The 134,118-nt window shown below is 40.0% G+C and overlaps 2 protein-coding genes across 3 annotated transcripts in view; both read right to left on the bottom strand.

The window, feature by feature from the left end:
• The window catches only part of btbd8 (BTB domain containing 8), a 139,417-nt gene extending 112,755 nt beyond the window's left edge, over positions 1-26,662 (bottom strand). Inside the window, exons 1-2 of the mRNA XM_051932783.1 lie at positions 25,927-26,662; positions 23,930-24,123 (exon numbers count right to left, since the gene is read on the bottom strand). Of these exons, the coding sequence (XP_051788743.1) occupies positions 23,930-24,066 (137 nt within the window). The 5' untranslated portion in view covers positions 24,067-24,123; positions 25,927-26,662. The remainder of the gene's footprint in view (positions 1-23,929; positions 24,124-25,926) is intronic.
• Positions 26,663-60,173: 33,511 nt separating this feature from the next.
• Positions 60,174-124,379, bottom strand: ephx4 (epoxide hydrolase 4). Of its 2 annotated transcripts, XM_028811436.2 has the most exons (8): positions 123,665-124,379; positions 113,765-113,850; positions 103,018-103,175; positions 101,633-101,761; positions 95,216-95,319; positions 80,920-81,068; positions 64,201-64,441; positions 60,174-60,870 (listed from the first exon to the last, which is right to left on the bottom strand). In XM_028811436.2, exons 1-7 carry the CDS (start codon positions 123,905-123,907, stop codon positions 64,201-64,203), a joined length of 1,110 nt encoding a protein of 369 aa, XP_028667269.2. In that variant the 5' UTR covers positions 123,908-124,379; the 3' UTR covers positions 60,174-60,870. The 2 variants fall into 2 exon arrangements, with proteins under 2 accessions (XP_028667269.2, XP_028667268.2); XM_028811435.2 differs by having other exon boundaries at positions 60,174-64,441; positions 123,665-124,378.
• Positions 124,380-134,118: the final 9,739 nt, after the last annotated feature.

Genomic DNA, 134,118 nt, shown 5'->3' with positions numbered 1-134,118 from the left:
ATATATATGTGTATATATATATTATATATATTATATATATATATGTGTATATACACATATATATATAATATATATATATACTATATTATATATATATATTATATGTGTACATATAATATATATATTATATATATGTGTATATATATTATATATATATATAATACACATATATATATATGTGTATATATATATTTTATATATATATATATATATATATATATATATATATGTGTTGTATATATATTATATATATGTGTATATATATATATGTGTATTATAATATATATATATATATAATATATATATATATTTATAATATATGTGTATATGTATGTATATATATATATGACAGCAACACTCATAACAATGACAACACAATTACATTGACAATCATGTTACGTTATTTTTAAAATGTTTCCTTTACTTTTTCATAACCTCTTTAACACAATACTTCTCCGCTGCGAAGCGCGGGTATTTTGCTATATTATATATATGTGTATATCTATAATAATAAAAGGCAAAACCCTCACTGACTGACTCACTCACTCACTGACTGACTCACTCATCACTAATTCTCCAACTTCCCGTGTAGGTGGAAGGCTGAAATTTGGCAGGCTCATTCCTTACAGCTTACTTACAAAAGTTAGGCAGGTTTCATTTCGAAATTCAAAGCGTAATGGTCATAACTGGAACATATTTTTTTTGTCCATACACTGTAATGGAGGAGGCGGAGTCACGTATCGCGTCATCACGCCTCCTACGTAATCACGTGAACTAAAAACAAGGAAGACATTTACAGCACGAGTCACACGCGGGAACGAAGGTAAATGACATTAATTTTTGACTGTCTTTTAATACTGTGTAAGGATACATATTAACACATGTGCAATTAAAACGTGTGCATTACGGGGGTGATTTCTCAGGCTTAAAAGCTCACCTTTTATCAAACGCGGGGAACAAAGGTAACTGACGTTGTTCACTGTCTTTTATACTGTGTAACCATACATATTAACACATGTCCAATTAAACGTGTGCATTTACGGGGTGATTTCTCAGGCTTAAAAGCTCGCCTTTTACTAAAAAGGTAAATGCAAAACTATTTTCAATCAGTTTATTGAAACGCTCCCATTAAGGATTGCAATAACATATTCGCAAGATAAAAGAACGAAGTAGGGGGAAATGGAGGAACAGCCGCAAACAGCGAAGAGCAAAAAATTAATTAAACAATTGAGAACGGAGCGAGTTAAGCATACAAGCATGTTCATAAGGGAAACAAAGCACGGTGTAAAACGTAAGTTTAAATTAAGTTTTATAGAAACGCTCCCGCTGCGGATTGCAATAACATATTCGCGAGATAAAAGTTTAATGAGAAGACACGAGGTATAAACGAACCACACGCCGTGGCGCAACGTTAGGGCAACAGTTTCAACCATTCTATGATCTGCTTCTCGCAACTGAAAGACGGCACATGGCGGATGTTAGCCGACTTGCTGACCGCAACGTATGGGGCTTCAACTATGGCGCTGACGCCACATCTCAGTGCCAACACTTTGCAGACTGTACTTAAAAGACACGCCCTCCTCACTGGACAGTTAAAAACACCAATCAAACTAATGATGACATCAAGTATTACCCAATCAAAAGTAGGAAAGGAGGCATCTTCATAAAATGCGTGTGGGATGATTTGCATGAGACGCTGCTTAAAAAAAAAATGATAAAAAAAAATACGGGATAAATCACGTCCAGTATTGATTCAAAACGGGACGCGCAAATTTCATTCTCAAACGCGGCACGATTCCGTATTTTAAAAGGACGGGTGGCAACCCTACAGTGCCAGGTAACCACCCATACAATCACATTGTGATTCAGACTAGGAATGCAATGAATGTAATTACCCCGATCTACATACAAGGCGAAAGTCTTGCAACATTCAAAGATGATGGTTTGGGATAAGTACACCATACAACATAAAAGAGCTTATGAAGCCTTGAACCGAAAAAGCAACATCTCAGAGATCGTAAAAAAAAAAATAGGAGGTAATGTCGTTTTACTCGCTGTAGATTTTAGTCAAGCATTACCAGTTATTCCACGAGGGAGACCAGCAGATCAACTCAACGCGTGTTTAAAATCCATGCTTCTCCCACGCTCGGTTATATGTCGCGTGTTCTCCGGTAGGTGCACCAAAAAATGTATACATTTAAGCATGTAATGGGCAAACAAAAAATGAGGTATACCCGAAGGCACTGCAGTAGTACTTCATGTAACTTTACTTCTTAAATGTTAATGTTTTACTGTTTAATATTTATACGCTTCTTATATGTTGTTCAAATTCTTTTATCAAAATACCACTGACAGCGCAATGCACGATAACATGGAGTGAATACACCATACGCATCCGCCCACGGCTGCCCTGCTGTGCGCAGATAGGAGTTGATTCTACAATAAAATAAAATAAAGATAAAAAGAGTAAAACAATCATCACCCATAAAGCGTGTGTGTGTGTATATATGTGTATATATATATGTTGATATGTGGATGTGTATATGTATATATATATATATATATATATATATATATATGTAGATATGTATATATATGTGTATATGTATATGTATATATATATGTTATATGTGTGTGTGTGTATTTATATATATAAAACACAGCAACACTCATAACAATGACAACACAATTACATTGACGATCATGTTACGTTATTTTTAAAATGTTTCCTTTTTTTTTCATAACCTCTTTAACACACTACTTCTCCGCTGCGAAGCGCGGGTATTTTGCTAGTAATATATATATATATATACACTCACATATATATATATACAGTGGTGTGAAAAACTATTTGCCCCCTTCCTGATTTCTTATTCTTTTGCATGTTTGTCACACAAAATGTTTCTGATCATCAAACACATTTAACCATTAGTCAAATATAACACAAGTAAACACAAAATGCAGTTTTTAAATGATGGTGTTTATGGGGGCAATTAACGTCATTTACCTTCGTTCCCGCGTGTGACTCGTGCTGTAAATCTCTTCCTTGTTTTTAGTTCACGTGATTATGTAGGAGGCGTGATGACGCGATACGTGACTCTGCCTACTCCATTACAGTGTATGGACAAAAAATATGTTCCAGTTATGACCATTACGCTTTGAATTTCGAAATGAAACCTGCCTAACTTTTGTAAGTAAGCTGTAAGGAATGAGCCTGCCAAATTTCAGCCTTCCACCTACACGGGAAGTTGGAGAATTAGTGATGAGTCAGTCAGTGAGTGAGTCAGTCAGTCAGTCAGTCAGTGAGGGCTTTGCCTTTTTTTAGTATAGATATATATACTGTATATATATATATATATATATATATATATATATATATATATATATATATATATATATATAGGTGCTGGTCATAAAATTAGAATATCATGACAAAGTTGATTTATTTCAGTAATTCCATTCAAAAAGTGAAACTTTCTTTTAATGTTTATGATTATAACTGACAACTAATGAAAGTCCCAAATTCAGTATCTCGGAAAATTAGAATATCAATTAAGACCAATGCATAAAAAGGATTTTTAGAAATGTTGGCCAACTGAAAGGTATGAACATGAAAAGTATGAGCATGTACAGCACTCAATATTTAGTTGGGGCTCCTTTGGCCTGGATTACTGCAGCAATGCGGCGTGGCATGGAGTCTATCAGTCTGTGGCACTGCTCAGGTGTTATGAGAGCCCATGTTGCTCTGATAGTGGCCTTCAGCTCTTCTGAATTGTTGGGTCTGGCATATTGCATCTTCCTCTTCACAATACCCCATAGATTTTCTATGGGGTTAAAGTCAGGCTAGTTTGCCGGCCAATCAAGAACAGGGGTACCATGGTCCTTAAACCAGGTACTGGTAGCTTTGGCACTGTGTGCAGGTGCCAGGTCCTGTTGGAAAATGAGATAGATAGATAGATAGATAGATAGATAGATAGATAGATAGATAGATAGATAGATAGATAGATAGATAGATAGATAGATAGATAGATAGATAGATAGATAGATAGATAGATAGATAGATAGATAGATAGATAGATAGATAGATAGATAGATAGATAGATAGATAGATAGATAGATAGATAGATAGATAGATACTTTATTAATCCCGAGAAATCTGCATCTCCATAAAGTTCGTCAGCAGCAGGAAGCATGAAGTGCTCTACAACTTCCTGGTAGACGGCTGCGTTGACCTTGGACCTCAGAAAACACAATGGACCAACACCAACAGATGACATGGCACCCCAAACCATCACTGACTGTGGAAACTTTACACTGGACCTCACGCAACATGGATTCTGTGCCTCTCCTCTCTTCCTCCAGACTCTGGGACCTTGATTTCCAAAGGAAATGCAAAATTTACTTTCATCAGAAAGCAGCAGTCCAGTCCTTTTTGTCTTTAGCCCAGGCGAGACGCTTCTGACGCTGTCTCTTGTTCAAGAGTGGCTTGACACAAGGAATGCAACAGCTGAAACCCATGTCTTGCATACGTCTGTGCGTGGTGGTTCTTGAAGCACTGACTCCAGCTGCAGTCCACTCTTTGTGAATCTCCCCCACATTTTTGAATGGGTTTTGTTTCACAATCCACTCCAGGGTGCGGTTATCCCTATTGCTTGTACACTTTTTTCTACCACATCTTGTCCTTCCCTTCGCCTCTCTATTAATGTGCTTGGACACAGAGCTCTGTGAACAGCCAGCCTCTTTAGCAATGACCTTTTATGTCTTACCCTCCTTGTGCAAGGTGTCAGTGGTCGTCTTTTGGACAACTGTCAAGTCAGCAGTCTTCCCCATGATTGTGTAGCCTACAGAACTAGACTGAGAGACCATTTAAAGGCTTTTGCAGGTGTTTTGAGTTACCCTAAGTTCTTGTCAATAAGCCGCGGCTTATCTAAGGAAAAAAGTTGTGAAAATGAAAAAATAGAATATCGGCTTATACATAAGTCCGGCTTATACATCCATCGCGGGGGTTGCGTTCCAGAGCCACCCGCGAAATAAGAATATCCGCGAAGTAGAAACCATATGTTTATATGGTTATTTTTATATTGTCATGCTTGGGTCACAGATTTGCGCAGAAACACAGGAGGTTGTAGAGAGACAGGAACGTTATTCAAACACTGCAAACAAACATTTGTCTCTTTCAAAAGTTTAAACTGTGCTCCATGACAAGACAGATGACAGTTCAGTCTCACAATTAAAAGAATGCAAACATATCTTCCTCTTCAAAGGAAGAAACAAATCAATATGTCTGTTTGGCTTTTAAGTATGCGAAGCACCGCGGCACAAAGCTGTTGAAGGCGGCAGCTCACACCCCCTCCGTCAGGAGCAGACAAAGTGAGGGAGAGGGAGAGTTTGTTTTTCAGTCAAAAATCAATACGTGCCCTTCGAGCTTTTAAGTATGCGAAGCACTGTGCAGCATGTCTTTTCAGGAATCAGCTTTACAAAAGATAGCAACGTGAAGATAATCTTTCAGCATTTTTAGACGAGCGTCTGTATCGTCTAGGTGTGCAAACAGCCCCCCTGCTCAATCCCCATACGTCAGGATCACAGATAGTCAGCGCAAGATTGACAGAAAAGTAAGCAATCTAGCTTCTCAGCCATCTGCCAATAGCGTCCCTTGTATGAAATCAACTGGGCAAACCAACTGAGGAAGCATGTACCAGAAATTAAAAGACCCATTGTCCGCAGAAATCCGCGATATATATTTAAATATGCTTACATATAAAATCACAATTTAAATGACCGCTACGCGCTCGTGTTGACTCGGCGACGCCCAGAGCAGAAAGAACGCGCTCCGGCCGCTCCAACCGCGCCATGCGGGGAGTGAGAGAGATGGCAATATCTCACACTCTCTCCCCCCTTAAAGAAATTAAATGGGCGCGAGTGAGACCACTGACCTCCCTCCCTTCTATTAGTTATAGGTTATAGTATGTTCGGCTTATCCATGAGTCCGGCTTATCTATGATACGATTTTATTTTAAAAATTCGTATGATTTTTGGTCTCCAGCTAATACATGAGTCCGGCTTATAGACAAGAACTTAGGGTAATTAGCTGATTAGAGTGTGGCACCAGGTGTCTTCAATATTGAACCTTTTCACAATATTCTAATTTTCCAAGATACTGAATTTGGGACTTTCATTAGTTGTCAGTTATAATCATCAACATTAAAAGAAATAAACATTTGAAATACATCAGTCTGTGTGTAATGAATGAATCTAATATACAAGTTTCACTTTTTGAATGGAATTACTGAAATAAATCAACTTTGTCATGATATTCTAATATATATATATACAGTAATCCCTCCTCCATCGCGGGGGTTTTTACTTTTTGGTAAAAACTCTACTCGTCGTGTTTGGAGGAGAAAGAATGCTGAGTTGCATCCAAAGAACACCAAACCTACTGTAAAGCATGGGGGTGGAAACACCATGCTTTGGGGCTGTTTTTCTGCAAAGTGACCAGGACGACTGATCCATGTAAAGGAAAGAATGAATGGGGCCATGTATCGTCAGATTTTGAGTGAAAACCTCCTTCCATCAGCAAGGGCATTGAAGATGAAACTTGGCTGGGTCTTTCAGCATGACAATGATCTCAAACACACCGCCCGGGTAACGAAGGAGAACTTGCACAATTGGTGGCTGACTAAATACTTTTTTGCCCCACTGTATATCACACACAACACTCTAGGAGGACAAGGCAAAGGGACAACTAGATAGAACAAGCTGAGAAATCAGGCAGACCTCATGATCCAGGAAAAGTATGTTGCATCATGATCAAAGAGCCTTAAGTCAAATTATTACAGTCATACAAAATTAAAACACTCTACGACAGCACGGTATATAAGAAGTTAACTATACCCATATACCTTTCACCCAAAATTCACAGATCCAGGAAAGCAGCCAGTATATCTATGCTCCAACCAGAAAACTTTAAAATCAACTAGAAACTGAACTTCGCTGTTCATGTAAATTAAATAGAAATGCTCTTTGTTCTACTTTCACCTGGTCTTTTCTTGTTTAGACTTATGCAGATAACTGTCCTATAACATATTTATAAATTATATTATCCTGAAAATATAAAATAATGGTTCAGTTATCTTGTTTTGAATCTAATAGTCAGAGAAATGTAAGAAAAAGATTGTGGAAGCCGCACAATTCTCAACTGCCGACTTTGCAAAAAGTGAAACCATTAATAATTAAATAACACAAATTCAGATCTAGCTTTACAGTTTTTCGAAAGACTCAATGTGAAAAATAAAAACTATAAAGCAAACAGAAACATTGTAAAAACATCTAAAACAGCATTTTAAGATGGAAGTTTAAACCAACCAATGGACAATGCAATCATATACAGTAAGACTAAATTTGCAGTACCTAAATTAGGATTACTCTTACTAAAACATACTTTTGTGTATAAATTGCAACTGCACACTTTGTGATTACAGGATTTAAGAAACAGCAGACTATGACACTAATGTCACACTTGTGTTTAACACATTTGGGGACACTTTGAGGTTTATGCTGCAGCTGTAAGGAATGTACAGTGACAAAAGAAATAAATGAATATCTATACCACTAAATCAGAGAAGTAGCTATACTGTATTCTTCCTGGCAAATGACAATTTTGTATTAAAAAAGTTCAACGCCAGACACAGAAGAAGATGTAAAGCTCTTGCTTGAGTTAAGGAAAGGAATTAAAGTGGGGGTTGGGTATGAAAAAGTTTACCAGTATTGAAAAATAGAATTCCATATTGAAAAACAATTATGTAATACTCAGATACAAGATAAAGAAAAGTAACACTAAAAGCTAACAAAGATATAGCTCAGGGAAACAATATTAATATTTCTCTTGCATCAGCATTGTACATATGGGAATTATTCCTTAATTAAAGCATCACTTTTACATAACCGGTGAAGAGTCTAATTAGGGAACACAGAAGATGCTGTGAAAAACATGTCTGTGTTTTCTGCAAGTAGCAGATAATACTACAGTTCATGTAGTTTACCCTCTTGACTAACCTCAGCTGAAATTAAGCACACTAAACCTTTTCTCACCCAATAAGCACCATAAGACAATACTATAACAAAGGCATAGTCACCAGCTCTTTGTATTTCTAATCTATCTCGTGAAATTAATTAGACTCATCTTCAGACAATATAAAAAATCTTTCAGTTAGAGATTAGGATGTGATTAAGAGAGGGAAAAGTACCATACTTGTCTCATTTACTGGTTAAATATTACCAAAAAGGGGCGGCACGGTGGCGCAGTGGGTAGTGCTGCTGCCTCGCAGTTGGGAGATCTGGGGACCTGGGTTCGCTTCCCGGGTCCGCCCTGCGTGGAGTTTGCATGTTCTCCCCGTGTCTGCGTGGGTTTCCTCCGGGCGCTCCGGTTTCCTCCCACAGTCCAAAGACATGCAGGTTAGGTGGATTGGCGATTCTAAATTGGCCCTAGTGTGTGCTTGGTGTGTGGGTGTGTTTGTGTGTGTCCTGTGGTGGGTTGGCACCCTGCCCAGGATTGGTTCCCTGCCTTGTGCCCTGTGTTGGCTGGGTTTGGCTCCAGCAGACCCCCGTGACCCTGTGTTCGGATTCAGCGGGTTGGAAAATGGATGGATGGATGGATATTACCAAAAAGTTTCATAAACTGACCACACATTTAATTTTTCACTTAATTTAATATTGCCAACTAGCCTGTGTGCTTAGGATATGCTCCTATCTACCATGATCATAAAAACTGGATTAAAAGGGTCCGGAAAATAAATGATGTCCCAAATTATGACAGCAACTAAATGAGAATAAGTGATTTTCCTGCAAAACCTCCACAGCTTCCAACCTACGTTTTAAAATTGTATTATAACCGATTGCTATAATTGGTACAAGTCAAAGATTTAACTTGCTAGGAAAAAAAGGAGTTCGGAAAATACATTTTTTTATAAATATTAAAAGTTCCAAGGCATATAAAGTAGCAACCAAAAAAAAATTTGAGAAGCATACTTTTAGGCCCATAAACTGACTTTACGGAGAACTATAGCACCATAATAATTAGGATTAAATAAAATAAAAGAGAAATATATCTGATAGGCAAGTGAGTTTTAGTGGATTCCTTATTGAACAATTAAAGGTATAATTCTAAAACAGTATGTACTTACAAAATTTTGGAAGGCCAGAAAAAGAAGTTATTTTAGAGTATGAAGGCATTCATTTAAAAAAGAAGGATACATTTATTTATTGTAGAACATATTCATAAGTCACTATTAGGCAGATAACAACAACATTTTTAAAGAGCAATGAGAAGATGAAAAAATGGTGCATCTTTTTATAAATCACAAAATGGCACCTTTACAAAAATTATCGATATATCCATGTCTTAAGAAGTACTGAACATTTAAGTAAAATTTAAAAATATGTAAGAAGTTTTCTAACCATTTTTCTGCAGTCTTTATAATTACTAAAAATTGTTTTACATTTGCAAGTAATATTTTTGAGTTTCATTTGGATATTTTAGCTCTGTTTATGAAAGTAAAAACAGAAGGATAGCATTCAAATTAATTTCCAAATGTGTTCAATAACAAGTAAAAATAATGAAATAGATGCCTTAATAATCTTTAGGTTAAAGACAGTATACTGTATACTTGCAGATAAGGCCACCAATAATTTTTCACCAAATACCAAAAAAGTATCACCAGCCCACCAGTCAAATGTAAAAATTGAAAATGAAATCAGTTCTGAAAATCATAACATTAATTTTTAAAGTAATGAGTAACTGAACACAATACTTATTTTAATGAACTAAAAATACCGGTTTTGCTTAAAAAACAAAACAAACAAAACCTGCCATGTGTTACTGCGTTACGATGGATATTTATTAAAAGAATGCAACGTTATTTCGCACAAGTATTGCCTTTGTAAGATATTACCTGCTGCAGCTGATTAAAAGTTATAGGTATACGTTTAGTCATGCATGAGCTGAGGTATACTTTTAATCTGCCCACTTTAGGCTCACAGAAAAGCAGTGATTATCTCACCAGCATTGAGTGTAGGGAAGAAACAAACATGGCACGACAGTCCATTGCAGGACACAATTGTACAGCCAAGCAGAAAAGAATATGCTGCATGTAATCCGCTAATGCCGGGCATATGTGTGATTTTGGCTCGATTTTAAGTAAGATTGGCCACTAATCTAAATCAGCTAATTTTAACTGCAAAAGACTCTTATCAACAAAACGTAAACAGGACCATCACAAAAAACAATTTTTTAAGCATTTTCTTTTCTGAACTTTACCTGGTTGTGAGTTGGATCATACGGTGGGGGAATATGCCGGACAGACCAAGCAGTCCTAAAGGTATAGTGTGGATGTGCTGGGAATGCCTGGCAGACTCTACCTGCAGAGATCTTCAACTCCCACTGCTAGATGAATTTCTTTTGCATTCTGTGGGAGGCTGGGGATATTCAACCTGAATGGGCCATGATCTGTGACTCCACCGCTGATGTGGCTACACAGAGTATAAGGACGTAAGATCATTGGTGTCTGTCATAGAGGAGTTTTTTTTTTAGTTTGGTTAGCTTGTGGGACTCCACAGGCAGTCGATAGGTATAGACAAGTCAAGTAGAGTACGCCAGTGGCAGTGGTGAAAACAACAAGTCAGGTATGGGAGGAGTTTGGTAAGGCCATGGAAAAAAATAAATGATTATTATATATAAATATGACTAGGGGGCTCCGCTCCCTGCTCGCTTCACTCGCCAACCCCTGTGTTTGGTTAATCGGATATACAATTTTAAAAGCTTTTTTTCTTCTTTGGAATTGTTTCAATTTCATTATTTGCACTTTTACTTTAAAGCTTCATTAAAAACCATATTTGGAATTACCTTTTCTTCAAGATTGCATTGAATTTTGATTCCGTTTTTGGAGACACATTGTGACAATGCAACGTATAACTGACCGTGAGTGAATATTGTTTGTGCTTCTCTAATAAATAATCCGACTTTTTCTAATGTTTGTCCCTGTGATTTGTTAATTGTTATAGCAAAAGCTATTCTAACAGGAAACTATAAACATTTTAATACAAATGGCATATCACGATCTCCTTTGGTGTCTAATGTTATTTGTGGTATATCACCTTTCTTGTCGCCTGTTAAAATTTACATCGTTTCTCCATGATCATAAATATACACCTGACCGAATTGTGTATTCTTTGAAATTAAACTTGAAACGTTGCTTTAACTGGTGCGGAACAAACAGATTCTCATAGCGTATGGTCCATTATTGTGTAAATCCACATTTTGTGCATTGAATGATGAGAAGGCAAAAAGACTTTGTTTTCCACTCTTTGCCTTTTATTTCTGACTTCAATTTGTCCTGCTGTTTTTTTCAATTACACCTGGTTCTGATGATTAATTAACTTTTGTTTGCACTAATGCGATCTTTACTATCTTTTTTTTTTGATACTGTAGCGACTGATGTAATAAAGGGTCACAAAAGTTTTACTTGAACAATCGCCGACTTCGTAACCCCAAACACAACTTTCTAGCACCCTCTCCAACCCCTCCTCCCCCGGGTCTGGCCCCCCCTTACCGCATCAATCAATACCCCGCTATCAGTCTTCTGTGCTGTACTCCGCCCTCCCTCAAATCGGACCGAACGGTCACTTAAAACAAAAAGGCTTCAACTTGGCTGGGACGCTACAATACTTTCGAATATTACTGCTTTCATATTCTGTACCTTTCTCTGCATGTGTATCATGCCATCGTTTGTTTGAGCCTTTCGAATTCCACTACTTTCATAATCTCTTATCTGCCTTTTTTTCTCTCCAATGCTTTTGGGTCTCTTTTCTCCACGCTGCTCTTTCTTCTTTGCTTAGTCGTTGACGTTTCATCTACAGCGTATTGTCCTTATACACTTTATATGTGCTGAGAGCACAGGATCTCTGTGTGTGTCGCTCTGGATAAGAGCGTCTGCTAAATGTTGTAAATGTAAATGTAAATGCTATGTGCCTTTACAAGACTGAGTGTTTTACTCGCTGTACTCTTATTTTTAAGTAGGGCATGTCTTGCAAGAATCTCATGTTCCACGTCCCTGCGAGACGGCCCTGGGACAATCTCTTGGCACCAAGTCTCATGTTTACTGTCTCCGCAAGACGCTCCGTGGCCAGTCTCTTTTATCTCACGGGTCTTTTAAGTGTCTTCCGAGAACTTCCGAGAAGATCACATCTCACCGCCCTGCTTTTCCTTTCTAGGATTTTTTTTTTTTATAATAGAGAGAAATAATATTAACAATGAAATGACTTTCAGTTGGCCATAAAGCAATTCCAGCAAACTGTCTGGCAACTCAGGAGTGAGAAGCAGCGCTTCGCCCATGTGGTTTAAAAGCTCAGGATGTTGCTAGGTTGTCTCAGCTGACACACCTCATCAACACTGCATGAATGTCAGGGACAATGTCTCTGGACTGGCAAACTGGAGTGGTAGTCCCCATCTTTAAGAAAGGGGACTAGAGGGTGTGTTCCAACTTTACAGGGCATCACACTCTTCAGCCTCCCTGGAAAGGCCCATGCCAGGGTTCTGGAAATAAGTATCTGACTGATGGTCAGTCCTCAAATTCAGGAGGAACATTGTAGATTTTGTCCCGGGCGTGAAACACTGGACTAACTTTTTACCCTCACAAGGATTCTGGAGGGTTCATGGTGGATGACTAACCAGTCTACATATATTTTGTGGCCTTGGAAAAGGCATATGACCCCTTCCCTTGGAGTGTCCTGTCAGGTGTGCTTCAAGAATATAGGGTACCCAGCCAGCTGTTGTGGGCTATTCATTCATTCATTGTAAAACTGGAGTGAAAAGATGGTTTGTATTGCCGGCAGTAGGCCAAACTCATTCTTAGTGTGTGTGGAACTCTGCCAGTGCTGTCTTTTCTCCTGATTCTGCTCATAACCAGCAAGCCCGCGATTCTCGAAAGAATCGCAAATCCAAGAATGGCAATCAGTTTCTGTTCCCTCCGATATTTGGATGGATAAAATATAATGGAGGGTAGGTGCGTCCTGGGAGATGTCATTTAATTAAATAAGCATATTTGTACTAAAGCGGTTTCGTTTTGTGGAGCCGCGATTCCTCTGCCTCTGCTAACACCGACTGCCGGCACAGTGGATTACAGCAAGTGCAGTTTACAGGTTGTGTTGTTCGGGTGCCACCCACTGACTGTGGGAAGCCGCTGGGTTTGACTCTGGGGCGCCGAGGGGCTGTGCGCATGCGCCTCGGTGCGTCTTGCATCCGGAATGAAAAGCGATGGAGGGTGGGAGCGTCCTGGTAAAGTTTTCATTGAATTATAGATATGTGTACTATCATTAACCAATTTATTAAAACAAACATGGAATTGTAATTGTCACATCATGTAAGTCTAAAATGTCTTTGAGTTGTTGCACGTATAAGTAAAACCAATGTCCACGCGTTGGAATTTAGGTTGGTTGGTTCCATCAGGACGTAAATGCATGACAATATCGCGGTAAAACGGAGGCTCACCGTCTTTACTTTGAATCACAATTGCCACTTCATTAACGATGGAAACATTGTACTGTCTCGGATCGTGTTCTTTGTCCTTTATTAGCACTAAGGCAATTTTAGTTGGTGCTACACCGTCCGCCTGTGCTTTTGTATTGGCTTCTTTTTCAACCTCATGTAGCATCTTTATAGAGTTTGCTAATGGGTGATTCTTTATGACTTCAACTACGTTTCTCATTATGAGCTCTGTGCATTGCTTGTTTTCAGGAAGGTTAATTCGTTGATAAACTGCGTCATCTAGATCTAACACGTACATTTGGGCAAATTTGCGTTGGTGATTTGGCTCAGGGTGCACTGTTCCAATCCGATACAATATTTGTCCACACACGCGAAAGCAGTATGGGTCATTCCCAGGTGGTGGCTTGATATTTATCCCGGTAGATGCAAAAGCAAATGAATTAATGTAAGATCTAATTCATTCCATAAAGCTTTTACTTTCGGGTACATTGTTAGTCAAAAGCACACGTAAATCTTCAGGATATTCATCCAAAGCAGGCAGCTTAACTTGATCTCTTTGACAACAACGTGTAAACTCATCAGTTGTACTGCCAGTTTTGTCTTCAAGGAAGTTAAGTGAATGACAATGACTGCAAATGACAGTCATTAATCCCAATGAATTTTCATGAACAGTGGACTCATTATAGAATGCGTTCTCAGCTAACTGGCGGAATTGTTCAGCGTCTGTCTGTCGTTCCTGTCTTTGTCGTTTTCTTTGTTGGAATACTGAACGACTTTGTAGCCCTCGTGCAGTTTCTTTTTGGATCCGTGCCTCTCTTGCATGTAGCGTTTCAGAAACGCATTGTAGGCGGCTTCGTTCATTGTTTTATCCGTACGGGCTCGGTTTTGTATTTGTAACCGTTGAGCTCTTTGTTTTCGTAGCCGTGACTCCTTTGCGTGTGTTGTTTCAGAGGCACGTTGTAGGCGCCTTCGTTCATTGTGTTTATCCATACGGGCTCGTTTTTGATTCAAACATGCCACACAAACTGTTGGCACAGTGGATTAGAGCAAGTTTAGTTTACAGGTGGTGTTGTGTGGGCGCCACCTACTGACTCTGGGAAGCCGCTGCGTTTGACTCTGGGGCGCCGCAGCTCAGTGCGCATGCGTTTCAGTGCGTCCACAGTGCATAAATTAAACTGTGTTTCGTTTTGGAGCCATGACTTCTTTGCTTCTGGTGTTTGTGAAGCGCGTGGTGGGAGCCTCCATTTATTGTTTGTATCCATGCGGTCTCGTTTTTGTCTCTCTGTTACTGAATTACCGTTATGTGATTCAAACATGCCACACAGACTGCTGGCACATACATACTACTGACTCTGGGAGGCCACTGCGTTTGACTCTGGGTTGTGGTGTTTGGGCGCCACCTACTGACTCTGGGAGGACGCTGCGTTTGACTCTGGGGCGCCGCGGCACAGTGCGCATGCTGGGAGGCCGCTGCATTTGACTCTGGGGCGCCGTGGCGCAGTGCGCATGCGTTTCGGTGCGCCCGTGCATAAATTAAACTGTGGTTTTAATATGGCTGGATTTATTTTGTGGAATGAATTCTAAGCTGCGTAAAGTGGATTTTAATGTTCTGCGTCCTGTACAGAGATTTACTTCACAGTCATTGGTTAAATTTGAACTATTTAACTCTCAATCTATCAGCAATAAATCCATACTGATTGAAGAACACATCAGGGAAAAAGGACTTGACTTCATGTGTCTGACAGAAACCTGGCACCAGTCAGAGGTTTACTCTGCCTTAAATGAAGCCTGTCCACTTGGCTACAGTTACTTGGAGGCAGCTCGCAGCACTGGGCGTGGTGGTGGAATAGCTGTTATCCACCGTCAGGACCTGGGGTTGTCCCCTATCTCGATACCTGCAATATCTTCCTGTGAGTGCCTTGCATTTAAATGTAAGCCCCCATTTCCCCTGACTGTTCTCCTTATCTATCGACCTCCAAAACCCAATTCTGCCTTTATTCCGGAAATTACTGATCTTCTCACAACACTCTGTGCTACTTCTGCCAACATCATAATCTTAGGAGATATAAATATTCATGTTGACAATCCCACAGGTTATCTCACTGCTGATTTCCTTGAGCTGCTAGATTCTCTCAACCTACAACAACATGTTGATGTTCCCACACATTCTAGGGGTCACACTCTTGACTTGGTCATTTCAAACTGTGCCCCAATCAGGAATCTACAGGTATTTGATCTTGGTATTTCAGACCACAAAGTTGTGTCATTGGAGCTGCCCTTTTTCTCCTCCCGTATCAAACCAAAACGACAGATCTACTTCAGAAATCTGAAGAATATCAATGTGGATGCCTTGGCCTTGGACCTTACATTTCTTTCCTCTGACTTTATCAGCTCCCTCTCTGTTGCTGACCTTGTGGATTTTTACAACCAGTCCCTGAGCAGTCTCCTGGACTTCCACGCCCCTTTAACATCTAGGTCCGTCTCATTCTCGTGCTCAGCACCTTGGTATACCTGCGAGCTGCGAAAAATGAAGGCGGCTGGGCGTGTCCTTGAGCGGCGGCTCAAGGCCTCTGGGCTGACTGTCCATAAACAGGCTTACAGAGAACACATGAGAGCGTATGCAGAAGCTCTGAAGGTTGCACGGTCCAAGTTTTATTCCACCATCATCAGAAATGGCTCCAGCAACCCTAAAAAACTTTTTTCAACCATAAATCATCTTGTCAAACCTCCTTTACCTGCCCATTCTGAGACCACTGATGACAGATGCAACATGTATATCAACTTTTTTAAACAAAAAGTTGATAATATCCGTTTACACCTCTCTACCAAGGATATCTTGCCCTTCCCAACTGTTGACTCATTGTCTGAGACCGTCCATCCTCTTTGCTCTTTCTCTGTTGCCACACGGGAAGAGGTGGAGGATGTCATCAGGAAAATGAAACCGTCTACTAGTTCCCTGGACCCTTTCCCCTCACCCTTGCTGAGGGCCAACATTTCTGCCATCTCTCCACTTATCACCAGGATAATAAATCAGTCCCTCCTGGCTGGCCATATTCCTTCTGCACTAAAAACTGCTGTCATCAGACCTCTACTGAAAAAATCCACCTTGGATCCTGAAGTTCTCTCCAATTATAGGCCCATCTCCAATCTTCCATTTCTCTCCAAAGTCCTGGAAAAAATAGTTGCAGCACAACTTCACGATCATCTCAAACTGAACAATCTGTTTGAAAAGTTTCAGTCTGGTTTTCGCCCTGGCCATAGCACTGAAACAGCCCTGGTCAGGGTCACCAATGATCTTCTGATGACGGCAGATACTGGTTCACCTTCACTACTTATCCTCCTTGACCTGACAGCTGCTTTTGACACAATAGACCATAACATCCTTCTTCACCGCCTGCAATACACTATTGGACTCTCAGGAATTGTTCTAAATTGGTTTACATCATACCTGACTGGCAGAACTGAGCATGTCGCCCTTGGCAGCGCAAAGTCCCACACCCACAACGTCGCCTGTGGTGTTCCACAGGGCTCTGTGCTGGGCCCTATCCTTTTTACTATCTACATGCTCCCCCTTGGAACTGTCATTGGCAGACATGGTTTATCGTTCCATTGCTATGCCGATGACACTCAGCTTTACCTCAGGACTACTCCCACCTCCTCTACTGCTCCTCTGCCAACATCTACATTGTCTAACTGCCTGGAGGAGATAGAGGCTTGGATGAGGCTCAATTTTCTTCAGTTGAACAGATCCAAAACAGAAGCCATCTTAGTTGGTACATCACATCATCTTCGCTCTTCTACCATCACCAGTATTACTTTCTCTGGCCAAAATATTCCTCTTTCCACATCTGTTACTAATTTGGGTGTTAGAATGGACTCCCAACTTACTTTTGACACCCACATCAAATATCTCTGTAAGTCATCTTTTTACCATCTCAAGAACATCGCCAAACTCCGCCCATTACTCACCCTGGCAGATGCAGAGAAGCTCGTCCATGCCTTTGTCTCTTCCAGGCTGGATTACTGTAATGCACTCCTCATTGGGATTCCTGGCAAGAGTATCCAGAGACTCCAGTATATTCAGAACAGCGCTGCCAGGATCCTGACGAGGGTGCGAAAGTATGATCACATCACCCCAATCCTGAAAACCCTTCACTGGCTCCCTGTTTCATTCAGAATAGAGTACAAGGTCTCCCTTCTTACCCATCAGTGCATTTATGGACATGCCCCTCTTTATCTACAGGAACTCCTTACCCCCCATAACTCCTTACGTTCCCTCCGCTCTGTACTCACTAACACTCTTCAAGTCCCCAGAACTAAGCTCAGCAGCATGGGTGACAGGGCGTTTTCATCGGTGGCGCCGAGGCTGTGGAATGCCCTCCCTGATTACCTGAGAGCCCCACAGTCGACTGAGGCCTTTAAGCGAAACCTAAAAACTCATCTTTTTAGAAAGTCATTTTGTTAAAGTATTTTATAGACTCTTCTGTTCTTTTTTTTTATTTTATTATTCTATTTTTACTCTGTAGCACTTTGGGATTGCTAAAATATAAAGTGCAATATAAATAAAATTTATTATTATTATTATTATTTAGTAATATAGATTTTTATGGACAGAATTTCTAGGTGTAGCTAAGGAGTGGAGGATGTCCAGAACAGTGACCTCAAGATCAAATCTCGGCTTTTTGCAGATGATGTGGTCCTGCTAACTTTACTGTGCTATAATCTTAGTCACACACTAGGGCAGACTGCAACAATTGTGAAGTGGCTGGGGTAAGGTCATGGTTCTCAGCTGGAAAAAGGTAGGGTACCCCCTTTGAGTTAGGGATGAGGTGCTGCCTCATGCAGAAGAGGTGAAGTATCTCAGGATGTTGTTCATGAGTGAGGGAAGAATGAAACAGAACATAGACAGGCAGACTGGAGCAGCATCCACAGTTATGTGGTGTGATGGATGGCTGGGGATCGTGCCCTGTCGGGAAGCCTGGAAGTGCAGGGGACCGAGAAAAGGGCAAGCCATTCCCTGGGACGTGAAAGGACAGCCACCCTGGGTTGCATCAGGGCCACGGGCATGGGGCTTTGAAGCCCAAGCCTGTTGGGGTCCATGGTCACCACCTGGGGGCACCAGGGCAGCTCCGGAGTCATGGCATGCAGCACTTCCGCCACACCCGGGTGCAGTATAAAGGAGGCCGCCTCACTCCACTCGAGGAGCCGAAGTTGGGTGGAAGAGGACGGAGCTTGCAGGAGAGGAGTGGAGGCCGTGAAGAAAAGACAAACAGATAAGAACTGAGCCATTATTCTGCTGATTTGTGCACTGTGAGTGCTGTGTTGCAGAAAAGCGAAGTAAATGTGTGTGTTGTGGACATCTGTCTGTCTCGGTGTCTGTCTGTGTCCGGGGCATCTTTTACAATAGACATTGTACTGGTCAGTCGTGGTAAAGAGGGAGCTGAGCTGAAAGGCAAAGCTGATAGTTCTCAAAGTATTGCCATTAATATTGTCATTTTAAATCCAAAGCTATCTGAGAGATATGCAAAACATTTTGGCCAAAATGGTTTAGGTGTAGGGTATTCCCGAAACATATGGACTAGCAATGCAGGAGCCTGATAACAATGCCCACAAGTTGGATCCTGCTTCAACTACACAACTTGTCAACTAGACTATTTTAAATGTGATATAAGTGATTGATAAAAAAAATTAATTGAAGTATGGCATGCTTGATATATAGTGAATTTGACTGTATTCTAAGAATGGCTGAGTTCGATTTCTTTTTTGAAATTATAATCGAGACACAATATTTGGCATAGAATTGATGCTTAATTTTTAGGTTGGCATCATCCTACAGGACTCGACCCAACTATTGGTCAGAGAGCAGGACATAAATTAACAGTATATCTTGTGGTTATTGATTGTGTCAACTTATGTGATTAGAAATAAAAGAAGGTTGCCAATTAATGATTCACTCACCACTTCTCATTATGGTTCCAAATTTCATGTTGCTTTCTTAAAGTACTGTGATGTAACCTCATTTTGGCAGCCAATGAATACTGAGGATTCCAGAATAAGCTGAAGTCTCTGCAGATTTTTTTTTTATATTTCAGTTCTGTTCTGGTATAACAAACATGCAACACTGAACAGAAGTTTGTTCTGACTCCAAAGTTCGATGAAACCAGTTTGTTTTTGTTGTAGCAAGTTACAGTACACTATCACGGAGTCAAATGGGCATGTCACACTATACAAGTGAAGGTACTGGGCATATCCTGGGACAGTCTATAACTTGTTGCAATTTCCTTATAATTATGCAAATGAAGTTTACAATTGAGAAAAAAAGAAAACTTTGTGTAGTGTGACACTGGCTTTAAAAAAATGCCACTATTAATCACTCATAGATTTTTCTTTTTCACAGAAGAATCTTATGTGACCTAAAGACAGATGGCTGGATATTTTTTAGTGTCCAAAACAACAATCACTCATAAAATGTATACATTTGTTCAATCGCTGCAGTCCTCTAATATAAAAGTCAGATCCATAAAATGGATGTATCAATGCATAAAACAACCAAAGTATTAAAATGTAAATATAAATAAAACAAACAATGTCTCCTTAAAGCATTATGTATGTACACTACTGTTAGAAGTACAAATAGTTTTTCTTTATAACTTGCATGTCCCAAATATTGTTCACAATTAAAGACCAAAGTCTGATGAGTAATGTAGTACATATACACATCTATCTATTTTTTCTACTCACTGTCCAACCAACAAACAACCATGGTTAGGATGCCACTCTCTCACAAAATAAACTAACACTGATTCATGCAAAGTTATTTTAGGGTCATTGATTAACCTTAAATGCTCCTTGCATGGAAAAGACTGGAGCAGAAAAAGCCTATGTAAATTTAGGTCTTAGAAACCATGAGATACCAATGTTAACCACTAGCCAACAATGCCACACCATAATGCAATACATGTACTTGTTCAAATTAGCCTAAATGTTAGGCTGAATGGTAACTCTAATTTGGCATTTTGCAACCGAGTGTGGATAGATGTGTCATGTGATAGACTGGCACTCCATTATAGGTTGCTTAATGCTTTGTTCCCAATACTGTAGCGCACACTCTTTTACCCTAAACTGGAATAAGAAAACAGATGGGCGAGCAATTTTAATACGGACTTTTTGATACAATAACTGCATTTCAGCGAGTCATTTCTGTATGAAATGCATTTTGTTAGAAATTGTCTAATAGTACTTCTAGCATAAGTCACACTAATGAAAATCAGTCATATAACTCAATGTCATGCATTGCACCACGGTTTATCAAGTACATCATTAACCTGACTGTGTGTCCTACATTTCATTTTGAAATTTAGTAAAAAACAAAAGGGTCTATGTGAAGTAACCAAAAAAGGTTCTAAAATCCTTTAATATTATTATAGATATTCCTGACAATACATGAAAAATGTGATTAAGGTTAAGGTCTCAGAAATATTTTCAATTCTTCAAGTAAAACATCTAATATATAGACATCAGGCACCTGCAGGCTTCTCTTGCCTTAGCAAGACAACATGATGAAACTGACTTCACTAGAGAGTAGCAAGGCTATCAGGCAATTCAATCTTTCCTCCCAATGTACCAAAATAATGCTAATACTCTTCAGGTTTATTTTGCAATTTCTGCTCACTATAATATTTATTTTATTTTATTTGTCTCTCTGTAAATTGATTGATATTTGTCCCGTGAGTCTATATCTTTGTTTTTTTTATGTTTCTGCTGCTTTATGCATCTAAATTTCCCTTTTGAGATTAATAAAGTTTACCTAATCTAATTATGCCCATCATAAAGCAAACACAGCATTCCACTGTAAGAACAACATCATACAATACAGTCAGACATGTTTGTGGCACTATGACTGCATAGAGATGCATATTGCCCTCAGAACCTGAACTATGAAATCTGATGTTTTCCAGAAAATTTCTTAAGGAGAATATCCAGCCATCCATCAATCCGCGGAGTTGAAGGTGAGTGGAGTCAAACAACAAGACAATGATCCACAATATAAAACCAAATCTACATTACAATAGCAAAGCTGAAGTTTTGGACTGGACTGGTTAAAGAAACGGAATACAGATGTGGCAGGACCTGAAACAAGCAGTTTATTCATAAAATTCTACCAATGTATCTGAATTAAAGCAGTTCTTCAAGGAACAACGGGCTAAAATTTACCCGCAGTTATGTGGAAGACTGATGCTGAATCATAGGAAGTGTCTAGAAGTTACTGCAACTGAAGCTACCAGCACAGGTTCTTAAGTATAAAGGTACAAATACTTCTTCATGTCAGTTGGAGCTGGATAGCTTTGTTCATTCAATAAATTACCTATGTTTAAAAAGTATTGCTTGCTCTTTCAGGTGTTCCATGTCTAACATTAGAGTTTGGTGGAAAAATGGAAAATATTTGGTGTCCAATAACACAGGAAATGAGTAATGAGGCAAATACATTTTCATGATGCTGGCTTTGGGCTATTCTAGAGTGGGAAATAAAAATAAATATTTTTGGGTCTAAATTGGAACTCAATGATTATTCTTTTTAAATGAATTGTGAAGTTTTTAAGTTTATTTTGATAAACAAACATGCTCAATAACAAACATTGATGCATCTTTATCATTTATGTATCAAATGCCCCATTCAAAGCCAATTTCTTCTGCTAGTTCACATAAACTATAAAATAACAATGAGAATCACATACTTAACAATAGCACAAATACAGTTAAAAGGGCTTGAAGAGCAATTACTAAATACACTGCTGTATGGGCCTTAAAACTAACGTTTAACTGCCAACAGGTGCAATGACAACATCATTCTCTAAAATTATCATTCAGAGGCATGGGAAAACAAATGATTTATTGGAGATAACAGGTAAGATTACATTTCAGAATCAAGACAAGACCCTCATTCTTCTATGTAAACATTTTGGACTTTGTCTATAACAGTTCAACCTCAATCCCCTCTCTCTGGATTTGACTACTGCTCTGCAAGAACTGACCACTACACCCAATCTAAATGTTTAAAACCAATAAATGCAAATCTTCTCAGGTCTTCTTAAAGTGCCAATACTTCTTTTAACATGCATATTTCCACTTCTTTCTGTCAGATTACTAAATTCACCAATTCATACCATCTAATTTCTATCTCATCTGAAGCTGATTTGTATTTTTTAAATCCACATTGGTTCTTGTTACTTAAACCAATATCTACAATAATCACTGGTTGCCAAACTTTCAACAGTGTTGAATAAACTCTCCTTTGCTTTGTGAGCAGCACCTTTCTAAATACTAGCTAATCGCATTTACTGTTCTTTTCTTTAGAAATATCTACTTTCCTCTATTTCTGTTCGGTATCTTCAAGCTCCTTCTGATTCGTCATGCTTACCAATACAGACAGAGACTCCATACCAAATGTATCAGACTCTTACTATTTTACCCGTAGATACGAATATTGCTTATTGACTATCTCTGTATTGTTAGACCTTGGAAAGACCATACTTTGCTTGTATCTTTATTGCTACTTAAGATGTCCAAATCCTCCTGAATAACTTAATTTTTAAAATTACATTGTTGATTCTTCTTTTGACAGTCGCAGTATTTTACATCCAGTGTTTGTCTTTTTATAACCTTCTCTGATGTAGTCCTCTTAACCTTAACAGATTTACAAAAAGCTTGTGTTACTCTGCTCACTACAGAAAGTGCTACTGTATATAAAATAAAGATCTATTGGTTGAAGTGTGAGAGGAGCAATGGCTAGTGATGCTCCTGCACAGATCTAGAGCCCTCAGTGTACACACCATACCCTGGCTTTGCCTGTATAAACGTGCACATTTTCCTTAAATGTGTGTGGGTTTTATTCAAACATTCCAACAAAGTGCTTGGTAGATGAACTGGTAGTCCTAAAGTGGACTGTGTCAGTGTGGGAATAATAATACATTTTATTTATATAGCACCTTTCCCATGCTTTCCAATGTGCATGGGTGGCATTTCTGATTGAAGGAGCTTCATCCAGTGCCAGTTCCTGCCTTGCACCTAATGCATCTGGGATAGGCTTACCCATCCTCTATGTCTTAGAACTGAACTACGTGAGTTTAAGAATGTTCTACTATGCCATAGTGTAGACAGTCTAAAAGTGATCATTCCCCACAGAGTAACAATCACAAAAAGAAGTGTATAATTAAAAAAATACTAATATTAAATGAACACTTGCCTGTACATTTTACCAATCCATAAAACATGCTATTCAATCACAGGGATTAATAAATCACACCAAATAAAAAAAAAATCAAATGAACTAGTATAACATTTGTCCACTTATACATATTATAGTATATATACATATATATATATTCTCACCTATCAAGATCATTAGAGAGCTGTAATGCTAGATTTTCCTTTAGTTTTTGCCGTTCTTTTCTTTCTTTTTCTTGAAATCCTTTGGTACTTTCTGGTATGGCCACATTTTGTTTAAAATTCCAGTTCAGATGTGCCATGACAAGTTCAAGAAGTCCATACAATCAAGACAATTTTTTACATGCTTAGTCACAGGCCTGGCGAAAAACACAGAAAACACAACTAAATCGTTGGCTAATATTTAAAGATTTGTGGATGATCTATAAATCCAGTTATGGGACAGATTGTAGATTACACTATATTCAAACATAATGCACAGCATACCTCTTATACAAATTATTTTATTATTAAAAGAAAAAACAAACAATAACACATAGTTAATTCAAAGACAGACATTCACATGATAAATATAATACTTTTTACAGTAAGATGGTGATACTAAACTTACAGACCTGTATGTACAATTTATACTAATCTAACTTGGAAGATGGATTTTGAATGTACCTTGTGATACGCTGGCCTTTTTAATTAAAAGCTAAATGCACATCTCACATGACAACAGGCAAGTAGCTTCTCTTAATACACTTTCTTTTTCAGAAACAGTATGTGGTGATGTGGTTAGCACAGCTTCCTCACAGCTCTAAATTCTTGAGTTTATTCAGAACCAGAGTATTTATTAATCCCAAAGGAAACTACTTTAAATCCCAAAAGTGGGAACTTTTTCAATGGAGAATTTGCTAATTTTTCCCTATTGTTTCTGTGGGTCTCTATTCAGTATTCTAATTTTTCACTTTATTCCAAAGTCTTATAATGAGAAGTCAAGCAAAATGGCACCTTTTATTGGCTAGCTAAAAAGATTACAAGATGCAAGCTTTTGAGGCAACTTAAGCCCCTTCTTCAGGCAAAGTTTTACAAATTAAATTAGTCTCTCTAAATTCGATTATCGCAAGTGTGCCCTGTGCACAATAGGCTCCTGCCCTGCACCTGATTCTCCAAGGACAGGCTCCATAACCTGTGCTCCTGTACTAAAATAAGTGCCTTCTGAAAAGCAGTGATTAAACAAAAAAAAGTGTGCACACTTATTAACATCTTTTTCATGCAATTTTCATGTTTCTACTTTAATAGGAATAAATGGGCAACACCAAGTTCTGACACCCATGATGGGATTGAAATAACTGCATCGTTCTAGAACAAGTCCAACTCCAACTAGAAAAGAATATTTCAAGAAAATGATTGAATGACCTAAAGGACAATATTCCTTGGGAAATTAATAACCCTGATAAAATGATAGTAATCACCGACAAAGAAAAAACAACACTCCTAAACAATGCCAAACTCAACGGAGGAGCACAGCAATATACATGCTCCAGCTTCTAATAGTTAGCATTGTAACTCAAACTCTATTCAGTAGCAAAACAGCCCTCAGTTCAGAGGTATGTAATAAAATTTGTTCTTATTAGGGGAGTCTGCTGTGACACAAGTGGGCACCAGGGCTCTACCCAACTATGAAAAGGGCGGCATCGCCTTCATTCGGGCCATGTTATGGTTCACCCTACCAACAGCCCATGGACCTGCATTCAATAGTAATAATAATAATAATTAATTACATTTATATAGCGCTTTTCTCAGTACTCAAAGCGCTATCCACACAGGGAGGAACCGGGAAGCGAACCCACAATCTTCCACAGTCTCCTTACTGCAAAGCAGCAGTGCTACTCTTCCCTTGAGTGGTCAACATTTGACCTGTACATGGGGATGTAAATAAAGCCCAAGAGTGGACGACATTGCTGCATACATTCCCCAGAAAGATGCACTCGGTGTGTTGCCTCCTTCCCTTAAAGGAAAAACAAAACAAACTTAACATTCAACGCTTTGTATTATAAGTGGGCGTTAAAAAAATGTACTGTGCAAAATACCGTGAAAATACAGAATAAAAGTTTCAAACCTGGGGCTATGAAAAAGGAGTTAGAAATATACAATATTAATTGAAATAAACTTACTTCTGCTTAAATAACGAAGAGGGATTCCCTGATGGACTGGGCTGTATGCTTTCTCGAACAAGCGAAGTTGCTATGGTAGCGGCAACATCCCTCCGTAACAAAGCAAATGGAAAACTGAAAATGGCTTTGTTTTGTTCGGTTCATCCAACTCCACCTTAATAGAACTGTGGCAACAAAATCGCAGTAGCGCCCTAATTTAGAGCGCTAATAACACGAGGCTCCGTGCTTTCAGTTACTCGCCTCTCAAAACACAGCCATGCCAGTTGAGTGACGTCACAACCCGGAAATGAGGGCTCCGGTTGGAAGAGCGCGCTTAAAGGGCCAGCGGTAACAAAATTCGCCACATAGCGCACAGTGCGGCATCGGAATAGGCAGCACACCGGCTCCGCACAAACCTCAGCTGAATGCGCATGGGCGGAATCCTGAAAAGTACTGTACTTCAGAGCTGTTAATTCGTTTTCAAAAATCTACTTTGTCTTGGATCAGGAACTGCGATCAGGGTGCATGCTATGACACCGCCAATTATCAAAGAGTCGCTCTTGCACACTGACTAATTTAGTCCTACCTCAAAGGACGCCTCGATCGTCATGTTTGCCTGAAAAATGAATAGGCAATAACATTTAACACACAGTGTTGGGGAACACTTAGGTTTTATTAAAGGTGTATAATTCTTGCCATCCATCCACTCATTTTCTGTTAATTGCAGGTCCTGGTTTTACGGGACCCAAGGCACCTCACTAATATGTTAGCTCCACACAGTTAGTACTGGGGCTGGGATGGGAACGCAAATCAGGGTAACAGTAACACCCTGGCATAGACTTAACATGAACGAGCCCGCCCCGTCCGTCAGTGGCTGCGTCATTATTGGACTGAGCATTTTTGACAATGTTATATAAACATAGTTAGCTGATAGAGGTGTAAACATTTGCTCCTTCTTTCCAATCTCACTCTTTATGTTTGCGACGATGATCTGGTAGTACGTAAGTCAGAAGTCAAAAAATCATTCGGTGCTGCGTAGTGTTGGTTTGGGTCGCACTGCTCTGCTACACAAGGCCCTGCAAACGTTTGATGACTAAACGAAATTGTGTTTGCGCTTGCGCGGGATAAGTGCAAGAACAGCCAGACGGGAAAGAGCTTGCTGGGACGCCGATACCCCGTTGTTTTGCTGCACCCCACCACACAAACCGCATGGTTTGGGCTTTAATAACTGACAGAATGCAATAAACGTTTCTGTGCGCACTCGGTAACTGCAGGGTGTCACTGAGTAAAATGCCCATAGAACTCAGAAATACGTTATTCTAGGTTAAACATGTTTTATTGATGTCACAAAGGTGAATACTTCTTCCTCCGTAGCTAGTCTCATATTCTGCTTTTGTCTGAACGGGTTGTATTTTTAATGATCTCACTAAACATGTAATAAAATTATAAATGTCAGTTTAAAGTAAATGTGGCGTACTGCCTGTCGTGGTTACAGATGGTACACACATTGCTACATTGCTTAATAAGATTTTGATCTATTTAGTCTTACATCATTGCAATCTAAATTGGGGTGTTCTGAGATATACAACAACAGTGAAACCTTCCGAGAGTGTAATCATTCTGTAATATAAGGAACTGTCTCTCTTGTCCACACAGTATAGCTTTATACTGCCTTCAAGCATTTCCAAATAAGCTTAGAATGATAGTTACACGTATATAGATTTCTACGTGTCATTTCCACAACTTTATATAGGAGATTAATGCCTTAACACATTCATGTGTAAAAGCTTTTCATAAAAAATGGCAATAATTTGAAAGCAACATAATATGAGGTCAAAAACATTCCTGTTTGGTTTTCAGGTACTTGTCTCATTCATTCATCCATTCATTTTTAAGACCCATACATTGATCCATCCATTATCAAACACACTTGCTAAATTTAGGCTATGGAATGCTGGAATCTATCTCACCAGCATCACACATAAGGTTACCTCATCATCAGTCTCGTGTCCTTCTTTAAAATCCCTGCTATAGTCACATCTAAGATGGATTTATACCAGTCGTATTTCTGAAATGTCAATAATTCCTGGAAATTGAACTATCCATTGTAGATGCCCCAGAGGATGAGTGGATGTCCCACCCAGAACAGAGGTGAATTCCTTACCCATCCGGGATTTCATAATGGAAGGATGGAATACGTGTGGGCAATACCCAGGTGGGAAGCCTTATAATTCCTATACTGAACCACCACTGGAGCAATTCATCCCCCACCATTCTAGGTAGCAGAGGCCCTCATGCAGGGTCCCAGTCTGGATACCCACAGGACTACATATGAATTGGAGTTCGAAAGGTCAGCCCTGTAAGGCTTTTTTTTGGGGGGGGGGGGGGGGGGGTACGGTCAAGGGTGCTGCCCGAGTTCGTATTTAAAAGGATCCCACTTCCATAACTCTTAGAATCAGAGTCGGGAGGAAGTGGGTAACACTCAGAAGGAGGAAAGATTCATTGGTTTATTGCGTTTATAATTGTATGTGTGGCCTTTTACTGGAAGGAGAGTTGGAGAGGTGCTTCAGAAAGGAATAGAAATCCTTTATTTTGCTGTATCAACGTGTGATGCTTTACTGTCTGTGGTTTGGCGCTCTCTGGCGTCCCTTTGTGGTCACACCATCTATTCCCTGAATCTTTTTTTTTTTTTCATTACAAAGTTGAAGGGAACTGCAGACTTACCAGTATCTGGCTGCAAAGGTGGAACTGACACTTTTTAATGAGGCCAATTCACTGGGGAGCACACTTAGTCATACCATGCCAATTCAGAGTTGTCAGTTAACCCAGCTTGGAAATATTTGGCATATGGGAGAAAATTGGAACTATTAATAATAACCATCATGTATACAAGTATGCAATCTCCATGTAGAAAGATAAGATGCAACAATATTGAAACAAAGCAATATGAGGTCAAAAATATTCCTATTTGGGTTTCTGGTACATGTCTCATTCACTCATTCATTTTTCAGACCCATGCATTGCTCGAAGCGGGGTGCCACCATCGAGAGAGATGTGGAGAGAGCAAACCAGATGAACAACTTTTTTAACAGGTTTGACCACCCTAACCCACTCTCACCTCAGAGTACTGCACCCTCCAACCATCCTTCTGCTGATACCAGCATAGGAGAGAGTTTCCCCCAACCCACAATTACAGCAGCATAGGTGAGCAGAGAGCTGAGGAGACTTTGTGCCAGCAAAGCAACGGGTCCAGATGGAGTATCGCCACGACTGCTGAAGGCCTGTGCACTGGAGCTGGGGAGTCCTCTACAGTGCATCTTCAACCTGAGCCTGGAACAAGGGAGAGTCCCGAGGCTTTGGAAAACATCTTGCATCACCCCCGTCCCAAAGATATCACGTCCTAGTGAGCTGAATGACTTCCGGTCTGTCGCTCTGATGTCACATGTGATGAAGACCATGGAGCGGCTGCTGCTTCACCACCTAAGGCCACAGGTCCGCCATGCCCTCGACCCTCTGCAGTTCGCATACCAGGGGAAGGTGGGAGTGGAGGATGCCATCATCTACATGCTACACTGATCCCTCTCCCACTTGGACAAGGCAGTGGTGCTGTAAGAATTATGTTTCTAGACTTTTCTAGTGCCTTCAGCACCATCCAACCTATGCTCCTTAGGGACAAGCTGACAGAGATGGGAGTAGATTCATACCTGGTGGCATGGATCGTGGACTATCTTACACACAGACCTCAGTATGTGCGTCTTGGGAACTGCAGGTCTGACATTGTGGTCAGCAACACAGGAGCGCTGCAGGGGACTGTACTTTCTCCGGTCCTGTTCAGCCTGTATACATCGGACTTCCAATACAACTCGGAGTCCTGCCACGTGCAAAAGTTCACTGGCGACACTGCTATCGTGGGCTGCATCAGGAATGGGCAGGAAGAGGAGTATAGGAACCTAATCAAAGACTTTGTTAAATGTTGTGACTTAAACCACCTACAACTGAACACCAGCAAAACCAAGGAGCTGGTGGTGGATTTTAGGAGGACCAGGCCCCTCATGGACCCCGTGATCATCAGAGGTGACTGTGTGCAGAGGGTGCAAACCTATAAATACCTGGGAGTGCAGCTGGATGATAAATTGGACTGGACTGCCAATACTGATGCTCTGTGTAAGAAAGGACAGAGCCGACTATACTTCCTTAGAAGGCTGGCATCCTTCAACATCTGCAATAAAATGCTGCAGATGTTCTATCAGACGGTTGTGGCGAGCGCCCTCTTCTATGCAGTGGTGTGCTGGGGAAGCAGCATAAAGAAGAGGGACACCTCATGCCTGGACAAACTGGTGAGGAAGGCAGGCTCTGTTGTAAGCACGGAGCTGGACAGTTTGACATCTGTGGCAGAGCAACGGGCACTGAGCAGGCTCCTGTCAATAATGGAGAATCCACTGCAGCCACTAAACAGTATCATCTCCAGACAGAGGAGCAGCTTCAGCGACAGACTGCTGTCAATGTCCTGCTCCACTGACAGACTGAGGAGATCGTTCGTCCCCCACACTATGCAACTCTTCAATTCCACCCGGGGGGGGTAAACGTTAAAATTATACAAAGTTATTGTCTGTCTGTATACCTACATTGTTATCACTCTTTAATTTAGTATTGTTCTTTATCAGTATGCTGCTGCTGGAGTATGTGAATATCCCTTTGGGATTAATAAAGTATCTATCTATCTATTGCCCAGAGTGTGAATCCGATGCTGGGTCTTAGAGCTGTGAGTCAGCATTGCTAACCACTGCACCTCTGTCTTGGCCCCAAGAATGAAGACAAAGTGAATTTCCTGTTCACTTATTGCTCATTCTGGTGTCTGGTAGTAATGGAACAACTGCACAAGTCATGTTCACTTCAGGAAATCTCATGTATAAATGAGTGTCTGTAACAATTACAGTGTTGATGAGCTACAGACAAGCCAGGTAAGTCATATAAGGAGATTACAGTTCAGTTTGAGGAGATATTTAATAAGATATTCCTCCCTGCCCGGTGCCCAGAGCTCAAAGTTCAAATTAGATCAATTAGCTTTCTCTGCTTCATGTTGGTGGGGTCGAGATCATTAAATTAGATTAATTCAATCAAGCTCATCCTGGGCTTCTATGATGCAACCTGCATTCTCAGCCCCAGAAATGATTCATTTTAATTTCAATGCTCCATCTACGAGTTCTTTTTTTCTGAAAACTCTTCTATCCTGTGTAGTGATGTGGGAAAAATCTCGGCAGGGTCATAGGCAGTGCAGATACTAACCCTGAACAGCAGGTCAGCTTATTGTAGCATTTCAGTGTTTTATGAAATACATCAAAAGGTAAGAAATATAAGTAATATTATTTTATACCATTCCAAGTAAGGCGGAGCGGTGGCTCTGAGGTTAGGGACCTGCACTGGCAATTGTAAGGTCGCTGTTTCAAATCCTGTAAATGTCAGAAAGTATTCCACTCCGCTGGGCCCTTGAGCAAGGCCCTTAACCTGTAATTGCTCTGTCCTGGTTATGACGTTAACCTGCATCCAGCCCAGCTAGTAGGTCCTCCAAGTGGCAGGGACAACTTGGGGGTTGGTGGCAGGATTGGCACTCCAGCCACCATAAAAAAACTCACATTGGTTCCATTCCATCTGAACTAGTGTGGTGCTGAGGTGTCACCCGTTATATGGCTGCACTCGGGTCATAATCTGGGGTCCTGAGGTGGTTTGTCATGTGGTGGGTGCGGCAATGCGCTGTATAAACCTCTCTCTCACATACTAATCAGTTTCACTTTTATCAGTGAGAATGTGCTAAAATTGGTCACAGTTTTCATTGGAGCTTTTTATTTATATAATAGTGAATACAGTAATCCCTCACTTATCGCGGGAGATAGGTTCCAAGGCCGACCGCGATAACTGAATTTCAGCGAAGTAGGGACACCATATTTATTTAATTATTTAACGTGAATTTGGACGTTTTTAAACCCTCCCTGTATTGTTTACAACCCACCATTTACTCTATTAAAATCAGGGACAACTGCTAAGCAATATGAAATCGGTAGATAAGTTTACACTTACTGTATTGCGAAGTACACGTAGCAGCTTGTAGGCGGTCATGACGTCGTCGACCTTGTTGCAAAGATTCCTAAAGCAGATTCCATCCAGACTACTGCCTTATCATGTCCACTTGCAACTCGTTTTGCACCCTGGTTAAAGGACACTGCGGCCGTAGATCTTATATGCTTTTCCTCCTTTTTAAATAAAAAGAATCGTGGACTCATTGATGCTGTAATGGTGTCCTGCAGCGGTGTAGCTGTTCCCTTCCTTCAACATATCCAAAACTTTTACCTTTTCTGCAATCATTTGCATCTTCTGTTGGTACTTGGACACGACCCCTGAAGCAGTAGCACGTTAATGCTGAATGAGTGAGATGAGACTTCCTGGTTAATGCAGCACTCCGTCGCTGAGCCAATCAGCAGCACACAGGAACTTAACTGTGTGCTCTGATTGGGTAGCTTCTCAGCCATCCGCCAATAGTATCTCTTGTATGAAATCAACTGGGCAAACCAACTGAGGAAGCAAGTACCAGAAGTAAAAAGACCCATTGTCCGCAGAAACCCGCGAAGCAGCGAAAAATTCGCGTTATATATTTAGATATGCTTACATATAAAATCCGCGAAGTCGTGAATCCGCGAAAAGTGAACCGCGAAGTAGCGAGGGATTACTGTATACGTAAAAAAAAGTAATTATCCATATGTACAAACATGTTAAATAATGTGTTTTATTGTCATGGTGTCAAACCAATGCTAAGTTAAGGAACATTTCTGGCTATTATGGGTCATGGTACAAGATATATACTGTTAATAACAACAGACATCTTAAGCATGAAATACGGGGTGTAAAGGACAGCCGGGTTCCATGCCCGGCAGGGGCGCCTTTGCTGCATCTGTTCCGGGGGAGCCACCACGGGCAGCTCAATACCTCCCCCGGGATGCTTGGTGGCAGCCTCCCTGGCGGATGATGATTCCCCAGCCTGGTGCATGGCTCCATGGGACATGGAGTCCTCCACAGCCTGGTTGCGGGCTTGGATGGCCGCCAGGGGGAGCTGCATGGTCTTGGCAGCCCGGCTGGTCAATTCCTCAGCCCCACCCGGAAATGCAATTAGACCCAGGTGATCAAGCACCTGGAATACTTCCGGGTGGGGTATAAAAAAGGCCAGCCACCACCACTGAAGAGAGCCAGAGTCGGGAGGAGGAGGAGTGGTGGTGGTGGTGGTGGTGGTGGTAGTGGTAGTGGTAGTGGTAAAGGGAGAAGAGAGAGAGTGTTTGTTGTGCTGTATTTAAGTGCTTTTGGGACTGTGTTAGGCCTGTGGGACACGGGGAAGGCATGCCCCATGGCTGAAGAAGAATAAAAGTGTGCTTTAATTAAGTACGTGCCTCTGCCTGAGTCTGTGCCGGGTCGGGCGCTATATAGTGCCGTTCACAAGGGGTAAGTACTTTAGAGATAAAAAAATGAAAAATGACCCCGACCCAATTCTCAGTCCTATGCTTTACTGATTTGAAGTTGCTAATCATATTTCTGTATATTTGGCAGGCTGGCTGGAGGTTCTCTTCAAGCAGTCACCCTAGAAGGCATATTTGAAAAAATAAATAAAAGATTATACAGAGAACAGTAAGTTCTTACAGTCATGAGAAATTAATTGACCAAGAGCAGCTCCAAATAGCATATCCATCAATCCATTATCCAACTCGCTATATCCTAACTACAGGGTCACGGGGGTCTGCTGGAGCCAATCCCAGCCAGCACAGGGCGCAAGGCAGGAAACAAACCCCGGGCAGGGCGCCAGCTCACCACAGGGCACACACACACAGCAAGCACAATTTAGGATCGCCAATGCGCCTAACCTGTATGTCTTTGGACTGTGGGAGGAAACCCATGAAAACACGGGGAGAACATGCAAACTCTACACAGGGAGGACCCGGGAAGCAAACCCAGGTCTCCTAACTGCGAGGCAGCATCGCTACAACTGCGTCACTGTGCCGTCCCAAATAGCATATACTTAATTTAATTTTAATATATTGGATTGGATTGGATTTACTTTAGTGCCATTCAAACCATATGACAAGGAGTGCACAGCTGAATGAAATTGCATATCTCCAAGCACAATGCACAAGCACAAACAATATGACAAAAGGAAGACATAATAGACAGAGTAAACAGACAGAATATTTGTATAATCCAATAGTCGCATTGGTGAATAACTAACGTGTTCAAGTGACGAAAAACGTTAACATAATGCACAGACATAACAGCATTTTAGGAGATATGAGATTGGGAATTTATGTGTTCAAACAGTCTGTTGTATGTGTTCAGAAATGTCTTCTTCTTCTTTCTACTGCTCCCATTAGGGGTTGCCACAACAGACCATCTTCTTCCATATCTTCTTGTCCTCTACATCTCACTCTGTCACACCCATCACCTGCATGTCCTCTCTCACCACATTCATAAACCTTCTCTTAGACCCGCCACTTTTCCTCTTGCCTAACAGCTCTATCCTTAGAAATGTAACAGTCCCAGTAGGTCAGCATGCTGTTTGTTTTTGGTGGGAGTTGAGCAGTCTGATGGCCTGTGAGAAGGAACTCCTACTGAGTCTGGTTGCCCTGCACCGTGTACTGCGGTAGCATTTGCCAAAGGGCAAAAGTTTGAATCGTCCATCTTCTCTGACTATCTTGGTGGCTCTCCTTGAGGCATGGTGACAAGTACAGATCTTGTATAGACGGGAGGGTGGTTCTGATGATTTCCTCTGCTGTCCTCACCATTCTCTGGATATATTTTTATTGGTTTAATATTTTGCATTACAATAAGCAAGTTACAAGTCCATGAAGTATACAGTACAACATTGTATTCAAATCAGATCAAATATCCTCTCCTCTGTGCATGAAAAGAGCAAAGAAATAATAAGGTTTAATATGAAGTAATCATTCAAATATATTGCATCCTCATAGTTTCAGCATGCTTACATAACTGAGGATAACATTATAAACTCTGTTTATACTTTACTCTAAACTGCAAATGTGCCTACAATCTACAAGAAAGAAAACAACGTGGTTCTCAGTAATTATCAGCCAATAATCCATTCCTGGCAAAACAATGGAAACTATAATTAGAAATATGTAAAAAGTCTAAATATATGAAAATACCAGCTGCATGTGGTCTTCCGGACCAAAAACAACCCAAAGACTCCCTAGCAGTTTTACTTTATTTGTAAACTTGAGGAGGCATCAGCTAACTCTTACAAATTACACAGAGCAGAGGACATGGACCCGCTGGTGCTTGCTGCCCCACTGGCTTTCGTAAGAAGACACTGGCAGTACCATATCTTAGCTGTATCGCTAGCATATGAGTCCTAATAATCTTTGTCTCGAGAAATTACCTCCAGATAGACAAAGTTATTAGGGAAAACGTCAAGCCTTGCCCTCTGTTGTTGAGGAGTTTCACTTGCGTGTTGTTGAGTCGCGGCATTTCAATGTTGTGTTTCTTCATCTGTGTCATTAGCACAATGTCGTTGTTGCACGGCAGTGTTTGCTACTCACATGTTTTTCGAAATGAGACGTGAGGTGCGTGCCTGCGCCATGTAGTGGCTGTGGTTGAGTATGAGCAGAGTGGACTATTCCACACACACACATAGGTCTTTTGTTTATATATGTCTAATATCATAGATAAGAGCTCACATGGGTTTGCAAGAGGAGGATCCCACCAAATGAAACTGTTAAAGCTTTTTTGAATGGACAACTGGCGCAGTGAAAAAAAACAAAGTTGATGACACAATTTACATATGACTTTGAAAAAGCTGTTGAAACAGTATCACACCCAAGATTCATTTTGTCACTGGCATCAGAAGTAACTTAAAAAACGTCTCTGTTTTGTGAGACGCCTCAAGCAGAGGGTTATGCCAGTGCAGGTACTGCTGCACTTCTGTCATTTCTTCATCAGGAGAGTTACAGCACCAGGAGTGAAAAAAATTGGATTGGACTTTGAACCTTGCACAGAAGATCTGTGGCTATAAGCTTACTACTCTGGTGATCTGTAAGAGACACCACACTAAAGGAGAAATGAATCTTAGAATTGTATCAGGGAATGGAAATGAACTATTAGGAAATGGTCAAAACATAGTCAAGAGACAGGCAAAAATATCAGCGAAAGGCCAAAGAAAACTTAACAACCAAAGCAGAAGTGCTAGGCAAGTGCGAAAGAAAGATCATAAATGTCAAAATTACATGTGAATCCAAAATGTTAACTACATTGAAATTCAACACATATGCAAGTGGAGCATTTGGGTTTTGAACGGTTTTATCACATCATAATTACATTAAAAACATATCAACCGAACGATCGATTGCTTTTCAGTACATCACACAATTATACTGCCAGTTTAAAATGCAAAACAGAAACGTATTTAATTCATGTTCATACATCGCAGGTCATAACTAAAACCAAAGCAGACATATTGCATTTTGCTTTCCAGCAGATCTGTGCGTATAGAATTTTGATTCGAGACCACAATTTAATCTTGCCAAAACTAAAAGAAGTCAAATCAGCATCAAAAGGTGGGTCAAGAGTGGCAACAGTTGGCGAATGAGGCGTTCCACTCCTAAACGTTTCTGTATTCTGCCGGCGAGGATATGTTTAGTCAATGTGTTCGGTGGAGTGGTTAACTAAAATGGTAAAAAGCAAGTTTTGGGTCTTTCTGAAAATGTTTACTCTTATGTTAAGTTGTCTAAAGTTGTTTCTTTTTAGACATGTTAAATTAAGCAGTGCAGTTAAACTAAATTTTAACTAATACTGAATGTAGTGGAACATTTGTTAGCATCACAGAGTTGGGTTTCTTCATAGCTTTCTATTCATACCCTCTCTGGTAACCAGATATTATACGGTGTAGGAAGAGAACAGGCATCTGGATGAGATGGGGAAGAACTTATTACCTGGATGGGATGCCAGTGTAATGACGCAGACAGATTGGCTGGCAGAACAAATAAATAACTTTGTACCCGGCCTGTGTAAGTTAATGGAGGGGCCAGCAGAAGCTAAGAATCAGGAGTGGTTCCATCCCCCATATTCCAGGTGATAGTGGTCCTCGTATAGGAACCCAGTCGGGACACCCACAGGGGTGCTTGGGAGATGGAGTCCGGAAGTGGAAGTGCAGCCCTGTTGGGGTCCCTGGGGATCGAGAGATGGCACAGTCGGGGAAGGACTTCCCTACTTTCCTTCTGGCCCAGAAGTGCTCCCCAGAAAACATGGAAAGCATTCCTGCGTTTGGCATAAAAAGGAGCTTGCTGCCTTACATAGTGGAGTTTATTGTTCATTGATTGCACAGTTGTATCACATTGCAGGAAGGCGGTCTTCAAAGGTGCATTGTGGAATAAGTATCCTTTATTTTATTATGTTAATGTGTGGTGTATTGCTGGGTCTGTGGTTTGGTGCTCTCTGGTGCCACATTGTGGTTACAATGGTTTTTCTCTTTTTTTGGACACACTAAAGAATGAAATGTAGTATCGGACCCTGAAGGGAGATATGTGATGGTCATGGGCAACTTATTTAACATGAAATGTAGTATCGGGCCCTGAAGGGAGATATGTGATGGTCATGGGCAACTTATTTAACAGTAAAATGATTTTGATAAATGTTTATGCACCCAATGTCAATGATAAGGAATTCATGCAAAATCTATTTGCATCCATTCCCAATGTGAACACTCATAAAATTATAATGGCTGGGGACTTTAATTGTGTTTTAAATCCACTCTTAGATAGGACTCCTGTTTCAGGGGGGACGACATCTAACACTGCAAAGACAATTACACAGTTTTTAACTGCCCACAACTTATCAGACCCCTGGAGGTTTCTTAACCCAAACTCAAGATCATATTTGTTCTACTCACCAGTGCATCATAGCTACTCAGGAATTGATTATTTTTTTATAGATAATAATTTCCTGCCTACGATTAAATTGTGCAAATACGACACAATTGTTATCTCCGACCATGCCCCTCTAGTCTTGGAGCTAAAATCATTAAGCCCCTCACACTCACCTTGTAGATGGCGTCTTAACCCACTTCTATTAGCAGACGAGAACTGCACAGAATTTATATCCAAACAAATCAGCTTCTTCCTAGAGACAAACACGCCCTCAGAGGTCTCTACAGGAACACTCTGGGAAACTCTAAAGGCCTTCTTAAGAGGACAGATTATTTCATATCTTTCCCACAGAACTAAATTAGAAACCAAGAAAGTGTCAGAGCTAAGAAGCGAAATTACTAGAATAGATGAAGAACAAGCCAGGCGTCCAAGTGAAGCTCTTCACAGGAAAAGGCAGGCCCTGCATACAGAACTCAACATCTTAACAACTAAAGAAACTGAACAACTTATTTATAAGTCAAGACATCATTACTATGAACACGGAGAAAAAGCTAATAAGCTTTTAGCTCAACAAATTCACAAACAAGAAGTTCACAATGCAATACCAGTAATCACCAACACGAATGGAGAAAAAATCATTGACCATAAAAATATAATGCACGCATTTAGAGATTATTATAAATCCTTATATTCTACTGAGTTCAAAGAAAACAACACACAATCTAATGCATTTGTGGATACATTACAGACACCACAAATAGATGCTTTAAGTGCTGAGGAACTGGATAAACCTCTGACGCTAACAGAATTACTAGATGCTATAAAGTCACTTCAAAGCGGGAAATCAGCAGGCCCTGATGGTTACCCCGTAGAATTTTATAAGAAATTCTCCACTCAGCTAGCTCCCCTCTTATTGGCAACATTTACAGAAGCTAGAGACAACCAAATACTACCTCAAACATTTCGTCAAGCATTAATCACCGTCTTTCCTAAACAAAATAAGGACTTGTTACAATGTGCATCATACAGACCAATTTCACTCCTGAATAATGATGTTAAGATACTCTCAAAAATTCTAGCTAGAAGGATGGAGAAAGTGCTGCCCTCGGTAATATCACAGGATCAAACTGGATTTATTAAAGGCCAACACCTATCTTCCAATCACCGATGCTTGTTTAATGTTATATATTCACCAGCAAAATCAAACACCCCAGACATATTACTATCATTAAACACAGAAAAAGCATCTGATATGATTGAATGGAACTGCCTTTTCACTGCATTGGAGAAATTTGGGTTTGGCCCGAATATTTGTGCATGGATCAAACTACTGTATACCAGTCCAGAAGCTTCAGTTTGTATTAACAACATTTGCTCAGATTACTTTAAGCTAGAACGTGGTACCAGACAAGGATGTCCCTTGTCACCACTGCTGTTCGCAATCGCCATTGAACCACTGGTGATTCACTGTCGAAATTCTTATCAGATAAAGGGGATTATCAGAGAAGGACTGGAACAGAAAATTTCTCTATACGCAGATGATATGGTTTTATATATATCAGACCCAGAAAACACCATGCCTGCAGTTTTAACAGCACTCACAGAATTTCAAAAGATATTTGGTCTTAGAATTAATCTGAATAAAAGTATACTCTTTCCAGTGAATTCACAAGCATATAATGTTAGATTGGACACCCTACCTTTTACCATAGCAGATCAGTTTAAATACCTAGGGGTAAATATCACAAGTAAACATAAAGCTCTTTATCAACAAAATTTTGCCGTCTGTATGGAAAAAAATTAAGCAACACTTGCATAGATGGTCAACCCTTCATCTCACTCTAGCCAGAAGAATTAACGTTGTTAAGATGAATATCCTTCCTAAACTTCTTTTTTAATTTCAAAACATTCCAATATATATCAATAAATCATTTTTTAAGCAATTAGATTCAATAATAACCTCATTCAATTGGAACTCAAAACACTCACGTATCCGAAGATCGACCCTACAAAGACCTCAGGCAGAAGGTGGCATGGCTCTACCTAATTTTCAGTTTTATTACTGGGCAGCAAACATACAAGCCATAAAAACCTGGACACAAAAAAATGAACATACACAGGCTTGGTTCACAATAGAAGTAAAATCCTGTAGTACTTCTTTATACTCCCTGCTCTGCGCTCCAATAAATGCAAGTTATTGCAAATATACTAATAACCCAATTGTGCTTTACTCACTCAGAACATGAAACCAACTTAGAAAGCATTTTAAGATGGAAAATCTTTTATCAGTGGCACCTCTGCAAGAGAACCACCTCTTTCAACCCTCGCAAACATATCCACTTTTTAATACCTGGAAAAGTTTTGGGATTAAAATGCTCAGAGATCTTTATATAGACAACATATTTGCATCTTTTGAACAATTACGTTCCAAACTCAACCTCCCAGCTACACATTTCTTTCACTATCTTCAAATTAGAAATTTTGTTAAACAGAAACTGCCCGATTTTCCTCACCTCGTACCCTCCACCATGCTGGAAAAAATACTGCTCAATTTCGAGGAATTAAACACCATTTCCGCATTATATAAAATCTTATTAGAGTCCCTACATATCAAAGACCTAAGAGGACATTGAGAAGAAGATCTCTTAATCAATATATCAAAAAGAAAAGGAGTGGAAGGTAGCAAAGCAGAGAATTCACTCGAGTTCCATATGCGCAAAGCATAGAATTATTCAACTAAAGATTATATATCGAGCTCATCTGTCTCACTTAAAACTGTCCAAAATGTTTCCAGGGCAAGATCCAACCTGCTAACGCTGCAACCAAGCTCCTGCCTCACTGGGTCACATGTTTTGGGCCTGCACCAAACTAACATCATTTTGGACCAAAATTTTTAAGTGCCTTTCAGACAGCCTTGGGGTCACAATCCCTCCTAACCCATTAACAGCTGTGTTCGGTGTTTTTCCAGATGGACTTGAAGTGGAGAAGGACAAGCAAACTGTGATTGCATTCACTACACTTTTGGCAAGCAGACTTTTTTTGTTAAATTGGAAGAATCCTAACTCTCCTCTGATAAGTCAGTGGGAAACCGATGTTTTATATTATTTGAAATTGGAAAAAATCAAATTCTCAGTTAGATGATCTGTACAGAATTTTTTCAAAACCTGGCAGGATCTAATCAATATTATTTTAGAATAAGAGGAATAACTATTACCGCATTTATTTCCCTTCTCCATTTTTTATTTACCTATATATATTTCTTCCTTTCTTTTGTTTATTGTTGCCTTATTAAAAAGCCCTAAGCAATTCTCCTTTGGCTAAGCTCTCCTTCTCAGGGGTGGGGTTTGATTTGTCTTCAATTTTTTTTGTGTTATAAATTGATCTATTTGTATGGAATGATTACAATAAAATTAATAAATAAAGTTAAAAAAAAAAAAAAAAGAATGAAATCATCATTTAGAGGGCCAGAGTCCACCCGTTCAGTGAGGCAATGACGAATCGCCTGCCTTATCGGCCCCCCGTTCACCTTCTTGCAATTGGAATGCCTCTTTCCCCAGCTGTTGATGCTCCTTACCCCACGTTTTGATGCTGATTGGTCATTTGATTATATTTCATTTTGGCACAATTAAAGTGGTCTCAAATCGAAATGCAATACACATGGAGCTGACCCAAAGCAAAATGCAATACGTCTGCTTTGTTTTTAGCTATGACACACAATCAATGGACATGAACTAAAATGTAATCTACTTTTGTATTGTATTTTAAACTGACACGAAAAATTGTGTGTCATACAGAAAAGCAATCAATCATTTAGTTGATATGTTTTTAATTAGGACACAATAGAAACGTGACAAAATTAAATAGCCCAACCTGCATTTGTATTGCATTTCAACATAGTTAACACGTTGCATTGCATTAATTTTAAAATGAATAATCTTCCATAATTGTGTACTTAAAACAAAGATGACAAAACACCAATACTCTTAACCCTAATTTGGGTTTCTTTCCCCCAAACTCACACTGTAATAAAGATCCAACACTAAGGTAAGAGAAGGTATGTGTCGAGATCTTTTATATGTAGAGACCGTGTCATGCGACTGGTGATGTGCGTAGAGCAAAACCAAAACCAAAACGTCAGTGGCCAGGCAAATTGTCATCATATGACAGCAGCCATCCAAAACCAGAATACAAAATGGTGTCCTAATGATGTGGCAGAATATTGTGAGGTAGGACTGCTGACCACGATGCCACTATGTTATCCATCATGCAGTAATAATGGTAACAAAATACAAAACAAAAAATTCCAAAAATGAAAAGACTCCAGGAATACTATAAGACAAATTCATCAGAATTACAACTGAGCCGTTGTATAAGGGCCACACTCACGGTAGGACTCTGGCCATCCTGAAGGACATTCGCCTCCCTGTTCAGGGGCTCCTCACCATCTTTTCTTCTAGCAGCAGGTACAAGAGAATCCAAATGCTACTCTTAGACTGTGTAACTCACTAGTGGGACTGAATGGGGGGTACTATGTACGTTTCAGGTCAGCATGCTGCAAAAAAGGCAAAGCACCATAAGAAGCCCTTCATAAAACTAAAGGTTATGTCCTACAGGGTGACAGGATAAGGAAATGAATCCTCTTTAGTCTCCAGAAGAGATGGCTACCTAAAGCCAGGAAGCACTACTTTACATAAGGAGGATTTTGGAGCAAACTACCAAGTCATGTACTGTAGTCGAACCGGAATCCTTGATGACTTTTAAAAAATGTCTTGACGAGATAGATAAGACACAACTTTATTTATTGGGACAAATTAGCTATTAGCTGATCAAACAAGCTGGATGAACTGAATGGGCTCCCGTTGCCTGTCAATAGTATGTTCTTGTCCCTTTAGAAACTAATGAAACTCATTCCCTTCACAGCTCATCTCGGCAGCATTAAATTCAAAAGAAAATCCCATCCTGGATGACCCACCAGTCTACTGCAGGGCACACAAACACAGACACAGGAACACATCTACTAACCCCACAGCACCTCAAGTCTAAAAGAAGACCCTAAGAGTAGGGATTACACACCCTGGCAGACCCCACAGAACCCAACATGGCTGCCCCATGGGACTTCAGGTCCCAGCATGCCATGCTGGTGTCCATGTGGGAATCCTAACACAGGGATGCTGTCATCTAGCATATCGGGGGATAAATGATACAAAAATTGTTGTCTCCCCTGGTCCTTTCATTATATTGGCCTCCCTGCTGGAAAGTCCATCTATTCAATTTTCTTTATTATGGCATCCTGGCCATACAAGGGATTCTCCTCTATCCCTGTCTGGAGGTCTGACCATCTACTGTGGTACCCACCATCTAGAGCAGCTTTTTGAGTATCATTTGTGTCTAGCCGTGTGTTCAACATTAAGCGGACATCTGCATTTCTTTTTCACTGAGGCGTTGCTGATACAAGAGTTGAAGGCTTTAGTGATGCCATAATTTGAGAACTTTTTAACTGCATTGCCAATTACCTGTGTTAAGAGATGTTTACTAGTCTTTGTGTGAATACCCAACTTCAGCAGCTTCTGTCCTTGCCTCCTTGTTTCTGATAATTTATTTTAAAGCACCAGCCTGCATCACCATAGTAAGTCCCTTCATCATTTGAATCCCTGCAGTGTTAATCTCTGTTTGCTTAAATTAAAAACATTCCGCCGCTCCTATCTTTTCTTGTAGTTCATACTCCTCGCATTCAGTTTTTTTACACTTTTACACTTACAGTTTTCATGGCGAGTCAGTGCAGGACGTGAATTGAGAACTAGGAGGTTTACTGTCCGGTGTTTTAGCCGTCACCTTCTCCTTCTGAAATAAAAAAGCCTCTCAGTTCTGAAGTGAAGCCTTGCCCTCCAGCTCTTTGGGCCCCCTTCTCATGTCACTTTTGTCGGACCATTTCACTTAAACTTTTAGACACCTGCTTTTCTGACTCTCTCTCCATCGCTGAGTGCTGCTTGTAGATTTTCCTTTCCTGGCAGTTTACCTGCTGTGCAGTTTGATGTCTGCCCTGCTACTGAACTCCGACTTTTGAACTTCGTTTTGGTTCTGTTCTGCCCTGCTGTGTAGTACCCTCTTAATGGCCTATCTAGTATTAGCCAAGAGGCTGCATGTTGTTTTGTACGACATTGTGTTGATTTGCTCCCCCTCACTTGCTACACATTATTAGCGCCCCCAAATCATTACTGTAAATGAGCCAGACCCCTAAAAGTAAGACCTGCCTGCTCAATACGAAATAATCTGAAACAATATCCAGCAGCCATAGTGGCTCCTTGGTGTCTGAATCAAAGACCACTGCTTTAGCCTTTAATGAGTGCTATTCAAATGTAAATATTTATCCAATAATATTATAACTATTTTAGTTTTTATTAACTGTTGTACATAAAAAAATAAAAGTGTCTGATTGTACAGAAGGTGCCATGTTACATACTGTATACTAAAGGACCTTGTGATCCATTCACATTTGCACTGGGAGCAAAGCTGGAACCAAAAGGGATGCCAGTCTGTGAAGGACCCCCTCACACAGACACTGGGGCCGAGATAGAGATGTCAATTGACCTAACCTGCATTAGGAAACCGAAGCAACCGAGGAAATGCACATGAAGATGAGGAGAATGTGCCCCTGCACTGAGACAGTGGCCGGACTTGGTCATCAGAGTTGGGAGTCACAAGTGCTAAGCCCTGAGTCTCTATGTCTTCCATCTAGCAATTCTTCTACTGATTTTTTTTGTGTCAGTTAAGCCCATTTAAGGATAGATAGATAGATAGATAGATAGATAGATAGATAGATAGATAGATAGATAGATAGATAGATAGATAGATAGATAGATAGATAGATAGATAGATAGATAGATAGATAGTGTGGAGGATTGCCGGCTTTCCAGTCCGGCCCTCACCCCCAGGCCGCTAGGAGGAGCCCTCCGGACAGCATATGGGTGCCCCGAGTTCCAGCAGGGCCTCATGGACTCTGTAGTTTTTATACACAGCCCTGCTGGATACCTTGGGGGCCGCCAGGAGTCGCTGCGAAGGGCCTCATGGACTCTTTTATGCCCTATAACCCGGGAGTGCATCCCAGTCACGTGACTGGAAGAAGCGATGTGCTCCCGGGATGAAGAAAAGGACTTTGCCCTGACCCGGAAGGAAAACGGACTTGTGGGTTTGGCTTGGAGCCACTTCCGGGTCAGGGGCTATAAAAGAACTCTGGGTAAGCCCAGACACTGAGCTGAGCTGGGAGGTAGGGTGGCGACGTGTCTGGGAGTGGAGGATTGTTTATTAGAGAATTGTTTATTGAATATATGAGTGTGGTGTGTGGAGTGCTTTGTGCACTGTACAATAATAAAAATAGTTATTGTACTTTCACCTGGTCTCAAGAGTGGTACCTGAGGGTTCGAGAGGTGGACAACACACTTATCTGCTACAATAGATAGATAGATAGATAGATAGATAGATAGATAGATAGATAGATAGATAGATAGATAGATAGATAGATAGATAGATAGATAGATAGATAGATAGATAGATAGATAGATAGATAGATAGATAGATAGATACTTTATTAATCCCAAGGGGAAATTCACATACTCCAGCAGCAGCATACTGATAAAGAACAATATTAAATTAAAGAGTGATAACAAGTCAATAACTTTGAATAATGTTAACGTTTACCCCCCGGGTGGAACTGAAGAGTCGCATAGTGTGGGGGAGGAACGATCTTCTCAGTCTGTCACTGAAGCTGCTCCTCTGTCTGGAGATGATACTGTTCAGTGGATGCAGTGGATTCTCCATTATTGACAGGAGCCTGCTCAGTACCCGTCGCTCTGCCACGGATGTCAAACTGTACAGCTCCATGCCTACAATAGAGCCTGCCTTCCTCACCAGTTTGTCCAGGCGTGAGGCGTCCCTCTTCTTTATGCTGCCTCCCCAGCACACCACCGCGTAGAAGAGGGCGCTCGCCACAACCATCTGGTAGAATGGCCAAATGGGGGATGCAGCTTGAAGGATGAGGTCTCCAGGACTCTACACAAATCCAAATATTATGGGATATATCATCTATTGTTAAATTCTGCTCTATACTTCTAAAATTTATATTTTTTATTTCTTACTATATTGAGAAATTGTTCTGTTCTGTGTACTGCATTGTATTGTATTGACCCCCTTCTTTTGATACCCACTGCACGCCCAACCTACCTGGAAAGGGGTCTCTCTTTGAACTGCCTTTCCCAAGGTTTCTTCCATTTTTTCCCTACAAGGTTTTTTTTGGGAGTTTTTCCTTGTCTTCTTAGAGAGTCAAGGCTGGGGGGCTGTCAAGAGGCAGGGCCTGTTAAAGCCCATTGCGGCATTTCCTGTGTGATTTTGGGCTATACAAAAATAAATTGTATTGTTTTATATTGTAGAACATCTGCAGCATCTTATTGCAGATGTTGAAGGACACCAGCCTTCTAAGGAAGTATAGTTGGCTCTGTCCTCTCTTGCACAGAGCATCAGTATTGGCAGTCCAGTCCAATTTATCATCCAGCTGCACTCCCAGGTATTTATAAGTCTGCACCCTCTGCACACCTCTGATGATCACGGGGTCCATGAGGGGCCTGGTCCTCCTAAAATCCACTACCAGCTCCTTGGTTTTGCTGGTGTTCAGTTGTAGGTGGTTTGAGTCACACCACTTAACAAAGAACTTGATTAGGTCCCTATACTCCTCCTCCTGCCCACTCCTGAAGCAGCCCACGTGTCGTCAGCGAACTTTTGCACGTAGCAGGACTCCGAGTTGTATTGGAAGTCCGATGTATATAGGCTGAACAGGACCGGAGAAAGTACAGTACCCTGCAGCGCTCCTGTGTTGCTGACCACAATGTCAGACCTGCAGTTCCCGAGACGCACATACTGAGGTCTGTGTGTAAGACAGTCCACGATCCATGCCACCAGGTATGCATCTACTCCCATCTCTGTCAGCTTGTCCCTAAGGAGCAGAGGTTGGATGGTGTTGAAGACACTAGAGAAGTCCAGAAAAATAATTCTTACAGCACCACTGCCTCTGTCCAAGTAGGAGAGGGATCAGTGTAGCATGTAGATGATGGCATCCTCCGCTCCCACCTTCTCCTGGTATGTGAACTGCAGAGGGTCGAGGGCGTGACTGACCTGTGGCCTCAGGTGGTGAAGCAACAGCCGCTCCATGGTCTTCATCACATGTGATGTTGGTGCGACAGGCCTGAAGTCATTCAGCTCACTAGGACGTGATACTTTTGGGACAGGGGTGAAACAAGATGTTTTCCAAAGCCTCGGGACTCTCCCTTGTTCCAGGCTCAGGTTGAAGATGCGCTGTAGAGGACTCCCCAGCTCCAACGCACAGGCCTTCAGCAGTCGTGGCGATACTCCATCTGAACCTGCTGCTTTGCTGGCACAAAGTCTCCTCAGCTCTCTGCTTACCTGGGCTGCTGTAATTGTGGGTGGGGAGAAACTCTCTCCTATGCTGGAAAGGTAACTAAGGTGCTTTCTCTTGCTTTCTGCTCTGGGATAAAGGCAGATGGACTCTTGGAAAAACTAAATTAATGAATTACATGATGTGAAGTTCTAGGGGGCACCACTGAGCTCCAAACCCCAAACACAAACATAGTCTGAGGTTCAAATAAAAGGGGAGTTTCTTGCAAAAATACCTTTTTGTACAACAGTTCAACCAGTGGTCTCTTCTTCTTTCTCTCTCCTCCGCGCTGCTACTCCTTCAGGTGACTGTTGCGTGTCCTGTTCCCAGCTCTGACTCACCTGGACAAGGCAGGGTGGTCTCTTCTATGGAGGACCCAGGACTACTTCTAGTGCCAGGGCACATGGAAATGCCACTTAGTAGGGAGTGTAACTTCCAGCAGCACCCCTTAGCAGTACCTACAAACGCCAGCAAGTCCCAGCATTTCCTGCAGGTATCCAATCAGGCATACCAGTATCTGGGGTTGCTGCCATCCAGAATATGGGGGAGACAATAAGCAGGAATTATTTGCTCTCCCCTGTCATTCCATGTTATGGGCCTGTCCACGTAAAGACCCCAAACTAGCTCTGTCTGGGTTGACGGTCCCAGCATGCTGTCCCTCACAATGACAAGAAAGAAATTTCACATGCAGAATTCCACTCATATTTTAATGAATCCTGATCTATAACATATTTGCAGATCTGCAAAATACATCGAGAGACGCTCCTTGCCTCTGGAAAACAGACCACAAAAATGGTCTCACTTCATTTTCAAATCATAAACATACTGACAAAATGACAGCAGAGGCTGTTAGCCTCCATTAGAAGATGGAGCTGCACTCATTTCAAACTATGATGACAGAAGGATCGCGAAAGGCAGCATTGCCGATACTCAGCGTAGAGATTGCTGCAATGGGACTGAAGAGCCTCAGGGCAGGTCATCCTGTGGTAATTCAGTCATAGCTCTGGGAGGATTTCACATGGCGTCTTTTCCAGATTGACGTTTAGTATAAACTGCACAAAAAGACGATTTTGATGGAGTGTCCACATAGTGTTGTATGGTATGGTGCTCAAAACTAATTATAAACAATCCTGAAATGCTGTTAGAGGACAGACCACCATTTCCGAAATATAGTTAATATTTGAAGAAAAAAATGTATGGTCTCGACTTTGTCACTTTCCAGAATAACATGGCTACATTGTGAGTGATAACATAAACCACAGTCTTTTAAAAGGCCATTTCACAGAACTGGTGGGCTGGAGAATGACACATGTACAGTATGTCTATTTAAACACAAAGCCCTCAAAATTCAAAATTCAAGCTAGTAATACGTGACAGGTGTGAATTATAACAGAAAGTGTTCAGCATCTCTCCGAAATAGCAAGGAGTATGAAGGCAAGATTGAATTTGGTTGCTATGGCAACACACAAGTGTTATTATTTGCTAACAATAAGCAATTCCAGAGCGGGCCTGCACAATGGGGGGCAAAACAAAAGGCTTACAAATAGATGTGATGTCCACAACTGAAAAAAGAAAAAGTAGGAGCAAATGACTAAGGCCACACTTTTTAAATATATGTCACTTAATCTTTTATAGTTTTAAATAACTTAGGAAGGCCATCTCCACATTTTGCCAAAGACACCCCCACATCTGACAACGCAGCAACTTCAAAGTAACTGCCAAATTTCCATAATTATTAAACAAAGCATCTTTGCCGAAAATAACATTGAAAGTGAAATGCACTTAAATATGAGGATGAGAAGCAGAGCAAAAAAAGAATACAACACATTGTGTTTGATATATCCACCCCACTGTCCTCCAAAATAACAAAAAGCGTAAAGATGTCACATCCTCAAAAGCTGGCAATTGTAGCTGTGTTTGAAAGAAAACACATTCATGCTGGCATCAGCCTTGTCCTCTTTTTGCAGAACCAATGCCTATGCTGGCAACATTAAACACAAGGCACAGGCAATTCAGTAGTCCACTTATACTGGCCACGTAGGGTCTCCCATTACCCTAACACAAACCTAAAGGATCTGAGGAAATAAAGCACAACTGGGCAGGAACTGAATCCCCTAGGCTGGAGCTATGCAGAATTAACACTAACCTACTTATTAACAGCTAGCCTACTTATAATACTGGAACAGGGATTAATAAAGCAATAGTGGAAAATCAAGCTTTTAGTTACAGGGCCCCAAAGCTGTGGAGCAATCAGCCTACTTATATAAGATATGCCCCTTGTGGAGCACGGCCCGGACACAGACAGGCTGACGCCGACAGTTCACCCAACACATGTTTATTATACAGAATATTTACACAATTGAAGCACACACAACTCCAGTACTTCCCCAAAGTTAAGGCCTTCCTTCACTCTACCTTGCTCAGGTCCGATAGACTTCGTCTATCTCCACTCCCGACTCCAGCCATCAAATGGAGGGAGGCAGCCCCTATTATACCCACCCGGATGTGCTCCAGGTGCCTCCCAATGATCGACTGCCGGCACTCCCCGGTGTGGCGGAAGTGCCAGCTGTGCACCCAGAAACACTCCGGGTGTCCCTGGTCTTCTTCCCCCCAGCACTTCCGGGTGTGGCAGAAGTGGCGGAAGTGCCGAGGTCCAGGGCTCCACAGGCATTTGGGCACCCCCTGGTGGTGACCACGGGCCCCTACAGGGTTGGCTTCCAAGCTCTGTTCCCGTAGTCCCCTTACTATCCAGGGCAGCTGCCCTCTCGTGGTCTGGAGGAGGTGTAGTCCCTCTTCTGGTCCTTCCAGCGTCCCGGCTGGGTACCACCCCCAGCCACTTGCCACACCCTTTACTCTCAACTTTTAAATCCAAACTGAAGACTCAGTACTTTAGTCCAGTATACCCTGACTAGAATCGCTGATTAGCTGTGTGTACTTCATCTCTGTTTATTAGTCATTTGTATATAATAACTATGAACCGTAACTCACCCTCCTCTATTCTGTTTCTCTTCTTGGTGTCCTGCTATGATATTTGCTGCCACTGCTCCACTGCCAAGCTGAACACCTGAGATACTGGAAACCTTGGAATCAACAAATGGAAAGATTCTGTCATCAAATTAGTCGACCAAGCACAAGACTCAGCTGTAGCACATCCAGGAGGGGGTGAGTGGCCAGTTGGCTGAGGTCTCTAGGGCTCAAACTGTCTTTGATTTTGTGGGGGCATCCCACAAAAGTCCGGTATGTACTCTGCTGGATGTTTCTCCCCTCTGGAATGTAAATGGATTTTCTTACTGGCAGTCTGAGACTCATCAGGCTCCCTCTGACTTCCAAGCTACTCCTTGACTGCCCTGCCTGAACTCATAATATATAAAAATACAGATATATTTTATTAATATCTCAAATTGTCTTGTCTTCTCCCAATATAATGACACTAATTCCAGGAACAACTCCACAAAGACAATGGGAAAGGCTCACAACAGCACTGATCAATGAAAGATTTTCACATCATTATTTTGTAACTATATGAACAGGCTCATCACGGGAGTTTATTTGTCAGATTATTATATTATTCAACAATAAAGAAAACATTGCAATTACTTGAATATTTTACATTACTGGATACTAGTGGATCACGTGGTCCTCAAGTAAAAGGGAATTGAAAAGGGTGAAGTTCACCAATAAAATGATCAACTTAAATAAGAATTTTGAACACGTAGGCACCATTTGTGTCGAATGAGCGGTTGCTCATGGAGTACCAAATGGGGCACATTACCTGCATTGTGAGGGAGAGTCAGTTACAGCACTACGGTCATGTGGTGCGATTCCCCGAAGGTGATCCAGCTCACAGGATCCTCATTGTTGAAGGCCGTGTCAACCACAGAGTGCAGGTTAGTGTCGGGCACAACAAGATTTCCAGAATCAGAGGACCTTAGTGGGCGAACAGGAGCATAGTGATGGAGGAGGTGACTGATGTAGTCCGGTGTGAGGCCATTTAAAGCTTTATAGGTTAACTAGCAAAATACCCGCGCTTCGCAGAGGAGAAGTAGTGTGTTAAAGAGGTTATGTAAACATATATATACATATACATAAACACATATATATACATATCTATATACACATATCAACATATATATACACATACATATACACACATACATACACACACACATATACATATATACATATACACATACATACATACACATACATATATATATATATATACACACATACATACATACGTACATACACACACATATATATATATATATATATATATATATATATATATATATATACACACATACAGACACATATATATATACATATACATATTTACATATCTACATATATATATATACATATCTACATATATATACATATCTACATATATATATATATATATATACATATATACATACATACATTCACATATATATATATATATATATATATATATATATATATATATATATATATATATATATATATATATATATATATATATATACATATCTACATATATATATATATATATATATATATATATATATATATATATGTATATATATATATATATATAGCCAAATCCCTGCGCTTCGCAGCGGCGAAGTACTGCTTTTAAATTTCTATTAAGAAGAAAAGAAAACCTTTTTAAATTCAGGGAAAATATACCAATAACAATTTTTTAAGGATCTGTTTTTTTGTGAAGCTGCCTTTACACAGCCTGTCCACTGTTTTATAAATGAACGCCATAATAAGGCCATCCTTTCTCCTTGCTTAGCGGTTTTGTATTCTTTTATTGTTCGTTTATTACGATTGTTATAGTCATTGTGTAGCTATTTGAGACTCACTTTTCTGTTCAGGTACCCATTTCCTTTATGTAGTCTGCGGATTCTCCGCTATTTTTTGTTCGTTTATTACGATTATAGTTATTTATTGATTCCCTTCTTTAGCTGACTGCCTGCTCATATAAGGCGCTCTGCTGTTTTTTTGTAAAGCAGCCTTTACACAGCTTTTCTGTTGTTTAATAAACAAATGCCATATAAGGTCTTTCTTTTTCCTTGCTTCGCCAAAGAAGCAGCCTTTTTATTTAATCCACGGGTTCTCCGCTGTTTTTTTGTTCATTTATTACAATTGTTATAGTTCTCTTTGTATACCACGTTGTCAGTTCAGCACTCCGGTTGTAATATGACCAAGCTGTGCAAGCTTACTGTTGAGAATGCAACATATAGTTGTACAGGAGAAAAGCAATCTTGCCTCAAATCAATGGCAACCTTTTGTAGGTCTATGAACTTAATTTAAACTTTAGGTTTACACAGTGCTTTGTTTCCGAAGTACCTGCACTCATGAATATGTCTGTATGCGTCAGTCGCTTCATATGTTCACGTGAGACGCTCTCTTGTGTGATGTTGCAATGTCCACGGCACGTAAAAGTTTTTCACTACAGCAATTTTAACTCCGTTACAAAGTGATTCAAAGTCTCGTTTATACCTCGTGTCTTCTCATTAAACTTGTATGTCGCGAATATGGTATTGCAGACGGCAGCGGGAGCGTTTCTATAAACTTAATTTAAACTTACGGTTTACACCGTGCTTCGCTTCTTATTGTTTCGCTGCCTTCTCAATTGTGTAATGAATGTTTTCTTCAGCGCTCTTTGGGGCTCTTCTTTGTTTTGTACGTACTGCGTTCACAGTCAGTTCACATGATTACGTGGGAGGCGTGATGACGCGATACATAACTCCACCTTCCATGGCCAGCGAGCTGCAGTCCATTACAGTATATGGACAAAAAAGAGGTTCCAGTTATGACCGTTACGCTTTGAATTTCGAAATGAAACCTGCCTAACTTTTGTAAGTAAGCTGTAAGGAATGAGCCTGCCAAATTTCAGCCTTCCACCTACACGGGAAGTTGGAGAATTAGTGATGAGTCAGTCAGTCAGTCAGTCAGTCAGTGAGGGCTTTGCCTTTTATTAGTATAGATAATAGAATTTTATATTTAGTCCTGTAAGACACGTTAAGCCCTCATGAAACATAGTGCCCCACAGTGAGGACATAGCTACTGTTCATCTACCAAACGTTGATGTGGGGCTGTAAAAGCAACTTTCATGTCGATGTGTGTGGTGAGTGATGGAAGACCTGTTTGTATTCCTGGATACATGTTAATCTGTATCGGGGTGGAGCCTGACATGGTGATAGGCCAGAGTGTCAGCACGTTGTTCAATATTTAGGCTTACATCTTGCTTTGTCTCGTGCGCCAGTATCTTTTCATGTTATAGTTTGTTGTTGGTTGGCAGTGAACGGTTCCTTATATTTGGTTTGCTGGTGCACAGCGTCTAGCTTTTCTTCGTGGCATTTTTTTCTTTATGCTTTTTGTTTGTGATGAAGTGTGCACAGTGCAGATGTCGGTCAGTAGATGGCACAAGTTTTCCTCTGGTTGTTGGTGTGCTACCCATGAGCAGTGAGTTTCACAGGGACCATGCTTGATTGTGGCTGTCAGGACACATACAAACCCAAGTCACATTCTGGAGTTTGCCGTCACATTGGTTGTGAGCAGAAGGCAGTAAAGACTTTAGTGGGGTTAACAAATGTCTGACTCACATGAGAGCTGAAGAGGATCAGCCTGCCTGTGTAACGCAGGTTGCCATTCTAATCCTGCCTGGTATGTGGCCTGAACAAATGTTGGAGCAGGTGGTGAATAAACCCCTCATGAAAGCAAGTAGCCCCTGTTACTCTGCTAAAATTGTTGTGAGGGTCTTCAGTTGTTGAAGTCAGCTTTGTATCAGACCTGCAGTAGGATCGCTCGGCCGTAACAGATGTCTCAGCAATGTAGGATGGTGTGCGTTGGTGGCATTGCCTGTCAATGCTATGAGGGGGCTGCGTGTCGTCTTGAAGGTTTAAATTGTGGCTGCAATTCAGGGATCATGTATGTGTGAGACCAATGGTGTATTAATTGTGTCAGGTATGTGTGAAGTAACACAACGGGGTACATAGCCATGTATATTCTATGAGGTCTGAAGTGCTGCCAGTGCTGTGCCAGCCGTAAGGGCCTTAAAGCCCAATTCGTGTCAGACCAGCGTTGTGATTGGTCGGCCATACTACAACAAAAATGTATTTCTTGTATAGCCTAAAAGTCACACAAAGAATGCCTCAATGGGCTTTAACAGGACCTGTTTTTTGAAGTCTTCCAGCCTTGACTCTCTAAAAAGACAAGAAAAAAGTCTGAAACAGCCTTATAGGAAAAAAATATGGAAGAAATCCTGGAAAAGGCACTTCAGATGGAGATCGTCTTCCAGGTAGGTTGGGTGCGCAATGGGTGTCCAAAAATGGGATAAATACAATGCACAAAACAGAACACAAGTATTCCTCTTCACAGAGATAGATGGCCATCTATCATGCCCACCTTATTAATACAATACAACAAGAACAAGAACAGAGCGCCGCAACAACCCTCAAGGCAAAATGCAACAGATTATACAGCTCACTAATTACAGTATATGACTATCAAATATGAGGATACAGATTTGTTCAAATACATGTATTTGTTGTGAGTAGCACAGCAGCAGGCAGTCGTGATTATCCTGTAAGTTCAGGCACGTCACTACATCTCTGCTAGATGTAAGAGATTCTTAAAGCCCAATTGTGGTCCCGTCGTCCTATGAACACCCAACTCATGGGTTGCATTGAATGTGACTCAGCATAAGCTGTCAACTGAGACAAAGATCAAGTTTGCAAGGCCAGGGGAGCATGGGTTTTGGCATGACCAACAGACAAGCCTTACAGTTTTATATATATACTAGTCATTTAGCCCGTTACAATAACGGGCGCTAGAACAGTAGTGCATAAACATTAGTAGGAACAGTCTATATTAAATGGCAAGGGACTTTGACCTCATTCTTTTTGTTGGTCATATTTTCCTTTCTTTCAGCCTTTCTTTTGTTGATGTTTACTTGCTGAGCTGACCGTTCTTCATGGGCTGCCGCCGTGTATTGTGTGCCTATAATTTTCTGTGACAGTAATACTGTCTTGTACGTCTGCTGGCTTGTACGTCCGTAATATATCTTTAATTTTCTCTGTCGGTAATACAGGCGTGCGCGTCGGTAATATGCCTTTAATCTCCTCTGACAGTAATACTGGCTTGTATGTGGCTGTAATATGAGTCACTGTATTGTGTACCTTTAATTTCCTCTCGCAGTAATACTGGTTTGTATTTCCGTAAAACGCCTGAAACTTTCTCTGACAGTATTATCGCGCATCGCACCGTGCCCCGCGCATGCGCACTTAACCAGAAGACACACACACATGGACACCTGGACGCACACAGGGATTTTATTAAAGAGGATAATGAAAAGTCAACGTGGCTAAGTGGTGCATGTGTACTGTAGCAGAGATGAAAGCGAGTTGGTGAGTTCTTGCGTCCGGGCACATGAGCAGGCACTGTGAATGCCTTGAGAGCATGGGTGGATGCGTGCCAGGGAATATTGAGTATCTATATATCTTCTTAGATATAGAAAGCGTCTGATGCGGTGTTAAGAGTTGGTGGGCGGGGCTTTGTGATTTGACGGACGTGGCTATTTCTTGCGTATCCCATGGTTGTCTTCTGGCAGTGTGAATGCCTTGAGAGACAGGGTGGCGGTGTTTAGTGAGTTGTTGCAGTTTGTGAGTTAAAAGCTGCAATGGTTTTACACTCCAGTACATTGCGGTGAATGCTGGTAACAGTCAGGCGGGCAGGCAGGCGTTCTCGTCCCATGCTCTTAGAGTTGGTGGACGGGTCTCTGTGATTTTGCGGGCGTGGCTATGTCGTGTGTATCCCATGGTCGTCTTGCTTGCCCTGTCGGCTTAGTGAATTATATATATATATATATATATATCTATATATATATATATATATATATATATATATATATATACATATACTGTATATACAGTACTGTGCAAAAGTTTTAGGCAGGTGTGAAAAAATGCTGTAAACAAAGAATGCTTTCAGAAATATAAATAATGATTGTTTATTGTAATCTATTTACAAAATGCAAAGTGAGCAAACAAAAGAAAAATCTAAATCAAATCAATATTTGGTGTTACTACCTTTTGCCTTCAAACCAGCATCAATTCTTATAGGTACACTTGCACAAAGTCAGGGATTTTGTAGGATTCTAGTCAGGTGTCTGATCAACCAATTATACCAAACAGGTGCTAATGATCATCAATGTCACACGTAGGTTGAAACACAGTCATTAACTGAAACAGAAACAGCTATGTAGGAGGCTTAAAACTGGGTGAGGAACAGTCAAACTCTGCTGCCAAGGTGAGGTTGTGGAAGACAGTTTCATGTCATGGCAAGACTGAGCACAGCAACAAGACACAAGGTAGTTATACTGCATCAGCAAGGTCTCTCCCAGACAAAGATTTCAAAGCAGACTGGGGTTTCAAGATGTGCTGTTCAAGCTCTTTTGAAGAAGCACAAAGAAACGGGCAACGTTGAGGATCGTAGACGCAGTGATCAGCCAAGGAAACTTAGTGCAGCAGATGAAAGACACATCAAGCTTATTACCCTTCGAAATCGGAAGATGTCCAGCAGTGCCATCAGCTCAGAACTGGCAGAAACCAGTGGGACCAGGTACACCCATCTACTGTCCGGAGAAGTCTGGTCAGAAGTGGTCTTCATGGAAGAGTTGCAGCCAAAAAGCCATACCTCCGACGTGGAAACAAGGCCAAGCGACTCAAGTATGCACGAAAACATAGGAACTGGGGTGCAGAAAAATGGCAGCAGGTGCTCTGGACTGATGAGTCAAAATTTGAAATATTTGGCTGTAGCAGAAGGCAGTTTGTTCGTCGAAGGGCTGGAGAGCGGTACAATAATGAGTGTCTGCAGGCAACAGTGAAGCATGGTGGAGGTTCCTTGAACGTTTTGGGCTGCATTTCTGCAAACGGAGTTGGAGATTTGGTCAGGATTAATGGTGTTCTCAATGCTGAGAAATACAGGCAGATACTTATTCATCATGCAATACCATCAGGGAGGCGTATGATTGGCCCCAAATTTATTCTGCAGCAGGACAACAACCCCAAACATACAGCCAAAGTCATTAAGAACTATCTTCAGCGTAAAGAAGAACAAGAAGTCCTGGAAGTGATGGTATGGCCCCCACAGAGCCCTGATCTGAACATCATCGAGTGTGTCTGGGATTACATGAAGAGACAGAAGGATGTGAGGAAGCCTACATCCACAGAAGATCTGTGGTTAGTTCTCCAAGATGTTTGGAACAACCTACCAGCCGAGTTCCTTCAAAAACTGTGTGCAAGTGTACCTAGAAGAATTGATGCTGTTTTAAAGGCAAAGGGTGGTCACACCAAATATTGATTTGATTTAGATTTCTCTTTTGTTCATTCACTGCATTTTGTTGATTGATGAAAATAAATGATTAACACTTCCATTTTGGAAAGCATTCTTTGTTTACAGCATTTTTTCACACGCGCCTAAAACTTTTGCACAGTACTGTATATATATATATATATATATATATATATATATATATATATATATATATATATATAACTGATCAAAAAAATTAAAGGAACCCCTTCTAATCAGAGTATAGTATCAAGTCAATGAAACTTCAGGAATATCGATCTGGTCAGTTAAGTAGCAGAGGGGGTTGTTAATCAGTTTCAGCTGCTTTGGTGTTGTAATGAAATTAACAACAGCTGAACTAGAGCGACAACAATGAGATGACCCCCAAAACAGGAATGATTTCACAGGTGGAGGTCACTGACATTTTTCCCTCCTCATCTTTTCTGACTGTTTTTTCACTAGTTTTGCATTTGGCTATGGTCAGTGTCACTACTGGATGAAGGCGATACCCGGACCCTACAGAGGTTGCAAAGGTAGTCAGACTTCTCCAGGATGGCACATCAATATGTACCATTGCCAGAAGGTTTGCTGTGTCTCCCAGCACAGTCTCAAGGGCATGGAGGAGATTCCAGGAGACAGGCACTCTAGGAGAGCTGGACAGGGCCATAGAAGGTCCTTAACCCATCTGCAGGGCCGGTATCTGCTCTTTCGGGCAAGGAGGAACAGGATGAGCACTGCCAGAGCCTTGCAAAATGACCTCCAGTAGGTCACTGGAAAGGAATGTCTCTGACCAAACAATCACAAACAGACTTAATGAGGGTGGCCTGAGGGCCCGATGTCTTTTAGTGGGCCCTGTGCTCACTGTTGATTGGCATTTGCCATAGAATACCAGTATTGGCAGGTCCACCACTGGTGCCTTTTGCTTTTCACAGCTGAGAGCAGGTTCACCCTGAGCACATGTGACAGACGTGAAAGGGTCTGGAGAAGCCATGGAGAACGTTATGCTACCTGTAACATTGTTCAACATGACCGGTTTGGTGGTGGGTCAGTAATGGTCTGGGGAGGTATATCCATGGAGGGACACACAGACCTCTACAGAATAGACAACGGCACCTTGACTGCCATTAGGTATCGGGATGAAATCCTTGGATCCACTGTCAGACCCTATGCTGGTGCAGTGGGTCCTGGGTTCCTCCTGGTGCACGGCAAAGCCTGGCCTCGTGGCAAGAGTATGCAGGCTGTTCCTGGAGGATGAAGGAATTGATACCATTGACTGGTCCCACACTTGGCTGACCTAAATCCAATAGTACACCTCTGGGACATTATGTTTCGGTCCATCTGACACCGCCAGGTTGCACCTCAGACTGTCCAGGAGCTCAGTGATGCCCTGGTCCAGATTCGGGTGGAGATCCCCCAGGACACCACAGATTTTGTCAGGCATGGATACAAACACGTGGGGGCCATACAAACTACTGAGTATGATTTTGAGTTGTTGCAATGAAATTTCAGCAAAATGGACTAGCCTGCCGCATCATTTTTTCACTTTGATTTTTGGGGTGTCTTTGAATTCAGCCCTCTGTAGGTTGATGATTTTCATTTCCATCAAACGATGTGGCATCCTTTTGTTCCTAACATTACCCAGTCCATATCAGTATAGATCTCCAGCAGAATTTTTTTCCCATTGAGTTCTGATGTGTTTTCAAAATGTTCCTTTAATTTTTTTGAGCAGTTTATATATGTATAGTGATAGAAACAGGGACGTCAGTAAGCCCCAAACCCTAAGACGAACACACACTGTTCAAATAAAGGGTGTGTTTATTACACAAAATACCACCAAAAGTAGCAAGCACAAACAGAAAGCACATGTAATCTCTCTCTTCACAACAACTCTCTTTTCTCACCACCACACTACCTCCCTCCAGCTGAGTGTCTTCTTTCCTCTGAGCTCCGACTCATCTGGATAAGGGAGTGTGGTGTCTGTTATTGAGGACCCAGGAGTACTTCTGGTGCCAGGGCTACTGCCCAATGGAAGCACTTCTGGGTCATATGTAAGTCCCACATATTGGGACTGTGCTGCAGGACTACATCTCCCAGCATGCCCTACCGGTTCTGTACTGGGTACCCATATCCAGGGCAGCTGCCATCTAGCGTCCTGGGGGAATAAATTGTCCCCAGCAACATCTTCTTCCTTTGGTGGGCTGTCTGTCCATACCTTCTGGCCATCACTTCTGGGTCTGGGATGCTTGTCTGCCTTCTAGGAGCCTCACGTCCGGGTAAGGAACCATCCCTTCTTCTGGTCGGGATACCCGTCTAACCCTTGTGGCATTTACAATATACAGTATAATGTTACATAAATTCACTATAAACTTACTGGCATCTGTAATCATTCCTTACGTCCAAGAGATCTGAAAGCTCCTTTAGTTAGACTTTCTCATCATATAAAAGATTAGAGGAAACACTATAATTAGAATTTTAGGTGGATATTCTTGTGTTCTGTAACATAAAAAAACTTTTAAGTATTTCAAAGATGTTAAATTTAGTTTCAAGAAGTAACAGACTTATTCTTATTTTATACAGTTTTATTTGCATAAAAAACTAGAATGGTTGTGCATGATGAATGAATTAGTGTGTTCACAAGTGGAAAGATATACAAAATTTCTTTTTTCTTTTTATAACACCTAACCACCACTTTATACAGAAAGATAACATCTCAGTAATTTTCAAAATTACAAATATGAAGTACAATATTCTATACATAGAACAATATCCTTTATAACAAATATAAAGGATGGCAGACAACTGTGTAACAATTTTAAGTTGTATAAAAATTCCATTGTGACAGCTACATATTTGAAAATCTCAGAAGTTTTTGTAAAAATGGCACAATTTTATTTTTCATATTAAAATAGTCAAAGGCACCACACAATACAAATCACAAGGAGACGATCGCCCCATTTGTAGATGAGGCATTTACACGTTTTTAAGGCTGATGTTACAATAGGTGCAAAACACATTTTTGGTTACACTTTATAAGAATATATGCAAATTTCAACACATTCATTTCATTTTAAATCTTAAAAGACAACTAAAACATCAGTAAATGAAGCAGACTTTTGCCAAGCTTTGTTTATCCCTCTGCACATTTCCTAACTGCTTGTTGTTGATTTAATTTCAAAATCTCCCCCATAATAATCCCATCTTCTGTATCCCAGAATCCATGTAAAGTACTCTAATGATTGAGGTCTTTCATCAAACGAGTAAATGCTAATAAATACAGGAGTAAGGGTCAATTCACAAAGACAGCTCCAAATGTGCAAATCCTAAGCCTAACCACATATTACAGGAATTAAAAAACAAACTTCAATCTGCCTTAGTTCAGTATGCAGCCTCCTTCAATTAAAATCACAATTTCATGTCTCATTTAGTTCTTTAGAGATTTGGGATAATGTAACCAACCAACCATCCATTATCCAACCCGCTGTATCCTAACTACAGGGTCACGGGGGTCTGCTGGAGCCAATCCCAGACAACACAGGGTGCAAGGTAGGAAACAAACCCTGGGCAGGGCGCCAGCCCACCACAGTACTGGGATAATGTAATGATTTTAAAATACAAAATGATTCAGTGTGAAATTTAACCGTATACTATTAACACTAGAATTACCAGAGTCTACGAAAAAACTCGTAGATCCGGCCCACCTTAAAACCGTTCTCACCTCTCTTTTGTCTTCTAAATGAGCCGATTAAGATGAGCAGCAAGCAGCCGGCTATTCCATCCCCCACCGTCGCAGAACGTTCACTAAGTTTTCCCAGCTCATGCCTTGTTTGATTATCTGGGAGTGACTAAACTGCTGGAGTTTTAGAGTGGAAATAATAGATCGTTATTTGGAGCACACGCATTTCATGTGTGTTCCGTTTCTACAGTAATCTGTGTAAACACATTGTTAAAACAGAAACTTTTTCATATTTTAGTAATAAATGTTACAAAATGTAGGCATAAACTATAGAATGTGTGAAGCCTGACGTCCAAACATCAAATGGGATACAACACCATCTGTGGCGTAACGCTAAGATTTGCTGACTCAGAACACAGCAGCCTTGGCGTGCTTTAGAGACCCGAGTTCGATTCCCGGCTGGGGAGGAAGTGTTTTTTTATTCTTTGTAACCTCAAATGGACATAAAATTTATAAATTGGTATGCACTGTAAATCGTTAAGTTTAAAATGTCGACCACGGTTATTTCTGTTGATTAGTTCATGCTTTTTTTACTTAGAATCAGAACAGGAGCTTATTCAGCTTCTGATCTAACTCTAACAGCGCCAGTACTGTATAAATTCACACCCAATCTGACGCTGTTCATTTTCAAATAATACTGCATTACTTCGACGATGTTTTCTGATGGTACTGTTCGCATCATAAAATGATTTCTTCAAAACGTCACATATATTTGTCTCGTTCTTTTTTTAAAATGTGCGTTGATCACCGCCAGCATGTTGTAGCACACAGCAACTGGCCATCTGCATGTTCTTGCGCGCGCTGAATAAGCCAGCGCTATATGCAATCATCAGATTCAAATGTTAACAGTTCACAGTTCACACACACGCAAGGATCGTCTTTCTTACATTTACAACGTGTGTACCTGTTACAATGTACACACTTCTCTCTATGCTGTGGTTCCTATTACACACCTGAAAGACAGACAATATATGTGAAAAAATCATCGCACTAATGCAATATTATTTGAAAACAAACAGCGTCAGATCGGGTGTGACTTTATGCTGGAACTGGAAATTCTCTGATGTGGAATCAGTTCTGTATGGTTGTGGGCGTGGGTGTGAGTGGTGGACATAACTGGGAATTACTGTGAATGTGCGTGGTGTTTTGAGATAATGAATAGAGCTGCAAATTACAGGTGCTTGTTCAGTGTAATAGGAACCATAGCACAGAGAGGTGTGTACACATGTCATAAATATAGGAAGGGCGCTCCTTGGGTGAGCTGTAGCGCGTCTTTATGTGAAAACAGCAGTGTCAGATGGGGTAGGGAAGGATCCTGAACGCAACTGAGAGAATGAAAAGTGAATAAAAAAAACAAAAACAAAGCTAACCTTTACAAATATCATAAATTACACTGGTTGTTACAGACTGAAATCAAATGTATCTTTTTATTCTAAAATAGTAAAAATAAGAGCAGTTCACTGCTCAAAAGGGAATTGTGACCTTTTGTTTCCCAGTCAGCAACTGATACCATTGTGCCACGGCAGCAGTCATAGTAAATGAGTGTCAATGTCGCACACTAAGGCGGCTTTTTTTTCTGCAGTTATATTTTTGAATAAAAGCACACTTGTTCTGTTATATTTGTACCTTTCGTGAAAGTGTTTCTTTGATATTTGGACTTCAGACTTCATACATTATACAGTTTATGCCTACATTTTCTCATTTACTACTAGAATATGAAAAAATGTGTTTACACAGATTACTGTAGAAACGGAACACACAAGAAATGTATGTGTTCCAAATAACGATCTATTATTTCCACTCTAAAACTCCACTTCACTCCCAGATAATCAATCAAGGCATGAGCTGGGAGAAGTTTGTGCACGTTCTAAGTCAGTGGTGGGATGGAATAGCCGGCTGCTTGCAACTTGTCTTTTATCAGCACATTTAGATGACAAAAGACGATGGCGGAGAGGTGCAAATGGATTTAAGAAGCGATTTAAGGTGGGACAGATCTACGAGTTTTTTCGTAGGCTCTGGTAATTCTAGTGTTAAAAGGCCATTAAGATAAGTATGCATTTTAAATTGTTAGGAAAAAAAAAGAAAAACGTAATTGCAGGCAGTGGCCTCTCAATTAAAGTAACAAACGTACCAAGACAGACTGCTAATTACTCAAATAAAAACAGCAACACCAGGTCGGTATCTTCCTTGAAAATGGAAATATTAGTGCGAGTGGGAAGCAGCATGCATTGTGGGCTGAGGAAGAAGTGAATGAATGAATGATGGTACAAGGAAAGCAAGTACACTCTTATGTGAAAGTGTCAGAATCAAATGTAAACAACAGGAACATTAATACGTTTTCATACACAATTTTCCCTTCTTTATTTTGAAAATACATTTTATCACCTGTAATTAAAGCTGTAATTCTTCATTACAGCAACGCCTTGTTAAATCATAAAGTAGTGATTTAATTATCAGAATATTCTCTTGAAATGATACACGTAAACCTTTCTTGGTTTTGTCACATTAAAACCTTTTAAAATACAACAAGAATGTCAATAAATTTATGCTTGTGCCAGAAAAATACCTGTTGTAAATTAACCTGAATTTATAGTTTAAAAATGTCACCAATTAGCCTTCTGACTGACCCTAAGCAATACATTTTACAATGGTTTAGTGGAAAACATTAATTTGCTATCATCTTTATAAAGTGTCACCTTTTTTATGGTGTAATGTTCATACACATGATTTTTGTGAGAAAATGTGCTTTTTAAATAAGTACTTTTACATTTAAAAAATAATAAAAAATATTTGAAATGTGTAAACAATATCAATAAATAGTGATATACCTTTATAAACTCGTCTTTGGTAGTGATACCTACTCAGTTCCTGTATCCCTTTCTTGACTCGCCTTCTTTCAAAAATGTCCATATCAATGTGTTAACAATGTCTGGCTGATCTTGCTGAAGCCAGTGGCTAGCGCCAGAAATCATGTTAATTCGAAAATGGTTTTTAATGTATAACTTTGAGTTTTCTGCCATTTCCTGTTCCAGAAAGGCATCTCGTTCACCCCAAAGAAGCAAAACTGGAGATTTCACATCTTGTTGAGTTAAAGGTAGGAAACTGAAAAAAAAATAATAATAATAAACTTCATAAATGAAACTACATAGGATACAGAATTTTGCATTTTGTTGTTAGTTTTAGAGTATACTTTACAAGGTACAATACAGTTTAGTAGGGTTTATAAGTCTTGATTCCAAGTCATAGGGTTGCTTTTTGGCCCTGTTTTAATTTTTTGACTCTTTTCTGAAGGAGTACAGATTCTTTACACAAATGTCACTTCTGATTGCTTCTTCTAATTAATAAGTAGTGTCAAAGGTTATGTAACTCAGTATATCTACAGTGACTTTTGTAAGAAACTGGGAAAAGATTGTTATACTGTAGCATTTAGAACTTAGGAGCTCTTTTGTTTTCTTCAAGTAACGGGTTTCTAAACCAGTTACTCAACAATCACTATACAGTTCCCTGACCGATTTCAATAATAAAAGTTAAGGAGGAATATTGAACAAAATAGACAGACATATTTCAGCAAGGCTGTCATCTAAATGAGGGCCAGGTGTATCTTTAATGTGGACGTGTTTATAAGTGAGTCCTGTCCATGTGCTGTAGATAGATAGATAGATAGACAGACAGACAGACAGACAGACAGACAGACAGACAGACAGACAGATAGACAGATAGATAGACAGACAGACAGATAGATAGATAGATAGATAGATAGATAGATAGATAGATAGATAGATAGATAGATAGATAGATAGATAGATAGATAGATAGATAGATAGATAGATAGAACTTTATTTTCCAGGGGGGCATCTGGATGTTCATAGAAGCTATTTAAATACATAAATACATAAATATGCACACACACTTTGGTCTGGACACACACCAGAATGAATATAAAGGAAGAAAATTAAAAAGACAGAAAAGTTCTGACTCGGCTGTCACAATCTACGGTTGAGACCACTTTAGGAAAGAGGTCCTTTAGATCTTTTCCTTTTTTGAATATAAACAAATTGATGGAAATAACAATGTATTTTAACAGAGTATTGAATTCTGGGATGCATTTATGCCAATAGAAAAAAATCTGCCAAAAATCTGCAAATATTAAAAACAATTGTTATTCTTTAATAGAATGTATACATTTAAGTTTAAATAAACTAACCACTGTGTATATGCTTGTAAGAAAATGTGAAATAGGGGTTTGGCAACTGGATTTTGTTAACTTGTATCTCATAATAAGATTAAAATGACTTTTCTGACAGGTAGGAGAACCAAGTAAAATTCTCAGTTATTTGTTTTTGTCTGATATAACTTACTAAAAATAGCCTACAAGTCACGGATTAAGACATGGCACCTCTGTTGGCTTAAGGTAGACCCTAAACAGCTTTTGAGCTAGGCAGAGAACATATGGCTTTTGATATGAGAGGTGTGAAACACAGAATGTAGAAAAGAATATTCTAAAGTTGATGATTTGCATATACAGTATCTAAAGAGAATCATTAAGCATGTATGAGAACAAGTATGACATTTTCTGATGCACATTAGCATAGTAAGGGTTAAACCATAAAAAGCCCTCGCTTGTCTATTTCATTATTTTTCTCTTTGCAGCTGCTAAGTTTAAAAACTTCAGTCAAGGACATTGTGTACTTTTAGAGGGCTAAACAGGCCATTGCTTTAAGAAATGCAGCCATTGAGGCTTTGGCCATGAGAGAAAACCAGACAAGCCATTCAGTTTCATTTGCAGCGGCTGGCCTCTGCCTCCTTGTCTGCTTGCCTGGACAGGTGATGACAAGTCAAGGAAAATGCAGCTTTTAAGAAACAGCATTATTGTTTTAGGGGCGCAGCTGCCCCAACCTCTAGCCCAATATCTTATGTGTGGGTCTGCCTGATTCCGACTTATGGTGGGCATCGATTGATAAATAAGTTTTGGACACCTGCACAGGGTATGAAGTAATGATGAACATTAGGTAATGATGGTAGGAGCCAGAAGGAGGCAAGCATTTTGCATAAGTGATAAGAACTGTAATAAATTTAAGCTCGCTGAATGTGCTAATTAATCATTTCACTTGATTTGGGTCCGTGTATGCATCACGCAATAAAACTGGATTATTCTACCTTCCTGAAACTCCGTGTGCCTTCTTTGAGCAGCGTGTTTCTGCCACAACAAGTGTTAGTATAAAAAAGAAAAACTGTGTAAGCAGTCTTGAAGATGCAATAAAACATCATGCTTTTGAGGACTAAAGGACTTTCACCAGAAAATGAAAATGCACTCCAAAGGAGAAGAGAAGAAAGGCTGTGCCATAGCGCACATGTGTAGCCTCCTTAGCATTAGACCCAAGTGTTACATGGGTTACGAAAACCATCCCAAAAGTGTTAGTCCTGAGTGTCATTCGGGCAACTGCACAGATGCGCCTTGCCTAAGCATTAGAACCAAGAATCACTCAGGTTGTAAAAATGCTGTATGTGCTGCCGTTCTTTGGAGAAATTATGTCTGAGTGCAGGTTTTCACTAATTATGAAGTATCTGCAGTTTACCAACAATGAAAACTTTAATGAGAATACCCATCCAGCACCCAAACTGAAGAAAATTTGGGAGAGATATACCAGGCCATTGTAGTAAAATTACAGAGCATTTACATTCTGGACTGTGATGTCAACATCAATTAAAGTCCATGGCTTATAAGGGCAAAAAGAGCATGATTTGGCATAAAATTTTGCGAGTTTTGAGAGATGGGATACATTTGGAATTTGGTTCTGTATACAGGGAAAGGGACAATGTTTGATCTGAAGTACAATCAGTACAGCGTTGCTACGTCATCAGTGCTGACTTTGATAGATGCTCTGCTGGATCACGGTCACTGTGTAACCATGGACAATTTTTATACTTCCCCAGAGCTATTTGACATCTTGCTACAAAGAAAGACTGACACATATGGAACAGTGCATCCCAACCATCATGGCATGTCTGAAGAGTTTGGCAGAGCTAAATTACAGCGAGGTTAAAGTGCTCAACCTGAAATGGAAAGATAAGAAAGATGTTTGTCGTCTTAGCACTGTATGTAATGCAGCTACAGTCACTGTACAGGCAAAAGGCAACAAGCAGCTTACAAAGCCTTGTGCTGTGGTCGACTACAATAGCATGATGGGCAGCGTGGATTGTGTGGAATGTGGATCAAGAATTGACTTTCTATCCCATTATGCGGAGGCAACAAAAGAAATACTACAAAAAGATATTTAGTCATCTGGTGGAACAGTGCATTTAGAATGCTTTCGTCTTATACAAACAAAAAGCTAGTGAAACTACACTGCCAGGCCAAAAAAAAAAGTCGCCACCAAAAAAAAAGGTAACACACTCTAATATTTCATTGGACCGCCTTTAGCTTTGATTACGGCACGCACTCGCTGTGGCATTGTTTCGATAAGCTTCTGCAATGTCACAAGATTTAGTTCCATCCAGTGTTGCATTAATTTTTCACCAAGATCTTGCATTGATGATGGTAGAGTCTGACCGCTGTGCAAAGCCTTCTCCAGCACATCCCAAAGATTCTCAACTCTGGAACAGGGTAAATCTGGACTCATCAGACCACACGACCTTCTTCCATTGCTCCAGAGTCCAATCTTTATGCTCCCTAGCAAATTGAAGCCTTTTTTTCTGGTTTGCCTCACTGATTAGTGGTTTTCTTACGGCTACAGAGCTGTTCAGTCCCAATCCCTTGAGTTCCCTTCGCATTGTGTGTGTGGAAATGCTCTTACTTTCACTATTAAACATAGACCTGAGTTCTACTGTTGTTTTTCTTCGATTTGATTTCACCAAACGTTTAAGTGATTGCAGATCACGATCATTCAGGATTTTTTTCCGGCCACACTTCTTCCTCGAAGATGATGTGTCCCCACTATCCTTCCAGTTTTTAATAATGTGTTGGACAGTTCTTAACCCAATTTTAGTAGTTTCTGCAATCTCCTTAGATGTTTTCTCTGCTTGATGCATGCCAATGATTTGACCCTTCTCAAACAGACTAACATCTTTTCCACGACCACGAGATGTGTCTTTCGACATGGTTGTTTAAGAAATGAGAGGCAACTCTTTGCACCAGTTGGGGTTAAATAACTTGTTGCCAGCTGAAAGATAATTGCCCATGCAGTAATTATCCAATAGGAGGTTCGTACCTATTTGCTTAGTTAAATCCAGTTGGCGACTTTTTTTTTGGCCATGCAGTGTATATCTCCTGCAAACTGTACATGCCACTAAAGAGATGCGGTCAACCCAGCACATTGCAGATCAATCCAGAGTGTCTTATTGGTAGACATTTTATTGATTATATACCTCCAGTATGCTGTTTAAAACAGTGTGCTGTTCAAAAACTGATAAATTTGGAAAGAAAATCTGAAAGAAACACGCTATTATTGTCCTGACTGTGACATTGGATTTTGTCTTTAATTGTGATTTACCACAAAAAAGACTCATTTTGAGATTATATATTGTTTTGGCATCATTAGTAGTATTACTATTACTGTTATAAACATATTACCATTTTAATTCATCATTGCTATTATTATTTGTATCATTATTATATTTTGAGATTTAATAAATTATTTTGAGATTTTAATCATTTTTCATGCTAAAAAGAATGAAATGCTTTGTATGTGTTTTTTTGGAATAATATGCAACGGCTAAGGAGGTTAAAGAGTGTCTTACTTGCATTTAAAAGAATGGATTCTTTAATTTACTCTGACACTCTCTTGGCTATATGCACGTTGATTTGAATTGTTCAGGTTGCATGTTTTTTTTTTTCTATTTCTGAATTCTAGTATTTGATGCTGGGTTTCTCTGCAAATAAACTTAAATAATGATTAAGATGATTACATTTGAGTATGATATCACTGAAACTGCCTTGTTTTTGATATCATCTGCACTGAGAGATGAATATAGTGAGCTATGCTTGTTCAGATGAGTTGTAGGAATTGTAAGTGATTCATATGTTTTCAGGATGGAGCAATGTTTGTTCTTCATTGTGTGTTAAGTCCTTTCAGATGTAGCACTCTGGGAGCTGAAGGATCTAGGCATCCTGGCAGGAGGTTCCCTTGGCGTTTGTTAAGAGTATCTGTGCAGCCCTTTCAAAGGTACTACATCCACGAATCCTGCAAAAGTGCTGCTCTTGAAGTGACATTTGGCCTTTGCTAAGGTAGTTGAAAGTGTAGCCCTCTCAGAGGTGCTGAAGGACATTGGTATCCCAGAAGTAGTTCAGTTCGTGACTGGTGAAGCTTCTGGCCCCTTCTAAGTTATCAAGGCTGATATAGCTAACCTTGGCCATTGTTAAGGTATTCTTGCTTTGTATTTGAGGTTATTTTTATAACAACCCATCAACAAAGAAATATGGAAAATAAGATTTAGTAAAAAAATAATAGCAATAATTATAATAAATAATTAATTACTTGACACCCAAGAACTCTCTACAAAGACATTTTAAAGACAAATCATTAAAATAAATGCACCAATGCACTTTCACACCCACCATTTAAATTGCAGGAGGATCTCATATTTCAAAAGGGAAACAAATGATATTGTTAATACTGTGCACTTTTTTCATTTTATGCACTTTGAGATGTGCCTGGGTCAGATGTGAGCAAATGTAAGAGAAACAATGAATAAACATTACTTGTTTTAAAATACATTTATTTGTGTTGATTTAAAATTTGTCATTACCTGCTGCTTACTGGCTGCTGAAAATGTCTATCCCAGAAAAATCTTTCTTGGTTTGAAAATTTGTCCCAACTCAAACTGTAATTGAATAGCCCTGCTCTATTGTTTCTAGGGTTCAATGGCTACATGACTCTGAAATGCCATGGTGCAATAAATCTTTTTTGTAACTTTATAATAATATTGTTTTGGTACAACAAACTAATCAGTATCTACCGGAACTTCTCAGGTTTGCTTCCTTGCTTGAAATCTCTAGACATAAAGAACTTTTTCATCATTTCTGCTGGTAGGCCCAAGAAACACTTTCTCATGGACTGATACGACACAATAATGAAAACATAAAGTAAAAATTCATAAAAAAATGAAAAACAAGCAAAGAATAATGATAATATGTAGAAATACAATACATATATTGTATACGAAAGAATTCTAGTTCATAAGCCAACTATTTAAAAGCTTATTAAATACACAGACCACAGTAACACCCTGATTACTGACCTTCATAACTATCTGCAACATGTTAATGTGAGGTGAATGACACCGGATTTGCGCCTTTCATTCTTCCAGTGTATGCCTAGCAAACCTAGTCTTTACTGTGACTTGATACATAAAACTGGCAACATTGGCATTAATGTTAAATACTGATGCAGTTTTTTTTTTTTCATTTTCTACCATTAATAAGCAATTCACAATTTTTGAAGGTGGGATTATTACTGCAATGGAAAAATATTGATAGTCATTTGTCATTGCTAAACAAATTAAACACTTCTGCCTAAAAGCACTTGAATGATTCCCTTTGTTAACATAAGTGAAACAATATTATTCCTACATATAAATTGATTTATAACAGACTGAACAAGTATTGTTATCTGTAAATGCAATATTGAATTAAACATCAGGAGAACCGGCCTTCATACCACCTAACAGATTATAAATAAATAAATAAACAGAGTAAACTCAATTTCAGTGGGGTGATGTAGCACTTGGACTAATTGTCATTACAATTTATGAGAGTCTGTCGATGAGCCAGCCATCTGGCTCTTCAACTGTAAGAAAGAAGTGGAGAGCTGCCAGTAACAAATTGATTCTTTAATTAAGAAGCAAATGGTGCTGTAATTCATACATTATGTTTTTTTCTCTTATAGTTTTAAGAGTTTATTTTACATTTATTTTTCAAAATAAATTTGTCAAAGTAAATGCTAATCAAAATTTGTAATAAGCCGACTTTATTCAGTTGAAAGCATTCATTATTTGAGTATATATGATAATGTTCCTGCTCACCACAAATCATACTGAAAACATTAACACTTCATTTTAATTGACAAACACCTGTCTAGTTGCATCAACATTTTGAGCCTTTCCAAGACTGGAGATCTCCAGCAACAGTATCACTAACCAGTAGAAGGTCAAACCTACTGCAGATCAGGATACACTATTGTCTAGAGGATACTGGCACAAGCAACATTTATTCATCTGCGTTAATTATGGGCTTTGTTTGACCTCTCATCAATTCTGATTATTCTGCCATCTATTTTCTAAACCTGATAAATGCAATACAGGGTCACAAAAACCCAGAGTTTAACTCTTGTATCAATGGCCACGTGGAAGGAACCAACAATGGAAAAAGAGGGAACTGTCCTCAATTGAAGTCAAGAATAAAATTGTTAAACTTGATAATCATAACCTATTGCTATGTGCCACCTTCTGCAGAGATGAACTTTCATTAGAAGCTGGAAATTGAACTTGCACAGCTTTTCTGAACAGTTAAACTACAGTAGTTTTCATATATATGTGCAGCTTAATATTGGGCTCATCTGTTTTAGTCTTTTTGAATTACTAGGGGGCTCCGCCCCCTGCTCGCTTCGCTTGCCCACCCCTGGGTTTGGTTTACGGGATATACAATTTAAAGAGATTGTTATTTTCATGGGAATTGTTACATATGCATTATTTTCATTTTACTTTAAAACTTTTGTAAAAACAATACTTGTCCTATATTTCCAGCCCTGGGTGTGGTTAAATCTTTCTTGCAGGATGTATAACGCTGCTCATGTTGTGAAGGGGGAGGTGGCTGAACGCACGCTAAGGAGATGCCGTCGGATCATCTGCTGTTTTTCTGCTACTGCTGCTGGTGAGCTGCGTGTTCTTTTTGTCGCACTGCACGCCGATCATTTTAAAGCCTGTACAGCAGCTGTCCTTTTGCCACTTCGCATCTCTGCCAGTCGCATTGTGAAAGGGGGTGGGGGGCTGAACACACGCTAAGGAGAAACGGTCAGATCATCTGCTGGCTTCCTGCTGCTGCTGCTCGTGAGCTACGTGTTCTGCTTGTTGCTTGTCGTTGTTTTAAGAGCTGGGAGCACATGATGTCTGTCTGCCAAAAGCATTCCAACAACTGCTTGGTTAGATGTCCGTGAACTTCTTTTAAATGTTGTCTCACTGCCTTGTCACACGTGACGTTAAAGTGTCTCTCGTGGGACGTCAAATTGTCTTCCGAGAAGATCACGTCTTATCTCCCTAGTCTCCCTCCCAAGATTTTTTTTATAATAGAGAGATTATATCCTGAATTGTGCTTTGTGATTGGGGAAATATATATATATATATATATTATATATACATAGGCAAATTTTAAATAAATAATTACGCACCAAAAAGTGCAAGCTCTAATTGGGTGCGGGTATGCAGAGGCGTGCTTCGCTCCATGGTTAATTGGAGTGCTGGCTGATCACACTGCATACACGTATGGAGGCGAGCGGATAAGTCAGGCACCATTGTACCTCGCAGGAAGCGGCTCATTGTACCTGCGCTCAGTTGAATGGGGAGATAAGAGGAGCCTGCATGGGACAAAGTGGTTTCAGATGAAAGATCAGCAGAAAGAAGAAGACCGAGGTTAGAGAAAGGAAAGAAGCAGGTAGGAAAGGGAGAGATCTGGGAGGAGTGTCCCTTGGGGAGTGTGAGGCCTATGCTGAGGCTGAAATGGCTCACTCCAGCTGAGTGACTCACCCTTGGTTACATTATTGATGGTTCAAGAGGCTCCCAAAAGCAAGAGTATGGAGCCAACCCACACCGTCAAAGATCCTTGCCTCCTTTCTTGAGATGAATATTTCATATTTGAATGTTGTCAGTCCAGGAAATTGTCCTGGTATGTGTGGACAAATAAATCCCAGTTAATTGTTAGAACAGTTAACCCTAGAATGTACTGGGTTGCATGTGTGAAAGGGATGTAATCTCCAAAAGAAACTGATACATACAAAGATGTTGACAATTTATTTCTGTAATGCTGGCTCATTCAAACCACCTGTGAGTTATCTTCAATTACAGAGCTAATATTCGCTTGCCAAAGTTCTTAGAAATATTAGGATAAAACTCTGAAGGACAAAGATGGAGAGGTAACAATAAGGCTAATCAGAAAACAAAACAATGTTACAAATTGAGACAACTTACAAACTTACATTTATACTGAAAGAATGAACAAATCTGACAAGTCAAGTTGTTGAAAGGAATTTTTTAGCATCCAGGCTAATGCAGAAACTGTGGCATGACATTTGTTTTATCAGAAACCAATGGACATTTAACATTTTCTTTTGCCTTCCAGAGACTGTCATGATGAGAGTCCTGTGATAACTACCACTGAAATATCAAACATGTACCGGTTATTATTCTATTATACGTACATTTTCTTAAACTAAGTACTGTACAACGCTTTATTTTCATGTAGCCACATGTCATACTTTAGAAATATATAAATATTGTACACATATTTATTTACTTGGATATTATTTAACTTATATTAAATAATATATTATTAGCTATGGGGTATGCATACTATTGCTATAAAAGTATATCCCAGAAGACAGTAATTTGAGAAGAAAATTATATAGATGTTTTACACATTTTACACTTAAAAATAAGCAATTTCTCTAAAGAAAACACGTTTAATAAGATACAAGAAGCACATGTTTTCCAACAGTGACACAAGAGGGCAGTGCTGAGGTTGTTTCAGGACCCGTGTTGATTAGATGAGCTTTTAATCCCTTTATAACAAAGATATTAAATTCAATTGTTGCTATTTGCAAATGGGCTACATAAATGCTATCAAAACAATACATTTTAAATGTAACAATTATTAGGACAGAAACATCAATAACCCATCCATCCATCCATTATCCAACCCACTATATCCTAACTACAGGGTCATGGGGGTCTGCTGGAGCCAATCCCAGCCAACACAGGGCGCAAGGCAGGAAACAAACCCCGGGCAGGGTGCCAGCCCACTGCAGAACATCAATAACTTTACATGTTAAATATGTCTATGTGTGAAAATGTATGGAAGAGGCACAATACATCTGATGTAGTACAGTGACACAGACCAGCAGGCAGAATGCCAATTCATCGCAGCCAAATGACACCCACACGTACTAAAACCAAGCCAATTCATCTAAACTGCAGGTATTTTGGATATGTGACGGAAGAAGAGTTTGTGGGAAAAGCTTTACAAACATGTGCAACTCTGTCACCATGTTGCTTTAAAAAAAGCAAACAGTATACAAATGAATATATATAAATTTACAAATGTGAATTTAAAGCTTACAGTCTAATATTTTAAGCATTCCTATTCTAAGTGAAAATGCAGTAAAATGCAGCAGTGCGCTTCTAATGAAGTAGATTTACGGAAATCAGCAATAGCTGCAGTTCACAGACATGCTTAGTATATCAAGCAGATTCATGTTTTGGTCTTTAAAATCTTACTAGCTTTCCCCAGCTTGGTGAAACAAGATGCTGATTAACTCAAAATAAAATAAATGCTGCGCCAGCACATGAGTGGTACGAAAATGAAGACTTTGCTTTTAGAAATTATTAAAATTTTAAAGAAAGATCAGCTATTATTGCGATTAGGATTTACTCACATTATACATTAGTTACGCCTACAAGTAAACTTAAAAAGTACATATACTCAAGTAAGTGCTGTGTAGTTATGTAAAACCATGTTATATTTACCTTGAAAGAATTATTAAAGTAAAAACATCCTTTCGAGAAAACAGTTGTAGTGCAATGCCTGGACTTGGGACTATCCACTCTAGCTGTGTTTTTCAATTTAACAGTAAATTTTATTTATTTTTAATTTTCTCTCAATTGAAAAATGAATAAGTAATTCACATTAAGCCTATTTTCGTACAGATGCACTTCTTGGGAATGAATATAATAAGAGACACCATAATGAACATAAACAAAACAAAAAATAAGGAAGAATATAAATAAGACTAGGGGGCTTCGCCCCCTGCTCTCTTCGCTCGCCAACCCCCGTGTTTGGTTTTCCGGATACACACTTTTAAGATTTTTTTTTTTCTTTGAATTGTTGCTATTTCCTTAGTTTCACTTTTATTTCAGAACTTTTGTAAAAACAATATTTGTAATCTTGTGAGTCCCAATATGCTGAATCTTTTTAATGAGGTCAGGACAGGTTTCTCTGTTTGGAATTTCAGCACAGACAAAACGATCCACATCATCAGCAGTTAATAATTTTTTTTTACAAAGTAAAAAAGTAAGTAGAGTTCTGCATTGGACTCCTGTCTGTAAAGTCATGCTATTTTCCTCTCACAGTTCCAAAGGTACATGGGGTTACCAAGGTGATACCCCAGCTTTTGTCTAGGTTTTTGTACAAGGGCTAGACAGAACGTTTTTGACTCCTGGGGTAAATGTAGCTTTTTAAATAAGCAGACAGATAAATATATATACATTAACAAAGTAACCAATAAATGCATGTGCGGTAAACTCTGTTTTTGAAATTCTTAAGATTCTTTATTTGTCACATGCATAGTTATACAGGACAACACGCAGTGAAATGCATCCTGATATGCTTATCAAAAACTGTGCAAAGTTAGAAGAATATCAGTTAAATTAACAAAAAGTCATAGATTGAAAGATAACAGTATAGTAGAACATAATAAATAAGTAAAATTATGTGAATAAAGTAGAATTAAGTGTTAAGGTGCAATAGTGTAGGAATTATTGTGCAAAACCAAAGTTAGACTGGTGCATAGTTAAATGAGGCAGTTTGTTTGTTTGCGCTACTGCGATCTTTACTTTCTTTTTTTATATTTTCTAATTTTCCTACTTTCATATCCTTTAACTTTCTCCACATGTGTATAGCGCCAACGTTTTTTTGGGTTTTTTTTTGAGCCTTTCTAATTTCACTGGTTTCATAGTCTCTAACCTGCTCTGCATGTGTTCAGTGTCAACGTTTGTAAACGTCTTTATGAAGTTCTAGTTTGTCATTTTACTCATTGTCTTTTAATTCTGAGCCATACAATACAATACATAGAACAGAATAAATCCTCAATACAATATAAAAATAAAAATTCTAGAAGTACAGAGTAGAATTTCACATTAGATGATATCACATAATATGATTTGGATTTGTTTTAAGTCCTGGAGACCTCATTCATCAAGCTGCCTCCCCCATTTTGCCATTCCACATCTGAAATAGCACTAATCCGATGAAAGAACCCCTCATTCCCACGTCTCCATTCATCAGGGATGACTTTACCTTAGGCAGGCAATCTACAATTTAAAGACATTGTTATTTTCTTGTGAATTGTTACATATGCATTATTTTCACTTTTACTTTAAAACCTTTTGTAAAAACAATACTTGTTTCTTTATTTCCTGCCCCGCGCGTGTTTACATCTCTTTCTTCCCAGACGTATAATACTGCTCGTGTTGTGAAGGGTGTTGCGGCTGAACGTACGCTAAGGATATGCCTTTGAATCATTTGCTGTCTTTTTGCTGCTTGCTAGCTGCCTCTTCTGCCTGCTGCATGTCGTTGTTTTAAGAGCTCTGAGCACAAGATGCTTGCCTGCCAAAAGCAATCCAAAAACTGCTAGATTAGAGGTCTGTTGACTTGTTTTAAATGATGGCTCACTGCCTGGTCTTGCGTGACTTTGTAAAAGCAATACCTGTCTTTTATTTCTGGCCCCGGCATCTTGCAGAATGTATAACGCTGCTCGCATTCGTTTGTGGTAGCTGCCGTCGCGCTACCCTTCGATCTTTTTAAAGCCTGTACAGCCGCTGTCCTTTTTGCTACGGCCCTGGGACAATCTCTTGGCACCAAGTCTCATGTTTACAGTCCCCGCGAGACGCACCGTGGCAAATCTCCTTGGACCCGCGGGTCTTTTAAATTTCTTTTGAGATTATCACGTATCGTAGCCTTGCATTTGCTTTCCATTCCAGGATTTCCTTTTATATATAGAGAGATATGCATAACTGTTGCAGTCACATTTCTTAGTTAAGGCATTACTTTCAAATTACTCACTAACAATGTACATTTTTAATAAGTGGTAAATAATTCTAGGATAAATGTATTTCTGTTAATAAATACTGCATTTCCTTGATTTCAGTAGGCATATGTGTAATTTTAAAAGGAGATCCTAAACTAACCTGGTCAATATTGCAAGAAGCCAGAGGCATGAACAAGACTTCATATCACTGCACTATTTGCTAGAACTTTTTTCTTTATTATTAACAAGCCATAGTCCTTTTTACTATATCCTAAACTCATTTTTATATATTCCCATGTATTTTATTTAACTTTGAAAACATTTAATTTATAATCATTCTTCTACAAGTATACACGTGCTTTGCTCAGCTCTGACTCATTGCCATTTTTTAGCAGTTTAATTTTTTCATCTTATTGAGAAAATCTTGGCAATTTTAACCTCCCACCTCCTTCCAGTTTTAGATTCTCACCAGTTATCAGTGAGACACCCATTTGTGGCCAAATTAGTAACACTGAGGAATGCATCTGTTGCCAAAGATGAATTTACACTGCCTATAAAAAGTAATCACCCTTGGATGTTTTCACATTTTATGGTAACACAACATTGAATTACAGTGCATTTAATTAGTTTTTTTTTTTGACACTGATCACCAGAAAAATACTTTTTAATGTCAAAGTAATAATAATAATTCTTTACATTTATATGGAGATTTTCTCACTGCTAAAAGTGCTCAGTAATTGCAGGTTAAGGGCCTTGCTCAAGGGCCCAACAGAGCAGAGTCCCTATTGGCATTTACAGGATTCGAACCGGCAACCTTCCGATTATCTATACAAAGTGTTTAAATTAACTACACATATGAAAAAATAATTAATCATGTAAGTAGTCACTCTTTTTAATATATAACACCTAAATAATCACTGGTGGAAGCAATTGGTATTGGAAATCACACATTTACTGTATATACTCGTGGATAAGTTCTCCCACGGATAAGTTGGGACTTGATTTTATCGTATAATTTCTGGTATTTTATAACGTCGGTCATATAAGTCGAATGCGGAAAACTCATGCTATTGGTCCAAGAGATTATGATATACTAATGCCCACCTGACAGAGTAACCACGGAGCACACTGCCTTTTTATTCTATGTGGGTGCAGCAATGCGCTGTATCAGTGCGTGCTCCTGATCTCTTTCTCTCTACTGTGCCTACGTGACCACACGGTAATACCCAAACTATTCCGAAGCAACATTTGCACTGAATTGTGTTTTTTGTATCTCACACCCTTATACACCTTTATCGTAAGAGCATCCCTTATATGAAGCTAGTTTTAAATTAAATGTAGTTGAAGTAGCAAAGGAAATTGGTAACTGCGCTGCTGCAACAAAATTCAATGCATCTGAGAAACTGATGTGAGATTGGAGGAGGCAAGAAGATGTAAAAAAAAAAACTAAATTTAAGAGTCGCCTTTTTGAATGGGTATACAAGTCGGGTCTTGAATTTAATCCTTGATGGAACCGGTAACCAGTGAAGCTGGGAGAGAGACATCATTGAAAAAAGGAGACATGATTGAAAAGGAGACATGATTGAAATGTTTAAAATTATGTAGGGAATTAGCACAGTGGATTGAGATTTAAACATGAACATGAACACGGGGACACACTTTTTAAGGGTAAATGTTGCACAAACTTTAGGAAGTTTTTCTTCACACAAAGAACCACACATGACACATGAAATAAGTACTGTGATAAACAGGACTTTAGGGACCTTCAATACTAGACTTGATGTTATTTTGGAAGAATTAAGTGGACAGGTAAGGCAAGCTTTATTGAGATGAATGACCTGTTGTCATCAAAGTTTTTATCTTCAAATTTTCTAATTAAACAATTTGAAAGCTTCTTATGGGATGAATACTTTTTACAGCATTGTATTTCTGTTAGTTCTGTCTTTTCCATTTACAAATTATGATCCCCTTTTCAGAAATAATACCACAGTGTTGAGTTGTTTAAGAATTTGGTGCTTTTATAAACATAGGTTTTCAGTTTAATTTCAGTTTAATAATAGGACTGTGACAGTCTGAACTTCATGACAACGCCCAAATCTCAGACAACAGCATACACACTTTAACTGTAAATAAAAAAATAATAGAAAGGATCTATTGTATACTAGGATCTATTGTACTGTGCTTTATATGTAAACATTTATATAGCAGAGCTTCTAGAAAAGATGTTTTTTATATATTTATATTGTACTATATTTTTCTTTTCTCCTACATTATGTCATATTGTCAACACACCGGGGTACTGCTGGCCACCTGTGACAGTCAACTTGTATCGACTGTCTCAGATATTTGAATGTATTTATATTCTCAATGCTGTTGAGGAGAACAAACAATATCAACTTTGCAGATAAAAAAGTTTGAATCTAAATAGTATACAGTATACATAACCATAAATTAAGTAGTTTAAGGCTGATGAATCAGTGTGAATAATAAAAAAAGTTCAATTCGGATCCCATTAGCCAGCCAGGAAACCTATTGCCTTTGCCAAGTTTTCTTTGAAACTGTAAATTACCATATATAAAATATACATTACGTTACAGAACTGTGTATGAAACATTTAGGGATTGCTAAGCCAAAGGACAAAAGCAAAAAAAAAAAAAAAAAAAAAAAAAAACAAAGCTGCTTATGTGAACCAGCTGATTTAAAAGATTACTCAAATCTATGAATATCCTTCTAATTGAAATTCCTTTTAAGCAGCAGTAACAATAGTGACCAGATTGATCCCCCATGGTACTGGATATAATATGTTAGACAGCCACTAATAAATATATTCAAATACCTTATGCCATGGTGACTGAGGTCTATATATTGAGTAAGTGACGTTTTCTACAATATTACTGCTCTTCACTCACAAAATAAAATACTGTTAATGTAAATAAAAAGAATTTACTTTACACATGCCAATTAAGAGTTTGGAATGTTTCTTTAAAAACAAAGCCATATGGCATACAGGTACTTTAGTCCTGGGTTTTTCCAAGTTCAGTTACAGGGCTCCAAAGTAGCTGCAGATTTTCATCACAACCAATTTCTTCTTTTAATTGGACTCCTCAACTCATTAAGCAAGCTTTTATTTCCCAGTTTCTATTTTTTCTTGTGGCAATTCAGAAATTAAACTAGTTATGCTAAATAATTTCTAGATGAAGCAACCATTTACTGTGTATGTGTTAAATGTGGATCCATTTTATTTTGCTGTTTAATATTTTCTTCTTTTTTAATGCTCAGGTTAATTAAGTCATTAGTTCCTAAATAAGTACACAGGTTGTTGCACAGGCGTTTCTGCTTCCCTTTAGTATTCAGTGTCAACAACACCTTTGTCTGCTTTGCTCCTCATTAGTTGTCAATATTCAGATACACAGAGAGCAAACTCACCATAAAAAGTGAATAGAAAAGAAAATGACAAAACAGTGTTATGCATCTTCAGGTATGGTTTTTGGAACAATTGTATCAATAGTGACTTTTAATGCTGAAAATATTTTCATGTAGCTTTACAAAAGTTTTTGTTTTAACAGTTACCTGAAGACATTTCTGTAGTAGTTCAGAGGTCCAGTCAGGGCTCCAGGCTGAGAGAACACATAGAGATAGGCCTCCATATCTCCAGAGGTTAGACGACATCCTTTCCTTCCAATTCCTGTGGTATGACTTGTGAATAAATATTTGATGGCCTGTAAATAATTATATCAAGGCAAAATATTACCTGAGTCCAACACTGCTTCATTAACCATTAAAGTCATCATAGAAAACTACATAATAACAGACACATTCACAAAATAGCTGGACCTGGATTAAGTGTTGCAATTCTAATATTACCATATTGAGAATAACTGTATTCACCTTTCATATTGACTGAAATTAGATCCAAATACTCTTTAATTGTTCAAATCTGAATCTGATGAGGCACAATTGACTAGAGGTCTAGTCCCACTCCCATGGGCCAATGGACCCAATGCAATTGCTTGTGCACTGCGGAAACAGGTGGTTGAAACCTGTGTGCAGGCAGAAGCAAGAAATTCCTCCAGAAAAAAAAAACATTTATAATAGAAGTCAGTTCATTCAAAATTATGGGCTTTTCATACATATATATATATATATATATATATATAATTACACATGTTTGTATGGGAGACAACTTCATGGCTCATCCACTGGTAATTGCACTACAAATCACAGGGTGGCACTGTCATATAATGCCTTTTTTCTTCCTTCCTGGCGGACAAACCATGGCTGACATCACTTCCATTTTTATCCTATTGTTAGCTTGGAGTCAGTCTTAACAAAACACTCATTTGAAGAAGACATCTCTGCAATTACAGTTAGGTCCATAAATACATGGACAGAGACAACTTTTTTCTAATTTTGGTTCTGTACATTACCACAATGAATTTTAAATGAAACAACTCAGATGCAGTTGAAGTGCAGACTTTCAGCTTTAATTCAGTGGGGTGAACAAAACGAGTGCATAAAAATGTGAGGCAACTAAAGCATTTTTTTAACACAATCCCTTCATTTCAGGGGATCGGGAGAGGACCATGGGAGAGAACTGTGAATAAACATGTGCATTTTGATAAAGATGTGTTCTCAGTCTGGTGGTGTCTGGGCATGTCTTACAATATATATATATATATATATATATATATATATATATATATATATATATATATATATATATATATATATATACAGTGGAACCTCGGGTCACGACTGTAATTCATTCCAAAACTCTGGACGCAACCCGATTTGGTCGTGACCCAAACTAATTTCCCCCATAGGATTGTATGTAAAAGCAATTAATCTGTTCCAGACCATACGAACTGTATGTAAATATATTTTTTTAAAGATTTTTAAGCACAAAAATAGTTAATAATACCATAGAATGCACCGTGTAATAGTAAACTAAATGTAAAAACATTGAATAACACTGAGAACCTTGAACGGAGAAAACTAACATTGCAAGAGTTCACTCTACAGCCTTACGAACCGCTCACTGTAAACACTTTTTTTAATGAGTTTTAAGCACAGGGAAAAAAATGAAAACACGAAAAATCCTTAATTTATACAAAAACTAACTATAAACAACCAAGAAAACTAACATTGTAAGAGTTCACACTACAGCCTTATGATCCGCTGTGAAAAACCTTGAACAACAGAGAAAACTAACCTTGCATGAGTCGAGTTCTGGCATGAAGGAAGTGAGGAGGAAGCTGGGTGGAGAGGAGGTTACAGTTTTGAGGGAGAGTCCCTCTGGGCGATGGAGGGATGTTCTCCTTCAGGTGTTTTCTCTCATGCTGATTTCTTGGGTTTCTGGTGTTTTTAGCTGTTTAGCTGGTGGATCAGACTTCGCGAAATAGCGGTCTAATGTGACTTGCCTTTTCCTACGCATCAAAATTTTTCGGAAATGTGAGATGACATGGTTGTTTATCATGTTTATCACTCTGTTCACAACCGCTTTGTCAGGGTGGTTCTTCTCGAAAAAATCCTGGCACTCATTCCATTTTTCCTTTTATTGCATCACTATTTATAACCGCCCTTTCTTCTTCTTCCCCTGAGGACTGCTCCTCGGTGAGCAACTTATGCTGCTCCTGCTGGAGTTCAGTGAGTTCCTCCATCATCAGTTCCTCCTTGTGATCCAGGACCAGCTCCTCGATGTCCTCATTGTCCACTTCAAGACCCATGCTCTTGCCCATGGACACAATCTTATCCACAACAGGAGGCTTAAATCTTTCTAAATCCTTGGCACATACAAACTGGAAGGGAAACTGGCTTGTTTGTCACCTGAGTGTGTGGTCGTGAACAGATGCAAAAGTTTGGCGAACTTTTTGGTCGTAACCTGATTTGTATATGTTCCGAGACGTTCGTGACCCGAGGTTCCACTGTATATATATTGTGACGGATGGCCGGGGCCCATGCCCGGCCGGGACGCCCCTTTGGCAGTGAATCCAGGGAAGCTGCCACGGGAGGCTCATTATGTTCCCCGTGACACTTGATGGCAGCCCCCCTGGGTGGTATTGGGGCCACAATCGTGCAACACCAGAGCTCATGCTTTTTTGGCTCTGTGGCCACCACCAGGGGGTCTGAACGACTTAACGAGCCTGTCTGGGCTGTGATGCAGCCACACCCAGAAGTGCAGCCTAATTACCACCTGAAGTACTTCCGGGTGGGCTATAAGAGGAGCCTGCAGCCACCACTCAAGGAGCCAGAGTCGGGAGGAGGGAGACAAAGCTGCCGAGAGGAGTGGAGGAAAGGAAGAGTGTTTTTCTGGTGGTGTTTTGTGTGGTGTGTCTTTTGGGACTGTATTGTGCCTGTGGGACACGGGGAAGACGTGCCCTACAGGTGAAGAAAATAAAAAGTTTATTTATTTTACGTGTGCCTCACGGTGTCAGTCTGTGTCGGGGGCGCTGCAGTGGCTCCTGAGCCTATGTGGGTGGTTCTTCCGTCACACCCAGAAGTGCAGCTGGAAACGAGCAATCAAGCACCTGGAGCATTTCCGGGTGTCTTATAAAAGGAGCCAGCAGCCACTACTCTGGGAGCCAGAGTTGGGAGGAGGGAGATGATATATATAGTTTTATTGTCAAATAATGCAAAGTGTACACGACATGTGTTTTACCCTAATTCTGGGCTCATCAGGCGTACACACTCACTGCATTCCCTCTTGGGAATCAAACCTTGGACGTCAGTGCTAGAGGCGAAGCCTCTAACGTTGTGCCACGGCGTGTGGTTCGTTCATTTGACAGCATGTAGAATATATTATATATATATATATATATATATATATATATATATATATATATATATATATATATATATATATACTAGGGGGCTTTGCCCCCTGCTCGCTTTGCTCGCCAACCCCTATGTTTGGTTAATTGGATATATCATTTTACATTTTTTTTTTGGAATTGTTTCAATTTCATTATTTTCACTTTTACTTTAAAGCTTCATTAAAAACAATATTTTTTGGAGACACATTGTGACAACGCAACGTATAACTGCTCGTGAGTGAATATTGTTTCTGTTTCTGTAATAAATAATCCGTGTTTTTCTGTTTGTCCCTGTGATTTATTGATTGTCATAGCAAAAGCTATTCTCATGGTAAACTGTAAACATTTTACTACGAATGAAATATCACAATCTCCTTTGGTGTGTAATGTTATTCGCGGAATATATACATCACCTTTCTTTTTGCCTGTTAAAAGTTGCATCGCTTCTCCGAGATCATCAATATACACCCGACCGAATTGAGTACTCTTTGAAATTTAACTTGTCGTTCCTTTAACTGTTGTGGGACCACAGATTCTCATAGCATATGGTCCATTATTGTGTAAATCCACGTTTTGTCCATTGAATGATGCAAATGCGAAAAGACTTTGTTGTCTACTCTTTGTTTCAGACCTCAATTTGTCCTGGTATTTTTTCAATTACACCTAGTTCTGATGATTAATCACCTTTTGTTTGCGGTAATGCAATCGTTTCTATCTTTTCTTTGATACTGTAGTGACTGACATGATAAAGTGTCACAAAAGTTTTACTTGAACAATCGCTGACTTCCTAACCCCAAACACAACTATCTAGCACCCTCTCCAACGCCCCCCCCCCACCGCCTCAAATCAATACCCCGCTATCAGTCCTCCGTGCTGTACTCCGCCTTCCCTCAATCGGACCTAACAGTCACTTAAAACCAATAAGCCCTCAACCTGGCTGGGACGCTACAATACTTTTGAATTTCACTGCTTTCATATTCTGTACCTTTGTCTGCATGTGTACCGCGCCATCGTTTGTTTGAGCTTTTCAAATTCCACTGCTTTCATAATCTCTTATCTGCCTTTCTTTCTCTCCAATGCCTTTGGGTCTCTATTCTCCGTATTGTCCTTATACGCTTTATATGCGCTGAGAGCACATGATTTGTGTGTACTATGTGCTTTTACACGATTGATTTTTTTCCGATGGGTGTGCTCTTATATATTCCATACTATCTTTGTGGACCTTTTCAGACCCCGTAGTGTCTTACGTTTGACTCTGGGGTGCAGTGCAAAATCCTCCTTTCTGTGTGGCTATGTCGTTAGTCGTTAGCTATGGGCGCGTTGTTTATCCAGGCGGGCTCGTGTTTGTATATCCGTCAGTCGAGCTCGTTCGTTTTGAACCCGTGCCTGCTTTGCTTCCGCAGTTTCAGACGCACGTTGTAGGCGCCTGCATTTATTGATCTTATCCAGGTGGGCTCGTGTGTGTATCGTTGAGCTGTATTGTGTTTGAATTTGGTGTAAAGCGTTCAGCGGTTTGTACAATCCCAAGCAGCACATTATTCCTAACTTCACTCCGCAGTAGTGCCACTCACAATATGGCGGTGACACCTGCTGCTATTTCCATTAGTTGAGCTGTATGCGCCTGCGCAGTACGTCTCATGGTCCCATCGCCGTGTACCTGCGTCCATGCCATCCGATTTACCATTCTCGGTTAGTAATATGGATATATATATATATATATATATATATATATATATATATATATATATATATATACTGTATATACATATATACAGGGGTGGGCAAAAGTAGGTTTATAGTTGTGAGGTTATGAAACATATACATCTTTTAGGTAATTTGAGCACTTATGAGATTGTACCTAAGTGCACTGTGCCACTGTAACATTCTTTTGAGTTAATAAAGTTAATAAAGCTATTGAGTTAATAAAGCTATTGTAATAAACATAAGCTACATAACTTTGTCCATACGAACAACTGTAAACCTACTTTTGCCAACCCATATACTGTATAATATATATATATATATATATATATATATATATATATATATATATATATATATATATATATATATTATAATAAAAAAATCCTGAGACAAGACAAGACTTTTTAGCCTGGGACGAGATATGACTTTTTCAAAGAGATACTTTCATGTCCCGCAAGACGAGACTTTGTGCCAAGAGATTTAACCATGCCCAGGGTCAGAAATAAAAGAGAGAGAGTAGATGACAAAGTAGAACGTCATAAAGAATTCAAAAACGTTGGTGTGATACACATGCAGAGCAGGTTACAGATAATGAAAGTACTAAAATTCGAAAGTCTCAAAAAAATGATAGTAAAGATTGCATTAGCGAAAACAAACAGAAATTATTACTCGGTGAAATAACAGAACAGCAAAACTGGATCAAATATCCATCCATCCATCCATTTTCCAACCCGCTGAATCCGAACACAGGGTCACGGGTGTCTGCTGGAGCCAATGAAATATATTGTTCGGATTTAAACTTTAAGTTGGGGACTTGTAGAACATCTAATTTGTGTTGCCATTATGGAAAAGTAGTGTTTCTTCCCAGTGAAGAGGCGTATTGAAAGATTTGTTGTTTGGTGAAACTGAAATCCATATACGCGAGCATTAGAGACGCAAAGCGGCTGGCTCATAGCGCAGGATGGCGAGCGAAGCCCCCTAGTATATATATATATATATATATATATATATATATATATATATATATATATATATACTAGCCAACCCGCGGCGTACCATACACCGCATAATCAGGCTGGGTTTTTAATGATTTTTAAGCACAGGGAAAAAATTAACATTTGAAAAATCCGGAGGAGAGGGGAAGGACACCCTATACGCCCCATCCGTCATGCTAGTCTGCTGATTTCTCGTTCAGTAACCTGTGAGTAGTGATGGGCGGGGTGAAGCCTCGCGAAGCATCAACACGTTTGAAGCAATTGTGTCGGAAATCGTATCGAAGCTTCAAAGCATTTGACACTCACCTCTCTAGTGACACCTCCTGGCCATTTTCATTAACGTTACAGAAACTTATGATACACTTGAATGACGTCTGTTAAAACTCGTATTGCTTTTATTTTTTCGCAGCTACAGACTGACAACGAAGAGAAGGGTTCGTCAGCAGCTTCTAGTGTGTGATGTGTAAAAAATATAAATATAATTTCTTTAACTGCCTTGTGGCGCTGTAGTAGTACAGCTGCTTTGCAGTAAGGAGACAGTGGAAGATTGTGGGTTCGCTTCCTGGTTCCTCCCTGTGTGGATAGTAAATTATCCATGACAAACAAACTGTTTTACACGCTGCAAACCAACCCGTGGCGTAGTATACGCCGCTTTTTCAATGTTTTTTAAGCAGAGGGAAAAAAATGAACATTTGCAAAATCCGTAACGCTGCTTTCAGTAAGTACAGTGCACATGCGTTTAGTTTGTTGGTGACTTTTTGCCAGCTGTCTTTCCTGGTTTGGGCTGTTTTTGCAGTGTTACTGCTTGTGCATATTAAATCTTGAATTCCTTTGAGTAACTAATTAACTAACTAACACCCACCCACTCAGCTTGTGTGAAAAAAATGCGCCAGTTCTTTCATCATTTTGTTGCAGCAATATACATTGTGTTTTCACTCAGCGCGGAGGTGCGCATTCATCTCGGATTATTACATCCAGCTAATCTGCTACACGACTGCGTTTGAAAAACCGATTTATCCCTGATGAGTTTCACCGGCATTAATGATTAGGAATCTGGTTGGAACAAAACCCTGCAGCCACAGGGGTTCACCAGGACCGAGTTTGGGAAACACTGCTGAACAGAGACGAAACCGACTCAGGTGAGGAGTGGGGGCGGGCAAAGTAGTTGTAGCTATTGATTATTCAGTGTTGTTTGCCTGGGTGTCTGATCTGCGTTGACTGACATGGCTATTTTCTGCGTATCCCATGATTGTCTTCCGGCAGTGTGAATGCCTCGAAAGATAGGGCGTCCTTGTGTGGTGAGTTGTTGCACTTTGTAGAGAGCGAGGGTAGACGCGGTCCGTGAAAAAAGGAGTGTTGGTGGCGCGGATGCGAATCGCTTTATGCAGCGTGTAAAACAGTTTGCGATGGAGAACGCAGTTGTACGTCGTAACCGAAAGGAATCTGTGGCTCTGAGGTGCATGTGGATCGTAGTAGGGAGGAACTCGACTAACATGGTGATTGGTGAGTTTTTGCGTCCGACTTGGTGGTCGTGGCTCTTGCCAACTCACGGCGTATCATATGTCTCATAATTATGTATTGATGGGTGAACACTTTCTGAACGACACAGTTGTCCAAACAGAAGTGAAAGTAAAATCGAGCCTGGTGCGTTCTTTAACTGCATTCTCTGTCTTGTAGCGCAGTGGTAGTGTTGCTGCTTTACAGTAAGAAGACTGTGGAAGATTTTGGGTTCGTTTGGGCTGCATTTGCAGTGTTACTGCCTGTGCATATTAAATCTTGAAATCCTTCGAGTAACAAATTAACTAACACCCACACACACACAGCTTGTGTGAAAAAATGCGCCCGTACTTTCATCATTTTGTTGCAGTCTATCAAAGACTTGCTGCCCCCAACTCAAGGTGGCTCAGAGGTCCATGTGTAGCGTACAACAGATGAACATAAATGACGCTGTTTTTTCCGAGGCGTCGCGTCCCAGTTAGTGGGCGTGGCTCTGCGAGTTGTCGTTGTATCCAATGGTCATAGAGTTGGTGGGCGAGGCTCTTTCCTACTTGTCGGCAGCTTAGTGAATCCACGCCTCTTCCTGCGTGCTTTCATGGGTGTCTTGTTTTGGTGTGCGTGCTTTCATGGGTGTCTTCCCCCTTTGGCGGCGACTTTGTGAATTATATATATATATATATATATATATATATATATATATATATATATATATATATTGTCACAGGTGGATGGGGGGATGACCTGGAGGACCAGAGGAGGGCTTACGCCTCCCCCAGATCACATGGGGTGACTGCCCTGGTGGCTATGGGGACCACGGGTACAGAGCTTTGAAGCTCAACCCTGTAGGGGCCTGTGGTCACCGCCAGGTGGCACCCCAATGCCTATGAAGCCCTGGACCTCAGCAGTCTGCCACACCCGGAAGTGCTGGGGGGACGAGGATCGGGGACACCCGGAGTGCTTCTGGGTGCGCAGCCAGCACTTCCGCCACACTGGGGAGTGCCGGTGGAAGAATGTCAGGAGGCACCTGGAGCACATCCGGGTGATTATAAAAGGGGCCGCCTCCCTTTGTTAGCTGGAGTCGGGAGGGCAAGAGACAAGGTCTTGGAGGAGGCAAGGAGGCGGACTGAAGAGAAAGAGGCATAGTGTGAGAAAGGCCTGGACTTTTGGGGACTTTGAGGTTGTGTTGCACTTACTGTAAATATGAGTATGGAAAATAAACATGTGTTGGGTGAACCATCGCTGTCCGCCTGTCTGTGTCCGGGCTGCTTTCCACAATATATATATAATATATATAGATACAGTATATACACAGCCCAAAGCCATGACAACTGAAAATATTTGACAAAAATTAATGAAAAGCTGCGATTCATGCAGCCAAAAAGTTGATTTTGGACTTGGGGTTTCAAGACAAGGATGATCAGTTACCTGCTAAAAAATCAACTTTCCGTGACTTCTCAGAACAGGCAGATGAAACTGCAGAGTTGTAGCACTTGACACACAAGATGTCAGCAAAAAAGGACCTGGTAGCAGACTACAGCAAACAAAAGGCAGGCCATACAACAATCTTTGTGGAGAGAAGACTACTAAGGGAGGTCAACAGCTTTAAATATATAGCAGCCACCCTTACTGTTGAACTAAAGTGGTCAAAACTCTTCTCAGATGCCATTCATGAAAGCTCAAAAACAACTTTACTTAACCAGATGTCTGACTAAAGCCTGGATGACTCTAGCATACTTTGCTTCAGAAAGGCAAACAGTACTATTAAACACCTCATCTGTCATGGAAACTGGAACCTGACAATCAGCACTCACATCACAAATTCAAGGACAGTTTTTATCCATAAGACTATAAAGCTACTTAACACTCACTTTTGCTAACAACTGCATGAATGCTTCTTGCATATAATATCTTATGTTGCATTTAATGCATGATGTTATATTAATTGTCGTTAGTTTTCCCATGATGTTACTTGTCTGTAGGAGATAATGCAACTACAAAAAGATTTACATTGTACTATTTTTACTATAACACTTCCCGCCGATGCTAGTCATAAGCCTGGATGTAGAAGGAGGAATGTTGGGCACAGGGCTAGCACCCCGGTCCCATAAAATCCTATAACCTCTACAGAAACAGCAAGTGAATGTCAACAAGAAGATTGGCACAAGGGAAAAGACAATGAACAAGATTCTGCAAAGAGGGACACTAATGAAAGCTGAAAGGAAATTAGTATCCCAATGTGCCGGATTCTGAGTGCCAAAATTAAAAAAAAGATCGGAACGTGGAACATGTGGACATTATATAAGAGTGGAAACATGTTACTTCTACTGAGGTAACTTAAGGAATACCAGCTCAGTATCTTGGGAATTAGTGAGATACAATGGAGTGGAAGCAGAGAACTGAATAACAATGGCAAAATGATTTCCTGCTTAGGTCATGAAGAGAAACACACCTGAGGAGTTAGCATGGTACTAGACAAAGAGGTTACCACAGAGCTTATGGTTTGGAAGCCAGACAACAAATGCATCATCACAGCCTTCTTCTGGTCAAGGCATTGGAAATTCACCATCATCCAAGTGTACACACCAGCTGAAGAGGCAAATGATGCTGAAAAAGATGAATTTTACGAGCAGCTGCAGGACACATTCAACAATATTCCCATCCATGACGTGAAACTGTTAATGGGTAAATTGAATATGCAGATTAACATCAGCAGGCACGGTATGGAGAATATTGTTCGACCTTTTGGATCAGCGCAGAAGACCAGTGGCAATGGGTAACACCATCTATAATACTTCCAGCACAAAGCCATCCATCAGCAGAGCAAAAAACATCATCAAGGACAGCTCCCACCCTGGCTCTGATCTGTTTGACCTGCTGCCCTCTGGGAAGCACTGCAGGTGCATCACAACAAGGACAAACAGACTCAAGAACAGTTTTTTCCTAAAAGCCATAACCATTCTAAACTCACACAAGCACTGACTACACAGCCTAACCCCTCAACCCCTGGACTTCCTTCTATCCATCAACTGTGCAATATCCAATATCTAAATGGTACTGAATAATAACTGTGTAATATCTGTATACTGTAAAATATCATTACTCTCAGGGTCCAACATCCACTACTCACTGCACATGATCATCATTATTTTGCAATATTTAAATTATGTGCAATAACCCAATAGTGCAATAGTTATTTATTCTTTCCAGTATTTAAATAATGTGCAATAACTCGATTTAGTTATTATTCTTTCCATTTGTATATAGCGTTGCAGAACTTTTTTTGCAACTTTTTGCACCATTTGTTTATTTGTTTGTTGTGTTCTACATATATGTCTGCATTGAAGGAGCTGCTTTTAATCTCATTGTACATGTGTATAGTGACAATAAAAGGCATTCTATTCTATTCTAAGAAGACCTGGAGATCACCTGTTGACACTAGGCGGAGTGGTGGCTCTGAGGCTAGGGATCTGCACTGGCAATCGGAAGGTTGCCGGTTCAAATCCCGTAAATGCCAAAAAGGGACTCTGCTCTGTTGGGCCCTTGAGCAAGACCCTTAACCTGCAATTGCTGAGCGCTTTGAGTAGTGAGAAAAGCGCTATATAAATGCAAAAAATTATTAAATTATTATTACTACCAACAATCAAATTGACTACATTTGCATCAGCCAACATTGGAGATCGACTCTACTTAATGTCAGAGCGTTCAGAGACACATATGTGGGCTCAGACCACCACTTTCTACAAAATGAAGTGAAGTTGCATTTAAAGAAGCTCATCAAACAGGAGAAGATCATACCCTAGGTAAGTGATAAGCTGAAGGGACCAGCCATGTCTCAGCAATACCAGATAACACTATGGACATAGATTCCACCAGTTACAAGATTTGGAAGACCAGCGGAAAAACTTCCTGGAGACAGTGACAGAAACTTAAGAAAGAACAATTTGGAGTAGAAGAGGATCAGAGGGTAACCAACGTGGAAGCTTACTGATGAAAGGAATGGCAAAGAGAAACAGAGACAGTGCAAGAACAGCAGAAGAGAAGGCAAAACGTGTCAGAGAATATCAGGATTTGGGTTGACATGTGAAACAGAGCTGCTGTGCCAATAAGAAAGTCTGGCTAAACAAGTAAGGCACCAAGGCGGAAGAAGCAGCTTATACCGTATTGTACGGAACTAACAGGAACAAACAGTAACTTAAATGTGGCAGTGAAAGACAAGTCAGGAAAGATTCTAGTCACACCAGAGGAGCAATATCAGTGCTGGATGGAGCACTTCCAAGAAACACTGAATCAACTAACCCCAGCAGCCCTATACACTTCGAGTGGGACTGGATGAAATCACAGCAGAGATGCTTAAATATGGTGGAAACAATCTAGTAACTGAGCAGACAAATCTGATTAACCACTGTTGGCAAGAACAAAAGGTGCCACAGACATGGCAGAATGGAGCAATAATGAAGTTACCAAAAACAGGAGACTTGTCAAACTGTAACAACTGGCGTAGCATCATGCTGCTGTGTGTTCCTGGCAAGGTGTTTTGCACTGTGCTTCTGAATAAGCTGTATACAGCTGTGGACACAGTACTATGGGAAGAATGTGCTGTTTTTTGTAGCAGTTGCTGCTGCATAGAACAGATTGTCATTCTCAGAAATATCATCAAACAGTGCATTAAACATCAAAGCCCACTAGGTCTGAATTTTATTGACTTCAAGAAGGCATTTGATAGCGTTCACAGAAAGTCCCTCTGGAACATCTCCTGGTCTTACAGCCAGAGCTACGTCAACATCTTCAGAAGCCTGCATGCAAACTCTCGTTGCAACGTTAAGACAGAAACAGGAAGAATTGACTTTTTTAACATCATCACTGGTGTGGGACAATGGTGTATCCTGTCCCCTTTTCTCTTCTTGTCTATTTTGTTCTTAAGGACACAACAAGTGGGCCCAGCCGAGGTATACCATATGTGGACCACCAGGGGGCGCATCAACTGCCCCAACCCCAACACAGACAGACGTGGGACACAAGTTCAGCAACACGTTTTTATTTTTCTTTTTTTCCACAGTCACAAGCACAAAACACACTTTACTTCTTCTCCTTTCTTTCTCTCTTTCTCTTTGCCTCCACCCCTTCTCCAACAAGCTTTGTCTACCTTCTCCCGACTCTGGCTCCCAGAGTAGCAGTTGCTGGCTCCTTGACCTTCTTCCAGCAGCACTTCTGGGTGTGGCGGAAGTGGTCCAAACAAGGGCTCAGCAAACATCCAGGCACCCTGTAGCAGTGGCCACAGGCCCCAGTAGGGTTGAGCTTTAATGCTCCAAACCCGTGGCCCCACTGCAAGCCAGAGAAAAAAAAAACAGTGAAGGTGGATAGTACTGAAAAATCAGACCATAATGGCCATCCAGGTTAACCACACAGAAATCGAAACATTGGACCACTCACATATCTAGGCAGCACAGTAAGCAATGACATTGATGTTAACTATAGAATCAGCAAAGCGCGCTCCATTGACATGAAACTCCAGCTCTACAACAGCACTGTTCTACCAACAGCCATCTATGCAGTGAAACATGGAAGAATAAAGTCAGAACTCATAAGAAGCTGAATGTGTTCCACCAGAGATGTCTGAGACAAGTCTCGAAGATAAGCTGGCGTGACCACATTACCAATAAAGAGGTCTGGAGAAGGTCAAAGGCATGTCCACTGTCTCAACGGCAAATGAGGCTGGCTGGTCACATCCTGTGTCTCCCTGAATGTCGCCATTTAAAGACAGTCATGAAATGGATGCCACCGGAAGGGATGCAGAAAGGAGGAAGGACAATACTCACGTGGGATAGAACATTCCACGATGACCTGAAACAAATAAACATCACCTGGCAAAAGGAGCAGCAGCTGAAGGAGCAGCAGCCAATCAAAAAAGGTGATGCCAAATTGCTGCCCAATGTACCCAAAGGCACAGAAGGACCAAAGTACTAAGTAAGTATTTGTACTATGTACACATGACCTTTGTCTTAAGTGTTTAATACATTTCTATTGTGAAGTGTTTATTATGGAGAAACTACTGTATGCCCAGTTCTGGAGCAACTTTGGTTACTGCAGGTAACATAGTGATGGAACCAGCAAATGGCCTGGACCATACTTGTTTTGTGAAAAATGTCAGGAATCCAGATGCTTTCCTTCTTTTCTTCTTTTAAAATGTGAGTACTCATAAAGTCAAGATCTATCATGACAAGGTAAATGACCACATTCATATAAAGAAAACAGAAATTTTAGCTTAACTTGTAAATGTATATGTTGCAAAAATCAAATCATCCACTACAGTTTTCACCATGTGGATACAGATGGATAGAATTCTATAGCACTTCAACAGAATATACAGTATTAAACTATGTCGAAATATAAACTAAAAGGCAACCTCCTTAACCTTCAAGTATACTTTCATACAAAGATGTATAGATATAAGTATTTAAATTGCTTCTTATTTAGTAGATCATATTGTTTAGCCCTTGGCATATCTTAATTGTCCTTGTGCCATTGTATAAGTTTTCTAGTTTAGTAATGCTATTATAATGACAAACTATCCTGAATTGGACTACATAATCAAAAAGGTTTCAGAAAAGCATTACATAATTGTATTATTTCTTTTCTCTTTCATTTTGTAGGTAGCAAAGCAAAGTAATTTGTGTGTAGGCAGAACTGTTTAGCATTCAAAAGAACACACTGCAACAGCCATAAATCCAAAGGTTATTAAATACTCAAGTTCATTTACTGAATACCAGTACGTGCTCTGTATTAATCACTCTACACGGTAATGTCCCTTATGTAATTCATTTCTTTAAATATAGAATAGGTTTTGAACATCTACCTTACCTTAAAATCATTAATGCTCAGCATTAACTCAGGAAGCCTGGGCAACTGAAAAAAGAAGAAGTAGCTGGACTTCTTCAGTTGGGAAGGATGGTGTAGAGTATAATCTATTAACAAAGAAAGGCATTATTCATATCTGTAATAAGTTTAAAAGTCAGATTGTACAGATACAAAACAAACCTTTTTATTTTTACAGTCTTCATTAGATTTCACTCATGTTTTACAAACACAAAAATACAGTAGATGTCTTTAAAATAATGTTAAAAAATCATTATCCTTTCCTCAAAGCAAAAATGAGTTCACCAAGTATGCACTTTAAATGATTCAATGAAGAATTTATTCTAGTTTTAGGACAGGAAAGGCAGAGACAATGCCGTGCATATATAGGATATGCAAGTAAAAAAAAGGAGTGAATAGTCACCAGAAGAAAAGCCTTGCAGACTTGAGGAGAATGTGCAAAATCCATCTAGACAGTGATCAGGTGCACAATTCACACCCAGTCAGCTGGAGCTGTCCAAGTGGGCAAAACATCTTGTGTTGTTTTGTACATTTTACACATAAATAATAAATCATAAAAGAATAGCAACAAAATACAATAAGTGCGTTTATTTATTTCAGCATACAGATTGTACAGGTGATTCTTGTGCTTGGATTTCAACTGAGCATTTTAGACCTACGTGAGAGACAGACCCATGTGACTGTCCTCTCTGTTTCACTGCTGCTTCACTGTGTGCATGTAATTTCAACACATCAATTTCATTTTCTTAGTATTCCATGACTGTGTCTTTGTTCACACATCCATCTACGACAAGGCAGTTCAAGGTTAAATTCCAGGGACAGCATGTTGTGGGAAATAGGGCTCATGTGCTGCCATAGAGTGTGTGTCACTTATGTTTCCATTTCTGTTGAGAAGTTTATTTCCGTTGTGAGTTTTGGTTGATATCATGCTCTCACTTTTTAATGTTAATTTTGTGCTTTCGCCCTTCATTAATTTCATGCTATCATTTTTAATTGTTAATTTCACATTCTCACATTTTAATGTTCATTTTACATTCTGAATTTTTAATGTTAATTTATGCTATCTCTTTTTTTTAGCTTTTTGTGTTATACCCTTGGGAGCCACTGTTATCAGAGTGTATGTATTTGAAAGCCTTCCACTGCTTGCTTACCTCAACCCATAAAATATTCACCATCTCTTGAATGTTCCTGGGTAAATCCCATTTTGAGTGGAAAGCATTTCATTGACACAGGAACCTCTTGCTTGTGTGTGTGCGAGACAGAGTGTAACAGTAGACAGAGATAGCAGCAAAAATAGCTCTCCAAACAAAATTAAAAACAAAGACAGTCAAAATTATAATCAAAAAAGTTACATGAAGCTGTGAAAGTAAAAAGAGCTTAAGAAAAATTCAAAAAATGAAGACTACAAACTAAAGACAAAACTAGAAATACACACTAGGACTGAAATAATTCCACTAACTATCTTAAATCATGACAAATGCATGTAAGTTTAAATATCCTTGACAGGCAAACAATTAGAATTGCAATGCAACAGCAAACTGGAAATGTGACCAACAGAGAGGCCTCCAAACAATCGTAAACCATATGTCAAGGAACAGCTGGTGGGTGATACACCAAAGTGAAACAGAGAATCTAAGTACTCTTAAAAAAAAGAGCAGGAAAACAGCCTCCACCAGGAACAGAACTCATACGAAAAACCATACATTTGGGTTTAGAATGATACAATACCATAGACTCACTCAGCTTGAAGTGTGTTCACTTTGAGAACAATTTGTTGGCACAACAATCTCAAAGATTTTCCTCAGAAACAAAAGCCCTGGAAACAACTCAGGAATTGCAGACACAGCCTATTTGGCCAGTTTAATTAAATCTATTAATTGTTCAGCTATTTGAAATAACTGTTACTATCAACAATAACTAGAGCATCACTATCTTCTTAGAATAAAAATGTTGTTTTGTTTCTTGAGAATTTTGACTGACTAAGACTACCATGTTGATGCATGATTAATCTAGCTCAGCTGCCATATTCATTTGTTTTTTTTGCATCCATGACTACAGTAGAGACGAAAGATGACCTCATACAAATATGGTAAACAGTTGTAACTTAAAAATGGTTAGTAAAGAAAGAGTTCTTATATGCAAGATAGACAATGGGAAGACACAGAGACATAAATATGCAGTCAAAAATAGAAACTAAGAAACAGTGAAAAGCACGGGCAAAATTCAGCCGTAAGATTGTCATTTGATAGAGGAAAAAACAAAAATAAAGAGTTAGTGGAAAGAATCCTAATTCAAAATAGAGCACTTTCAAAACATACTGTAAGAAGATTAGAATTTAGAGACTGAACTACAAACAGGTAAAATTAACCCAAGAACTATAAATACAGGTAGTCATCGACTTACGTCCATGTTAACTGGAGACCAGTCATAAATTGATCTGGACATAAGACAGATCGGTATTTATATTTTAACCTCACCGTATGTATAGTACTGTATAATAAGTCCCTTAAGTCATATTGTTTGTTTATATCATTTTTATCATCATTATTTAGGCCACTGTAGATTTTCTAGCTTTTTTTTGTACATTTTTTTTTTTGTTTTATTAGTTGGTGTTGGTATTACTGTTGCTCAAATGGGTGCTGTACCTTTAATAGCTTCACAAATTCTTTCTTTGTCTGTGTAATGCTATTTCATCAGTGTGAGCCTCTCCCAGTGTTCACTGTGTTAACCGTGATAGCAGGAGTTGTCCTGGCAGAGTATAAGCACTCACATGTTTTCTATTTTAACATTACAATCTGTTAATAATAAACATTAACAGATAAAGAAGTTCACTGTGGTTTCATTACCCCTTCATGGCAGTTTGCATGAAGCGGCACATCAACGCAGAAGCTTCAGAGGTTAACCGGATTCAATGTGCAGAAATACAGTGAGTACAGTAAACACCGGTTACAATGGGATAACTTAAAGTCACATGTAATCGCATTCCCTTTCTTTCACCCTCATATGACTTGATCACATACACATGTAGCTAAACGTAGTCTAAACAACTGCAGGTAATAAACGGAGATCGAGATGAATGAGTCATGGCAAACAGAGCTGGCATGGCAAAAACTGTTGTTTGCCTGTGAGAAGCAGTAGTGGTTGTAAACCGAATGGTCATAAGGTACATAGGTTGAAAATCATTACCTTGGATTTGACCCATACTACATTAAATCTGGTTGACTCCTAACACATTACTGCTAGGGTGAGAAATTACCAAGAATGTTTTGGGCAATTAAATAATGTCTTCTTCATAACCAAATTCTGTTAAAGGGATCTGAGTAATTATACTCTGGCTCTTGCATGGAAATTAACAAGGTATATTTTTATATCTTAACAGTAAAAAACATAACATTGTGTAGAATGCTGGTAACAGCTCCAAGCAGAAAGTGAACAGGATGGTACAATGCACTCTACTTAGTCATTCTAATCCAGGTAAATTTAATTGCAACATCCAAACACTTTTGGCACTATGCTGCAGTAAAGGAATGTTTTAGAACAAACACGAAACTCAGATATTCTTTCTATTTTCCAAAAATCGTCATATCAAAAATTGAAGTACAGTGATCCCTCGCTATATCGCGCTTCGCCTTTCGCGGCTTCACTCCATCGCGGATTTTATATGTAAGCATATTTAAATATATATCGCGGATTTTTTGCTGGTTCGTGGATTTCTGCGGACAATGGGTCTTTTAATTTCTGGTACATGCTTCCTCAGTTGGTTTGCCCAGTTGATTTCATACAAGGGACGCTATTGGCAGATGGCTGAGAAGCTACCCAACGTACTTTCTCTGTCTCTCTTGCACTGACTTTCTCTGATCCTGACATAGGGGGATTGAGCAGGGGGGCTGTTCGCACACCTAGACAATACGGACGCTCATCTAAAAATGCTGAAAGATTATCTTCACGTTGCTATCTTTTGTGCAGCTGCTTCCTGAAACGACATGCTGCACGGTGCTTCGCATACTTAAAAGCTCGAAGGGCACGTATTGATTTTTGACTGAAAAACAAACTCTGTCTCTCTCTATCTCTTTCTCTCTCTCTCTCTCTATCTCTCTCTCTCTCTCCCTGCTCCTGACGGAGGGGGTGTGAGCTGCCGCCTTCAACAGCTTTGTGCCGCGGTGCTTCGCATACTTAAAAGCCAAACAGCCCTATTGATTTGTTTGCTAGAGATTGTTTTCTCTATCTATGTGACATTCTGTGCTCCTGACACGCACTCCTTTGAAGAGGAAGATATGTTTGCATTCTTTTAATTGTGAGATGGAACTGTCATCTCTGTCTTGTCATGGAGCACAGTTTAAACTTTTGAAAAAGAGACAAATGTTTGTTTGCAGTGTTTGAATAACGTTCCTGTCTCTCTACAACCTCCTGTGTTTCTGCGCAAATCTGTGACCCAAGCATGACAATATAAAAATAACCATATAAACATATGGTTTCTACTTCGCGGATTTTCTTATTTCGCGGGTGGCTCTGGAACGCAACCCCCGCGATGGAGGAGGGATTACTGTAAAACAAATTGGGTCTGACTAAAAATGAAGAATATTCTTTGTTCAAGCATTGTTATTAAACAGAATATAATAATAAATATGAAAGGACTTGTTACTAAATAGTACTATAACCCTTAGTAGGAACAAAACTAGATACTTACAAAACAAGTTCAAGTTTTATTTACAAAATGTAAAAAGTACATTAGAACTTTTATTCATATTTGTTGTCAAGGTAGCAATACATTTTAAAACTAAATGAATAAAAGGATGAATTTGAAATGGTATATACAGTTTCAGACTATGTTCAAACATAGTCAATATATCAATATAGTATGTAATACATAACGTATGACAGATGACATCCTCAGAGTTAAAGAAATGCAGTCAGACAATTAAGGTACATCATTTATTCACAACATGCATACTATTGGTGTAAAAATACTTTATAAACTTTCTTGTCTGGGATTTAATGGTACTTCCCTGACTATAAAGGTGAGATCGTTTTGTATCAAGGATAGAGTTTTGTAATATTCTATACTAGACAAAGAGCCCGTTTTCACAACATAAGATGAAACGGGCACGAGTTTGTGTCAGCAGTGTATGAAGAACAAATGATAAGTAACGAAGAAGTTGTTTTGTAATGATTGTAGTCCGCTTTACTCATTACTGTACAGGCTTGTACTGTTGGTTGATGAATTTTCCAGGCCTATAGTATAATATTGAATGATGAATGTTCCAGTAAAATATGGAACAGTAATAAGTATAAGCACCACAAACCTGATATAGGTGTATTGAATGAATGCGTAATTGAATCAGAATGCGTAATTAGGCCTCGAGCTGTAGTCGAAATCGCCTTTCAGGCCTCTAGAGCTTTAATCGAAGTTGCCTTTCTCTTTGAAGTTTTGCAGCCGTAAATCCACCGCCTGCCGCGATGTTGGGGTTGGATGTCGGTCTCGTAAGGTTTTTCGGGCAGCTGTGCAGAAGGCGACTGCACATTCGGCTTCGGACGTGCGCAGAAGGCGACTGCACATTCGGCTTCGGACGGACGTGAGTGAGTGAGGAGGCAGGCGAATTATGTATTAAGATGTTTATGTGTCAGGTGCCACAAGCCTCTCAATGACTTTTCTGACCTCCCTTAAAGTGTTATATAACACAGTCGGCACTTTCTGCGTATTTATAAAAGTTTACACTACAAGGTATAGGATGTCCCTAGGTTTGCGATCAAATAAAGATAGAGAGAGTCAGGGAAGAAATTAAGCCTCATGGTTATTAATTATAACAGTTTTTTGTTTTTGAACTTCACAATTTTAACAAAAAAATATTTTATTTTGACTTAAATGTGTATGACTTTAAGCATACTTCAAAGAATTTCATGAAGCAAAAAATCAATAAAGAACAAAGCAATTGGAAGAGTAGTTTTTAGTTGAAAAGTCAATGGATGCATGGTCTTAAAGATGTGAGAAACTACAGAATCTGAAGCATTTGACAGTTTCCCACTTTTCCTTCATGAATGCAGACCCAAATGAAGCACTGTGTCTCCTCAAATCCATTGTGAATGTTTTCGTCTTGGTGATATTAAGAGATAGGTTGCTCTCTCTATAACACTTTGTGAGATCTTCTACAATATTCCTGTGTGCAGCTTCATGGAATCTCATGGTTATTAATGATCAATGCACCACTGTGCTGCCAATAGAAAACTTGGTGTGGTGACTATACAATACAGTATTTTGCAAGAAACTCTGATAGCTTCTTTACAAAAATTAGGATCCAACTTCAGATGGCATTAAAAATACATATAATCAATGAATAGCACACCCACCTATGAGTGTTAACCATTGAGGTGTTTAAGAGCAATGTAAAGTAAATATGCACTTACCAATAAAAGCAGAAGGATGAGGACAATTGAGAACTATTAGCTTATTCACCATCTCTGGGTAATAGATTGCAAACAACCAGGCAATCATACCACCCCAATCGTGACCAACAAGGTAACATCGGTTATATCCTACAAAAGAATAAGAAAATGTTTGAAAACAATTATACTGAAAGCATTCAAGCTAAGCACAGAATCCATGTTTAAAAAATGTGACTTCAACTTATTGCCCACCCTAACTACACCAACTGGCCCACTAAACATAAAGTAGATGAACTGTAGGTGCCACATTGGCCATCTAACAGGATATTACTGGGACAAACACCAAATGATTCACTTGTAAACCATACTATTAAAATCACAAAGTAAACAGCAAATCAGAACAGTGTTACAAGACCAGTCCAGCAATGCACGACCTCTGTATTCACTTCCTGAATAATTACTGTGTGCAGAGGCTCTTTGATGTGGCAAAAGTTAACAACCAGTTCCTTGGTTTTGCTGATGTTAAGATGCACACACTTTCTGCACCAAGAAACAAGGTTACCCACCTGATTTCTATACTTTGTCTCATCTACCTTATCAAAACTCCCCATAAGTGCAGAATTATCTGAGAATAATTCCGCAAATTACATGTCCTGGTGTTATGTTTATAGTCTGAGATGTTCAGAGCGAAGAGAAAATGAGACAGATCTGTTATTTGTGGTACTCCGGTATTGCTCACATTTCTATCAGAGACATAGTCTTTGGGTATCAAAACTCATTCATATTCATGACAGGGTTGGTTTTAAATACTTTTGATAGACAATCACAGAAAGAAAAACATACATCCTATTCAATCTGCCTTCAAAACATGACAAGGCAACAACATGTCAGCACATCAAAACAAGGCAGCAAAATGCAACAACTCAAGAATGATTAAAATGTTTAGAAGTAGGCTCTGATGGCATTATTATTAATGTACTGTACTTTAAAGAGCAATGCACATCATTTTTCTGTTTTGATAAAAGCTAACAAAAACTTAGTCTCCTTTCACAAAAAAAAAAATTAAATTAAAAATATTTTGCATGCAATACCAACAAGCTTATTTTTCAACACATTTACATCATCAGAACAACAAAAAAGAAAGAAATCCATTAGTTTGAAAATGATTCTAGTCCACTTTAGTGCTATATTGGCAAAATTGTCACCAGTTTAACAATACAGTATGAATTTGGTCTATGAGTGCACAACATGAACATGGGCTGATCATATAAACTTTATATATTATGTCCTTAGTTAAACATGGGAGGATTGATAGCAATCTCAGCTGTAACATAATTTGAAATACCATTAGAAATTTTGTACACAGAGATAAAACCACATAATACAAGCTTTATCCTGGAACTCACCTAGGTGTTCAACAATGTCTTTAATGTCAGCAACCAAGTAATCCAATTTATAGTTTTCCTTTCCAACTGGCATGTCAGATTCTCCATATCCTCGCATATCTACAGCTACCACTCGGAATTCGCTCTTGAATTCCCGAAGCTGATGACGCCAGGAAAACCTAGGAAGAAAAGCAATTCTTTTCATCATTTTAAAACAGTTGTTTCTTTTCAAAGTTGTGGATAGTAGCTCCTATTTTTATATACTATCAGTTCCCAATCTGAAGTTGATAAAAATGCAAACTAAGGATATTTAGGAGACACAGAAACACTGCATGACTTAAAATGCCTTCAGTTTCAGTCTCTTCAGTGATTTTGCATTTGTTTTGCACTGCACATGATAGTCATTGATGTTAAAGTCTCTTTATTATAAAAAAAATCCTGTGGGAGGGAATGGCTAGGAGACGATACGTGATCTTCACGTTAAGATCACGGAAGACAAATAAAAGACCCGCGAGATGAAAGAGAATGGCCACGGAGCATCTCGCGGGGATATAGAACATGAGATTTTTGCAAGACACACCCTACTTACAAGCAATATCAGAGCACAGCCAGCATAAAAATCAGTAGTGTAAAGGCATGCAGCACACACAGATCCAGGGGTCTCAGTGTATATAAAGCATATAAAGGACAATACGTTATAAATGAAACGTCGATGACTAAAAGATCGCATTAGCGCAAACAAAAGCAAATTAATCATCAGAACCAGGTGTAATTGAAAAAATAGCAGGACAAAGTGAGGTCAGAAATAAAAAGCAAAGAGCAGAAAACAAAGTCTTTATGCCTTCGCATCATTCAATGCACAAAACGTAGATTTACACAATAATGGAACATACGCTATGAGAATCTGTGGTCCCGCAACAGTTAAAGCAACGGCAAGTTTAATTTCAAAGAAAAGACAATCCGGTCAGGTGTATATTTATGATCACGGAGAAGCGATCACAACGTGAGCAGCAGAGACACAAAGTGGAAAAAAGGACAGCGGCTGTACAGGCTTTAAAATGATCGACAGGCAGCACGACAGCAGCTGCCACCCCCCCTTCACAACGTGAGCAGCGTTATACATCCTGGAAAAAAGAGATTTAACCACACCCGCAGCCGGAAATAAAGGACAATCACTGTTTTTACAACGTCACGCGAGACAAGGCAGTGAGCCATCATTTAAAACAAGTCCACAGACATCTAACCAAGCAGTTGTTGGATTGCTTTTGGTAGACACGCATCATGTGCTCCCAGCTCTTAACACAACGACATGCGACAAGCAGAACAGGCAGCTCACCAGCAGCATAAAGACAGCAGATGATCTGACGGCATATCCTTAGCATGCGTTCAGCCAAAACACCCCCCCCCCCCCCCCCCCCCAACGTGAGCAGCGTTATACGTCTTGCGAGAAAGAGTTGTAACCACGCACGGGGCCGGAAATAAAGGACAAGTATTGTTTTTACAAAAGTTTTTAAAGTAAAAGTGAAAATAATGCATATGTAACAATTCCCATGAAAATAACAATCTCTTTAAATTGTATATCCGGTAAACCAAACATGGGGTGGGCGAGTGAAGCGAGCAGGGGGCAGAGCCCCCTAGTTATTAAAAAAACAAATTTAAAAAACTAAGAATATGTTAGTTTTCGATGACAACAAAAAAATTACAATAAATGGTAAATATTTAATCACAAACGGCATCCCTTCATTTAGATAATCAAAATTATTTTGATAACAACTTTGGCCAATGTTATGGTTTCAAATGATTTTAGTAATATCATGCAAAGTGAGTAAACTTCAATAAAAAAACGAATTAAAAATATAAAATAGAAATATGTAATGTACACAAGGCACTGTTTCCCAGTGAAAAACAGCCCTTATTATATGATGTTCGTTGAAATTCTTAAAAAATAGTGTATTATATTCCAAGCTTTAATTTGATGGGTCTTGAAAAGCTTCCTTATTCACTTAACTGAAAGAAAAATTGCTCTTGGAATGCTTTATTATCAGAGTGTCAAAATCATTAGCTTACCACCCTGAAGTTAATTCAAAATAAGGCAGAAAGAATTCTATCTAGAACTGGAGAGACCTTATATCTCCAGTTCGAACTATGCTGACTACACTGACTTCCATGTAAAATTTCCAGTTGAAAATGACTTACCTCAATTACCTTACTGAAAATATTGATGCCTACATTCCACAGCATACATTTCAATGTCAAAATGAAGGCCTGCATAAAATTCCAAGAATAAGCAGGCTGAGCCTCTGTGAATCTGGGACTAAAGACTTTTGAAATAAATACTGGAAATATGAAAAAAAAAAAAGTTTTTTCCTTTTACCTTGTACTTTTGTTTTTGTTATATATTATTTTGTTTTGTATTCTGACTGTTGAGTATTTGAAATTGGTATGAAACAGGTTGTACCTAAAACTAGAAGTGTGCTTCTTCTCCTTCCCTTTGTTAGTTTTATAAGAATAAATTACAAGTATGGCACAGAACAATTGACTATGTCATAATACAGTATTTCATATGAAAGATACTAAAGCATTTTGAGGGCTATCTGTGTCCCAGTATACATATTTAGAGATGACGTTATTTAATACTTTCCAAAATCTAAAGAAGTGCTGGACAGCTCCTAGAGTTGAAAATGTATTTTTGTTTTAATTTTAAATAGGACAGGGGTCAGCATCCTACGGCACGCGTGCCAAGCGTGGCACTCAGAACAATTTTAAATGGCACTCTGATTAAATTGAAATATAGTAAAAAAAATTTATATTTTAATTACAGTGCACGCGTTCATGCTGTCACCCACGTTTTGCGAATGTGACTCAAACGTAAAGGGAAACCATGTATTCAGAGCAGGCTGTGGTACATTAAACAACCCTCTTGTTACTATTAAGTAATATACTGCCGTAAAATGACTCATGAAAGACAAAAACTTGATGTTCGCACTTTTCAAGACTCTTGGACGAATGAATATGAATTTGTACAACAAAAAGCAGTGTTCTCCCTAGCATCTTTTAGCCAGGCGCACCGTCCAGCTAATTTAATTGAGCGTCCAGCTGTCATCATGCATGACATTGTGAGATGACAGCCGTAGATCTACATCTGCAGAGATGGCAAGGGACGAGCGGGCAAATACTTTAGAAGCAGGATCGCAAGTGGCGAGGGGAGAGGTGCAGAGTGGGATATTGCCGATCACTCCATGCTGAACAAGCTAATAGCGGGGATGAGGCGGAGCGGAGTTCACAAGCAAGGAGTATGGGGAGCTGGACGGGTGAGGGGGGCTGTACATGCTAATAGCGGGGACGGAGTGGCAGTTCACAAGAAAAGAGGATGTGGAGGTGCGAAAGGAGGACTGATAAAAAAAAGACTTGTGGAATCAGCCTGCCAGATATCAGAAAAAGGGCGTCAGGAAGTGACATCTCTGTTCTCAGTGTCAGTGCATCTGTGTAGCATACAGCTGCTCTCTTCTTGTTCAGTACATAGTGAACCAATATATTTTTATATATATATATATATATATATATGTATATATATACAGTATACAGTTGTTTAAGCATTAGGTGTGTTCTGTGTGCAAAAATCCTCGTAGCACTCACTGTGGTTCCTGTTAAAGTGACTCTCTCTGCCATTTTTATATTTGCTCAAACTGAGGGCTTTGTTAAAGTGACCCCATCTGCCATTTTTATATTTGCTGATACTGAGGATTTTGTTAAAGTGACACCATCTGCCGTTCTTATATTTGCTCATATTTGGACCTGCGTCCATATTGCAAAAAGTGTGCAGAAACCCTTGTAGCACACACTGTGTCCTGAGCAAAAGTTTTGTCACTGAATTGCTGAGGGTTTTCTTAAAGTGACCCATCTGCCATTCCTTTTATTGTTCATATCTTGCCCTGTCGTGGTGCAAGTGTGCATTGAATATCCAACAGGCTCCCACTTTCCCTCTCAAAAGTCTTATTCATAGGTACTGTTTTTTCCAAATATTTTACCAACATGAGTAATAAAAGTGTTCAGAAAACAACACTGCTCAGTAATTTCAGGAAAGAGACGCCACAAACTAATGAAGGTGCGGCGTCAACTCCTGATGTGGCAATTTCAGACAAAGACATTGAAGAAGCTGGTCCATCACAGGAAATCTCTTCAGCACACATTCTGCCAATTGATAAATCTAAGCACCGCTTATCCGGCATAAACAAACAATGGTTTAAAGATTTTGACTGGCTAATGGTCAAAGAAAATGGTATGTGGTGCTCATTGTGCATGAAATATTCAAACAAACACCCCCCAAGGAGGGAGTTACCTTGGGTAAACGTTCCATGCACAAGAAATCGAAAAGAAAACTTGCTGGACCATGAAAAAAGTAAAACGCACATTGAGTCTTCTGCTGACCTTTTAAGAAAGCGTGTACTAGAGCAAACTGGAATCGGTCAAATTGAAAGATCTCTATCTGTGTTCAATAACTTACAGAGAGATGCCTTTGTGGGAGCTTTAAGATCCATGTATTGCTGGCAAAAAATGAGTTGCCACATACAACGTTGTTTGAAAAGCTGTTGGAACACTGTAAAGAAATGGGATGTTCCTTTTTACAACATCTCAATGTCGGTAAAAATGCACATTACACCTCTGAAAGAATAATGCAAGAGCTGCTGGATGTCTTAGTATCAGAAATAAAGTCTAACATACTGAAAAATATACACGCTGAAAATTTTTTCAGTATTCTGTGTGATGAAGCCACAGACAACTCAGTTGTAAAACAATTAATTATTTACATTAAATATGTTTGCCAGGTCACTAAAGAGGTCAGAATTAGTTTTGTATCAACCCACAATATTATTGATGGCAAAGCGGAGACTATAACCAACACACTGAGTAAGACTATGGAACTCTAGGCTTGACAACTGCTAATCTGGTTGGACTAGGGTCAGATGGAGCGGCTGTTATGATTGGGATAACAGAAAGGTGTGCTAAAACTGCTTAAAGATAAAACATCTGGACTCTTGGTCAACTGCCACTGTGTAAACCGATTGGCCCTTGCAAGTGCCCAAGCAGCAGCTGCTGTACCTTATTTAACAAAACTGAACAACATCTTAAGGCAGCTATTCTATTTCTTCCAAAATTTTTCAGTTAGGTTGGCTGGTTTAACGGAAATTCAAAATATTCTGAACATTCCCCAGATTGATCTGAAAATGACCAGTGACACTAGATGGCTGTCTCATGATTCTGCACTACAGTCACTACGACAGTGTATGAGGAGTGTCATAGCTGAGGCCACTGAACGAAATGACATCACAGCTGAAGAATTAAGCAGATGTATTAAAACGTACAATTTTGTTTCCTCTCTGATGATGCTTTCAGACGTATTACCTTTGTTGTCCAACTTATCTAAGGCTTGGCAAAGGCAAGATGTCAATCTTACCGAAATTGAGCCAATTTTGCTCACCACAAAATTGTCCATCATGGAGTTGAAAGACACTCCTGGGAGATATTTTCAAAGCCTTCATCATTGTCTGGCAGAAGAATGGTCAGATCTCCGCATTGTTTATACACAGAGTGATGTAACGTCATTCAAAACTGCAATATATGATAAATACCTAGAGACAGCTGTCAAGCACCTGGATGCAAGATTCCCTGACATGCCAATTATTTCCAGCTTTTCAAAAGTTTTTAATGCAGAAACTTACGATTCAAGTGAGTCTGCTGAAATTCTTTTCGATCATTACTCCAAAAATGGTAGCCCTCCAATTTTAAAATATGAAAGTAGCAGGCAAGACTGGACAGTTGTGTCAAAAATGATCAGAAGTCAATCATACAAAGACTTCAGTCCAAAACAGATTTTACTAAAAATGGCAACGACATCAGAGCTCTAAGAGTCGTTTCCAAATTTAGCCAAACCAGCTCATGTTGGGCTAGTGATCCTAGTGAGCACAGCTGAATGTGAAAGGGGGAAGGGGGTTTTCTGCCCTGAAAAGGATCAAGACATATTTGAGAAATTGCATGAATCAAAGCACGCTAAATAATCTCATGCTGATCTCCTTGGAGGGCCCAGATCCTGGGGACTTTGATTATGGAAAAGCTGCAGACAACTGGGCTTCTTGGAAGAAAAGAAGAATAAATATTTAACTGAAGACACCTTCTGCATATGCAACTTGGCTTTGAAGAATATTTTGAAATTTTTCTTCATTAGGTTTCCCATACTTTTTTTTCCCATTGTTTTCACTTTTCTTCCCAACAGCGACAAAACTTGTGCCTCTTGGTTTATGTCATACTAATTGTTATTCAAAATTTCTGTTAGGGTTGCATGATCCTGAATTGGATACTTCTTAAATTTAATAAAAATATTCTGGCATAAGTGTCAAACCTTAAAAAAGGAAGTCATATTGAGCATTGGAAAATAATTAATAATAATTAACTAATAAAAATAGTGCACATTTAATTTTCCCCACCACCAAATTTCCCCATCCCGCTCCACCCGGGTACTTTTTCATGCCACCTGGCTGGAAAAAATTTCTGGGGAGAACACTGAAAAAGGGTCATGCTGTGTGTGCATTATGCTGTGAAAGTGTGTGTTGTACGTCAAGTGTACAAAGACATTATCAAACTAAACATCAGTCCACGTTTAAAAACTCTGATGAGTAAAGTGAAGCTATAAAAAGGGCTGTTTCTGGCTTTAAGAAACAAACTACTTATTTCAATCAAATAATTGGAACCAAAAATAAACCCACTGAATGCAGTTATATAATTGCTTTGCATTAATGGATTAATAGCTCTGATTACTAATAAAGAATGATTAATCATATTAGAATTCTTAATATTTTTTTTCTTATTCAAACTCTGTATTTTGTATTGAAAGAAGTTGTAATTTATCATTTGTCATACTATTTTTAATAAATGTGTTGAAAATTAAAATTTGACAAAACATTCTTTTCACATATGATCCTATGTATTTTAAAATATTGAATGACCAATAATATAAGATCCAGTTATAATAGGCTTCAAATGTATGCCCATTATAACCGGACCAATTCTGATACTATATACTGTATAACAAAATTGGTATAATTATGTCAGCACGTGGAATAACATTGAAACATAGGTTCGGCACGACACCGCTGAAAGGTTGCCAACCCCTGGAATAGGATATGCTTTTCACACTATCACTAATGGTTGGATTGGGACTTTTATAATTGCATAAAGTAAAGCAATGCAGTCTAAAATATCATGTTTTTACTATGCAATATTATACCACTCTGTAATACTCCAGACACTGATGTAAGTGGATAAGGAAAATGTGGTTCCAATGCTGTTTGACTGGTAGGCAAAGACTTTGTCTCAGTATAGTCTAAATGTATTAAATATTTCAAAAAGCAGCCACTAAGTGCCTGACTCAGAACAAAAGCAATATCCTTGGTGCATCTTTACTAGAGTAATCACACTGGATTCATATCAGATCAAATCCTATTTTTTTCAGTATTTCAAAGGCTAACTATATACTTCCAAGTAAGGGTTTATATATTTTTGTGGCTTATAATCTCTTGGCTGTATTCCTATTCATAACATCCTCTCAGCACATACAAATTGTGGTTGAATATCAACATTTTATCGTTGTGTTTTTAGAGCTATTATATCTGCATGAGCTCTCTTAAACAGAAACTATAACATTTTTTTGTACTCTTATTATTGCATCAGTTTATTTTTTTAATTATTTTTTATCTATGCAAGTCCAGTCACTTTCAAGCCCTTCTCAATGTCTTTAGTATAGAACAAAAAACAAGTGTGTAAAAGTATTTTGCTATGTTTCAATATATCTGTCTAGTGTTTTGGCAGAAAGCATTTCAAACTTATCAATTAAATCAAGTAGACCATAAGTTTCAAAAGTTCTGAATTCAGATTAAAATGTCAATTATATGTCAATATTTTCCAATAAAAATCCTACTAGCTTGTTTCGCATAATGAGTCTTTCTATATAATTCTGTGCATTTTTTTATTAATGCCGATCTCCTACATTTAGCCCAATTAACTACTTTAAATATATTACTGTGTAATCCACCCATTTTCTGATCCACCTTAGTCTGTTACTATGTACCAGGGAGTTGGAACCTATCATCAAAGCATTAGTAGATATTCAACTCTCTAATATATTACTCTGAAAGCAAAAACACAAAAAATCTTGTTCACTGTAAGCTGTAATAACCAGATAGCCTGTTTTCCCATGGATATAAAGTTTGTTGGTTCTCTGCCATTCAACCTGTCCATTTTCCCTTCTGCATGATTACCACACAAAAGGGAAATACAATATTGCTTCTAATACACAAAAACTGTCACAGAAGCTCATTATTTTAATCTGAGACTGACTTTAAGACTGCATTGTATGTTCTCTGGTAAAAAAGCTTTCCTTACAGAAGACTGAAGTTCACAGTTGTTTCTAGTTCTGCATTCAGATCCATGCTTTGCAGCTAACTTTGGAAGAGTAATGAGAGAAAATACAGGGATGTACAAAAGTAGGTTTACAGTTGCGAGTATGTGAAACACAGAGTTTCTTCTTGTATTATTACTTATTAATTAATTATTGTATTATTTATTTGTATTATTTGTGTTCTTATTTGTTTTCTTCTGCTTACATTTATTGCATTAATAAAGCGATTGTAATAAACATCACCTGTATGTACAGTAAACTGCAACTGTGAACCTACTTTTGCACACCACTGTATAAATATAATTTGCTGTATAGTATTTTATCCATTTGACCCTCTTTGCATTTGATAGGGTAACATAGTTACAAATGCAAGTCAAACATGTATAAATATGCTATTATTTTTGGTTTAACTCAAGAGATATCTCCTATGAAGGTCAAACATGTATAAATATGCTATTATTTTTGGTTTAACTCAAGAGATATCTCCTATGAAGGTGATAAAATCAATAGAGAATTTGCTTTTCATATTAAAAAAAAAACATAAAACGTTCTTTCATTACAAGGATTGCAGTAGTGCAGTGGGTGTAATTACTGTTTAATAGTGTTTTGTGCCAGGTGCAGCCTCTCATTTGAGTGTATTCTGTTTGTGTGTTCTCCTCAGTTTTACATGGGTTTTCTCTAGGTACTCTAGATTCCTCCCACAATCCAAAGACATATTCTTAATATGAATATTGGTATTATATTGCATTAGTGTGGATGTATGAATTTCAGCATACCCTGCTGTGTTGTAAAGATTATTGATTATTTTCTTACTGTATAACTGTTTACTGGGCATTCCATGACCCTGAGAGTAAAGAACAGTAATACCGCACATAATAAAATGATGCATCATAAAATTGTCTCTTAACAAACAGCAACATCATTAGAGCTTTATTGGGCATGTGAAAGATAGATAAAGAAACTTTCATATTGGAAAAATATTTTCCTACATCCTACATTACCTAAATGGGTCCTATTTGAAGCAAGTGTGTTTGTGTGCATGAGTGAGTCTATCCAGGGCAGTTTCTGGCCTTGAGCCCAGTGCTGCCAGATTGGCTCCAGCCCCTCGTAGTCTGAATTGGATTAAGTGGGTTTGACCATGTATGCATGTATATAAAAATATTTCTAACTTCTATAATAAAAACCTCACTCTCGTAGAAATATTCCTAACATATTTATACCAATCCATCAGACATTTTAAACTAGAATCCCTAGATGAAAACCTTGCAAACAAGGCGAGAAGATATAACAAACACTTGACAAAAACATAACCATTGCCCCAAGGGCTGTGGACCCTATCTGTTGTGTTGCTATGCTATCCAGCTCTCTACAGTATATCCTTGTTTATTTTCCCATTTAATGCCATTTAATTAATCTTTTACTTTCTCTATGGATACTGATTACATTGTTTGTTGTTAGTTGGTAAACCTTTCTCTGCACATGGGAAAAATATATTTCCTACAACGTACATATTCCATTGAAACTGAATCACTGCCAAAATGTCACAGTTTAGATAAACAAGGACTCAGCATCACATGAGTAATATAGATACTAAATAAAAACAAAATATTGTACATGTTTCATAAATTAAAACACCTAGGTCAAAACCTACTGTCTCACTAAAGCCTAATTAGTATAAAAAATTCTCAGACCAGCTAAATGTAATTAATGGTGGTAGGTGGCCAGAAAGAAACTAAGAAAACTAAGAAACATAGAAACTAACTTTTGGATGCAGCACCAGTCCAATGTATGGTCCACTCATACATACATCCATATTCACACAGCATCCATTTGAAATCAGTACTTATACTACATACACATCTTTGGAAAATTGTGGAGAAGAAATCATGTAAACAATGGGAGATGTTGGATCTGTTAGAATTGGATCTTAAGGGTGAAAAAAACATATTTAACAGCAAATTTCAATGCTTTACTTAGTCCACCAAGCTCATTTAAGAAAAATAGATTTTTTGTTGAATGAGTTTTGAAAATTCTAATTACCATTATTCAGAATATATATCAAGTCTGGACTTGTGTGAGCTAACTAAATAATCTAAAATACCTGTTATTGTAATTAATACACATATACCCATGCAAAATGTTAAAAAAAAATTAACTGATGTAGAATAGTATTTTTCATGAAAAGTGCCATATAAAAGAAAAATTGATTATATACTTAAAAACTTTCATTTGATTAGAATGGATTTATATTATGTCATTGTCATTTAGGTTAATCACAAAAATTTTATGTAATTTATCATCTCTTGTTTTTATTACCAGAACTCTGGGAATCCATGGAGAAACAGCATCAAAGGCTTGCCTCGCTCACCAGCTGCAACATAATGAAAACGAAGCCCAGATTCCTAAAGGAGTAAAGGAGAAGGAATAATTATGCATTGTATTTAGTGCTCATATTGGTATTTCAAATTTTACAGTTGAAGAGCAAAGAACGAGTTCATATTTCTATTACAACATGCACAACTGGGTTTCTAACAAAACGAGTGCAGTAACCATCTCTCACACCTAACCTATTTAAAGATGGATACCAAATTATCTGAAACCTTGCTGCGACAAAGATGTACAAACATAAAATTCAGACTCTACCATAAAGTTCATGCAGAGGTACATTAAAAACAGATCTAAATGTTGTCATGCATGTTTTCCTGAGGATCACCTCTATGGTTCAACTAAGGTAAGCAATACCACACCAGGACAAGAGGGGGTGCTAATGCTAATAGTTTCTTATCTTCCACCCACAGCTCCGAAAAGATACCCAGTGAGTGCACCTATCTCACCCACCACAATACACAGAATAAGCCACACCCCTTTCAGACAAGGCTATATGAAACTAAATGGCCCTGTATTGCGACACTGATGGAGCTCCTGTAAGTCTGTGTCCAAATCCTTCCTGCTATTAAGCCACATTGGGCTACTGCAGCTGACATTTTAATTGTGCAGAAAGTGGTGATTGGAGCAGATGTCAATGAACATGTTGGTGAAGAGAACAGAGGAGACGAGGAGGGGATGGGTAGGCATGGTGTCAAGGAGAGGAATGAAGAAGGTCAAAGGATAGTGGATTTTGCCAAAAGGATGGACATGGCTGTGGTGAATACGTATTTTAAGAAGAGGGAGGAACATAGGGTTACGTACAAGAGTGGAGGAAGATGCACACAGGTAGATTACATCCTATGCAGAAGAGTCAATCTGAAGAAGATTGAAGACTGCAAAGTGGTGGCGGGGGAAATTGTAGTTAAGCAGCATAGGGATGGTGGTCTGTTGGATGACGTTGGAGATCAAGATGAGGAAGAGAGTGAGGGCAGAGCCAAGGATCATATAGTGGAAGTTGAAAAAGGAAGACTGCAAGGTTGAGTTTAGGGAGAAGGTGAGACAGGCACTGGGTGGTAGTGAAGAATTACGAGACAGCTGGGCAACTACAGCAGATGTAGTAGGGGTGACAGCAAGAAGGGTGCTTGGTGTGACATCTGGAAAGAGGAAGGAGGAAAAGGAAACCTGGTGGTGGAATGGGGAAGTACAGGAGAGTATGCAGAGGAAGAGGATGGCAAAGAAGAAGTGGGATAGTCAGAGAGATGCAGAAAGTAAACAAGAGTACAAGGAGATAAGGCACAAGGTTAAGAGAGAGGTGGTGAAGGCTAAAGAAAAGGTGAGATGTATGAGAGGTTGGACAGTAAGAAGGGAGAACAGGACCGAGCTGAAAAAGATGTGCAGCAGGTTAGGGTAATAAAGGATAAAGATGGAAACATACTCACAAGCGAAGAGAGTGTGTTGAACAGATGGAAAGAGTACTTTGAGATGCTGATGAATGAAGAGAATGAGAAAGGGAAGAGGTTGGATGATGTGGAGATAGTGGATCAGGAAATGCAACAGATTAGGAGGAAGTAAGGACAGCTATGAAGAGGATGAAGAATAGAAAAGCTGTTGGTCCAGATGACATACCTGTGAAAGCATAGAGGTGTTTAGGAGAGATGGCAGTGGAGTTTTTAACCGGATTGTTTAATGGAATCTTGGAAAGTGACAGGATGCCTGAGTAGAGGAGAAGAAGTGTACTGGTGCTGATATTTAAGAATAAGGTGGATGTGCAGGACTGTAGTAACTACAGGGGGAAAAAATTGATGAGCCACAGCATGAAGATATGGGAAAGAGTACTGTAAGCTAGGTTAAGAAGTGAGGTGATGATTAGTGAGCAGCAGTATGGTTTCATGCCAGGAAAGAGCACCACAGATGCGATATTTGCTCTGACGATGTTGATGGAGAAGTATAGAGAAGACCAGAAGGAGTTGCATTGAGTCTTTTTACCTGGAGAAAGCATATGACAGGGTGCCTCGAGAGGAGTTGTGGTATTGTATGAGGAAGTCGGGAGTGGCAGAGAAGTATGTAAGAGTTGTACAGGATATGTATGAGGGAAGTGTTACCGTGGTGAGGTCTGCGGTAGGAGTGATGGATGCATTCATGGTGGAGGTGGGATTACATCAGGGATCGGCTCTGAGCCCTTTCTTATTTGCAATGGTGATGAACAGGTTGACAGATGAGATTAGACAGGAGTCCCCGTGGACTATGATGATTGCTGATGACATTGTGATCTGTAGCGATAGTAGGGAGCAGGTTGAGGAGACCCTGGAGAGATGGAGATATGCTCTAGAGAGAAGAGGTATGAAGGTCAGTAGGAACAAGACAGAATACATGTGTGTAAATGAGAGGGAAGTCAGTGGAATGGCGAGGATGTAAGGTGTAGAGTTGGCGAAGGTGGGTGAGTTTAAATACTTGGGATCAACAGTACAGAGTAATGGGGATTGTGGAAGAGAGGTGAAAAAGAGAGTGTAGGCAGGTTGGAATGGGTGGAGAAGAGTGTCAGGAGTGATTTATGACAGACGGATATCAGCAAGAGTGAAAGGGAAGGTCTACAGTACGGTAGTGAGACCAGCTATGTTATATGGGTTGGAGACGGTGGCACTGACCAGAAAGCAGGAGACAGACCTGGAGGTAGCAGAGTTAAAGATGCTAAGATTTGCATTGGATGTGACGTAGATGGACAAGAGTAGAAATGAGCACATTAGAGGGTCAGCTCAAGTTGGACTGTTGGGAGACAAAGTCAGAGAGGCGAGATTGCGTTGGTTTGGACATGTGCAGAGGAGAGATGCTGAGTATATTGGGAGAAGGATGCTAAGGATAGAGCTGCCAGGTAAGACAAAAAGAGGAAGGCCTAAGAGAAGGTTTATGGATGTGGTGAGAGAGGACATGCAGGTGATTGGTGTAACAGAACAAGATACAGAGGACAGAAAGATATGGAAGAAGATGATCTGCTGTGGCGACCCCTAACGGGAGCAGACGAAAGAAGAAGAAGATTAAATGGGTTTTACCTAGTTTTTGCTCAAACTCCTACTTGTGGTTTCCTGTGGTCTGTTGATCGATTACAGCAGGGGTCCCCAACCCCCGGTCCGCGGCCCACTACCGGTCCGCAGCCGTCTGACAGCCGGGCCATGAGCGAACTGCCGGCAACGGCGACTCACTCAGACTTTTCAGAACGCTTGGTGGGCGGGGCTTTGCAGTGGTGCAGAGAGAGGAGAGAGACCGAGGTGAGAGAGTATTACAACAAAGTATTTTTATGGTCCCGACAGTTTCCCCATATGACATGAGTCTATAGAAATCACGTTACTACAAAGTACATTCAACAGATGCTTTCATTACAACGAAGTGACCTTGAAATGCTTGAACGAATCATCCACAGAGCAGTTAGATCTGTGATCGCAGCTCAGTTGTGCACGTTTGCACAACGATCCCCAAACAGAAACATTGTAAAAAAATCTTTCTTCGAACTTTCCTCGTACTGTTTTTTTTTTTTTTTTTTTGCTGTTTTTGTTGTCTGTGGTTTTCATTGATTCCTTTTGCTTATTGCTTGTCAACATTTGAAAAACATCCATTGGAATTTAACTCATTGTCCCCCTCCTATAGAAACGGCAGACACGAAAAAAAGATTGCAGTGTTAATATTTGTGATGTGCAATCTGTTGGATTGGCAAATGTAAAGCATATGTCTTTGTTATATGCAAAAAAAGAAGAAAAATCTCAGATTGCAAACGTATGCGAACTGCTTAATAACTTTAATAACAATAGAAATGTTATGTAAATTGTGTATAAAACTGCCCTCCCAACCAACCCCCCCCGACCGGTCCGTGGAAAAATTTGCATCTAATAAAGTGGTCCTTGCTGTCAAAAAGGTTGGGGACCACTGGATTACAGCATACCCTGCGTTGAATAAGTAACCTGAAGAGACTGGAGCCACACCTACATCAGTGGCACTCAGCAATGAAATGCTAATGAAGGTATTCCAATTTATAATAATTATATAGCAAAAAATCGAAAACACAATCTTACCAGTGGAAAGAAGTGAATAGCTACTACAGTATTTTAATTAATTCTAATGTTTTGTTAACTTAAATTATTATATATTTAAAGTATTCTTTTTCATGAAAAGGGAATAATGAAATTTTGTTTAAATCTGAATGTATTAAATGTTTGTCTCAGCACTGAAATCATTATATTAGTACACAGTACTCTTGTTACAGTTTTTGGTGGGGCTTTTCGGTGAGCAGTGAATGCCCCAGATGGCAGATGGGGAAAGACCCCAGAGACATGAGGGTTTTCAGTGAATAAGATTTATAACTGAACAAGGAGTCGTTGACTGTAGCAAAAGTGAGAAAGGGCATGACTGAGTGGACTCATTTTTAAAAATTGTGGGAGACAATGCCATCCTTGTCCTTCGGAGAAGAACAGCATGCACACACACCTATTTCCAGCATCTAGAAATAGGTAAACAACAGTCACAAGGAGATGTGCAAAGATATCATGATGCTGACACGGAAGTGAAAAGACAAAGTAGCATGGTTGGAACAACACTGTGCAGATATACAGTAGGTGCTTGACTAGTAAGTAACAACTTACAGAAGGCATGTAATGTTGTACCACTACCCCAGGAGCCTCACTAAGCCCATGATGGCTCTCATGAAACTGCGGCCCCCACGTGATCTACACAATGGCACTGACAGAGACGTAATCATCAAAACAATAAAATTATAAACAAAAACAAAAAAAGGAAAAACTTTTTACACATTCCTGACAGACTTGTAATTCAAAGTGCCCTTAATAAGAATAAGAAGAGTCTAAAGTTAAGGTATTAGGATAATACATCTGACAACTTGCAGATAAGTACTACTATGCAACCAGAGAGTCCTTGATAGAAGTAAACCAATTACCAGATAGCAGGACAAGGAACAAAGGATGGACAAAGTACAACAACTCAGATAAGATCTTTAAGGCTTTATATTTCAGTCACATCTCAGTTTAGAGTTTACATCTTGCCTGAAGAAGGGGCCTGAGTTGCCTCGAAAGTTTGCATATAGTAATCTTTTTAGTTAGCCAATAAAAGGTGTCATTTTGCTTGGCTTTTCTCTACATTCATAATGGCTAACACAGTACAACACCCCAGTACTATTTCAGTCACAGAAAGCAGAATGAATCCACAGTTGAGAAATAGCATCATATGATCAATGGTACTTAAGACAAATCCTGAGACTTGCCATGAATATATGCCTGACCTTAAGGTTACTATTTTGGTTAGTATTTATTTATTTACTATTTTTTTAAAATAGTCTTATTTTGAATGTATTTTATTATTTTAAAGGCACCATTTGCTTTTCTTGGGCAACTCCATTTTGCAGTATTAACAGAATCAGAATCACATTTTGGAACTTAACACAATGTCACATACAAATAACATACATAACACAAGTTAAAAAAGAAAAACTTTATACAAAGTTGAAGAATAGTACAATTATAAAGGAGATGTGTAAATGATAATGTTTAAGTGAAAGTATGAACGTATAGCGTGCATGCACGTGCAGAAACATATATGTACATAAACTATACATCCTTCATACAGAATATGACAGAACACATGAGAGGGCTAATGCTCTGAGAAAGAAAATGTTTAGGTGTCTGTTAGTTTTACATTTGATTGACCTGAAGCATTTACCAGAGGGGAGTTTTTGGAACAAGTGATGAGGTTGGTGAGATGAGTTTGTGGTGATCCTTATGACATGGTTAGTGACATGAGATGTATGCAGGTCTGCAACAGATGGAAGAGCACAGCCAATTATTCTCTCAGCAGACCTCACAACACGCTGTAATTTATTTTTGGAGTGTCCGTTGCTGAACCAAACCAGACAACAATGGAGAATGTGATTACATTTTCAAATACTGTATTTATTTTTAAAACTGAACTACGATTGGCTGGGAAATTTTTATTTTCTTTAGTTGACGCAAAAAGTACAACTACTGCTGGGCCTTCTTAGTGATTGAAGTGGAGTTAATGTCTCAGCTGAGGGTGTTTGTGATAGTTCTGCCAAAAACATTTAAGGATTCCAACATATTAACTGCAAAATCATTAATTTCTAGTAGGAGAGGTTGTAACTGCTGTTTGTGAAAATCAATGACCATTTCCACTGTCTTGGTGATATTGAGGAGCAGATTACTGGTAGAAAACCAAGACTCAAGACAAGACCCTATCTGTAAGGTGTTTCATTACCATTAGTAATTAGTCCAATAATGGTACTGTCTTCTGCAAACTTAATGATTTTTACTGGAGGATCAATGGGCCTAGAGTCATTGGTGTACATTAAATAAAGTAGGGGGAAAAAGTACACAGCCTTAAAGGACACCTGTGCTAATATAGAGAAAGTCTGAGAGGTGGGAGTTCACACAAACATATTGTTTGCAGTTTGTCTGAAAACTGTAAATCCATCCAGGCTTCAGTTCAGTCTGTAGAAGTTTAGGTAACAACAGCTCAGAGGCAATGGAGTTAAAGGCTGAACTGAATTCTACAAACAGAATTCTAGCATAGGTTCCTTTACAGTCCAGATGCTCTAGCACAAAGTGAAGGCCCATGTTAATGGCATTGTCCACAGATCTATTTGCTCAATATGCAAACTGAAGAGGGTCAAGATCAGAAGCAGTAACAGACTCAGACAGGTTAGAACAAGCCATTCACATATTTTCATTAAAACTGATGTAACAGCAATAGGCCTGTAATCACTAAGGCAACTTATTTTATCACTTTTGTGAACAGGAACAATAACAGAAGATTTAATCCAATATGGTACAGTACACTCTACAAGAGATTGGTTAAAGATGTCTGTGAAGAGAGGAGCAAGCTGCCTGGAACGGTGTTTGATTGTTGCAGGTAAGACAGAATCAAGAACAGCTGACTTTTTATAGTTCTGTGTTGCAAACAGCTTTCAGACATTCTATACCTTTATTAGAAAATGAAGAGTGGCTGGTGTCATTCCTGATGTAGATTCCTTAGTTCTTAGGTGAACCCATGACTTTCCATTGTTGTTAATCACAATAGTTTTGCTGGGAATGCAAACCTCATCACAGGAGCTCATATACGATGAAACAGTGTCAAGTCAGCTCATGAATATTTTCACAAGCATTTTTAAAAACATCTCAATCAGTCCAGTCCAAACAATCTTGTAACGATTCAACTGACTCATCAGTTTATGAACATATAAATTTTCTTATTGGTTGAGCTCATTTTAGCCTTTGCTTATAATTGGGTAGCAACTGTAGCATCACATGGTCAGAATTACCCAGCAACACGTGAGATAAAGCCCAGTATGCATCCTTTATAGTGCAGTAACTGGGATCCAAAGTCTACCCAACCCTAGCTGTTTGAATCCAGGAAGTTTGATGGCTAGGTTAGCATTATTAAAGTCATCGTCACTTTAAACGGGGAGTTCACCAAATTAGTGATGTAATCTGCCAACTGCTGCTGCACTTCATTCACATTCGCCTCAAACAGGATGTAAACACCAACGAAAATTATTGAAGAAAATTCTCTAAGTGAATAGAATGGCTTACAGTTAATAGCAAATAGTTTAAGATTCCTGGAGCAGTGCTTCGATAATATGGAAATTTCATTAAACCAATTTTTATTAATATATAAGCAGACTCCACCGTCTTTTTACTTGTTACAATGATCAGCATCTCTATCTGGTCTGCAAAGCAGAAACCCCTACAGTTCTAATGCAGAGTCAGGAACTGATGCCTTAAGCCATGTCTCCACAAAGCAATATGCTGAAAAGATAAAATAATCTTTACTTGTCGTTAGAAGAAGATTGAGTTCTTCTATTATGTTCCTCAGTGATCTGACATTAGCTAAAACTAGACCGGGAAAAGGTGTTTGAAATGAGCGGCTCCTGAACCACATGACAGACCCCGTGCACTTCTCTATTCTCCACTTCAGGTGCGAGTTACCTGGCTGGGTGTCCAAGATTACAGTCAGAGGGTCCATAAGTTGTAAATCTGAATGTGAGTTTCCTTGACTGGTGAAGGATGAATGACATCCGATTCAAATAGATAGGAGCTGATCTTGTGTGTAAGTAATCCTCATTTTGTTGCAAAAGGCAAAGTTGACAGACAAAAACAACAGAAACATAAGCAGCGACCAAACAACTGTGGCTACCCTGATCAGCACCATTGATCATGGCATGGGCGCCACTATATAGATATACCTCCTGTTGGTGATAACATGGGTGTGTTGTGTGTGTGATATCACCTGGATCGGGCTACCATGTCATTGCACTGATATTATATAAGATTGTGTTGGACAGCACATAATGACCATGTTTTTGGAGTCTCTTCTTTAAAACAAAACAACATCTTTCTTAGTGATATAAAGAAGTAATTAATCTAATCAGTTTTATAGACCTTTGTCTTTGTTTTTGACTTTGATTCCTGTATGCACATCTAGATTAGTCACCAGTTTTTACAAGTGCCAAAAACTCTTTAACTTGAAACCACATTAAAATATCTCTGTCACACTAAACCTATGTATAAGTACCTAAGGTAGTCTGACAAAGATATCAAAGAGTGGTGGGAATGGAGGTGCAGGGGAAGAGAAACCAAGGGAGGCCAAAGTGGAGATGGATGGATAAAGTAACAGAAGATCTGAAGGAAAAATTATTGACTAGTGAGGATGTGGAGGACCAAGCTGTTTGGAGAAGGATGATCAAGCACATCGACCCCTCATTGAAAAGGGAAAAGATAAAAAGCAAGAAGAAGAAGAGAATATTTAAAGATGGCATAGTAAGGAGCTCCTGATAGTTGGGTTTGAATGCTGGCTGTGGCTGTGTGTATTTACATGTTGTGAACTGGTGTTCAAATGAGGCCTTCCAACCAGTGTTACCAGGCACATGAACTTGAACTTGAAGTTCTCTAACCACATGACTAAGAATCAGTTCGAGTCAAGAAATCTTTACAAAGGCACAGTACGGCCCATTGCTCTACACAGCAATTAGAAACATAGCATGGCTAAAAAATACATCACAGACACAAGAAATCAAATTCTAACATACAGTATACAAAGATAAATACATAACTAGGTTTAAAAATAGGTGAATCACCTCACTCTCCACGTAAAGTGCCCTTCCCATTTTGCCAAACCAGCCTAATCCTACACTGAAGAGGTGTGCTTTTATACTTTAAAAGTCAATCAGGCACAAAGCATGAACCCCGCTGTTGAATACACCCTCATTCAAGCACTTTTCTATTGTCAAACCTGACGTCAAGTTAGCCCCCTCCCCATCTAAAATCATTTATGTATACCTGTTTAACACAGCCACCCATCGAAATGCTAGAGGTGCCCAAGAGGACATCCTGAAGAGCCTCTCTCTCAAATGTAATCCCTCAAGATTATTACAAGAACCTGCTGAACTCTTAAATAACAATCTTCAGCTCCCACCCAATGGCACTGAAGCGCCATCATTCAGAGTGGAGTAATTCAGCACAGCCCCCAACAATCCGATCCTTGACGATGAAAGTCTTTCTTAAAAACGCTGCGCCCTCTCAACAGGGGACCTCAGCTAAAACCCCGACTGTGAAGTGAACCCTGTGCACCTGCGCCATGAGATTCAAGCCCGATCGCACTTGACACGGACACTCCATTCAAAGTAAAAACTCCTGCGCCAGACAGTCCCTGACACTCCCAAGTTTTCTTGGTCTGCACACAAATCCCACCGTCCTTCGTATATAGGAATGCCGCCAGGACTCGAGGCAAATGCCAGCGCGGATAAGGAAAGATTGGCCGTGCACGGCGCGGGCTCACCTTAATTCTCACGTAGCAGTGAGTGCCCAAGGACGTGTCATTCAAACAGGCGGGCGCAGTCTCTCGGACAGTCCACTGGAAGGTTTTCTTGGGCCTTCTGACAACGCTCCACACAAGTTTGAGGAGCACGATGCAGGTGCAGAAAACGCAGAAACCGTAAACGAGAGTCCAAAAAGCCAGAATCCTCATCCTGCACGCCAGGCGCACGGTGAGCAAGGCTAAACTGCGGAGCAGCCTCGCCATCTTTACACTGAAGAAGTGGCGAACGCTGGCGAGAGGATTAGGCGACGTGCGCTCGCTTCGCGACCGCTTTATTCTAGGAGAGGCTTTTTATGAATGCGGGCGCTCAGCAGTGTAGAGGCGCCTCATGACCAGGCGCTGTCACTTCGGTGGGGAGAGGCTAGGTAGAAGCTGGCTAAGTTGAGAATTCCAAGAAACGGTTAAAGATGCAGGCGTCGGGAGTCACGCTTGCGTGTGACTTGGGGGGCAAGGACGCTGGTGAGCAGGTAGCTTTCGGATTCATTAACCTGCATTTCCGCGGCGCTTAATCGAGCCGAGGCTGAGGGGCACTGTCACCGTGTCAGCTCGCTCGCAGGCACGTGATTTTGTTTGTTTTCTAGCAGCCTGACTCCTTTGGGACTTTAGCAGCACTTTCAGTCACGACTGGGGGCGCTGGTTTCAAGGGAGCGCTTAACTGCCGATTAACGGAATGTTTTAGTTTAACTCTTTACGAGGATTAATTGGCAATAGGTGAAGAGTAACGGGAATTCTGCCAAGATGAAGCCGCCGCGTGCGGGTTCAGCTAATCTTCAAACTGCACGGTATCGGATGAAATTCCTTTTATTTTTTTTGTCATAAAGCATTTTTTGACGTAAATCATTTTAAATATGCACAAAAGTCTCTCTCTCTCTTTTTTCAATCAGCCGTCTAAAGAAGCCACAAAATGCCACACGCCGTGCAGGGATGAATTCATAAAGCAGGTTTTACGTAGTGGGGTAGAATCCCGTTCCTCTGCTGATCTGTGGATACCCGTTGTTATCCAGTACATATTGCAAGAGAAATATATTTTGTTTCACGATCGTTTTTCCAGAAGCAAAAAATGACAAATAGATTGTCCCCTATTGTTTTGTTTTACCATGTATGCCAATTAAAATAATTAAAGTAATTTCAGAAATCATCTTCGCCGTTAACACGTTGTATGGCAACATGTGCCTGAGAATGGTTTCATTTAAATTCAGATGCTCTTCTCGCCTCAAGCTGAACAGCCAGATCGTCGTCATACATACTAATAGATGGCTTCCAGCCTTTTCTGTTTTGTGCAGTTGCACATGGCAAGCCTTCCTATTAAAGCTTAATAATGCTGCATTACCCGTATCTCAGTAATGCCGTAAAGAAAAGCGGCAGAGAAGGAGTTAGTCGCACGTTATCGGTGACTGTTGACTGTTTTTACTCAAAATTTCACAATACTGTACACGAAACAGTCGTAACATCGATTCTAAAAGCTTGTGAAGTCAGAAATATAGATTTAGAATATTAAGACTCAGCAGATATGTTTTTCCTTATCTAACTGTGTAGCAATCCTTTGATCTAAACAGTCATTTTGAAAAGAACTCCACTTTATTTTCTGGTATTACTTGATTAATTTGAAAAAAAATGTCTTTGAGACATGGAAGCAAACTTGTGTGGATACAGGAGAGATTAGCTTGGCTAGAAATGAAGTCGAGGTCCATGGAACTGTGTTAGTGACGGCACTTCCATGTTGTGCCAAACTGGCATGACCACAAAAAAAAAAGAAAAACAGATATGAAACAGGGTGTTCAGCACGTATTATGGTAAGTCATTGATGCAATCCTTTTAGCTCAGAGTATTCAGTTTATTAGTAGTTAATTAATTATTAATTGTTGCAGTTATTTATCTTTTCACTTTTATCTATTCATTGTTTAATGGTTCTCTGCATGATAGAAGCCCGACTGCTCTGTGCATGCAGTGCCAGCCAATCACAGCTCAGACGCTGTATAATTTCTTGGCAACATGGTGTGTCTAATAACTAATTAAAGTATATTGGCATTGCACTTTGAGTAGAAATATGAAAAAAAACTGCATACTTGTGAAGTGTGCATATTAAGTATAAGCAGGGATCTATGAAGATATTCTGTCTTCAGGAACCAGTGGCACCCTTAACCAGTGTGTTGCCAAATCCCTTACAAATTACATTTAAATGATATGAGCCTATTGTCTTGCTAAATTCCTTTTTGAGTTGTTCAAAACAGAGATGCAATACCTTCTCAAAAGTTAAAGGATAGCCGGAACCTCTCAAGGTCAAGAGGTTCCGGCTAGATATAGTTGAGTTCACCTCGAAGCACAGCTTGGACTCTGGAACCAATCTCCTTGAGAGGGGCTGGACTCTCTACCACTCTGCAGTTGCCCCTGGTGAGAGGCACCGAGCGGGTGTGGGCATACTTATTGCCCCCCAACTTGGAGCCTGTTCATTGGGGTTTACCCTGGTGGATGAGAGGGCAGCCTCCCTCCGCCTTCGGGTGGGGGGACAGGTCCTAACTGTTGTTTGTGCGTATGCACCAAACAGCAGTTTGGAGTATCCACCCTTTTTGGAGTCCCTGGAGGAGGTGCTAGAGGGCATACCTTCTGTGGACTCCCTCGTTCTGCTGGGAGACTTCAATGCTCACGTGGGCAATGACAGTGAGACCTGGAAGGGCGTGATTGGGAGGAATGGCCCCCCCAATCTGAACCCGAGCGGTGTTTTGTTATTGGACTTCTGTGCTCATCACGGATTGTCCATAATGAACACCATGTTCAAGCATAGGGGTGTTCATATGTGCATTTGGCACCAGGACACCCTAGGCCTCAGTTCGATGATTGACTTTGTGGTAGTGTCGTCAGACCTGCGGCCACATGTCTTGGACACTCGGGTGAGAGAGGGGCGGAGCTGTCAACTGATCACCACCTGGTGGTGAGTAGGCTTCGATGGTGGGGGAGGATGCCGGTGAGGCCTGGTAGGCCCAAACATGTTGTGTGGGTCTGCTGGGAATGTCTGGGAGAGTCCCCTGTTCAACTCCCACCTTCGGGAGAACTTTGACCACATCCTGAGGGAGGTGGGGGACAATGAGTCCGAATGGGCCATGTTCCGTGCCTCTATTGTTGTGGCGGCAGACCGGAGCTGTGGCCGTAAGGTGGTCGGTGCCTGTCGTGGCGGCAATCCCCAAACCCGTTGGTTGACACCAGCGGTGAGGGATGCCGTCAAGCTGAAGAAGGAGTTCTACAGGACCTTTTTGTCCTGTGGGACTCTGGAGGCAGCTGATAGATACCGGCAGGCCAAGTGGAATGCGGCTTTGGTGGTTGCTGAGGCAAAAACTCGGGCGTGGGAAGAGTTTGGGAAGGCCATGGAGAACGACTTTCGGACGGTTTCGAGGAGATTCTGGTCCACCATCTGGAGTCTCAGGAGGGGGAAGCAGTGCAGTGTCAATACTATATATGGTGGGGATGGTGCATTGCTGACCTCGACTCGGGACATTGTGGGTTAGTGGGGGGGAGTACTTCAAAGACCTCCTCAATCCCACTAACATGCCTTCCAATGAGGAAGCAGAGCCTGGGGACTCGGAGGTGGGCTTCCCCATCTCTGGGACTGAGGTCACCGAGGTGGTCAAAAAACTCCTTGGTGGCAGGGCCCCGGGGGTGGATGAGATACGCCCAGAGTTCCTCAAGGCTATGGATGTTGTAAGACTGTCTTGGTTGACACGCCTCTGCAACATCGCATGGACATCAGGGACAGTGCCTCTGGATTGGCAGACTGGGGTGGTGGTCCCCCTCTTTAAGAAAGGTGACCGGAGGGTGTGTTCCAACTACAGAGGGATCACACTCCTCAGCCTCCCTGGAAAAGTCTATTCGGGGCTCCTGGAGAGGAGGGTTCGTCGGATAGTCGAACCTCGGATTCAGGAGGAACAGTGTGGTTTTCATCCTGGTTGTGGAATAGTGGACCAGCTCTACACCCTTAGCAGGGGACTTGGAAAAGGCGTTCGACTGTGTCCTTCGGGGAATCCTGTGGGGGTACTCCGAGAGTATGGGGTACTGGACCCCCTGGTAAGGGCTGTTCGGTCCCTGTACGATCAGTGCCAGAGCTTGGTCTGCATTGCCAGCAGTAAGTCGAACCCGTTTCCAGTGAGAGTTGGACTCCGCCAGGGCTGCCCTTTGTCACCGATTCTGTTCATAACTTTTATGGACAGAATTTCTAGGCGCAGCCAGGGCATTGAGGGGGTCCGGTTTGGTGGACTCAGGATTGGGTCACTGCTTTTTGCAGATGATGTTGTCCTATTTGCTTCATCAGGCCGTGATCTTCAGTTCTCTCTGGATCGGTTCGCAGTTGAGTGTGAAGCGGCTGGGATGGGAATCAGCAGCTCCAAATCCGAGACCATGGTCCTCAGCCGAAAAAGGGTGGAATGCCCTCTCAGGGTTGGGAGTGAGATCCTGCCCCAAGTGGAGGAGTTCAAGTATCTCGGGATCTTGTTCATGAGTGAGGGAAGGATGGAGCGTGAGATCGACAGGCAGATCAGTGCGGCATTCGCAGTGATGCAGGCTCTGCATCTGTCTGTCGTGGTGAAAAATGAGCTGAGCTGCAAGGCAAAGCTCATGTTCCTACCCTCACCTATGGTCATGAGCTATGGGTAGTGACCGAAAGAACGAGGTCGCGAATACAAGCGGCTGAAATGGGTTTCCTCCGTAGGGTGTCTGGGCTCTCCCTTAAAGATAGGGTGAGAAGCTCAGTCATCCAGGAGGGACTCAGAGTACAGCCGCTGCTCCTCTGCATCGAGAGGAGTCAGATGAGGTGGCTCGGGCATCTGATCAGGATGCCTCCTGGACGCCTCCTTGGTGAGGTGTTCCGGGCACGTCTAACCGGGAGGAGGCCCCGGGGAAGACCCAGGACACACTGAAGGGACTATGTCTCTCGGCTGGCCTGGGAACGCCTTGGGATTCTCCCGGAAGAGCTAGAAGAAGTGGCCAGGGAGAGGGAAGTCTGGGCATCTCTGCTCAAGCTGCTGCCCCCGTGACCCGATCTCGGATAAGCGGAAGAGGATGGATGGATGGATGAAGTTAAAGGATATCAAAAAATGAAATGAAAGTTAAAATTCATAATTTCAAGAACCCAAAGAACTTACTCTGGGGCAGTGGAAACATGTTTGGAGCGATATATATATCACTTCACTATCTGACACTCTGATGGACAAATTTAGGTTTGGCTAATGCCAGAAGAATGCCATCCTCTGGACTGCATAGTGTCTACTGTAAAGTTTGGTGGAGGAGGGATAATGGTCTGGGACTGTTTTTCAGGGTTTGAGCTTGGCTCCTTGGTTCCAGGTAAGAATACTGGTAAATGCTGCTGCATACAAAGATATGTCGAACAATTGTGTGTTTCCAACTTTGTGGCAAGAGTTTGGGGAAGGTCCCTTTCTGTTCTAGCATGACTGAGCTCCTGTCCATAAAGACACGTTTTCATGAGTTTGGTGTGGGGTAGCTTGAGTGGCCTTCACAGATCCCTGACCTCAACCCTATTGAAACCTTCTGAAATAGTTTTAACTCTGATTGTGAGCCAGGTGGTCTCATCCAATGTCATTACCTGTCCTCACAATTGATCTGTTTGCTGAATGGGTACAGTTTCCCACAGACACACTACAGAATCATGTGGAAAGTCTTCCCAGAACAGTAGAAGCTATTATAGCGAAAGGGGGAATGGGTCTTGGGACAATTCCATATTAATACCAATAATTTTGGAATGGGTTGTCCAACAAGCTCATATAAGTATGATGGTCAGGTGTCTGCAAACCTTTGGCCGTACAGTGTATTTTGGTCTAGGTCCCTTGATAGTCTAGTATTCTGAAAGTCATTGCTCTTGATCTGTGCACTGCTTACTCTATCACAGGGTCAGATGACACCAATGCCTATCCTAGCAGGAGCCAGCCTTGGATGGGGTGTTAGTCCATATGTCCTTTCCCCAGTCACGATTTTATAGTAGATTATCTCTGTTATCCTATATGAAGGCATTTCTCTTTCAACCTGCTTTCCCTTCTTTTTTTAATTCTCAGTACACCATGCAGAGATGTGCACACAATAATTGTGATTAGAAGGCAACATTTGAGCCTCACACATGCGCCCAACTGTGAATTTCAATGCGTAACATGTAATCATACTGCATTCATGTACATCGCAGTATCATAATGAGTTAAGTAATCAGTGTCTGTGAAGCAGCTTGAGGAAAGCAGTGTTTTGTCTCAACATATGTTTCCACATACCCAGATAGATTGTGCTAATAAGATGGCCCACACCCATGATTTTAAGACGGACTGCATATTCAGATTTTTAAATGTTGGTTCTTTGAAAGTTGAAAACGAAAAGAGAAAGTACAATTTAAATAGGCTAGTCACTATCTAGCCTAAAATCTTATACCACTTGAACACTGCACTTCTGGCTCCTTGGATTCATCCACAGATAGGGGTTGAATCTGTGCAGAATTTAGAATAAAGCATTAAGTACATGATGGTTGATTGTATTAGACCTTAAACAGTAACAACAGCAATCTGCAAATGCAGTAACATAAGAATTAAGAGGTCTGCTATATCCTTATTTTGATTTTAATTTTAAATATGAAGTAGTGAGGTCAATGTTTATCAGCTCATGAATGACCGATGCTCTCTGAATTAGCAGATTAAGAAAAACAGACATTTTTGATTTGTCTCCTCAGCTCTGTTGAGATTAAATGTAACAATTTATGCTATAGGATACAGCAAAAGTTCAGTTTCTGGTTTACTTTTAAAGACACTTTCTTATATATATATATTGTCACACACGTGTGTTTAGGAGACAGCTAAAGGGCTTAAATACATGTGATTCCACGCCAGAGGAATCATGGATTGGAGGAAGCCAAGTATTTGGGCTACCTGGTGGGTCGTGGTACGATGAAGCCATAGTGCTCTAAAATAGAAGCCATTTTGACATAGCCCCGTCCGCGAACCAAGCGGCAGGTCCAGGCATTTCTCGGATTGGCGGGGTACTACCGCGACAGTGGTTAAAAACAAAGACCAGAATTACCTGTGTACACGGAGATGTCCACTCCTATAACTCCGCCCGCTATTTCATCTGCCACAGAGGATCACTCAAAAAACTCACTGTAGCAGTCCTTCCAAATACACCGTGCGCTGTGATTCTCGGGCGGGACTGGTCTGACATTAAAAGCAGTGAAGTACTGATCTCGCCTTATTCGAAATTGGGTCTAGTAACAGACGGGAATCCACCATCTCAGGTTGTCTCCACACCATGTATGCAGCCGGTGGTGAGAGGTATGGGAAACCACGAGGAGGATGGCGAACTTCCTGGGCCGTCACGGACTAATACGTCATCAGTCCAGACCTCGCCAGAGCGGGAGGATTCTCCGCCTCTTGAGGTCAACCCAGACCCTCTCTCAGATCTGAGCTTTCAATTCAGACAAACACCGGCATCATTTAAAAGGGAACAATGGAATGACTATTCCCTTAAGTTTGCTAAAAATGTAGTAGTCCTCGTCAACGGCCAACGCACCATTCAGCCCATGCCACAAGGACCCCACTTTGTGATAGAAAATGACTTATATCGGGTCAGTGAGAACGAGGGGGGGGGGTGCGGAAGTTGTTGCTGATCCCACGAACTTTCCGGCGGCAAGTTTGTGAATTGGCACACGCCCATCTCCTTGGAGGCCACTTGGGCACCGAAAAAACTTTATAGCGTATTAAGCTCCGCTTCTATTGGCCGGGAATTAATGAGGAGGTTCGCCGCTTCTGTATTTCGTGCCCGGAATGTCAGCTGCGGCAAATTCATAGCAGGGACCATGCTCCTCTCGTTCCTCTTCCCTTAATTGATGTTCCCTTTGAAAGGATAGGGGTCAACATAGTAGAACCCCTGGAACCCTCGGCCCAAGGACATAAATATATATTAGTCCTCGTGGATTATGCGACCCGATATCCAGAAGCCGTTCCGTTGCGCTCAGCTAATTCTAAAGCCATCGCACGGGAACTAATAGGAGTCTTTGCGCGAGTTGGGGTCCCTAAAGAAGTCCTTACGGACCAAGGGACGCCGTTTACCTCAGAGACGTTCAAGGAAATGGCCAAGTTACTGATAATAAAGCACTTGAGAACTGCGGTGTATCATCCTCAAACCGATGGTTTAGTAGAGAGATTTAATCAGACTCTCAAACAGATGCTTCGCAAGGTGGTCAGCGGGGATGGGAGGAATTGGGATCAAATCCTCCCCCTCGTGCTCTTTGCCTATCGGGAAGTCCCTCAAGCCTCAATGGGGTTCTCACCCTTTGAATTATTATATGGACGACAACCCCGGGGTATATTGGACATTTTAAAAGAAGGTTGGGAAGGAGAGGCTCTTCCCTCAACTAATATTGTGGAATATATCATGCAGTTACGTGATAGATTTGAGAAAATTCGGCCCATATTAAAAAGTCATATTAAAGAGGCGCAAGCAGCACAGGCCCACTATTATGACCGGGGCACGACACTTCGGGAGTTCCAGCCGGGGGATCGAGTCATGGTATTGGTTCCCACCTCCCACTCTAAACTACTTGCCCACTGGCAAGGGCCATACGAAGTTAAAGAGAGAAAGGGACTCGTCGACTATTTGGTGAAACAACCCAATCGTCGACCGAGTGAGCGGATATATCACGTGAATCTGCTGAAACCGTGGAAGGAAAGGGACCCTGATCCCACCTCCGGCCAGCCCCGCTCCTTCTTTGCTCAAAGTAACACCCTTAACTTCGGGTTTAATTTGAATAACCGACAGAGGCAAGAGCTAGAAGCAGTTATCTCGTCCGTCCCGGAGGTGGTGGACGAAATCCCAGGAAGGACCTCTCTGGTTGCCCATGATATTGTGACTGAACCCGGGGTCATAGTCCGAGAACAACCCTATTGAAACTCCCGAGGCAAAGAAAGCGGAAGTGGAACTGGAAATCAAATGCATGCTGGACCTAGGAGTCATAGAGGAGAGTCATAGTCCCTGGTCCAGCCCAATTGTCTGGGTTCCTAAGCCTGACGGGAGTTGGAGATTTTGTAGTGACTTCCGTCGGCTTAATGAGGTCTCACAATTTGATGCTTATCCAATGCCTCGAGTGGACGACCTCCTTGAAAGGCTTGGACAGGCACAATACCTGACCACACTTGACATGACCAAAGGGTACTGGCAGGTTCCTTTAACGGACTCTGCAAAGGGTAAAACCGCGTTTAGCACCCCTAGTGGGCACTGGCAGTATCGTGTCCTTCCATTCAGGTTACATGGGGCTCCTGCAACTTTCCAGCGTCTGGTGGACAAAGTGGTCCGCCCCAATAACATGTATAGTGCTGCCTAACTGGATGACGTCGTCATCTATTCCAGCACCTGGAAGGAACACCTACAGCACGTTGGAGTGGTATTGTGGATGCTGGGTGAAGCCGGTCTTCGAATCAATCCAAAGAAATGTTTCTTTGGATTTGAGGAAGCCAAGTATTTGGGCTACCTGGTGGGTCATGGTACGGTGAAGCCGCAATGCTCTAAAATAGAAGCCATTTTGACATAGCCCCGTCCGCGAACCAAGCGGCAGGTCCAGGCATTTCTCGGATTGACGGGGTATTACCGCCGGTTTGTACCACGTTTTTCGGAGAGAGATGTGCCCTTGACTAATTTAACAAAGAAGAGGACTCCTAACACTGTGCTATGGACTGATATGACTGAGGCAGCCTTCAGTGACTTAAAAAAGGCCCTGACGTCGGCACCCGTTTTAAAGGCGCCTGACTATTCACGGCCTTTTATGCTCCAGACGGACGCTTCGGACACAGGCCGGTATCCAATGGCAATGGTATACCTAAGAGAGTTCTTTGAATAGCTATCTTATAATTACCAGTGGAAAAGCACAAGGAGATGAAGGAAAATGGGGACTGACAGAACTGAAGTCTAATAAACAAACAGGGTCCTGAGAGCCAAGAAGAGATGATCACACCACACATCAAAGCCAGACTACAACACCCAAATCATAGTCAAAGAGAAAAGCATGTTCTCTAATTGTAATTTGTCATTTTACTCCAAACTAACACCTATCAAGATTTTTGCATAGTTCTCTTTTTCGAAGTTGATCCAATGCTTGGGTAACAAATAGCTGACCACTGGCATATTAAGTAGTCTGGTGCTTTAAGATTTGCAGTAAATGTCGTGACTCCATAGCTACAAACAGCATGGCCGCTCCTTTCAAAAAAAAAATCAAAATGGTCTTGTGGTTAGGTCACCATCCTAACTATATGTTATAAATAAACCAGTGAAATTAAATGTTTAGGCATGCAAAAAATTTAACTAATTAAATCAAAGGTGATTCATCATGGCAAGGGTAAATTGCAACTTATGAGCTTACAAAATAGATTTGAATATAACTGGCTTATTAA

This window comes from Erpetoichthys calabaricus, chromosome 10 (genome assembly GCF_900747795.2).
Source record: "Erpetoichthys calabaricus chromosome 10, fErpCal1.3, whole genome shotgun sequence".
Classification (NCBI taxonomy): domain Eukaryota; kingdom Metazoa; phylum Chordata; class Cladistia; order Polypteriformes; family Polypteridae; genus Erpetoichthys; species Erpetoichthys calabaricus.
Note: the sequence above shows the minus strand (reverse complement) of the source record. Positions and strands in the feature narration are given on the sequence as shown.

Excerpts from the sequence above, each read along its gene's own strand:
- ephx4 (XM_028811436.2), bottom strand. The coding sequence starts at position 123,907 with ATGGCGAGGCTGCTCCGCAGTTTAGCCTTGCTCACCGTGCGCCTGGCG. Across the intron at positions 103,176-113,764 it reads CATGGATTCCCAGAGTTCTG|GTTTTCCTGGCGTCATCAGC; the intron begins GTAATAAAAACA and ends TTTTCTTCCTAG. Across the intron at positions 81,069-95,215 it reads TGAGCATTAATGATTTTAAG|GCCATCAAATATTTATTCAC; the intron begins GTAAGGTAGATG and ends AATTATTTACAG.